The sequence below is a fragment of the Archocentrus centrarchus genome, chromosome 8 (assembly GCF_007364275.1).
Source record: "Archocentrus centrarchus isolate MPI-CPG fArcCen1 chromosome 8, fArcCen1, whole genome shotgun sequence".
NCBI classification, from domain to species: Eukaryota; Metazoa; Chordata; class Actinopteri; order Cichliformes; family Cichlidae; genus Archocentrus; species Archocentrus centrarchus.
Window position 1 is genome coordinate 11,383,551 of NC_044353.1, and position 139,880 is coordinate 11,523,430.

Here is a 139,880-nt window from a genome sequence, read left to right on the forward strand (position 1 = left end):
TCGGTTGAATCCAACGCACCCTGCAGAGCGGCCTCTGTTTGATCAGACCACCGTGTCACTTCTCTCACAGCAGGGGGTTCCTGCCTGAGCCGTTGTTTGTATTTCGGCATGAGAAGGACAGCGGTGTGGTCAGACTTCCCAAAAGGCGGAAGAGGCTTTGCTTTGTAGCCATCTTTGAATGGAGAATAGCAGTGGTCTAGGGTCCTCTCTCCTCTGGTGGGGCAGTCGATGTGTTGAATCAACTCCGGTATCAGCTTTTTCAAGTTTGCACTGTTAAAGTCCCCGGCTACGATGAGAGCCGCATCACGCTGGTTAGCCTGATAGGTGGAAATAGCCTCATGTAGCTCGGATAGTGCAGTGTTTGTGTCCGCCTGAGGTGGAATATAGACGGCGCTGAAGATGACCGACGTAAACTCGCGGGGCAGGTAGTGGGGACGGCATTTCAGGGTTAGGAGCTCCAGGTTAGGTGAACATGATTGTTTCAGAAGGACAACATTCCTACTGTCACACCAGTTGTTATTAATCATTAGGCACACACCTCCTCCTCTTGATTTTCCAGACTCACTCGTTCTGTCCGTGCGATGAACACTGAAGAACTCCGACGGCTGTACGGCGTGGTCCGGTATGAGGGGAGTCAGCCATGTCTCCGTGAGACAGATGATGTTGCAGTCCCTTATGTCCCTCTGAAACTGTATCCTGGCCCTGAGTTCGTCCAGCTTGTTATCCAGTGACTGGACATTAGCCAACAGGATGCTCGGCAGTGGCGTTTGGTGCGCTCTAATGCTTTACTTATTTCATTGAACACTCAAATGACCTCCCACTAAAAGCCATTTTAACCACGCATTCAAACAGTGCTTTATTCTACACACTTTAAGCCAAATTACAATCCCCAATTAACCTTACACATGTTTTTGCACTGGGGGGAGGACTGGAATAGCATGGCACAGGGAGCCAGCTCAAGATTCCTCCAGGCCACGATGTTTAATGTGTTGCAGTGTTGTTTGGTATTTATGAGTCTTAAATGGTCAGCTTTGCTGATGAACCTGGCTGCGTGTGCAGGACAATTAAAAAAAAAAAAAAAAAAACATAAGCAACTAAAATGAAGAACTTAAAATAGGTTAGCTTGCTGTGGTAAGCCAAACCACCCCAAGCTAGCAATACTTGAGTCTGTGTAAGAGGGAACATCGCACCACAACAGGGAACTCCACACTGAAACCATTACCTGCTGGATTTTTGATTCAGAATAGGGTACAGATGGCATTTTTGAATCTGTGATACATTAAACTACTACACTAACTTCACATTAGCTTCACACTGGCTTCATATCAGACAAGCTCAGACATGAAAGCCGTACTATCTGCTGATCAGTGCAGACTTAACACGTTCAGCTGAATTTGACAGTTTATGCATTGTCTAGTCAGCACATGCAACTTCAAACAGACCCCTGCACCTCCTGTCTTTGTGTAGTAAAGAATAGATCAGATTCCTACTACAGATACTCATATAGGTCTGGGTTGACAGGAGGCAGGAGGTTGTGACAAAAACACAAGTTTCAGTGGTTTCTCTTGAAACCACTCCATTCTACTGCCTTTACACATCACACAAAGAGACAAATAACCACTTTAGCTACTGCTACCATTTACAGACTCGGGTCTTTAAGTTGTAATTGGAGTTAGGATTGGGTTTTGTAAAAGCGCTTATTTTATTTGTTTTTTGTTCAAATTCTTTACACATTTTATATGCACACGGATCATATTCTTGCTGTGCTGCTTTGGTTAATATTACAGAACATCCTCTGCCTAACCAGTGAGCCTTTCAGTGGTATTTTATTTCTAGTGCAATGTTTATCTTTGCTATGCTGAAAATGCTAGCAACACCATCTCCAAAGTAACCCAGAGAGTGAGTCATAAGGCTGATGTGTATGTATATGTATGTGTGTGTGTGTGTGTGTGTGTTGTGGTGTCAGGGTAGGAAACAGGACCTCATTTCATGGTGCCCCTTTTTTTTTTTTTCCATTTTCGTCACACGCTTGCAGAGTTGCTGTTTCTGTCCACTGTGCTGTAGACAAGACAAATGATACAGGCAGTTAAAATAATGTAATAGCAGACAAAAAATATAAGGATAAAAATATGTATATGTAAAGAGGGAAAGCAGAAGAGGAAGAGAGTGCCTATACCCACTTCATCTGTCTTGTGACTCTACCAGAGATCTGGTCCTTCAATCAGAGGGCAGCAATCTGCCAGTGAGGGCCGTGGTGAGGGATTACTGTGATAAAGAGGAACCTGAAGACAGAGGATTTAGTGTGAAAATCAGACTAGGAGGGTCAGCACGCTAATGTGTTAACATGTTCACCATTTTGACCTGTTAGGATTTTAAGTGTATGAGTAATCTGTGACCTAAATTTAAGACACTCTGGTTGCAGTAAAGTAGTATAAAAAAAATGTTATCCTCTAGACTGCAAAGTTGCAACCGGACGAAGGCTTGCAGAACTGTGATACTGCATGAGGAAGTCAGGTGTGGCAAAGGAAGTATGTGAGGGTGGTGCAGGACATGGATGAGGACAGTGACACCGTGGTGAGGTGTGTGGTTGGAGTGACATATAGGTTCAAGGTGGGTGTGTGATTACATCAGGGATCGCTGTGAGCCCCTTCTTCTTTGCAGTGGTGATGGACGGGCTGACAGATGAGGTCAGGCAGGAGTCTCTTGTGGACTATGATGTCTGCATACAACACTGTGGTCTGTAGTGAGAGCAGGGAGCAGGTGGAAGAGAGTCCAGAGAGGTGGAGGTATGCTCTGGAGAGAAGAGGAATGAAAGTCAGTAGAAGCAAAACAGAATATGTGTGTGTGTGTGTGTGAATGAGAGGGAGACAGGTGGAAAAGGTGAAGATGCAAGGAGCAGGAGTAGTGAAGGTAGATGAGTTTAAAAATCTGGGGTCAGCCACCCAAAGCAACGGACAGCATACAAGAGAGGTGAAGAAGAGCGTGCAGGCAGGGTGGAGATCATGTCAGTGATTTGGGGGATTTGTGACAGAAGGAGAGCAGCAAGAGTGAAAGGGAAGTTTTACATTGTGGTAGTGAGACCAGCTGTGATGTATGATTTGGAGATGGTGGTGCAGACAAAAAGACAGGAAGCTGAGGTGGAGTTTCACATGGCGTGACCAGACTGGACAGGATTAGAAATGAGTACATCTGAGGGACAGCTCAGATTGAGCAGTTTGGAGACATTAGAGAGGCAAAGCTGAGATGGTTTGGACATGGATAGAGGAGGGAGCGTGGATATATTGGACAAAGGATGCTGAAGACAGAGCTGCCAGGCAGGAAAAGAGGAAGTCCACAGAGAAGATTCATGGATGTAGTGAAGGAGGACATGCAGATGAATAAATTAGATTAGATTAGATAAAACTTTATCCCTTTGGGAAGATTCTGTCAGGGAAATTAAAGTTCCAGTAGCACCTTTTACAGGTAACATAGGCACACAAACACAGCAGAAGTCACGATAAACAAACACACGAATGAATAAATAAATAATAAAACAGACAAGTATTTCTGTTACGTTGTGCTGTGGTCAGGCTCACACTGTTGTTTTTTTCTAAATGCTGGTCACCACAATGAGTCACGAGTAAGACTGTCAGGCAGTTTGATGCAGCTATTCTGATACATATAAAGTCACACACACACACACACACACACACACACACACACACACACACACACACACACACACACACACACACACACACACACACACACACACACAAAAAGTCCACCATTACTGCTTCCATTGAAATTAAGAGGGTAAGTTGCAGCCAGGTGCTGCTAATCTAATGCATTTGATTAACTGATCATCAGCAAGTGTGAACTCCTCTATAAAAGCAGGTGTTTGGGCGGTTTGCTGGCCTATTTAAGGTGTGTGTTACCACAGTGCCAAGGAGGAAAAACATCAGCAGTGATCTCTGAGAAACAAGCGCAATCTAAGAAGGGTAATACAGCATGTTAAATGTTAAAGTTCATGACAACACAATTATACAAAGACTGAACAAGTATGGCTGGTTTGGAAGGGTTTCCAAGAGAAAGCCTCTCCTCTCTAAAAAGAACATGGCAGCACAGCCTATGTTTACAAAGTTGCATCTGAACAAACCACAAGACTTCTAGAACAATGTCCTGTGGACAGACAAGACTAAAGTGCAGATGTCTGGTATAATGCACAACATGTTTGGGGAAAACCAAACACAGCAGATCAGCACAAACACCTCATACCAACTGTCAGCACGGTGGTGGAGGGGTGATGATTTGGGCTTCTTTTACAGCCACAGGACCTGAGCACCTTGTTTGAGTGAAGCATGAACTCCTCTGTATGCCAAAGTACTCTAGAGTCAAATGTAAGGCCATCTGTCTGAAAGCTCAAGCTTGGCCCAAATTGGGTTATGCAACAGGAAATTGATCCCAAGCACAGCAGCAAATTTACAACAGAATGGCTGAAAAAGAAAGAAATGAGGGTTTTGCAATGACCCGGTCAAAGTCCAGACTCCAAATGGATTGAAATGCCGTGGTGGGACCTTAAGAGAGCTGCACATAAACAAATGCCCACAAACCTCAATGCACTGAATCATTGTGAAAAGTGGGGGAAAAATTCCTCCAAAACAGTGCGCGAGACTGAAAGTCATACAGAAAACAGCGGCTTCAAGTTACTGCTGTTAAAGGTTGTTCTACAAGCTACTTTAGAGAATGCATTTCAAACCAGGAAATGTGCTGGTGCAGAGACAGTGGCCTGAGCTGTGACAGATGTGGTAACGCGAGGCTGAACCAGGATAACTACTGTGTGGCAATAACAGGGGACTTTTCTACTGCCCTGATCTATAGGTGTAGATCAGATGATCATAAGAAGAAAAAAACAAAAAACAGCTCCTCACCATTTTGTGTCTTTTTTTTGGTCAGGTGAGATCATGCTGAAATAATAAACCACAGCAGAGAGGAAGCAAAACAAAAGGTGTTAGATTTCTTAAGAATATCATGCAAGAGACCCGAGGACATTACACCGTTTCATCTTCTTATGACAGAAAAAAAAAAAAAAAAAAAGACATAAATGGCAGCATTTTGGTTTGCAAAGGAATCGTGTTCCAAATTCAGCATGTTGCTTGCTAATCAAAGCCATACTTCACTTCAACACTGATGAGCCCAGAGACCCGGTGAGACAGGCTGGAATCTGTTAAAATCCCTTTAGACAACAGCTTTCTTTGATAAACAGCCAGGCTCAGTTTCCCACACAAAAGATCATTTTTCATTCAGTGGACTGCATTCTTCTTTTAGCCTAAAGATGGTTACAAAGTAATCCATGTCTGGGAAACTGGCTGCACGGGCATGCAAAGGCTGAGATTCTCAAAGATCAGCCTCATGTACAGCATGTATAAACGACTGCAAATAAAGGAAAAATCCAAACTAATCAAAAAAAATCCCCGCAAGTAATATATTACATAAATATGGAGGCTATATGCAGGTCAGACCCCCCCCCTCCAAAAAAAAAAAACACACAATAAATGTTTTGTTTTTATTCAATTTTATTTCACAATTTGATGCATTTAATGTGTCCTTTGTTATAATACCACACACAAATGTCAACTGGCTAAAACAATATAAAACATAAGTTCCACAATTTTCCATTATTTATATATGTACATGCACTCATATATTTAGAGGCAAAAAAAAAAAAAAGAAAAGAAAAATATCTCAGGCCATCTCTTACTCAAGTGCACTTTCATTTGTCTTCTTAGCTGGCTGAGAGGCCATTCCAATGAGGATCCTTCAGCTTCTGTTACCACGTGGACTTGAGTTTGGATTATTTATTTATTCTTTTTTTGCACTGTGGCATAAAAGAAGTGGGTGAATGGGGCCAAAACAAACACACAGCAATAGTTATTACTTTTACAATGGAACTTTTCTGTACAGCGTGTTTGAAAGCAATGTCACACTGATGTTGGATATGCATGGAGTTTGTTACTGTGACAGTTTCCCTTTCAGGTTGCTTTTTAACACCAAGTTTGTTTTGGTTTCGCTGCAATAAAAGAAGACTGAGGCTCAATGGTGGAAGCAAAGGCCTGACTCCAAAGTCAAGCCATAGAAGTATGTTTTAGTCAGTCTTCAGGAGGATTTGAATTTGATGCCGGTCAAATTTGCGTTATGGAAAATTATCCAAATCTTTTAAGTGGCCTCGGTGGAGGTCTGCACTCTCCAAGTGCCCCTCTGTAATGGTTTTCTTCTCTGAGATGTTCGGAGCTTCTTGTTAGTTTAGCACAAGTGCCAGGATTGTCTTTAAGGTGCATTTCATGTGTTGACTGTTTTCTTTAAGTGTTTTGTGTCAGATGTCACGTTTGTGTGATGATAATAGAACAACGGGCGCAGAGATCAAAGGAAGAAAAAAAAAAAAAACTGGTTGTGCTTCTGCTTTGTCACATTGAGCGCCCACATTCATCAAACACTGCCTACAGCACTCCTGAGGCAGTGGATGGGTTGATTAAAAAGTGTAAGGTCACCAGTAGGTCAAATCTTAATCACTGCTTAAGTGGGTTGGACACAATGTATTACTTTTCCAGCTCTGTCAGAATGACACAATTTTAATGGAGGCGTGACCAGACTGGAGATATGAATCATGCACATTACGAATGTCATACTGACAGCAGGATCATCAGCTATGCACTGAAAATACATGAATACTGGTTCGCTTTTTTTCTTTTTTTTCCCCTTTTTTGAGGACAAGGTAAAATTTATGATCTCATTAAATTTTCAAAACAAAAACAGGCTCACTTGTTGCCTGTATCAAAAAATATATTTAGAATACTTAAAATTGGATTCTTATTGGAGTGGTCCATCAGGTGCTGCCTGCCTCCTGTTTGTGAGCTCTCTGTTCAGGCTGGATCGAGGCCACCTCTCCACTCTATGTGGGGGCAAACTTCTTGGCCTGTGCCCTTACCCTCTTCTCATAGTCCATCCTGTTCTGACTGAAACAAACAAACAAAAACAAAGCATTATAACAGTGTTAAACCACACTAATAACACAATAATGCAACATATAAAGTACTGGTGTGACTTCTGAGAGGCTTATGACACAGTTAGTAATTTTAACATGACTATAGAGGTCACTTCTTCCTGCAGGTTTTTTTTTGTGCAGTTGATCAAAGCTGCACATGCGGTAATAAGTTACAAGAGCGAGCATTTCAGCCCAGCGGCTTTTATTGATTAATAAGAAGCAGCCACTTTCATCTGCTCCCTTATTCACAATAAAAATAACAAAATGAAATTAAAAAAACACAAGCAAATGTGGCTGTTAATGGTTATCATGTGGCTATGGAACCACATGATACTGCTTAATAATAATTAAAAACAGAAAAAAAAATCCACTCTAGACTCAATTTTGCATAACCCATCACATAAAAAAGCACCCACACCTACCAGTAAATTGTGTAAGCTTCTGCTTGTGCTGGATCTTGAATGTTTGGCTCATTCAGCAGCTCCTGGATTCCCAAAAGAATCTAAAATAACAGCAACACAACCATCATTACGTATAACCTAAGAGGACATCAGCCAATTCCAATGTCATTCATTTTAAGTATCATTATAGAACACATGGTTGTATAGAGGGATTGCAGATGTACTGCTTTCTGCTACAGAAACATGAAAGCTTCATTCGTGGTGAAGGATGGAGGATGAATGCAGGAGCCTTCAAACCTGTTTGATGGTGATGGCAGGTCTCCAATCTTTGTCCTCCTCCAGGATGGACAGACACACAGTGCCTGATGGGTAGACATTTGGGTGGAATATTGGTGGCTCAAACTTGCCTGAGGACAAATTATTGAAGATAAAGTCATAATGAAGCACTGAAGACATCAGCTACAAAACACCGAGTCATTGTAGAAAAGCATCATTACTGGAAAGTATATGAATAAAATCTCTACAACAAGAGGCTGTGTGAAAGTGAGTTTCCACAACAGCATACTTTTCCTTGTGTACCGTCCTTCTCGATGCTCAAAGATCTGTAACAATCATGATACAGTGGTGCTGTTGTAGCATTCTGTCCCAACACCAGAAAGGGATATTTAGGCATGTAATATACAACATGTGCCTCAGCAGTTAACAGCACCATGACACCAGGAAATTCTGGGATTGAGGACTTTCAAATCTAATGTTTTAAAAATGGTGCTGACTTATATTTGTAGGGATTATACAGAGATTTATTCAAGAGTCATGCTTTAACCATAGTTTTGGTTCTGCTGTGTGTAAAACATTACACCAGGTCCTTTGCTTTTCTTCATCTGTATCATTTTCAGTGTTCTTGTGGATTATTTCTGCTACAGTAACTTTTATTCTCATTACAATGTATCAATGATGTTAACAATCTGTATGTTTTCTTCCATTTGTTTAAACTTCCCTTTAATTTGATCCTGTTATATTTTTGGCCCTAACGCATGGCTTTCTGTATGAATTTAGTATTCTGCTTTTTGCTAGTCTTTCAAAGTGTTTTGTAAACTCTGTTTTTCAAGGTGCTGTTTGGATAAAGTTGTTATTATTACATATCAAGAGGGGACAGGAGAGATAAGAGATACTCACATTTGGGTGGAGATGAAGGGTAGTCATCCTTGAACAGCATTCTGAGTTTATATAGTCCTCCCTCCCACAATGTCTAATGATAAAAAAATAAATAAAATAACTGCCAGTGAACTCACTGAGAACATCTCAAGGTTATTAAACAGCAGCAAAGGAGCGTTACAAAAGAAATTGTACAGGGAGAAAAAAAAATACACATTTATAGGTGAACGGCTTTCTGCTGCTCATTTACAAGGAAACCAGATAAAACTGTTTTTGTGCTACTCTTCACTGCAAAGTTTTGATATTAAAGAATGCGTGATGAAGGCTTGTGTGCATGACCATGCCATGAAAATAGAGGCATTTTAATTTTTTATTTGAAAAGAGTGGAGTTGTTTTGATGATTTACCCTTGTGTGCATTACTCCTAAAAGAGCACCTCTAATAGGAGCGGTTTGAATCCAGGAAGCGCTCCGTCTAAAAAACAGTTCATGTGTCAAATGTTTCTGATCAACTAATTTCCTTCAGGATCAATAAAGTATCTAGCTAGCTAGCTGTTAAGTTTTGCATATGGCAAATATCCTCTGATTTAGCAGCGGTTTTCCTTCATATACAACTGTACTGTTGCTTCATTCACTAAAGCATGGTACACGTTTGTATTTATCCAAATAAACAAAACAAAAACAAACAAAAAAAAACATAAATTTGCAGATTTCAGGCAAATACAGCAGCACAGTCTCACTGCGGTTACTAGACTAAGACTGCTGGTGCTTACATGCCCAAAAGACTCAGCCAGGAAAAATCCTGTTTAGAGCAATTATAAATCCAGACAGGCAGGGTACTGAAGCTGGTGATGGAAAGGGATTTTGCATTTTGGTGTGTGGTTTAAAATTAAGCATCATAGCCGGCCTCCTGCTGGTGATTCCTAACTCTAAATCCAGGTAACTTACTCCTTTCTTCCCTGGGATGGCACACTCCCAGTTCATCAGGTTCATGGTTCCATCCGGATTCTTAGTGGGCACAGCAACAAACCCCTGTATGGATTACATGACACGTACAAAATCAGCTGCCAGCCGGTTTGTGTCAGAAACACTCAGAAACTGACGACATTAGTCCGTGACAGTTAGTTCGTCTCAAAAACAATGGACAAGAAATATCGACAGATATAATATGCTTACAAACGGGTGGTCTTTTCTCCAGGCTTTGCGCTCCTGGGACAGTCTGCTAAGAGCGATGCCAGACATTGCTGCTCATCAACGCCCCCCTGTGGAAAAACAACCCAAAACAAATTGATTCAAGCCGGATCGTTAACAGGCAGGTAATGCGCTTATTTCTGCTTAAACAGCGACACACGTTGAGCGAGTGACGGCTTGTTACTACCAACAGTATTACTTGTTTAGGAGACCTGCTGTAAAGCAACACCAAATACAAGTCAGCCCCCACAATGCTAACAAACGGTACACATAGGTATCGCTGCGTGTTACTGTCCGTCCAGAATCCAATAATATAACTTCCAGTAAGCTCACCTCGTGTTTTAGTTGGCTAAATATCAAAACTGGAGTTACACGGATCTCAAGGTTGGCTTGTTTGTTTCGCTAATGCTACTGTTACCACCGTTTGGACGGCGACCGAAAAAAACACACCCTTCGACGGTCAAAAATACACCACCAGCGGGCTAGTTAGGTTGTAAATGACCGAACCAGAAGAACCGTTTGTTTTATCAACATTACTAAAACACTTCACTCAGATTATAATGGTACAATTTACCCCACAATTTAGCACAGTTGTGCAAAAGAACGTGACTCTAAAAACCGTTTCGACTGCTAGCCTAACGCGAGGAAGGACCCCAATTTGTTTATCTCGTTAGGACCTTCAGGCAGCGTAAAGGGCAGCCCCGTGACGCACGTCGGCGTGATGGGCAGTTCACATCTTCTAGTGATTCAATCGTTTTGAGTCATGTCCCTCCTTTAAAATGAATCATCATTCACTTTTTATATTTGCTTTAATAAAAACCTTACCTTTGCCTAAATGGTATTCATAATACCTGGATAGTCTTAATTATGTGCTATTTATATCTGCCTATCTGTTGAGGATAAGCATGGTATTGCAAGTATGTGTCTTCCAGTTCCTCCTGGGAGAGCTGAAGATCCTTCCAGGACAGGTGAGATCTTTCCTGCTTTTTCTGGGTCTTCCCGGTGGTCTCCATAAATTTGAACATGCCCAGAAAATGTCAACAACAAAACACCCAGCTGACTCATTTCAACACACAAGCCTGAGTTCCTCACCCAATGGGCAAAACTCAGTCTTTACATCAGTATAATGATGTGTTGCAATAGTGCAACCTACACGTGTCTAATAACTGTCACCAATTAGCACATTTTGTTTGCTTTGCTAATGAATCTTTACAATAGATGCTTTTAAACTTCACGATTGCATGCAATCTATATCAAAATATCAATTTTATGCCAGATACCCATTGATATGAGTCAAGAAAGAAAGTTAATTGACAGTGATGTATCTGCTGCCAGCCACAGAGTGGAATGCTTGATTTATTTTTAGGCAGTAAGTTCAACTGAAGCCTCATCTTCAGCTTTAGAAGAACTGATTGAAGTGAGCTGTTCGTTCTCTTTCTCCCAGTTCGAGTGCTCTTTTGTTCTGGGCTCTCCATTTTTTTTTTATCCCTCAATCAGACATAGCAACAGCTGACATCATAAACAATGGCTAAGATTCCTCCTTTGCTACACAGTTGATCAATGACAAATATGTCACTGCGTGAGGAAAAATACGGTTGAAGTATATACCTATATTCACTGCCAATTTCTAGGAAGCTTTCAAAATCAGAGCCCTCATTATCGATTTAATGATTCTTTTTCAAACAGTAAATGCATACCAGTGCACTTTCACCTCCCCAACAGTTAAATGATGTGCACAGAGCTGCTGCACAGAGCTCACCCTGCTGCGAGCTAAAATACATAAACTTTATTTTGCAAATCGGGCATCTTTCCAGACACCTCATATAAAAATGCAAGATCCGGATCAAGCCGGTTTTGATTTCCTGTGTCAGCATTCCAAATTTTTGTTCCGTGTGGTGTCCCAGAAAAAGCTGCAGCACTTTTCAGAAGAACATTTTATTTATTTGATTCTTGGGTTCACATTAACAGTGACTTACATAATTCTCATTTGCAACTTTACATGGTCCCGTGAAGTGACAACAAAACATTTTGACACGAACTGAAACTTAATGACTAAATAATTTCCTATACCCCTTCCCGCCCTTCCCCCAAGTTCTTGCAACAAAGCCATATCTGATCTACATGCCTGAGAATTTTGTCCCACGTGGCCTTCCAAACAGAACCAAATATAGTCTTTCCTGGTTAACGAATGGACACCTTTTCCTCCACCTCGGGAGCTAGACATGTTTTAAAAAGAAAACGAAGATATGGAAATATTTTCTATAACAGCCAAACAGAAGCACGTAGTATTTATTGTAACAGCAAAAGACGGCGTCTTTATTGGTTAAACAAACAAACAAAAAATCATATTATTTCAAGTGAGGAAAAAAAGCTTTCTAAATTGTAACATTTTCACAACTTTAATGTTATAATAGTTGCATAGAGCAGGGAAGACTTTCAAGAAAGGTTTCTGACAGCTGCTGAAAGCTGCAGCAGTCCCTGTCATTATGTTTCACTACAGCTTTACTGTATTAGTATAGATAACTAGTGTGCACAATATCCTCAAGAATAAGTGGACTATAAGGCGTATTGTTTAGGTGCAATCTGCTGTCCCCGTGTTGGTGTTGCTCCTACAGCATAATAATTCATGTTTCTCCAGGACTATCAATGCAAGTGAACTCTTGAGAAAAAGATGGAAAAACACTAAATATTTTACCTAAATATAACCTTCAAAACTCTGTAAAACTAGGATGGGTGTGTCCTGAGGGAGGCATGGTCATTAGCACTGTTGCCATGTAACAAGAAGATCCTGGGTTTGAATTCCTGGAGTTTGGGTGTTCTCCACCTGCCTTTGTGGGTTCTCTCTGGCTTTCTTCCATACTCCAATGTTCTTAGGTTAACTGGCAAATCTAAAGTGTCTTTGTGAGTGTGAATGGTCATCTGTCTTGCTGTGTTAGCCTTGAGACAGTCTGGCGACATGTCCAGTGTGTGCCCTGCTTCACCTGCACCATACAGTCAATTTGTTGCTCTTTATATCACCTCTGACCATCTTTTACCCATAGTTGCAATGACCTCACAAACATGTGATTGGTCAGGTGGAATCATGGTCATGTTACAACACTGTGATGTGTAGGAGAAACACCAACATGGCAAAATCAGATACACCAGTAGTTTAGAACTCTCTAAAGAAAAAGTAACTTTTCCTCACACCTTCTTTCCCTCTCCCTCTGATATGATATGCTCTGGAGATGCCTTTTGAAACCATTCATACCAGGAGCCATCATAAACACAAACCCCAGGGTGCCCAAGCAGGTGAGCGGCCAGAGCAACGTGACACGCCGTGACGCCTGAGCCGCAAGAGGCCCAGAGCGGTCGCTCCAGGTCCACCCCTGCCTCCTTGAAAATCTTAGCCAGGCTCTGAGCTTCCTTCTCCTTTCCAGAGGCATCCACGAAAGATGTGAATGGTATGTTGATTGCGCCAGGGAAATGTCCAGGAAGTATGTCTGTGAGGGAAAGACAGAATAGGGACAATGAATTGGACAACAGGAAAACGGAGTTTTTACATGACAGTTTTTTTAACGTAAATTTCTTCCATTGCTTTTGGCAGCATTCTCTTGGACTTTCGCTGAGCACACAGTATCTGCTGGTATCTCCAGGCAGCTTAAAGTTGCAGCTGAAATAATACTTTGGTAATGGCTTTCTGCACAGCTGACATTTTATCTCAGCAGTTTTTTCTCTGTGTATGTCAGCAAACGTGAGCTGAGGCAGCGAGGTGTGCTGTCAGCCCAGGCATCCATCCCTTTTCTTCCACTTTTCTGATTCAGGGTTGCGGGGGGGGGGTCTGAGGCCTATTCCACCTGTCACAGGGTGAAAGGCAAGGTACACCCAGTTTATCACAGGACTAACACAGAGCAACAGGCATCATTCACGCTCACATTCACACCTACGGCCAGTTTAAAAATCACCACTTAACCTAACCCCATGCATGTACCTGGACAGAACCCACACAAGCTTGGAGCAAACAAGGGAACATGCAAACTCCACACAGAAAGGCCCCCAGCTCAGGACCTTCTTGCTGTAAGGGAATAGTTGTAACCATTACAGTGCTGTGCTGCAACACAGTGCAGTACAGTGCACCACACGGATCGCATCTGATTTCAGATGAAACTAAACGGGGTTGGCCGTGAGAATCCCACATGCCGTAAGCTCAGCACAGTCAGTGAAAGCTAAATGTGATCCATAGCAGATCTGCAGATTTTTGAGCCAAACACACAGTATACTGGCATCTATATAATATAATAATTTTATTTTTTATAATAATTTTGTATTGTAATAGTTTTTGTATTGTTTGGAGTTTTTATTTACACTTTAGTTTTAGAATGGTGTTGCTCATTTCACTTTTTTTTGGAAAATCTTTGGCAAGATTTAAAAAGTTAAGAAAAATATTACAAAACAGACAGCGCTTTATCACGGTCATGTAGCCATTCAAATGCTAATAAAGAAATGGATAAAAACTCCATCCATCCATTATCTTCCACTTATTTCCCCAGCAACACTTTTGAGTTCCTCCTGGGGATCTTGCAATGTTCCCAAGCCATAGGAGATGTATAACCTCTCCAGTGGGTTCTTGGTCCACCCTAGGGCCTTCTCCCTGCTGGGACTGCCCAAAAAAGCTCAAAGGTGAGACCTGGAGGATGCATCGTAACCAGCTGCCCAAAACACCTCAACTGGCTCATTTTGACATGAAGGTGCAGCAGCTCTATTTTGAGATCTTCACCCTCTGAGACCACCCCACCCTGCATAGGAAACTCATTTCAGCAGCCTGTATTGGTGACCTTACTCTTTTGGTCAACTAAAGACATTTTCTGCGTATTTTTTTATTTCTTTTTTTTAATTTTAGTAACATTTTAAAGTTAGTTATCATTTCACTGTTTATTTCTTTTCACACCTAGTTTCAGGTGTTACTTTAGTTTTAGTTCATTATAATAAACCTAAAGCGTTATCTTCAGTGACAAGAAGCAGGCGGAGTGCTGCAGCATAGGCTGTGGCCTCTCTTGGCACCATCATGAGTGGCAGGTTTTCCAAGATAAACAAACAGTGGGCAAAGTAGCTTAAAAACAAAGTAGAAGTGTATCTAAAAACTGGTGCTGTGTCAAAGGCAAAGGGTGCTGAAGCCAATTCGTTTCCCTGCACTTTGTATTAAACTGGTTATTAAATTAGAGGTGCTGATGGCAGCATTTCTGAAAGCATCTTCACGTTACAGTATTTCACACAGTACAGCGAACATGATGCATGTGCAGAAACATGTACAGTATGTAATGTTCTCAGAGTCTTTGACATAATATTTCTTTTTCTTTTTTTTTCTGCAGAACTTACAGGAGTGTTATTTAAGTAAAACCTTGGCCTATTCATTAAGTCTGAGTCTTGCTCACCTTCTCGGGGCTCTGGCTCAGTACCCTTGAACCTGCCAGAAGATCTGGCGTCCACAACCTGGACCTGGTTGGTTCTGATGTTTTCCAGCACGTCCTCGTAGCTTTTAACCCATGACTGATTCAGAGTCGCCTCGAACTCTCTGCGCTCCGGCTTGAGGTACTCAGATGTTACCGGAAAACCATCAACCTGCCAGTTCTTGAAGCCACCATCCAGCAGCGACACCAAATTGTGTCCGAAGAGCCGGAACATCCACCACACCCGGGGCGCGCTGAACGCCCCAAAGTTGCTGGTGTCGTACACGACGACGTGCGTGTCGTTCCCGATGCCGAGATCTCCCACATACTGGGAAAAGTGACTGGAAGTTGGCAGCATGTGATTAAACGCAGAGCTCTTATCACAACATTCGTCTATGTCAAAAAAGGACGAGCCCGGTATGTGCTTCTGAGCAAATTCCTCTCTCGGGTTCCTCTTCGCTTTCGGTAGGTACCAAGAAGCGTCAAGAATGCGAAGCTTGGGACCGATCAGCTTATTTCTGATGGCGTCTGCCAGCCACTGACCGGAGACCAGCGAACGGGTCTGAGCCGCCATGACGAGCGTCTGCACGAACGCTGGAGGGAGGCAGGAGGGAGGGAGGGAGCTCCGTGCGCTTTTAGGAGGAAACAAGCAAACAAAGATGACGGAGATGATCAATTAAAGGAGAAACCACACAAGAGTCAAAGTTCATGGGATTAATTAAGACAAAATTAAAACTACCTGAAATATAGATTAAAAACTAGGTTTCTCAAAAACAAAAACAAACAAACAAACAAAAAAAAAACTGAAACGATGTTTTGTACTTTTGCACTTAAAAAGAAAAAACAACTAAAAATGCAATACACACACCGGCCATATTGTTAGGTACACCGGTTCAATTTCTTGTTAAATATCTGATCATCCAATCACATGGCAGCAACTCAGTGCATTTAGGCACGTAGACGGATGGGCTACAGAAGCAGAAGATTACACTGGGTGCCACTTCTGTCAGCTAAGAACAGGAAAGTTCACACAGACTGACCTGAATTGGACAATAGATGAGTGGAAAAACACTGCCTGAGTTTTGTTGTTGACCACGTCCATCTCTTTATGACCACAGCGTGCCCTCTTCTGCTGCTGCTTCCAGCAGGATAACACACCATGTCACTAACCTCAGATCATCTCAAACTGGGTTCTTGAACATGACAGTGAGTTCACTGCAGTCAAATGGCCTCCACAGTCACCAGATCTCAATCCAATAAACAAACAGAGCACCTTTGAGATGTGGTGGAACAAGAGATTCACATCATCAAACCAGTGTGGCTTGAAGTGACTGTTTGTTGTGATTTGGAGCTATAAAAATAAAACTGAACTGAATTGAAATTGAATCATGGATGTGCAGCTGACAAATCTGCAGCAACTGTGTGATGCTGTTGTGCCAATATGGACCAAACTCTCTGTTTTGGTCAAATTTGTCAATACAGCAAGCATGAGGGTTACATATGCCTGCCTCATGTAGTGCTTTATCTAAAGTGGTGCTCAGAAGTGAATAAGAGAATATCTTATACTATGTCTGGCACAACAGTGCATTCAGATTGCATTTCTGGTTGCAAAATCTGCCAGACATGACAGGCTTAAAAAAAAAAAAGATTAAAAAAAGAATATGTTGCACACATTTAGAGCTGCATTTGAAAATCAGGACTTCATTCTGCACAAAAATTGCACCTGAAATGTTGTGATATAAATGCATTTCTTTGATCTGCATTAGAAGACTAGATAGATGATTTAGTGGGAGAACTGCTAAAGAGTCTTTTTAATCATAAAGTAAAACATACAGTACCCACTGGTGAGTGTGTCCAAATTTTGACTGGGGTAAAAGTCCTGTAAGTCCCAGAGAGAACTAAGGGACATAATAAATGCATTGTTTTGGTTTTGTAAAGCACAAAGGAAGGTCTTATATTCATGTGAAAATTGTACAATAACTTGTCAGTGTTTAAGGTCTTTTGGATTTAAGCAGTCTGATAGCAGCAACTACAGTTTGCCAGGTCTGAGTTTTTCTTAAGGAATTTTTTTTACTTTGAAGCATCACTGAGGGTTGAATTTTATTGTCTGATACTTGGATATTTTGCATGAAGATTACATTAATATCTATGAATAGAAATCCACAGTTTTTGTTAAAAATACCATTTATAATAAGAGCCTGCCAAACTGACTCCAAATCAGCACGGGCATGGGAAACGTCGCAGTAGCAGTGGCTGTCGAGTAAAACATAAATCAAGTTAAAAGCTCAGAAATTCCCAGTGCTGTTAAACCACTGAAATACTTTCTGGCCCACTTTCCCGTACAGGGATTATGTCTAATCCTGGACTAAATACTTTGTCCTATTGTGGTCTTCATTGACTTTTTCCTTTTAGTCTAGGACCATGCTTAATCCATGACTGGGAAACCGGCTGTCTGAGTTTATAATCTCTATCAAAGGTCACGATGAATCAAAGATCTGAAGAATAAGATTCATAATGCAATTTTTTTTTATATTTATACATTTATAAATAAAGCTTTGTCACCTTATCTATGTCCTCAAAGCTTGCTTTTTGCCTCTAAGACAGTGTGCTCCAATGGAGCCTTGGAGAACGCCTTATGCCAGGATCACAGACAGACGGCTAGCACCATGTGACGGGCCGTCACACCGCAGCCACAGAGCAGCTTACTCAGGTCCACCTGTGACTTCTCAAAGAGTTGCTTTATCTCCTGTGTGGAAAGCATCACGCCATGATTGTCAAAGAAATTATGGACTTGAAGAAAGCCATGCATTTGGAGCCTGTGATGTGACCTGGCTGGACACCTGACAGATTCATTTTCATGTCTGCACACATGTGTAGCACTGCTGAGTAAGGTGTCCACACATTTTAGAGGTCCTGGAAACAGTTCGCGATCAGCATCTCATGAAATTTCAAACAGCTGTTCCAGGATGTCCTCAGGTCAGACTCTTCTTGGGTGCCCCATGCTCTGATACAGATGATATTACTTGTCTTTGTTAAGACTTCAATCCTTCAATCAGTCTCTTTTCTTGGTCATATTGGAGCTGCATTTTAATACTGGACATTGCAGCAGTGTACTGAGTACACTGAGCAGTACTGAGTGCTCTGTACCGTATACCCAGTGCTTACACATGTCATGAAATGATGACAAAATGTTACAGTTTTATCACAGGCCAACCTGGTGACAAAGTTGTGACATTTAGTCTGGTGACAAAAGCCTAAAAAGCAGGTTTTCATCTGACACCATTCCAGAAGAGAGTGGCGGAAATGTGGAAACAGCAGTGAGAGAAGACTCAGCCTGGATGTGGAAATGATCAAACTTGGTTTTACCTTTGAGGACGATGGTGACATGGCACAAAGCAAAAACACAATCTGTAAATGTGTCATTGCATTGAAAATATTCTCTATTATTATTTTTGCCTCAAATATTTATCCATAAAATCACTCAAGAAAGGACACGCCCCTGAACAGAATATCAACAACAACAACAAAAACTTTCAAATGAGAAAATTTATTCAGAACTAATCGTTTAACTTTTTCTGTTAATCTGTTTTCTGTGATAACTTTATAGATTATTCTGCACTGATTCCACAAACTTCACTTCAAATATCAGAAAGTATTTTAATTAAAAATGAATCTATATTAACATTCATGTGAAAAAATAAGTACATACACACAGTGCCAGATTCATTTATTTATTTTACAAATCTGGAAAAGCAGAAGTTGATGCTGGTATAAAAAGGGGCGTGCAGTTAATACTGTTGTACTGAGGCTTGCTGATCTACTTTGCTCATTGACTGCTGAAATTCTCGTTGTAAGATGCTAACTGAGAAAATTACAGGAACCACTTTTCAAATGTACGATCCTCAGGGTATTTAGGTGTTTTTGGTGCATTGTGAGAGTCCAAACCGTGTGAGGTTGGATTAAAAAAGACACTAGAGAAGAACCACTGAGGGCAGAGAGCACGAGGAAGGCTGAGTGAGAGGTGGAGAAAGGGGATAGACAAGAAACTAAATTGCTTAATTAGAGTCACAGCTTCTGCATTATAGACAAACCCCTGTTTTTGCAGTCCAACCAAGTTTTCCTTCCACTGAGTGGTCTTCCACCCTACCAGCCAGCCAGATCTTGGAGAATTTTTCATAGTGAGGTAAGCTGATTTTATTCTTAAACAAAAAACATAGGTGAATAAAGGTGAATGCTTCATGTTCCGGTATTTAGAGAGCACTTTTCTACTGTTACTGAGTCCTCAAAGGCCTTCAAATATAGGGAAGAGATGATGGTTTGGGTTACAGTGATGCAGTTACATGTACAATATGTTTATTAGTACTCAAGAGGAGCTCATTGCCAAGTCAAGTTTCTAAAAATATTTAAATAAAGATGGTAAATGATCTTATAGTTTGATTACAGCACTTTTTCTAGTACCTAAATAAATGCTAGGGCTGAGAAACTATTAAATTCACCTTTGTTATATTTGGGTGGTCTCAGCAAAAATACTAACCATTTAACTTACACCAGGTCACCAATGGTCCATTTAGGGTCAGGGTGAGCACATCCAGCCCTCATGAGGACTCATGGGGACTATTCACCCATTTAGCATTTGCCATACCCAAATAGAAGTCTTTTAAGAGATAAACTGTGAGGCCAAAATGTGATCTGATTTGAAAGGCAGCATTTTTTTAGCATCTTGAACTTCACTAAACTGTGGTTTAACTGAAACCCAACCCTGTCTCTAAGATGATCGCTGGAGTTGCAGCAGATGACAAGAGGGTAAAATAATAGATTTTTAGTCTTAATAGTTAATCGTCATATAGGTTTTTAAATTGTAGTATTATTGCCCATCAACTGGATAATTCTATTCTATTATGTAACATACAGTAGTAGTTCTGGTTGCTGAACTTTTGGAATCACAAGACCTGCTTCCTTGCAGTTCCCAAATCAATCTGATATAACACAAGATTCAGATGGAGTACAGACAGCCATCATTGTGTGGCTGATTCAAACTGATGGGACCAATCAGGAGAAATCTAATTTCTCAAAAAGTCATTCAGCGAGGGACATGTTTCCCTGACAACCAGCAGGAAAAAAAAAAGCTGAAGATAGGAAAAGGGAGTAACTGCTTTCACGTGTGAGCAGATGAGCTTAGTTATGAGTCTTTACGAGGGTGTGTATAGCTGCTGAGTGCAGGGGGTATTGTCTCATACAGAAGTAAAATCTGGATCCATTCCATTCATGTTCACCACATTAATACACAAAGAGACCTGTGTTCCCCTCAGCAGGCCCTTAAGCACAAATCAGATAATTCACTTACTGGCTCCACTAATGTGGGAATGGTTGGACATCATGTGAGGAAAACGTAAAGGGAAAATGTCATACAGTAGGTATATGGACAAATGTACTGTGTTATCCCAGTGTGTGCCTAAATTTTTTTGCATGTGAGATCTGAGCTGTAGTTTATAATGCATTAGTCTTATATAGCACTTTTCTAGACACCCAAAGACACTTCACAATTTCATGCACTATTCATTCAATTTGCGCCTACGGCCCCTCCGACCACCACTGAACACACAACCACATTCACGCTTAGGCAATGTGGGTTAAGTGTCTTGCCCAGGGACACAATGGCAGCATGCGCTCAAACGGGCACTCGAACCAGCAACCCTCCCGTTGCAAGGTGAGCACCTGCCCACTGCGCCACTGCCACCCACTTTGTCACTCAAAACTGAGGCTCCAAGCTGCAGTATCAGCTACTGCTCTGTTACTGTGGGGATGCAGAAGCAGAGGTGCTTTAATCTAAATTCCTTTGATTTAATCTGGATGCTGACATAACACTAGCAAAATGTTAACATTATAATAATTAGCAAGTAATATTTTGGAATAGTCATCATTTTACTGTCATCATTTTACAAACATGTTCTATGGGCAAAACTTGTGGGCTGGTGCCACTCACTCAGAGTTAAAGAGTACACATACACAGCAGAATTTAGAAAGAACAATCTTAGCCACATATTACATAAATGAGTCATATTCAAGCAAGGCATTTGCACTTTTTTTTTCTCATTCAATCCAGCAAAACGTCACATTTTGAAGCCTTTTTTTTCTGGTTTCATAATGTTGGATGAAATAACATTAAGATAAAAATTATTTTCAATTAATTAGTTCTACCTAGTTACTATTATATGTTAGCCAGTCTAATGTGGCATCAATTAACACCTCCAAAATCTACTAATTCAATGATGGATAATCCACTAACAAGTGAATTTGATTTATGTGTACTGATATCATACAGTTAACATTCTATGATCTATATCTGTATGGTGTGTAGTATATGTTAACAAACATGTACTAATGCAAAGCTCCATGGTCTGCTGTTGCTGTAAAAAATAAGCCCGTGGAGGGAGCAGAAATGACCTGATTCTTTCCATTCGAGGGCTCTGATCCATAGGCTTTAGTGTATTATGCAGACCTACTAATTAGTGGAAGTAACATACAGAGAATTGCTAAAACCAAAGATGGAACACAGATTTCTTTGATGGGCTGTTAAGCCATGTTATCACTGAGATAATTTCATTTGGTAAATGGTAAATGGTAAATGGACTAGCTCTTATATAGCGCTTTTCTACTCAGTATGAGCACTCAAAGCGCTATTACAACATTTTTAATCATTAAAAATACTTGTGTACAGGAAAAAGTTCCCAAAAGCTTACACCTAAGTATTCCTGCACTATTTGTTGTAGAAAGGCCATCAAATAGTGAAATGGTCTATTTTTCACTGTTTACTGATTATTTGAAGATTTGTCAAAAAAACAAACAAAAAAAAATCCCAGTTTGTTTCAGTGAATGGAAAAGTTGGGAACTACAGTGGACTAATTAACTCACAGAGTAGAAGAAGCAGAAAGATTATCTGGAAAAAAAATATCTCTCTCACCTGCTGCCAAGCTCACAATTTTCAAACTACAGGGATCAATTTTATCAGCAAAGAAATTCAAAGACAAATCAATGTAAAAAGAAAAAAACAAAGAAAAAAAATCTTCCTTCAAGCAATGCTTTCCTCAGAGCCAGCAGACTATTTGGTATATAGGTGTCTGAGTGGGAGGAGTGCTGTTTGTCTCATTGAAACCAATTATAAGATAATCAATGATTTTTGGAGAAAAGCAGAAACTAATGCTCTTCTGCTCCTGTGACCACATTTTCAACACTAGGGGCAGAAATTTACAATTGACAGCTGATGACCTGTGATTTTATGTGACATTTCTCACTCTTAATGATGGATCTGAATCGCCTCTCTCTCTGATATTTCATTGATACATCCATGTATTTTCACAACTTGTTGCTTTCTCTCTTAGAGAAATGATTGAATATGATTATAAGGTCCTCCTTGAAATGGATCTGAAGATATTTTCACCCTCTCTTAATTCATCCATCTGTGTGTCACTGTCCATGTCTGATTTTTTTTTTTAAAAATTGCGCTAATGGAGTGAAATATTAGGATATATTAGGAAATATGAGGATTTAGGAATATCCACAGTATAAAACACGGACCTAGCTTCTGGGTCAGAAAATTGAAGCCAATCTGCAAATCTGGAGGCTTCAAAACAGAACTTCAGGAACCAGTGAATGACATCATGGTAAAACCATGGTTATATCCATCTTTTATGTCTGTGGAAATATCTCACATTTTCAAAATAAAAGCCATCCAATAGTTAAAAGAGTGTACAAACGTGCCATAAGGTGCCACGTCTTTAAAAAAAAATAAAAGCTTCTTATTTTGTTATTTTTTTTCAGCCTTTTACCGTTTTATTATTGTCTCCCCTCAGTTTTTTTAGACAACCTATATACCTCTAAATTTTCAGTGCCATTTGGCTAAACTAAATACATGTGTCTTTTGACTTTAAATACATGAGCAAATTCTTTTCTTCTTGGTTCTTTGTATGCTTGTAAAGTCCCAAAGTTTAACTACCATTGTCATGGTCTCTTTCTCTCATTTTCTTTATCTTTGTAAAGCCTCCTCTGTTTTAACAGGATGACCCTTGCCAACTACCCTGTTCCAGATCTGGATGTTACCTTGCAAGAAGTGAGCCGTGTTCTGCAGCTTACTTTAGGTCCCGATCTTTACCCTGAGTTCAAAAGTACATTAGAACAGCAGAGGGAACTACTTGAAGAAGCCCAGCAAAAATTAGCAACCAATGCTGCAGGCCACGAGAATTGGGTGACAAAACAGTTCAAGAGGGGTCTATTGTCTTGTGCTGACCCCCTCCCCACCTCCACAGCACTCCCTGTAGTTCTTCTTCCATCTAAAGCAAAGAAATGTACCCAACTTAGTAGAGCAGCTGCTCTGCTCTGGGCAGCAGCAAAGCTATACAGTGAGCCCCTGTTACTGGAAGGCAATATTCCAATGGAGCACACACAGCAGTCTGAAGTATTTGCTGCCACTCGTATTCCTGGCAGGAATCAAGACGAAATCAAGGTGAGATTAATGGCAGTACAGCTATCTTAGTGAAACCTGAAAGACTTTCTTCTTTATCTGTTAATGTACTAACCCATTACAGCTATATCAAATATTTTCTAATCAATAGTATTCTTAATTGCAGGTATTCCCTGACAGCCTCCATGCCATCATCACCTGTGTTGGAGGAGTGTTCCCTGTTGACATACTGTGGCGACCAAGCACTGGTGGACCAGTTTCTGCACGGTCATTTACTGACATCTATAACCAACTAGCTCAGGTGATGGATCAGCCCAGGGCAGAGAAACAAACTGATCCATCAACCATTTGCAACCTCACAGCTCTGGAGCGTAAGTCCTGGGCTGTCAGAAGGGAGGAGATCCTTGAGCAAGGAGGAGTCGCACTGACATCGCTGAGACTGATGGAGAGTGCTGTGCTTGCACTCTGTCTGGAAGGCTATGATGCACCCTGTGAACTGGCTGATATCCTCAATGCAGTGAGGCTGGGAGGAGGAGGACACAGTCCATCTCTGAGATACTATGACAAGGTACTAGAGAGAATCTAAAACAAGCTTAGTTCAGCTCCATTGGCTCTTATACTGCTAAACCTTATATAGTGTTAACAATAGTCAAGACATAAAAAGCCTCAGAATAATGTAACTGAATTAAGTAATGTGTTTAGTGCTTCCTGATTTTCAGAGGACATCCATCCATCTATACATCCATTTTCATCCACTTATTCAATTCAGGGTCGTGGGAAGCAAAGAAACCCCAATTAATGCTTTTCTTTCTGTTTTTTGTTTTTTGACAGGTGTTGAACCTGGTGGTGTTCAAAGACGGCACAGCTGGAATGGTGTTTGAGCACAGTGCTGTGGATGGGATGGTGGCTGGGCTTGTGACAGAACGTGTGTACAATCTGTCGGAGACTGTTGACTCAAACCCACTGCATACTGGCACTGAAAACATGTCTGGGTCTGTTGCAGTAAACAGTACTAATTCTGTTTGCCCCCATCCTCTAACATTTCCTTTACAGGGAGTAAATATCCCTCAACAGACCCTCGATTTGAAAACAAACCATCCAGTTCTCACCTTTGACATCTCCTCCTACCCTGATGTCTTCTCCACTCTCAGAGGGCACAGGGGTTTATATGATGCTTGGATCAACTTCTCTTTGCAGCTTTCTATGAGGCAGACTTTTGGCGAAACTGCTGCAAATCATATGCTTGTCACTCCTGCCCATATGCGCCACTACAAGCATGGTCGTTGTGATCCTACATACTCAATCACCATGCATTCTCGTCAATTAGTAGGTGCCCTGGCATCCCGCATATGTCCAGATAACACAATCCAATATACTACTGACCTACTACAGTTGTTCCACATTGCATTTCTGGAGCATAAGAAGCTCATTAAAAACACCAAAAGTGGTCAAGGTGTTGGCCCCCACCTAGCTGCTCTGCGTCGATCTTTGCCACCTGACAATCCCCTGAAGAAGTTCCTAGACCCCTTTGGGTGTCCGTCTGTGTACCTGACAGGTACCGATCTGATGGAAGGAGTAGAATGTGGTGTAGGAAATGTTTATGCTCAAGATCAGCTGGCTGTAACCTACCTTGGGAAGAGGGACAAGGTTCGCATAGTGCTTAATGGGAAAGGAAGCTTTGCTTTAGCACTCGACAAGCTCCAACAAAACCTCAAGATGAACCTGAAGTTAGTGATGCTTCTAGCTGTTAGATATGCAATTGCAACTGAAATGGGAGCCCTTGAGTGTCTACTTCAGCAGGGTCAAAGAGAGAAAATGAATGGAGAAAAAAATCATTATCCTGAAACCACAGACACCAGCAAGGGTACTGTTGGTGGTACCCTTGGCATGAGCCCAGATTACACTCTGGTGATTCATGGTGGCGCTGGAGAGGAGATAATGCTGAACTCCCAAGTGGTAGGGGTCATTGAGTTTGCTCTACAAACAGCCTTAACCCTTGGATCCCAAGTGCTTCAACAAGGTGGCAGAAGTCTAGATGCAGTTCAGAGGTCAGTGGAAGCTCTGGAAGACTGCTTTCTGTTCAATGCAGGTAAAGGCTCAGTATTTAACAAAGACAGCAAAAATGAAATGGAGGCAACCATTGTAGATGGCAGCGCAAAGAAGTCAGGATCTGTTGCTTGTGTGCAAAATCTAAAGAACCCAATAAAAGCAGCTAGATGTGTCATGGAGAAAAGCTCACATGCACTGATTGTAGGAGATGGAGTTGAGGAATTTCTTGAAGAGGTGGAGGAAAAGCAGAAGCTTGTTGGTCCTGAATATTTCTACACTGATGTACGTCACAGAGAGTTAACCGCAAAACTTAGTGGCGGAAAAAATTCAAAAAACAACCACCCTCAGACAGTTGGGGCTGTGGCCTTGGATCGCTGGAATGGATTGGCTGCTGCAACCTCTACAGGGGGGGTGGTAGGAAAGCTGAAAGGGCGAGTTGGGGACACAGCAGTAGTAGGAGCAGGTATATATGCTGATGACAAGTTAGCCATTACCTGCTCTGGAGATGGGGATGTTTTTCTGAGGAGCACAGTTGCTCAGAAAATAGCAAGTCTATACCATCATAAAGGCCACAACCTTAGGGAAGCATGCAGAGAAGTGATAGCTGAAAATCTGAATGGGATCTGTGCGGGAATTGTTGCCGTGGACATTAAAGGTAATGCTGTCATTGAGACAAATGCTGGTGTAATCTTTGTGGCATCAGTGATCAGTGGCATTTCAAAAGTAGAGGTCCTCAGACCCCTGAGAGGCATCCCTAATGTTATCTGGGAAACAGATGAGCTGGTTGCCTACCTGAATCCCAAACCCTGGATCCCTGGATCAACGATTCTGACTAGAAAAGCTCTTAGTGGAGCAAGCAGCATCTTCCACTTGTCTACAACTGATTTTGTTGCTATGCTACAAGGCGCAAGAGCTGTCTCCAACTTGTTATGTGAACGACTGGGAGTGCAGCGCTGTGCCTTGGTTTTCAATCCAACCCCTGATCAGCCTGCACAAATCAGACTTCTCCCTCTTCATGGCTTAGAGCCAAAATGGCAGCCACATCTTGCTAGTGAAGAGGAGTTCCACGCTTATGATCCCGGCTACTGCACCTCCAAAAGTGGCCCACGCTGGGATGACGAAGCACTGGCTCAAGTTCAAGCCAAGATTAGAAATGCACTGCCAACACCAAATGCACCCTTTTGCTTTGATTTTTTGGGGGACCCATCCAATGATAACTTGTTCAGCCGCATTGTTCGTGGAGAGCAGCAGCAGTGGAGAGTGTGGGAAGACAATGATTATGTTGCCTTCCTAACACCATATCCAAACAGTCCTGGTCTAACTGTTGTGGTGCCACGCAAACCTCTGTCCAGTGACATCTTCAAACTGAATGAACCCGACTACACAGCACTGATCTTAGCCACTTACAAAGTTGCTCGACTGCTGGAAGAAGGGATGAAATCTCTAAGTGTTGCACTGATTTTTGAGGGCTTTGAGATTGACTATGCTCATGCCAAGTTGATCCCTCTCTTACCTTCACCAGATGGCACAAAACCTGCTGAGTTGCAAACAGAATACTTCCAAAGCTACCCTGGACATGTTTCATCACTGAATGGCCCAGCTGCTGACTTTGAAGCCCTCAAAAACCTTCACTCAAAAATCACCCAGTGCAAGCCTTCTCACTCATGGACAGACCCTCATTCTCACTCAATGGCTGCCATCGAGAGCCTGTGGTATCGTAACCTGTTTAAGATCCAAAACACTCTTTTCCACAGCACAGTGGAATACTTCTACAGTTCTTGCCAGTACTCGTATGCGTTGACACCTCTCACCACTGACACCATCTCCTCACCAATGGGCCTGGGATCTGACTCAGAACCAGTTTCTGTTAATCTGCTGGGCCAGGATGTGTACCTTGCTGACTCAATGCAGTTTGTACTTGAATACTTCCTTCGCTTCCAGGAAAACCTGCCAGGGACCTACTACATATCTCCCAGCTTCAGAGGGGAAGATCCTGATGCCACACACTTGAACCAGTTCTACCACGTGGAGTGTGAATTGCTGGGTAACATGGACAATGCAATTTCCATAGCAGAGGGATACTTGGCTCATCTCACCAAGTCCATGTTGAAGAAACACTCAGATATAATTCTGAACAGTGCTGGGTCCCTTACACATATCACAGCTCTGCTCAGCAAACTGGATGGAAAAAACAAGCTTCCAAGAGTCCCTCTAGACCAGGCCATCCCCATGATGCCCTCTGCTGACTGCTTGGAGTGGGTCCAAGATGGTCAGCCCCATTTTGGCAGAAAATTAACACGCAAAGGAGAGCGGGTTTTGATTGAGAAATATGGTGGAGCTGTTTGGCTGACCGAGATGGATCATCTGGCAGTTCCCTTCTACCAAGCATATGTGGATGGCACTGGGCAGCGCAAAGCTAAAGCTGCTGACCTTTTGCTGGGGCTGGGGGAGACTGTGGGTCTTGGTGAACGTCATTCCACACCTGAGATGGTGCAAGAAGCCTTGAGGCATCATGCAGTGCCAGAGCAGTTCTACAAATGGTACATTAACATGCGCAAGGTGAAACCACTCCTTACCAGCGGATGGGGTATGGGGACGGAGCGATACTTGTGTTGGTTGCTTCAGCATGATGATATCAGAGATATACACATCATCCCTAGGATGAAAGGAGTTAAGTACATGCCTTGATCATGGGTTCTCCATATTTTTAAAGCCATTGTATTCAATTTGCATCAATGGCTATAATGCTTGTGGATTTGTACCATAAAAATGTGTCAGTAATCCCTAGATTACTAGAATATTACTTCTTTGTCTTGGACAGAAGAAATACCTTAGAGCCCTTAGTGCAACCTGATCATTGATGCCCTGCAAGATTTTTAGAAGTCTAACAGAAGCAGGAAAGTGAAAATGTTAGTAAAGTGTTAGTAAAAACCTGAATTCTGTTATACATTTTCTTGGTATGAGACTGATTCTCACTGTTGATTCAATTCAATTCAATTCAATTCAATTCAGTTCAATTCAATTCAATTCAATTCAATTCAATTCAATTCAATTCAATTCAGTTCAATTCAATTCAATTCAATTTATATTGCACCAAATCACAACAGTCACCTCAAGGTGCTTTGTATTGTGGGGGAAGACCCTCCAATAATACAGAGAAAACCCAACAATCAAAATGGCCCCCTATGAGCAAGCATTTGGCAACAGTGGGAAGGAAAAACTCCCTTTTAACAGACAAAATGTTGACAAAATACTTATTTACAGGTTATAAATTGTAGTAAATGAGCAAATTGTAATTAAGTGGCAAACTGATCACTTCAAAAACTTTATCTATCATTATTATTTCATAAATGTTGTATACTGTTTTGGAAGTCAGTTCTTCTCAATGTCATGTTTATTTCTATTACATTACCTTTGTATGTATTTTTTTGTTTGTTTGTTTTTTTGTTGAGGTTAAATGGATCATGAACCAGTGATGTTAAAACTCAATAATATTGATATAAAAAAGAATTATTGATGTAGTCAGTGGCTCCTATTCCCAAGAGATTTACATTCTGATTTTTTGTGTGAGACTAAAGAGATGTGTGTTTTCTGGCCACTTCATTTCATTTCATGATGTATATCAAGTGTTTAAAATGACAACAAACAACTGCCTCAGTGTCAGTCGGCAGAGTTGGTTGGCATCACCATTACTGGCAATAGTCTCATATTGCTGGGCGTTGTTTGGTTTAATGGTTATTTAATAAATGTTTTTGATGCAACAAAAAGACGATCGATTTGATGTTCTTATGAAGACTGCACACATGCATATTTAGCACACAATTAGTGGCTCAAGACAGAAACAGCTGGCACCACGCAGTCTGCTCAGGAATCAAGAGAGGAGAGGAATGTTGCAACCAGCAGTTGGAGGACAAGAGAAGATGGAAACAGAGGCAACAAGCCTCTGAGAAATAACACAGCTTGTGTTTCTCTTTGGAGCATAGGATAATGTACATAAATTAATGTATCTAAGAACTTCAGATGCACATCACACATCCAGGTGCAAGGCCATTTAAGACACAAACAGTGCCACTTTATACTGGATTATGCCAGTGCAAGGCTGCTAACGCTGGAGTGATCTCTCTATTTGTCCCTGTCAGTAAAAGCATTTTTGGACTAACTGCAAAAGGGCAAGAAATGACTAACTCCAGTATACAGTTCATTACAGCAGTGCAGTTTAGATGTAACAAATGCATGCATTTCCCTTTACAGATCAGAAGTTTTTAAAAAGTTTTTGAGGTGGCAGAAACTGCTTTAAAACTAAATTAAATTAAAAAAAAAAAAAAAAAAGATAAAACCTCAGTCAGATAGTGTGATAGTGAAAGCATGAGATGAAAAAAACACACTTTTTTTTTTTTTTTTAAGACCACAGCACAGATGCTACAGTACTGTACAGAAACTACAGTACTACAGGTACCAGCCACAACTTTATTTCATCATTGAGTCACAGTAACAACCAGAAGATTCTCCTCATATAAAATTACAGTAAGTTGAATTAAGGCCCGATTTTTTTTAATTTCACAGATTGCTCATTATTAATAAATAAAAGCGTACAAAAAAAATGACTTTTGTATTGAGTTTGTTTATTGTGCTATAGTATATACATCATATCAAAGCAAGAACAAAGATAAAATCCAATGAAAGCAAAGGAAAGGGTAAGTACATTACTGAGAATCCTTGTACTCCATGTACGATATATAAAGTCAATATTAAACAATCTTAAATTTTAAATATTACAAGACCCGGATATAGTCTTTGAATGGTAGACTATTTGTTTCCGGTTTACACTGTCGACTCTGACCCCCGGCTGGAGCGGAGCTCTGCTTCCCTCAGAAGACAAAATCTTTGGTCTTTATTTCTGAAAAGTAGGTGGCTCGGATTTCTTAGTTGTGCTTCTTTGTGTTTTTTGTACCTTCTCTGTCGCAGACGCGTTTTGACGATTATATGACGCCTATAAGGCTGGCTAAAAAGTAAGGTCAGCTAGTTAGCGTGTTGAGCTACACAGAGATGTGACTTTCCGTTGATCCAGCCATTTTCTAAAGACTAATGTACTCCGGTAGGTAACACAACACAACATTTTCATCTCACAGAGGAAACAGTCTCATAACATGTACTAGAAAACAGACAGGCTGAGAGCCACGGTGTTTACAGTGCGGCTAATGGTGTAGTCTGAGCTCACGCTGCAGCTGAGGGGCAGTTGTGTTTTTGCAGCGTGTGTCATGGTTGGAGGTTAGACTAACATACAAAAGAAGCAACTATCTAAGTGTTACGCCAGCCCTGTAATCATCCACCTTCTGCTCCCCTTTCTCAGAAGTAAGGGTGTCCCCCCACCTCTCCATGTGTGATCCCTGATGGGCAGCTGGTCTCGCAGTGCCGTGCTGGAGCTCTACAGGGCGCTGCTCCGTGCAGGCCGTCACCTTCAGTACACCGACCGGAATTACTATCGCCGCGCCGTGGCTCGCGAGTTTCGCCGCTGCCAGGCCCTGACGGTCCCAGAAGATAAGGAGGAGGCCCTGAAGAGGGGCCAGTTCTTTCTCAGCAGCCGACTGGGTGGGCTTATGTAGGAGGATTACAAGGCATCTGGTGGTGGGTTAAAGGTCATCTGGAGGTGCATCTCCCAGGTGGGTGTGCAAATAAAATGTCAGCAGTGAGTGGACATTTTTCTGTAAGGGTTTAGTTTGTAGGATGGCATAAACAAGACCAGATAGAATGAGGTATCTGCTGATTTCCCTTCTCTTCCCACCCAAGTCAGTCTGACTTTAGCACATTGTTTTTCAGTGGCAGGATGGCGGGAGTGAATGGAGACCGTAAAGGAAAGAAAGACGATAATGGGATTGGAACAGCTATTGACTTCATGCTCTCGAATGCCAAGCTTGTGCTGGGGGTGGGTGGGGCAGCCATGCTTGGCATTGCAACACTAGCTGTCAAAAGAGTAAGTATTTATGTCACTACTATTTCCTCCCATATATATATATATTTTTTTGGGTGGGTGGGGGGGGCTTCTTTAGGTAGCCATACTAATACAATTTTATATGCAGATGTATGATCGTGCCATAAGTGCTCCCACCAGCCCCACAAAGATGGAGCAGACAGGAAAGAGAAGCTGGGAGGAGCCTGCTTGGATGGGTTCGTCCCCGAGGGTTTTAAACCATGACATGAAGTCCACACTCAGCAGGTCCCTGCAGTCTCTACCCACTTCTTCTCATGCTTTTGAACCAGGTGAGGGGAAACAAATTGCCCTTTAATTTATAGCATATTGTGGGGTACACTTCAGCCAGCTTTCCTGTTTTTTCTTTGTTTTTTGTTTTTTTTAATTTTTGTTTTATTGTTTAATCTGCTGACAGACAGCCTATTTGGAGGATTCTTGCTCTTCCTTTACAGTGGGTGATGGCTCTTTTTAGTTCAGAATTTAGATGCCCAACTGTTTTATATTAATGTTTAATTATAATGTTATAGAGACTGTAGAAACCTCTTCAGTTAGTCTTTGTAGATTTAGTTCTGTCATATTCAGATCTTTAGGGAACATATTCATGCCATTCCCAGCTTTTGCAGTTTTACCCATCCCTCTCCCCCCGAAACCACAGATGAGGAAAGGTCATTAAACTCTGTTGCACTTTTACTTGTTTTCACCTCAGACTGTCTGCGAAGGGCTGCGGGTCGAGCTGCTGTGGGAAGAAGTGGTGCCACTCGGTCAGATATGATGCGGGCCCGGATGCGTCTGTCTTTGCAGGAACATCTGTGGGAGTACTACCAAAATATTGTCAACATCCCTGCTGAGGAGCAGGCCGTGGCCAGGAGGGCGGCACTAGACATCTGTGCTGAGCTCAGAGTGTTTCTTCATGCCAAACTGCCTGACATGCCACTAAGAGAGATGTACCTTAGTGGCAGTCTGTACGATGACCTTCAGGTAAAAGGTTACTTGTCTTATTTTTTAGAATTATCTTCTTCATAATGACACTTGATTTGATTGGAAATCCTTCTCTCCTCTTCCACCTCCTAGGTCGTAACGGCCGACCACGCCCAGCTCATGGTGCCTCTTGTCTTGGAGAAGAATCTGTGGTCGTCCATCCCTGGAGAGGACACAATCATGAATGTCCCAGGTTTCTGGCTTGTCCGCAGGGAGAATTTGGAATATTTCCCTCGGAATAACAGCTATTGGGACCGCTGCATGGTTGGAGGTTACCTTTCCCCTAAATCAGTGCTTGAAGTCTTTGAGAAGCTGGTGGCAGGTTCTATTAACTGGCCAGCTATAGGGAGTGTCCTCGACTACATCATCCGCCCCGTGGTTCCTGCTGAAACACTGACTCTGGAGGTACAGTACGAGACGGACAGAAAGCTGTATGTGGACTTCTTACCTTTGCTCGTGATGGAGGATGGAACCTCACTGATTGCCAAACCACATCGGCTTGCGGCAGAACGTCACGAAAACCTGTGGCGACAGAGCTTTCGCGTGGCTGAGACTGCAAGGCTCAGGGCGCTGGATCAAGAGGACGGCGGCTGCCGAGGCACCTGCCTCAAGGTCGCAAAGGCCGTGTGCAAGCTCAACCCTGCCCTTCACAGGCTCAACTCCAGCCAGCTCACCAATGCCATCTTGTTGCTCAGTGAAAAAGAAGGTGACTGGACCCAGGAAGCGCTGGCCGATCGCTTCCTTCAGCTGCTGCGAGAGCTAGTGGGACACCTGGAGGCCGGGAGGCTGCCCTGTGCCCTTAGCCCTAAAGTGAACTTATTTTGTGAGCTGACTGAACAAGAAGTGGATGAGCTAGGTTATACCCTCTACTGTGCACTCTCAGATCCCGGGGGGCTGCTGAGAACTGTCGCAGCGCAGCAACCACATCCCTGAATGGTAACCCTGAGCCATGATGAAGTTAAAGGAACAAACATGTGCATGGAATAATCCTTTTGTGCAACACACACTGTTTTGATTAGTCATGGCCTCCTCTACATGCAGAGGCCTGTACACAAAGTAGCAGTTACTCAAGTGTTGGGATCTATTAATATTAAAGGTGTATCTGTCGTGGTGATCCAAATATTACTTTCATCTCAGAAGACAAATGAGATCCTTTGGAGCTGATGGCACTCACTAAAGCCATTGTATTAATGAAGCCAAGAGTGGGTACACCATTATGGTACAGTGTTGATTTCCTGTACAAGACGTGAAAGCTGTTACATTTCAATTCCATTTAACTGGGAGGAGAATATTACAGACATGTCTGATGCAGGTCAGGATTGCTAACTCAATTTTGGGATTGGGTTCGAAGAACAGAATGTAATGTTTCCTGTGTGTTTGCCAGCTCGAAAGTTAATAAATTGTTGATTATCCCCAATGACTTGCGAGAAATCTTCATTAATACAGTGGCTGCACTTTTATTGTATGCTTTACGTTACCTCGGGTATGTGAAAACACATCATTAAGTGTGTGTTTGGAACATCTGCTGCTTGCATGTGTTAGTATCAAACTGGCTAATATACACCGAGTTGTATGTTGATGTTTTACTCCACAACATTCAACCAAGTAAACTCATAAAGTTAGACTAAAAATAGAAAGAGGAAAATTCTGGGTAGTTTCTGGCTGATGAAATTCCCCAAAAAGAGAAGTAAAAAAGGATCCACGTGATGACAGAATACAAAGCTGCTCTTTGTTTGCTGTTGCTTTTCTCCAGACTCACATTTGCTGCTTTGATACACAGGTCTGATATGCTTTAGTCTTCATTTTGTACATCTTCCCACATTACTGTGGGAAGATGTACAAAGATGTTCAGCAGGACTTTCTGAAAGCGCTGTTATCTGCCGGTCTTTGCTTTAATTTTCTGTTGGTACTTTTAAAATATATCCAGTATGTGTTGCGTTCACTTGCTCAATCTGTGCCTGTGTCTTTGTAGCGAGAATGTTCTTTTGTCTGGGCAGTTTTTACGCCGCTCTCCCCATTCAATTCATGAACAACAAATGTTGTACTGACCCACAGATTTTGTTTGTTCTTTTGGTGTATTGGTCTCAGTATTAACTGAAACTTCAGGTCTTGTTTGTGTGTACACATTAAGCCCAGATTAACTTATAGGTGCCAATCCATGTTGTGTAAGTAGCCAGACACGGATTAGAGCAGCGCAAGTCCACGTCAAGTGCGTCAAGAGGACGAGTAATGGGTGTCAGTACTATACTGTCACTATGACACACAACACAGACCTGTTTGCTGTGTGACCTGTAGTGAGGCTCATTGTTAGCAGTCTTGCCTGTCAGATCGTCCTATATATGACTAGATTACAGGTGCTAATCTTTTAGATCATGAGCTGATGTGCAAGGATCTAACTGCAGAGCTTCATTTATATAACTGCAGCTAGAATAGCCAGGGTTCCTAAAGTTAAATCATGTTATGGCCAGGTGACAGTAGGTAGACTAATTACAATAGTTGCCACACTGGTTAAGTGGCATGTTTCTCAAACAGTATTCAAAATGTCATCCACATAATCACGACTGCTCTTTGCCATCACTTTTAGCCTTAGAATGAAGACATGCAGTGATATTGAGCATGTGTCCCCTTAGTCCCCATCCCACTATTTGTATAGTGTACATAATGAAGGGGTCATTTATAGTTCTGTTATGCATTCAGTTAATGATCATCCAGATGATGATGATGATAGTAACAGGAAAAAAAAGGTGAATATTTTTGTATTTATTGTACATTTGTAACCAAAAAGAGCTGAATATTTATTTGCACTGATGCAGGTTCAACATGTAAAGTACTCATTGTTGTGCTTCATTAAGTGCTTTGTTCTGGATGTATGGATATAAAATGACTACAGTAGATCTTATCTGTGCAAATTGTCTTCCTTTGCTGACCTAGATTATGTTACAACTACTGTGCAAAGGTAAGGGGAGTCACTGTGCCACATTTGTAATGTCATTGTAAAACAAAACCCAAAGTAGATCACTACCTCTACCTTGTGGAGTGCATATTAGCCATCAGCTGTGTTGCATGCTATGTACTTTCCCCAGCTGTTTTTTTTAATTATTTTATTCAGCTCTGAAGTTGGAGAGTGCAGCACTTTGTATACTTAATTAAAATTTTAAATTCTGCACCTTGTCATTTTTTACTTGAAGCATATTTTTTGAGCATTTTGTGGTTTCCCACTGATGGATTACAAAGTAATAAACATGTCCCTTAAAAAAAAAAAAAGTGACAAAATGTTTAATTATTGTAAAGTTTTATTTAGTCAAACTCAATAATTCAAAAATGCCAGTTAAAAAAAACACCTCAAACATCTTCATGTACACTATATGGGCAACAGTACTGGGCCATACCTCTAGCCTTGCAGTTTCCCTTTAACATTTGTGAAAGAATGAGTCTTTCTAAAGAGCTCACTGAATTTGAGCATGGTGCTGTCATAGGATTCCACTGTTGGAACAAGTCAGGTTGTGGAATATCTAGGAGGGAAGAAATTTCACAATCAACTGTAAGTGGTATTGTTGCAAAGTGGAAGCATTCAGCAACAGCAACTCAGCCACAAAGTGGCAAACCATATAATGTTAGAGAGTGCAGTTGCCAACACCCTGACTCAATAACTTCACAGTTCCAAACCTCCTCTGGCATTAACATCAGCACCAAAATTGTGCACTGGGAGCTTCATCGCATGGATTTCCAGGGTCAAGCAACTCTTCTAAGTTCGTAGGTGGCCCAGCACTTTTGTTCACATAGTGCAGCTTCAGTGTACAAAACTTGTTCCCATGACAATACATTGAACTCTTCTTGGAATCTAGAATTGTGATTCAGTTGCAGCAAATAGTGCAAAATTAAATCACTCAAGGACATTCAAATGCATAGTTGAATTCTATAAAATATGCAGAGTTAAAGCTCAAAAATCAAAAGTAGCTTCAGAAACAAGTGCAAGAAATGGGCTTAAGTAGTCCCTTTGTTCAGTGGCAGGACACATCACTCATTTGATCCCTCATTTGAACCCTATTGGCTCACTGCAAATCAGCTGGTTGCTCACGTAAACCACATTACTACACACAGATATGACACATATATGCAAATCAGCATTTGTCATTCCTGCAAATTGAATAAAGCAACATTAATGATGAAGATTTGCTTTGTGGGAACTTTAGAGTAAAATTACTGGTAAAGAAGGAGAAGTGCAATATATTTTATCCAGCGTTCAGTTGTCTAATTAGCAGGGGCGAACCCAACGCGATCAGCATTCCTGTCAAACACTGTGTAGTACTTCCCAATAAATACATCTCCCAGGATCCAGAGGGGTCCTGCAGGAGGTGGGATATCCATGGCCATAAAGCCCGACAGACAGATTGTGATACCCAGCTGAGACTCCTGCAATAGGTAGGACAGATATTAAGGTTTTGTCAGTAGTCATTTTCTTGCCAAAATCAACAAAACTAACAAAAAATCCTTTAGTCCATCTATATGTTATGTTCTGGTAAGTCCTTACAGTTTTTAGGCAACAATAGAGCTCTACTATCATGAGCATTTATTATGCCTAAAAAAACCCACCACTTTTTATTGGTTTAGATCAATACCTTCATGACATAATCCTCTCCGGTCAAGTTGAGCCTCTTCCCTCCAATTTCGAAGGAGATGACAGGAAGAGATGGAATCTTCTTACAGTCAATCATGTACTAGAGGGGAGAGAAAACATATCCAAAAATTAAGTCTTTAAAAACAAAGAAAAGAAAATGTCACTCTTGGCTTTTAATTACACACTGAACTTTACCTCTCCCATGAGCAGAGGGATAGCTCCAATGGCTTTCTGCAGTGCTCTGACTTCCTCCTTGGGACCCACAATTAGAGATGTTCCCGTGTCAACAATAGCCTGGCAACCCCCTTTGCAAAGAGTCAGCTGGTCACCAACATCAACTCTGTGGAGAGGGTTGGAGAAAAACCAGCAGTGTGGGACCAAAAGAGAAGAGGCATCAGTTTAGATCCAACAGCTACTGTTCACCACACATTTAAACCGCTGTGATTTACACAGTTCGTAGGTTACGTTGTCCAGCATGTAAGACACAGAGAAGGAAGATGACCTTTGTGCCTAGAGCTGTTCAGCTTCTTTATGAATTATTAGTATTAATATTAGTTGGAAATGTTGGATTTATTAATTGAGTTGTATTAAGTATTATTTCTTATTATTGCAGTATTTATTAAGTAATTATTGTCACTGCTATATAGAGAGGTTTATGATTTTTATATATATATATATATATATATATATATATATATATATATATATATATATATATATATATATATATATATATACACAGAGAGAGAGAGAGAGAGAGAGAGAGAGAGAGAGAGAGAGAGAGAGAGAGCGATAATAGTATTTATTTATGATGTATAATGTGTTGCTTAGGCCACTGCCATTGTATTGTGCTGCTGTACTCTGTGTGCCATAAAATGCCCCTTGGGGGATGAATAAAGTTTTTCTGAATCTGAATTCATAATTCATAGGCACAACTTTCAAATAAAAGTCAGGTCATGAAGTCAAGCTCAGCACAGCTCAGCTAATACTCATCTACACATCCAGCTGGCAAATTTCATTTAGGTCACACTGCTTTAACGTGCCCACAGCCGGCGCGCCTCTGCAAGCTACTTTGCATCCCACCTCCACTCCATTTTATGCTGTTTGTGACCTAATTAAAATCATGCCTCTTGTTCTGGATTATTGTAATGTGCTCAGACCCACACCGTGCAAATAGATTTCTGCAGACAGAAATAATAATGTAATGTATGTTATATAATATAATTCTAATATGAAATTACTTTTTCCTGAATGCATGCTCACTTTGACATTAAGGATTGTATCCATGACATACAGAGAACAGAAAGTCTGTCAGTTTCAACTACACTATTCCACTTAAAACCACAAAGTCACACAGGTTCCTTCTCACCCGTTCATCCCGATCTGCCAATAGGCCTTTCGCGTCACATTAACATAGTGCAGGTCTCCGGTGTAGTACTGTGGGTCCGTCCCTCCCAGTGTCAGTTCCCCTCCTACTTCTGCTTTTGGATCTCTGAGGGAAGGGAAGAGTGAGAAAAACTCACCGTGTTAGTGAAAACACCCAACAATGTAAACATTTTATAGCTGAATTTTCTACACAATTTAAATTGCACAGCGGTGAAAAGCTAAACCAGCCCCCCAAACCAGGGGGCTATAAAGTTGAATAATAGCAGGACTCAGTAAATCTGTTCATCTGTGTCTTTTATCACAAACCAACCTGCTTATATAGAAAGAGAAAATGTTCTGGGGCAGAAGCTTGGCATTCATGGCTGTGTCAAACACCGGAACGACATTAGCTACTGATATCGAGGGGTATGCCATTCCCAACACCCCATCAAACCGCGCAACGGCAAACGTGATCCCAGGCTGCTTCACCGCTTCTCCAAACTGCTGCCCAGGCACAGACAGGCCCGCAACCTGCGAGCGGAGCAAATGGAATAAGAGAGAATGGTCAATACACAATAAATGCTGCAAAGGAATGATAGGAATGGTGCGATCACCAAAACTGAGGGATGCAGTCAAACAAAGAGCTTTGTGAGAGGGTGAGGGAATGTGAGTGTTTCTTGAACTCACAGTGACACTGTCCCCGCTGATGAAGCCAGACAAGCTGCCTCTGCCATACCGGATGGCGAACTCTGTGCCATTCTTAACATATGTGCTCGACTTCTTCGAGTTGTAGCGGTGATGAAACCCTAATCAGAAAACATAATGAAAATGCACAGATTTCATGGACTTCTGTCAGTGGTGATACTGCACCATCAATAGCAGGCTATGTTTTTGTTGCAATCTGACCGTCTGACCTTTGAGTGGTATGCAAAAACCACAAGGCTTACATAAATCCTGGTGCAGAGGTTGGGGCCAGGGTAAAGAAAAACCACATCAAACTCTGGGATCTAAGTCACTTTGAACTTCTGAACCATCAGTCCTTTTTTCAAAAAATAACAAATGCATTTCTTGGATCACAAAGCTTTAAAATGTTCCCTCCGGTTTTCAGACAAAGCAGAACAACAATATCACACTGACTCCGGATTATCTAAAGTGTTCATCCATCACAGCCAATTAAAACTGGGGACTGATCAGATTCGGGGGAAAATTATAGCAACTTTAGGATGAAGAGATTGCATATTCAGTCACGTACTCTATGGAGCCATGTGATAAACTGAGTACAGATACAAAACCCCGTGAGAACTCTCCTTTTCACATGACTGTATGCATGAAAAAGCTAAATGTATAATTCAAAGTCTTGAGGTTAAAAAAAAAATAAATCAAACTCACAGCATGCAATATCCAACAAGGAGCAGTGAATGGAGGGGACCCACAGGTTGGAGGAGCCAGTGTCAAACAGCACAGTGAAGTTCTGTGGCGGGGTGCCAATGCTTATAATCCCATAGTATTGAGCCTGAGACACAGCCGGGAAACAATACACTACAAACATTAGTACAGACAAAGGTAAGCAGGATGCTACGAATAACTTGCAGTCCCTTTCAGCTGTTCTTGTATAGCTCTCAGTACAAATCTTAGAATTAGGGAACAAATGCGTAGTGATGTTGTTTTTCCACTCCTCAAAAAAAGTTATTTCAATTGGCAAATAAAAAAAAAAAAAAAAAAAAAAGGAAAAACAGGTGCTAAAGTCTAATATTAACTTCCCTCTGCCTAATTGGAATACTGCGTCAAATGACCTCTGCATTCACATCAGGTGTATAAGCTCATGCATGGCATGTTCGTGTGGATTTAGTTTTTAACTGAGGTGTCCTGTAGGTGTGCATACATCCAGGAAGTTGGTCAACCTCTCCACAGGCAGCTGCGGGGATGGAGAGCTGTCTGGTGATCCGGTGCTCTTCGCCAAAGCCCGCAGCTCATCCACAGACATCCCATTATCGCTCATCAGGCGGCGCAAGCTTCTTGTTTTATAAAGGGGAATTCTGCAATAGCGACACATGATTCAAATAAATAGCATGCACACCGCTATGTGCGCGAGTCACGCGCGCAAAGGTGCAACTTCCTGATGCAGATCACACGGAAACACTTATTACACTGAAACCTTTCAAGCGAACAAAACTGCCAGTTAACTGTATTTTTTAAGTACACCTGCGACAGGTGCGCAACATCACGCGCGCATAACGTAACCTTTATTTATTTATTTATGAGGTCAGTAGAACTGCCTGCGACAGTAGCACACACAAAAGTTCCATCATTACTAGCGGATAAAAGTTATTTACCTTACGATGGCGGCGCATTGTGTTATCAGCAGCGCCCCAACGACACAAAGTATCTGCAGTCGAGTCATTTCTGCCCTGGTAAATAAAAATCCAATTTAGTTTGCGAGCTTTACGAACGCGGAAACTCTTTATTTCAACTGACGCACAAAAGCTGAGTGAAAGTACATCCGCCCTTACTTGACTTTCCCCGCTGTGCGCCTCCGTGGTTGGAGGACAGTGATCAAAATGATGCTGTCATTGGCTAGAGAGCGTGGCCATCATTCTGCGGTACAAACCGGCGCTCTAGCTGTGCGACGGGTCACGAGTTTTAAGGTGCTTATTGCGCGTCGCACGGATGTTTGAAATAACAGAAAAGATTCCATAAATAGCTCTCTGAATGCTCTCTGAGCATGCAGCTTATTAGAGACTGGTAGTGAAAGCCTGGTTTTGGTAAAGCTCATCACACACGAACCTGACCCGATTAATGCACAAGCAGTTTATGCAATTATATGAAGTTTGGGCGTGAAAGAAAGGTGTGATTAAAGAAAAAAAAAGTTTAAAACGTTATGATGCAGCAGTTTAGAAATCCCTACTTGGAATCTGGTGTAACTTTCAAAAACATTATCTCCTGCTGGAGTAGCATCTTTGGTAAGAGCAGTGCTGTTTGTAAGATAACTCGCTGTACAAATATTTGTGGTGTGAGGAGCAGTATTCACCCTGTGAACACAGTGCTGTGTTTTTGGATAAATTACTGGAGCACCTTAGCTGAGAAAACCATTAGGACTTGATTTAGATTTTTTTTTTTCTTGTCCTGGTTTTAGAGAGTTATTCCACAGTGTCTAGAATCAGAATCAGAATCAGAATCAGAATCAGAATCTTTATTGTCATTGTACACAGAAGTTGCACAACGAAATTTAAAATGCATTCCTTTCTAGGTGCCTCAGACAATAAATAATAAAATAATAAAAATATGAGTGATAAAAATGATTACTAAAATACAGTGCACAATAGTAAATTAACAGACGAATCTAGCCCCAATACACACCAACGCACGCACACAGTCAGCACTACCACCCCACATCACTGTGGGGCTTCTTAAAGCCTGCCTGCTGCTTTAAGAAGCTCATCATATAGTATGCATTTGTGTAACACTGTTATTGAAGTTTATGTAAGAATGAACTCCCCTGGCTGATTTGTACCCCGTAACTAATACGAACGTGTACATTTTTGGAGTGGTCCTTTAATAAACAGTGAGGGAGCCGGGGCTTGGTTTCACTCAGGACTGGAACCTCACTGTTGACATTGTTGCTGGATGGGTACACAGTTTTAGGTTTGTGCAAATATGTTAAACATATATGTAAGTATTGAAGCTGTTGTATATTGGATTATAGAAAAGTGTTAGTATCATATATTTCTTCCTACTCTGTGTGTATATTAATGGATAGGAATGTCATGATGATAGATAATCACAGTATATAGTTATAGGTGTGTCTAAAAGACAAATGGACATGTAAAACACAGGGACACAGCAAGAAGACAGACTGTCCATCCAGGGACAACTCACAGACAAAGTGGAACAGTTCAATTCAATTCAATTTTATTTATATAGCGCCAAATTACAACAGTCACCTCAAGGCGTCTGTGTCTGTGACTATATACTCACTGAACACTTAATTAAGTACAACCCCCCCTAATACTGGGTTGGACCCCCTTTTGCCTTCAGAGCTGTCTTAATCTTTCATGCCACAGATTCATCAGGGTGTTGTAAACCAATTTTGGTCTAGATTGACCAAAATCACACAGTTTCAGACTCTGACAAGAGACCTGCATATCCATGATGTGATCCATGATCATACACCAGTGGATTGAGATCTGGTGACTGGAGGCCATTTGAATACAGTAAACTCAATGTCGTGTTCAAGAAACCAGTTTGAGATGATTTGAGTTTTATGAAATGTTGTGTTTTCCTGCTGGAAGCAACCATCAGAAGATGGGTACACTGTGGTCATAAAGGGATGGACATACTAAGGGTGGCTGTAGCATTTAAATGATGCTCAGGTGGTACTAAGAGACCCAAAGTGTGCCAAGAAAATATCTCCCACACCATTACACCATTACACTGTCACCAGCAGTCTGAACATTGATATAAAGCAGGATGGATCCATGGTTTCATGTTGTTTACATCTGAAACTATCATCTGAATGTCGCAGCAGAAACTGAGAATCATAAGACCAGGCAACGTTTTTCCAACCTTCTATTGTCCAATTCTAGTGAGCCTGTGTGAATTGTAGCCTCAGTTTCCTGTTTTTAGTTGACAGAAGTGACATCTGGTGTGGTCTTCTACTGCGGTAGCCGATCTGCTTCAAGGTTTGACATGCATGTTCAGAGATGCTCTTCTGCATACATTGGTTGTAACGAGGGTTTTTTTGTGTTACTGTTGCCTTCCTGTCAGCTCGAAGCAGCAGAGCTGGATATTTCCTCTTTTTCAGACCATTCTTTGTAAACGTAGATCAGCAATCTCTGAAATACTCAGACCAGCCTGTCTGGTACCAACAACATTCAAAGTCACTCTCCCTATATTGCCTAAATGCATTGAGTTCCTGCCATGTGATTATGCAAATTCATTAATTAATTCATTTCTATATTAGTCAATTTTTCTGTTCAGTATGAAGAACAGCTGCAGCTGATGAAGCCATTTCCCCCGAGAGCTGCACAAAGACAACAGGCAGCTCTCAGAAAACCTTTGAGTGTAAAGATTAGGGACAGAATTCAACACTGACCTTCAACTTTAGTATCACATATTGCTTTTTATTGACATAACAGCTCATAAAAATCCAATTTGTAGCTTTTACACAGATTTTATGTTGATGGATTGAATAAGTTAGATGTTATTATAGACATTATAGAAATTCAGCTTTAGAGATGGCGTTTGTTATATCTGTTATCCTGTTCCAACTATTTATGCTAAGCAAGTTGTTCTCAAACTGTGAGCCATGCCAGAAAAAGTCAGATAACCACTGTGTTTAGAGCGTGGCATTGATCTTTTACAACTATTGCTGAGAAAAGTCATATATTCTCAAATTTTGAATTAAGATTACTCACTCCTTCACTCACATTCGAATCCAAGCTACTGATTCAAATCACAAGTGAGTTTAAAGGATTTCAAGCCTTTCAGCAAACTGGCAGAAATCTGAGAGAAATCCAACATGAAGCACTTCAAGCAGGTGCACGCTTGGCCTGTTGAACGAGTCTTAGATAAAATCCCTACACGAACATGTGACCTAGTGACTGATGTTAGTGTCTGCAGATTTTTTGCTGTCAAGAACCTGAATCCACCCACATAGTTGTGCCTCTATTGTGAGCCTGGAGGGAGGAGCAGGCATTGTGGCACGACGGGGGATACAGGTGCACCAAAACATGGGGGAATCCTTTCCTTTACTGGAGTCATGAAGGAAGATACAGAGAACAGCAGGGGCTTCTAAACTGGAACACAATGGTAAGAATATACTTTTATTTGTATTTATTTTATTGTTATAGAAAATTAAAAGGCCTACAAAATGTTACAGAGGAACTGTCACCATTACCAGGAGTTTAAGCACAAGTTAAAGAATCTGCACCTATCTGCCGTAGCCGAAACAACTGCGTATCCAGTGGGACTTTTGGAGATCTCACCTGGTTTCTCGTTGCATATTAGCTAAATATTATTTTATCCTTTAGTTATAAAAAGCATGAATCTGATCATTTAACTGCCTTTTACAGTGCTAAGCCGACTTTTCTGCCTGTAGCCCATCAGAGGAAATCAGTACAGAAATATTTAGCCAATACATTTTGAATGAGTTGTCTGGATTTGGAAATAGTTTTGCCTGAAACAATAAAATAAAATCAGACAAAATCAGCTAAAATAAAAACTAATAACATGAATAACAACAGTGACAGATTCAAGTGTTATTTAAGTCAGGGCACATCAGGTCCTTAAAAATATATGATAAAATTTTTCATTTTTAATCTTAACACCCTGTCTTTAAGCTCCCTGCTAAATCTACTATGAACACCTTCACTGGTTCAGTACTGTGCTTATAAGTATACTGTAAACTACAAAATAAACTAAATTAGTGTGTGATGTACCTGTTTAGTCTAATATGTTGTAGAAGTCGAAGGGAAGAATTTGATTAATGCTTTTGAGAGATAGTCTCAAAGATAGGGTTTCAAGAACTGAACATTCAACAGTGCAAAAATAGTAAAAGAAAAGACCTTCCTAGTAGTTCACAGATAACAAAAGAGTTTCTTGAAACATGCACTTATGTGATCATAATCAGAGAGAATGGCATTTTTGCTCTTTTCTGCATAGTCAACCAACACCGGCTCAGCTGAAATCCAGGAGTCGATCTACGAAGACCCGGACGCTTTATTGGTAAAAAACTAAATAACTGTTTATGCAAACCATCTGAGTGCATGAAATGCTGAGTCTTCTATTTATTGATTTTTTGGTGTGCCTGTTGGTATACATTTATAGTGGTGTAAAAACAGGAATTTGGGGCCTTTTATAGAAGTGTAATTAACCAGAAATACTACTACTTCAGCTTTCCTTTCCATGCACTATTATTGGGGGATGCAGTGATTTGCAAATCTCATGGCCCCATTTTATTCCCAACAGAACATAGAAAACATATCAAATGTTTAATATCCAGACCTTTCACCTGCTGAAAACATTTCATGATGCAATATAAAATTATAACATTCAACCTGTCCTGGATATATATATATATATATATATATATATATATATATATATATATATATATATATATATATATATATATATATATATATATATATATATATATATATATATATATATATATATATATATATATATATATATATATAGCTGCTCTCCTCAGTTCCCAGATTTTGGGGATTGTTGTTAAAAGAAGAGGGGGAGACTACACAGTAGGAAATGTGTCCCTGTCCCAAATTTTTTAAAGTTGCTGCCATCAACTTCAAAATAATATTTTTCTTAAAATGATACATTTTCTCTGTTTAAACATCTCATATGTCTTCACGGTGGTGTGGTGGTTAGCACTGTTGCCTCACAGCAAGAAGGCCTGGGTTCAACTCTACCTTTCTGTGTAGAGTTTGAGACCCTGAAAAGGATAACCAGAAGAGGGTGGATGGATGTTTAGTTGTGAATAAAATATGGGTTTAGATGAGATTTGCATTCTGTTTTATTTACATTTTACACAGCGTCCCAACCTGTGGGAGAATTGCAGTTGTAGATAATAGTTGCTGCTCTCATTATGCATTATTTGAAATGTTAATTGCCTCATATTTTTGACAGCCTGATGACACACATGAAGCCCATCCAGAATTTGAATCCAAGCCCGTACCTCCCCCCAGGTTTAAATTATATCAACAAACGCAGCATAACAGCACCAGCAACATCGCTGAGCCTTCGTATGATAATGGAAGCATAACCACTGCAGCAGTAAATTGAGCAATTTTGGCACTTCATATACTGTATGATACCACATGCTAATAAGTATGTATTAATTTATTTCCTGTCTTTTTGTGACCAGACCTCCGGTGGATACCCTGCAGGCTATAAAAGGCCTGCGCCTGTTCGTCCAGCTCCCTCGCCACCAAGTGCTCAGCGGCCCATGAAGGTAGAAAATTTTTTCAACTTCTAGAAAGAATACTTTGGGAAATATGCTTCCTTGTGGATTTTGTGACAAAAAATAATACCACTGTGGTAGATACATGCAGAACACAAACCAAATGTAAATTGGTCAGAGTTGTATTGACATGAGACGTAACAGTGTATTATGCAATAGGTCAGTGTTAAAACTGCAAAATGTATATTAAAGATAGGTTTAGCCATTGTGACATCACTAGTTTGTGGACTTGTTTCCTGCTGTTTGGCTGTCATCATCCTGGTTTTAAAGCATGCACAACTGTGTTATTTTACTCCAGCTGGGGCAAAAATGTATAAAATAGAATCCATGCTGTATTGAAAACTTAAAACTCTGCTGAGGTCACTAAACAAGTGAGCAATAGCCCCAGAAATAAATAATGCAGAACACTTTTGTTTGAATTTGATGCTAAATGCCTTTAATGCCAACTTTATTTCTTTGCCATAGCCTCCAGATATACATATTAAACAGCCTCCTCCTCCTCCTCCTTGGCCTGCTCGTTTTCCAGGTTCCCCCAAGCACAGTGACAAACTACCTTGTTCAGCAAGTCAGAGATACGAGGTAAGGGTTTAGTTCTTGTAAGGGTTCAGTTCTTGTCTGGATGTTTTCCTCAGGTCATAAAAGTCGAGTCAGACTTCCCTGAAACGTCTGAATGTGAACTGCAATATTTTCTGAGCTGCAGCTGGATCAATATTGGAACAAGAGGACATACAGAGAACCTGAATCTTTATTGATCAAAATAGTGTTATTCATTTAAATTATTTGCCTTAGATTTACTTTTTGCCAAATTTTCATTCCGGGAAAATGCTTCCCAATTTTTGTTTATATATTTTTATGGACAGCACGGTGATGTTATAATTAGCACTGTTGCCTCACAGCAAGAAGGTCCTGGGTTTGAATCCACCATCTGGCCAGGATCTTTCTCTGTGGAGTTTGCATGTTTTCCCTGTCTGTGTTGGTTCTCTCCAGGTACTCCCACAGATTTATATTCTGTGGATATTCCTCCCACAATCCAAAGACATGCAGGTAGTGGGATTAGGTTAACTGGTGATTCTAAACTATGGCGTAGTCCTGGGCCTTTTGCCCAGTGTTCTTGTGGTTTGAGGTTTTTGAAGTTCTAATGTGTTCTAATTTGCTTACAGTTTAGATTCTTGGTTTGTTACAGTTTCTGAATTTCTTAGTTTTAGTTATTTGTTTTGTGTTCCTGTTTCCATATTCTTCTGGTCATCCCTGCGTCCCTGTGTTCCACTGTCTGTTTTGTCCCTGTGTCTTTGCCCCTTGTCTCCTGTGTTCTGTTTTTAGTTGAACTTCCAGTTTTGTGCTACGACTGCGTTTAAGTTAAGCTTTTGTCTCTCAGGTCCTGCATTTGGATCCTCTCCCTGCCTGTCACAGCTGTTTCATGACAAATTGGTTATAGGTGTGAATATAAGTGTGAATGGTTGTCTGGCTCTCTGTGTTAGACTGGTGACCTGTCCAGGGTGTACCCTGCCTGTAGCAGCTGGGGTAGGGTCCAGCCACCCTGCGACCCTGAAAAGGATAAGCTGAAGAAGATGGACATTTACTTTTCTTTTTCTTTTTCTTTTCCTTTTTTTTTTTTTTTGCTAGAACACATCAGCTTGTTCAGGACCATCCAGCCCTTCCTCTGCCATCTCCACATATCTAACTCCTGTCTCACCAGCTCATTCTCAAGAATCACCGAATGTCACTGGGACCAACTATGGCACACAGGTAAATTATGAAACACAGCTTTTTCTCTGGGTTGATTTCACACACTATAGCTACATAAGCAAACATGGTGTTTTCACCTGTTTTTATATGATCTTTATCTCCCTCACATGTTGAGCTACCAGCTGGTCAAAGCTCAAACTGTATCACCTATGAAGCATATGTCTCAGTTTGAAAAATTAGGTGCCAAGGGATTTATTGGATGAAGATGAGTTAAATCACCCTATGAAGTCACAGCTTTTTAAATACATTTCATAGGCTGCAAATTATTTTTCACACATATTTTTAATATGGATTTTTCTATTTTTGTCCACTGCAACTAATTTAATTAGGTGGCGGTGACCCCAGTTAGGATATGAGATCATATGCTATGTCACCAAAAGTATTCACTCGTCTGCCTTCACATGCATATGAACTTAAGTCATTCGTAATCCATAGGGTTTAATATGATGTCAGCCCACCCTTTGTAACTATAAGAGTTTCAAACCTTCTAGGAAAGCTTTCCACAAAGTTTAGGAGTGTGTTTATGGGAATTTTGAGCATTCTTCTTGGAACAGGAAGGGGCCATCTCCAAACTGTTCCCACAAAGTTGGGAGCATGATACCAAAGTACGCTGAAGCATTAAGATTTGCTTAAAAAAAAAAAAAAAAAAAAAAAAAAAACCAAGGGGAACCAAGGGGCCGAGCCCAACTCCTGAAAAACCCCACCCCATAATCCCCCCTCCACCAAACTTTACACTTGGCACAATGCAGTCAGACAAGTACCGTTCCCCTGGCAACCACCAAACTCAGATTCATTTATCAGATTACCAGATGGAGAAACATGATTCATCACTGCAGAGATGTCTCCAGTGCTCTAGAATCCAGTGGCGGTGTGCTTTACACCACTGCATCCGATGCTTTGCATTGCACTTAGTGATGTAATTCAATTCAGTTTTATTTATATAACATCAAATCACAACATCATCTCAAGGTGCTTGTAAGACTTAGATGCAGCTGCTTGGCCATGGAAACTGATTCCATGAAGCTTTCTGCACACTGTTCTTGAACTAATCTGAAGGCCACATGAAGTTTGGAGGTCTGTAGCGACTGACTCTGCAGAAAGTTGGTGACCTCTGTGCACTGTGCACCTTAGCATCTGATAACCCCGCTTTGTCATTTTATGTGGCCTACCACTTCATGGCTGAGTTGCTGTTGTTCCCAATCACTTCCACTTTCTTATAATCCCACTAACAGCTGACTGTGGAATATTTAGTAGTGAGGAAATTTCATGACTGGACTTGTTGCACAGGTGGCATCCTATCACGGTACCACACTGGATTTCACGGAGCTCCTGAGAGCGACCCATTCTTTCACAAATGTTTGTAGAAGCAGTCTGCATGCTTAGGTGCTTGGTTTATACACCTGTGGCCATGGAAGTGATTGGAAAACCTGATTTCAATGATTTGGACGGGTGAATGAATACTTCTGACAGTATGGTGTATTTTAGCAACTGTTTACATCTATTGACACAAAACTTGACATGTTTACTATTGGTTACAGTTGTCATGTCAACTTTGCCCTGCTAAACTGCTTGGTTATTCATTGCTGTTTGCAGCTATAGTCAAGAAAATATTTTACAAGAGTTATGGTAATATGTGGTAATATTGGCCCAACTCAGAGGTAAACATCATGAATTCTCTGCAAGCTTTCCTCTATGAAATGTTGGAATACATTCAGTGTTTGATGCATTACACAACCACAGCCTCACAGTAAGTATGTCTGTGATTTTCAGGCTACAAACTGGTTCCTGTCTTGGTATGAGAGTTACTACTTGGATAATATGCCAGCACAGTTATGAACGGTGCAGAAAAGCATGTGCTTATCATGCTGAGATGGAAAGTCAGATATTTAAGACTTCACGTAATACTCACTTTATGCGTCAAGCACTAAAATGCAGATTTTATCAAGGCCTCCACAAGAATTTTTGAAGCCTTAAAAAGGCAACTGCCCTCTTTGGAGAAGTGCCTGCAGATAAAGGCCACAAAGGAAATTTGTCTTTTTGATTATCTGTTAAACATAAATATCAGAAGATAATAATGATCCTGAAGTTGGTTATAAAAGCACAGATCATCCTTAGGAATTATAGAATGGTTTATTTTATTTACCTGAATGCTGTTATACTTTCAGTTGAGCTGTTAACCAAAACAGTTTCCTTTGTCTATTACAGATCAGTCCACCACCACTTCCACTGAACCCACCACCATTGCAGTCATCACGTAGAGGGTCAACGTACTCTGAGATAGACAGTCAATACCTGGAAATCCTTCCAGATAATCAAGACGAGACGGTGAGAGAGACAGTGTGCTCTGCAACTCTCTCTCTCTCACACACACACACACACACACACACACACACACACACACACACACACACACACACACACACACACACACACACACACACACACACACACACACACACACACACACATATCATAAATATATAATGGGATTCAGAGTTGTCTTTTGGTTACTGTTAGGCTAAACAAAAGGACACGGATTTAAGTTGTTTTTACACCTGACAGTGGCCATTTGGTGTCTGCGGACAAATGCACAGATACAGGTTTTGTCTACTTGAGCCTGCAACTGAACTGTGATTTAGGACAATGTGATCTGAGCTGGTCTTTACTCTTACAACAGAATTTTTTTCTCATTTCACAATTGCTGTTTGAGATCAACTGTAAATACACTCAGAGAACACAGAGACTCGAACCGTCTTCACTGAGTGATTTTCACATAAAAATGATCTGTTTTTCTCAGGACCTCAGTGGGCTGTTGAACTGGTTTAAGAGAATGCTATGTAAGTAAAGAATGTCTTAAATGTCTTGAAAAAAACTGTTAACTTGTCATTTTTTTCCTTTTATTCTTATCTTTTTATCCCCAAGTAGTAATATAGTAATTAATTTTTAAAAACATGCAAAATATTTGCAAAATATGATCCTGAATAGCACAGAGCATTACTGTATTGTTATGCACAGTTTACCTAATTCATTTCTGTCCAATCATTTCAGCATACTCTGGTTCCATACCTTTGTCTCTCTATGGTGCCGGCAAGGAGGACATGCGGTAACAAAGAGAAATTACAACATGAAAAGTGTCATGATTGGAGTCAACGAGAAACTGTTTCATAGCTAATTTCATAAGCTACATCTTTTTAACTTGTCTGTCACTGTTCCTTGCAGCTCAATCAGTCAGAAAGCTATGAATGCCACAAAGGCTTGGCATCTCTACAACCTTCTCATGATGAAACACAAAGAAGACCTGCAGAAAATCATCACAGATTTCAGATCCATCTGTGAGCACCTGAACAAGACTAAGAAGAAACACAAAGCCATCGGTATTGCTGGAGGCACCACAAGTGCTGTGGGAGGGGGGGCTATAGTGGTGGGGATCGCCCTCGCTCCTGTGACATTCGGTGCCTCATTGGTTGTATCGGCTGTTGGTGCTGGCATGATTGTATCTGCTGGCGGTATTGGAGCTCTTGCTGCTATAGCCAGCAAGAAGACAGTGACTAGGGCAGCAGTTGAGAAACTAGTAAACGACTACAAGGAAGGTGTTACTGATCTGGAACACTGTCTAGATTTTATCCTCTCCATGGTGATGGAGCTGCAAAGGCACGGCATTGCTAGGTTAGAGAGTGCAGGCGCTCATCCGGATGCAGTGAGGATGGCATACAAGTTACACAATGTATTAAGCGGTATGGACATTTATGCACGCTCAGGTGGGATGACATCTGTGAAACTGCTTCAAGCTTTTACCAAGGAAATGGATCTTTTTTTTACAGAGAAGAATGGTCAGAAGCTGAAGAAGTCAAATAAGAGCATTTTTTCAGGTAAAGTTTCCCTGCTGGCTGATGGTCTAAAGGAAGGACTTTATCATCTGACTGAAATCTGGGAAAAGCTGTCCTAAACCAAAGAACACTATCTGTATGTGTGTGTGTGTGTGTGTGTGTGTGTGTGTGTGTGTGTGTGTGTGTGATGGAGATGTGTTGATATTTAACTGATTAATTTGGAAGGTAATTCCTGTACACTTATAGCTAAAAAAGCTAATGACACTAGTGAAGTTCTGATAACAATTGTGATATGCACAGTTAAATTAATGGCCACTACTCTTGTATATTTGATGTGATATCAATAAAGAATATTGTGTTACTTGTAAAGTTAAGTATCATTTTTTAGGATGCTAACAGACAGTGGCTGGAGTGCAGAATACACACAATGGCAGGAGTGATGAACTGGGTACTGCAGAAGGATACTACCACTTGTTCTGTTGTTGTGTTTGATTCACTAAACTCAGTACCCTCTCAGAATTTGGATAACCTCAAGGAACTTGCTCACCTTGGGGTGTTCTTGGGGAACCTTTATCAGCTCAATCTGCAAAAGAAAAACAAAGTTAGTGGAGGAACCTCCACTAATTCTTAAAGGGCTCCTGCAGGAACCTTATTAAAACTGTTCCTGTGAGATATTTTTAAATGCTCAGTGTAGGCCTAACTGATACTGTACATTTGTGTTTGCACTTGATTAGGCTGATAATTTCAGAATTCTTTATTCCAAACTATAACAATTTCAAACTATAGTGAGACAGATTGAAACAGGTGTCTTGATGATAGCGAAATGTGTTGAACACTTCTGAAGGGGAAAAAACCTCCAACTTCAAAGTCCACCTGAGAAGTGTGCACAGAGTGGATATGAAACCACTCTGAACCTACACAGTAACCTACGACCTAACCTAACGTGGCCTCTCCAGAAATATAACTGCAGGTCGGGTCCATGTGGCCTGGAACGATTGTGATCCGCCTGTTCAGCACAGTTGAGTCCTCTCCTGCATTTCCAGCTACTTTTCACTGCAGTTTTTGAATTTATCAGTGAGAGAATAACAATCAGGAATAATAATCAAAGCATCAATATAAGGACTCACAAATGTCAGCAAATTCCTGGAGGGAGACTGCTGAAACTATCGGAATGGACAGGAGGGAATGAATAAAGTGGGGGAAAAAACAGAGGGACAAATATGTTTACAGCCAAAAAAGAAGAAAAAAACCCCAAAACAAACTGACCACAAAGAGCGAGGACCAAAGAGAGGACAAACTCACAGGATTTTTTGTTTCTATCGGCCAGTGTTGTGCCAAAAAGTGATCGTCTGCCAGAAAGTGATTTTTGATGTTTCTATGTGCTTTTATGTGTAATGTCTTTGCTTATATTGGTGAATAGAGTGTAGTCAATAGGATTTATTCCACAAAACTAAGAGTGCTTCAAGTTCGACTAACAATTATAATCATGATGTGCACAGATAAATAATCATATACTGCATTGTATCAATAAACAATACAGCGTCACCTTGCAAAGTTTGGCATCAGTGACTACTTTTTCAGAAAGGCAGCAGACTGTGGGTGGAAAGTGGAATCCAAGCACTGGCGGACTGATAATGTGGGCACGGCGGATGGATACTGCCACTCCTTGCTTCAGCTGTATATTCCGACCTCTTTACAACGATCGCCATTTTCCCCATCTCAGAACAGCGAACGAGCAGATATTGTTGGACACCGCGCTATTTGCCGAAATGGCAGTGTGAAATTGTGCAGCGACCCAGCAGCAGCCAACAAAACAGTGCATCCAGCCAGTGCACTGAGTCACTTCTAATTCAGCAAAAATGTCGTAAGTGTCTTTACTTTTTAAAATACCATCTGCCGGAGACAGCCGTCTGGCCTAAGAGTGGCCGCCGGCCTTATAAGTGTTCATTTACTTCTATTGTTGTTATTGTGTTTTTTAAGTATAATATAGAGATGGAAGGTGTGACTATAGAACATTTGGTCATCTTATGATACTTAACATATTTTTAACTATATTAACCCGAAAGACGAGAAACTGAAATGACGCAACACGTGCTATTAACATGATTTGTTACATTTGACGGCGCTGGCTCAAATAAGCTCGTAACACTGTATCAGTCATAGCTGACCACTCCGGCGTCTCTACATTGTAACTAATCAATACTTTATTCTCCTGCCGACCTTCGAGTGCCAACGTGGCATTCAGAAAATGGTTCGTTTCCTCTTTGTGTCAAAATGGCGGCTTGAGAACAAAAGTGTGGCTGTCGGGTTTTTTTTTGTTTTTTTTTTTGGGTGAGGGAGGGAGACGCACTCTGTGACCTCGTTTGGAAGCAGACTGACGTCAGAATCACAAGGCTGGTAGCTGGGCGGAAACACGTGATGTAGATATGATGTATTGCAGTCTTGGGGGCAGTGTTGGTTAAGTTAAAGGATTTTGTCTGAGAACCACTTTTTTCATACTTTACTATACTTAAAAAAAAAAAAAAATCAGTGTGATATTTAAAACAATTACATCAGAAAGAAAATGTTGAGGCCTTCACTACAAACATATGTTCTTTCTGCCTTCAGGTCCTACTTGGAAACCCTCAGCACTGCTGCATTTGACAGCATAAAAGAGTTCGAAGCTACCCTAGCATTGTCGCGCTCCCCAGTTGTGACCAACAACAGCCACTATGACCATGATGATGAGCAGCTCACAGTTTGGCCTGGAAGACATGGAGGCCCTTCTCTGGGGGCCTTCCTCTCCCATGGCTGACGCCATGGACTCCCTGTTTTTTCACCCTGATAAAGAAGAACCACAGGAAGGAGGAGGAATCTCACTGGAGGGGGACACTGAACCTGCATCCCCCCTCACCTCCTCATCGCTGTCATCTTCCTCCTCTCCTCCACCCTTCTACTCTCCTCCTCCCTCTCCGCCGGCCCACCTCCTCCATGGGGACAAAACCGGAATAGAGTCTGATCTGCTCTCCTTCCCTTTGTTGGGCCATCCTGGTCAGCTGAGATGCAGTCAGGTGCTCTCAGGTGACACCAGAGGTAATGATTGTAACCTGTTCAGCACAAATAATGCATCTAACAGACAGTACAGACAACTGGTGTCAGTGTAACTGAATATAAACTGATAGCCCATTTTTTTGCCTTATCTGCCTCCACAGAGGATGCGCTTAGTGACCTGGACTGGATGGCTGAGAAGGTGGATCTTAGTGACCTCGACCTGGACTCACTGATTGGCTCCTGCAGTCCTGCTGAAGAGTCTCCCAGCTCTCCAGAAGACCTCCTGGCCTCCTTTGATTGCCCCATGGATATTGACTCCCTCCCACTGCCAGCTCTCTCAACTCCTGTGCTCTTGAGTCCTCCCCCTGCCTCTCCTTCAAGTATTCCTCCCCCTGCCTCTCCTTCAAGTATTCCTCCCCCTGCCTCCCCTTCAAGTATTCCTCCACCTGCCTCCCCTTCAAGTATTCCTCCCCCTGCACCTTCAGCTGTCTGTCCAGATCCTTCTGTCATTATTTTGGATGAGCCTGAATCCTACATAGATGGCCAGGATGTTCCTTCCCCTCCACCATGTGTCCCAGAGCCTCAAGAGGAGTTGGAAATCAAATCGGAGCCTGCTTCCCCAGACCCTGCTTCCCCAGTGGTAGATTCTCCCTCCTCCCCGGCATATACCCTGGACCTGGGCAGTGAAGTGGATGTCTCAGAGAGCGAGGTGAAGCCCGTGGTCGCCACTGTGGTCCCTCAGGTCCCAAAGCTTGTACTCTCCCTGTCACCGACTCGCATCGTTCTCGTGCTTGCTCCAAAAAATGAAGTTGGGATCGCCACATCCACCGCGCCAAAGGTCATTCGTTGTTCCCCACCAGGCTCCCCACCAAAGACTCCCTCCAGAAGCAGACCATACCCTGAACCAAATTACAAAGCTAGTCCACCCTCTCCCAGTACCACCACCATTGTTAAAGTCAAATCCACCCGGGGTGCAGGTGGAGCTGAACGTTCAGCTTTGAAGCCTCCAAAGGACAAGAAGCAGAAGAAGATGGAGCAGAATAAAACGGCCGCTACACGCTACAGGCAGAAGAAGAGAGCAGAGAAGGATGCCCTTGTTGAAGAACATGTACTGTTGGAGAGGAAGAACCTAGAACTGACTGAGAAGGCTGAATCTATGGCCAGAGAGATTGCGTATCTCAAAGAACTGATGGAGGAAGTCCGAATGACTAGGCTCAAGAAAGGTCTCAGTGCTGACCCCTAGTGGCGGGACCTAGCAATGACTGATATCACATGTAATAGGAAGTGATTAGAAAATGGGCTCTGGGTTTTTTGCTTTTCTTTGTTTTTTTTTTTCATGAAAATGAGTATCAGTATAGTATATGTTGTAAATGGTAAATGGACTAGTTCTTATATAGCGCTTTTCTACTCAGATATGAGCACTCAAAGCGCTTACACAACACATTCACCCCATGCACACGCATTCATACAAGCACTTCCATGATTAATTAATTAAGCTAAGTGCTTTAATCGGCTAACATTCACTCACATTCATACTCCGACGGAACGGTCGGAGAGCAACTTGGGGTTAAGTATCTTGCCCAAGGATACATTGGCACGCAGCCTGCAGTAGCCAGGAATTGAACCACTGACCTTCCGATCAGTAGGTGACCTGCTCTACCTACTGAGCTACAGCCACCCCGAGTATTTGTATCCACACTGCATGTCTGGGATGCACAAGTCAATAAAAGTGGTGTTTGTCAGAATATCACCTTTTATGTATCCAGCACTGGTATTTAAATATAGAATACTCTTGTACAAGTAGAAGCAAGTAGTTGAAAATAAGTATTTTCCTCAAAGTATAATCTTATCTTGTATTTCCATATATCTGGACTATGGTAACCTGTTAGTGGGAAATGAATTTTTAAAGTGTGTATACTATATGATAACCAGACTGTGTATTCTCTCAATAAAGTGTTTAAATGATTTGTGATGGGTTTTTTTGTGTGTGATGGTATTGGGAAGCGGATGCTAATATTTCTTTGATTACCAACTAGATACAAAGTTCCAGTCTGCTGAGAATATTAACTTTCACTGGTCTTTCACAGATTTAAACTGAGTCATAAGCATGAAAGTAATGTAGATTAATCCTATAAATGTGCTCTATACTGTAAGTCATCTGTAATGTATTATCTGACCACAAACATAGAGGCTGGTGATTATCTCAGGAGTTTATTTAAAGCAGAGTTGGAGATAATGGAGCCCACCTGACTGTGCTGTGGAAACACGATTATTCAAGTGACAGTCATTTAAGTTAATTTTAAGTATGTGAGAAAGACCTTTGAGACTGCTTACCCATGTACTTTTACTGCTCCCTTATTCACAAGGGGCCAAGTGAGTAGCTCCACATATTTGATTTGGCAGATTTTTTTATGTAGGATGCTCTTCTTGAGGCAGGCAGTCCCTGTGCTGCTCATTAAGGTGGTTCATAAAGTTTCTGGCGTGTATGTAAATGAGTTTACATTTTCATTTGTTCTAGTGAATGGGAGAGAGGGAGGTAAAGAGAGTGCTGACCTAGGCACAACTTGAATAATGTTACCCAACAAAAATGTGTGCATTCATCCTACAATAGGCCCTCAGTGTGCGCTCTGTAATTGGCCTGGGCTTGTTTCCAGATAGCTCAGGGACTATTTACCATACCTCTCTGGAGAAGCGCCAGTCACAGCAGTGCAGCGCTAATAGGCAAAGTATTCCTTACAGGTAAAAACCATTGCTAACTTTATGTAAATGCCCTCATTTTTCAAGGGTAAAGCAAGATTGATTAAGCTTCCTTTTTGTCTGGCAACACAAAAGAGATCTGAACTTATAGTTTATTATTTTTGGAATGCCTCCCCCTTTCCCTGTAATATTAGTCAAGTTGCATCAAAGTGTTTTTCAGAAATATCTTTATCCACACAGACATGATTCTGCTTACTACACTGCCACCTAGTGATGATACCACCCCATTACCACATCCTCCGTGGGGTCAAACAACATTTTTTACATTCTAGGATGCCAATTCCAGCCAAATTGAAATGGCAGTTAACTAAAGAGATGAAAGCCAAAAATACACAACAGTATATACATACTTTTTTTAATTATTATTGTTGTCTCAGGATGAACAAAGTACTAATATTGCAATCACCACATGAGGGACCACACGGTAAGTAACGTCACTTTGGCTACAGTGAAGTGGTAGAACTTACACAGTGCAAAATGTATTGCTAAAAGCCTAAACTGTTACATATTTTACACTGTTTACTACACGTATGACATACTGAGGTGGAGTGGGACTCGCAGGACTCCGAATGAATGCTTGAAACATCCTCATATCAAATTTTAAAGTCATGCTCGTCACACTTAAGTGCTGCGGTGGCCTACATCACTAGATGAAGCACAGAGGTCGGTAAAGCGCAGAGGGAGCAGTGCCACGGTTCCTTTTAGAGGATACACCATTTGTAGAAAATTACATTTTACAGCATGGCAGTCCTATCGGTCACATGTATATGCTTTTATTCCAGAGGGTGAATTCTCTTTTTTTCCCCTATTCTTTCTTCTTCTTCTTTTTTTTTGCAGTTGTAAAGGTAGAAGGATGTGATGTGATACAAAATAAATAAATAAATCACTTACTCAAGCAAGAGTTAGAGGAATAAGAAGTGAGGTTGCCTTCAGCGCTATAGGCACTCTTTATTCTGCATGCTGTGTCTTAACATGCCTCTGATGGCTGTATATATATATATATATATTTAGACATAGATGTATTTTAAACTACCGACGTCAGGAACTGATATCTCAAGGATGTAGAAAAAGGTACAAGGTAGTAAGAGCCCTATGAGAGCTTGAGTGGTGCATGAGGTTATGCTGTTTCTGTAGCATGCGAAAGCTCGATGTAGCCTATAGGATGCTGTCCTGCTGCTGCAGGGCTGCGCTCCCACTGTCACGCTTTGATGCTGAGGCACGTAGCTGAATCTACCTTGTCGATATATGCGCTGGATGCATGACCATAAACAGCTATGCAGAGCCGGCCCGAGCTTCTCCACGGGGATCTGAGGCTGCACAAATTTTCGATCCAGCCTTCCCTAACTCTTTTTAGAGCTCCTCTTGAGCATGAATGCAGAAGTATGATAAAAGTACTTATGGTACTGCTTTCAGTGGTGTCAAAGTTTTTTTCTTAAGGGTGGTTGCAACTAAAATACAAAGACTAACTCCCTTTAAGCTTGCCGCAAACTAAAACAAATACTCAAAGACCCAAATTTGAATTAACACGTGACTCGCGTCTGCACTTAGGCAATCAGCATTTATCAGTGTCTCTGTAGCTGTGCCAGATTTTGCCCTGGAGGAATCAATTCAACTCAGACTCCCTGAGCAGAAACTAATGAAATTTTAATGAGGATCACTTGAATCTCACTCATGTGAGAGATGAGAGTTGCCTCCTGTTTTAATGTCTGAAGGTCGACTTTTGGAGTCCCCAAACAAGTCAAGGCTATGCGCACGCATTTCCAGCACACCTTGTCTCTTGCTGCACCGGCCATGTTTGGATTTGGTACCAAGTAGCCTGCTTTCATCTGAACTTTTTTGCATATCAACCATTTCTGATTCAAACTGAATGGCATCAGAGGGGGCACACACACACACGCAGAGATTATACTTAGCCTTCCAATACTCACGAATGACAGTTGTGATCCCACTCTCAAATTACATCAGTATAAACTGATACGTATAGCTTTTTTGGCTTTTTGGTTTCGATTTTGCCCTTTTTAACACGTCATATAAAGCTGATCAGTGTGGACTGGACTAAGATTTACAAAGATTAGCAGCAGCTGATTTCTGTGGACATGCTCATGGGCTCAGGAAGGTTTGAGCTCAGGTCACTCGAAGCAGAATATGTCGTCTCCTGCTCGGTTTGAGGAGCCTGTCTTAAACATTTCAGTCTCGGATTCATTCAAAGACCTACTCATTGTAAGACTCCTGTTCCAAACCTTTTGTTGTCCCTGAAACTCTTCAGAGTTAGAGAGGGATATCACAATGAGGTTTTAGTTATATGAGGTGATGCTTATGCCTGTTAAAGGCTCACACTGAGGAAAAAGACCTTTCCCTTTAATGTGATCGTGTCACTGTAGCTGGCATCCCCGACAGTCGTCCTCTGGTTCTGTGTTGTCCGAAGAGTAAGAGCTCTCCTCGCTCACTGTCAAATGCAACATCACTATATTAGATCAGCTGTGTACAAATGTGTTTTTCAACTGCAACACAAGAGAAAAATCACTATACGTTATCCATCTTTGCTAAATATATACAAAAAAAGGACTTACACCACTCTGTCTGTATGGGGAGGAAGGCCTTGTCACCGTTCTCCCTGATCATCTCCTCTATCTTATCCAGCAAGACTGACACACTCCTGTCTTTGCCAGGCGTCTTACTGTCCAGGACATGGTAATAGTTCCCACAGTATTCCAGCAGTCTTTGCAGCTCCCGCCCACCTCTAAGGATGTGCTCCTCAATGGGCGTGCGTCCCAGCCAGTCACCACAGCTGAACAGCACCATGGTGTGGAGGCATGCGCTGTCACCAAACAGAGTCTCTATGTGCGCCACAAGCGTTCGCCTCTTCCTGGCGGTGAGGGACGAGACGACTGGTAGGACCAGCAACAGGGTGTGGGGTCCAGGTCGTAGGAGGGCAGCCCCGCGCTGGGACTCCTGGCGGATTCGCTTCGGGGTTCGCCTCACTGAGAACCAGTCCCAGCCTGGGGTGTCGACAATAGTGACCCGACGACCGGAAACAAGCGCCTGCCTCCTGAGACACAGCTCTGTCTCCTGGCCCGATTCAAAGTAGCGGCGGCCCAGGATGCAGTTCCCCACTGAGCTCTTTCCAACTCCTTTCCAACCCAGCAACAGCAACCGCAATTCTAAACAGAATGGCAAGGAGGAAATTAGAAATACAAAAAATAGAAAAAAGGTCAGATAAACAGAGCAGAGAGAACAAAAATACTTAGAATTAAAGGCAAAACTAGCTCATCAGGGATGAGTAAGCAATTTCCTACAACACCATTCCAGTGGGTTTGTTTTCCCAGGAGCAGAACACGCACGCACGCACACACACACACACACACACACACACCCTCATACCTCTGGGAGGTCCTCCAATCATCTGCTCCCTCTGTCGAGCATGCTCCTCCATCCTCATCCTCTCCTCCTCCAGAGCTCTCCGGGCCTGTTCTTCTTCCAGTAAAATCAGCTCATTCACCTCGAAGTACCATCCTGCATGACAGCGCCAATAAATTATTCACTGAACTGTTTCCTCTCAGTTCAGTTTTCAATTTGATGGTAGCAACACATTTTAAGAAAGCTGGGAATGGAGCAACAAGACTGAAAGGAAAGCTGTGATGTAATGGAAGGTAATTACGTAATAATAGGTTCTCACCAGACTATGTGGGCAAAAACAACATAAGAATAATGTTTCTCAAATCATGAATGTCTTTACTTTAACAAATCCAGCCAAACCTTGGTTGTCAGTGATCATTTCCTCCACTTTTTCCATCAGTTCCGGTACTTGTGTGTTTTCTTCTGTTTCTTTTCGAGTGTTGTCAAAGGCATGGTACCTGCAGTGGGAAAAAACATCTTTTAAAGGGGCATGCCACTAAACTTACATATAAAGATAAGAAAACTGCAGCACGTGGTTTCCTTTTACTCTAAAGGGAGGTTTCCAAAATTTTCAAAAATGTCATAATTGGCGTGTTAGTGATGGCACCTGTGATATTTCAAGCTGGAGCTCAACAAATGCTATCATAACTGAGATGAAAAACAGGCCTTTTTTTTATTTTAAATTTTACCCTGAACCACAACAGGAAGTACAGGTCCCTGGTGCTGCCAGTTTGATGTTTATCTCAAACTGTAGAAAGAGTTTTAGTATGGCACTCTTCTTTCTATCTGGAGAAAAAAAAAAAGCGCTATCAAAATAACTGAATTATCTTTTTATTTTATGCATTCTTCCTGTTTAAAACCTGCCTGCTTTGTCAAAAATCCCCCCTGAAGCAGTAGGTAGTGATATCGCTTGTTATCAGATTTTGCACACCTCCTTCCGGAGCGCCCAACAGCTTTACTCATAGGCAGGGTGCACACTTTAAATCACCTTTTGTGGATAAAGTTTGCAGTTGCCCTTTAAGTTATCTTTTAAACTGCTGCTCTACAACCTAAGGACTGAGTACTTACTGATTTTTTTTTTTTTTTTTTGCATACACAGAACAAATAAAACGCCTCACACAGACAAATGTCCTTTGATTAGAGCAGCTTTTGAGAAATCAGAGCCAGAGGAGACATGGACATGTACCTGCTTCCACATCGCTCCACCAACCACTGCAGAGCCTCTCCAGTGTTTGCTATGTGTTCCTCAATAAAGACCCCCTTGGGCAGCTTGTCTATCCCGGTGAAGAGGACCATGGAGTACCTCCAGGTCCCTCCACCCAGGGCCCCGAGCTGCTCCTCTGCGGCCCTCCGCTCAGTCTCGGTGAAGGGCTGGGTGACCGACACCACCAGAAGGATAGCGTGGGGTCCAGGAGGGCAGAGAATGGCCCCCATGCACGGCCCCTCGCTGTCCAGGCTCGGCGGGGGTCGGCGTGGGCTGTCCGACTCGGCGCCAGCATTGTCGTTGTCGTGAGCTTCAGCATCGTCATCCGGGTCGGCGGGGATGGCCCACGGTGGGGTGTCGACCACAGTGACGCGGCGGCCGTAGATCTCAGTGTGGCCCACATTACTGTGAGTAGTCTCTGTCCCACCATCAAAGACCTCATCCCCCAGGATGGTGTTGGCAGTGGAGGTCTTACCAGACTGTGGACCCCCTAGGAGCAGCAATCTGCGCTCAGGGGGGTGGCGGCCCCTGGGGTCTCCTGTTTAAACACAGTAAGGTCAGACTAAAGGTTCTCTTCAGTGACAGATTTGGACTGGTACTACAAGCCTCATTCACACATACATTCACACAAGTGCTTTTTTCTATGCCTGAACACTTTTACCTAAGATTCACACACACTCACACTCCGATGGGTGCATCGGGGGCAACTCAGGGTTCAGTCTCTTACCTGAGGATACTTTGACATGCAGGCTGGAGGAGGCAGGGATTGATCCCCTGACCTTCCAATTATCAGACAACCCGCTCTGTCTCTACTCTAAATAGTCTGTTATTCCATCTGAATAGAATTTGGTCCTTTATCTGTTTTAAACACTCTCCAACGTGTTATCTTTCTAATGTGCGCTGGAGATAAGTGAACTTCTGCATCTTCCCACCCCAATGCAGTTCTTTCCCTTCTTTCCTGTCCTCGGTCCTTAGGTTTCCTCTGTGGCCTCTTTGTATCTGAGCAGCTTGCTACCTCATCTCTCCTTTTTCTATCCTGTTCTGAAAGATCTTCCCAGCATGCCTCATCTTTTCATCTGTCCTTTGATTTTCAAAAAAAACAACAACAAAAAAAAAAACACTGGCATTGTGTCATGTGAACAAAGCACAATGCCCTCTGAGTAAAAGCTAAAAGAGGAGTGCACATGTTTTGAATTTAAAAAATGGCACCACATTAGTATTTGAATATTCAGAAGATGCTGGGAGGAGCGATGCATGCTACGTGAGGAGGAGGAGAGTATGAGACGCAGAGAGAAGTTTATTGATTTATCTGTGATGCTCGCTGACTCGTCATGTGTGCTCCTAACTACAGGAAGTTGACATGAGCAACAGTTTCCTCCTGCAGCGGATGTTTTTTCAGGAGGATGTTGCCATGAAACAATAGGCAATGATATGGAGCTTGCAGCGGGGTGTTCAGCAAAGGATTAAAAAGCAACTTACCAGTGTCAGAGGCAGAGGACACAGCAGCCATCTTGTGTGTAGAACCTCTGGCTTCCTCCTCCTCAGCCCCCCTCCTCCGTCTCCTTCTCACCTCCACGGTGCCTTCCTTTTTGTGCCTCTTCAGAAAGCGACAGATGTGGAGCGGAGAGTGAAAGGCTGGCTGCTCAAATGCTTCTTAGCTCTCGCTTTCACTCCAACCGTCATTCTACTGCAGTGTAACTCACTCTGTCTTCAGTTTCTTCTGCCTGCCCCTTCCTCCCTTTCTTTCCTCATACTTCAACCTCTCCCTCTCTCTTTTTTTGTAATCTATTATCTTTCACCCCCCCTTCACCTAACTATGGCTCTTTTCAGTCCTTTCCTTTATATGTTCTCTTCCCTCCTGTCCTCGTCTTCCAGTGCTCCCTCTATCTTCTTTATCTGTGCGAGCTGAGGGGAAAGATTGTGCAATGCAGGAGACAGGAAGCCAAATCCACCCCTGCAGCAGCTGCTCCACGAAGATGTCTCGTCATTTTTTGAGAGAAAACAGAGGAAGCTGTTCCTCCCACTCGCTTGTATCAGACAGCAGCGGCAGCCGCAGCAGTGTGGCACTGTATGCAGACTGCAGTCAGGAGGACAGACAGAAAGATGGATAGACAGCGAGAGAGGGGCAGTACCTTGTTCTCCGTTTACAGCTGGATGTGTTCCCCAGATGCTGCATCATGCATAAACACAACTATTTATTTATATGACGCCTCCAGACATAAGAGTATTAGGAGGCAGGAAGGGGATTTATACTGCATGAATGCATTTAAATATTGAAAGAAGACACGGCTTACATAATACATAAAAGCTTCTATAAATAGCAGATGAGTGTAAGATACCGTCTGGTCGCTTTGAAATCAAATCCCTGCCGCCTTTGTGTGGCTATTGTCTGAAGGATGCATCACGTTTAGCAGAAGTAAAGTCATTCTGAACGTCTGAGCTCATCCCTGGATCCTTACCAGTTGAATTATGGCCGCTATACGACGAGATACGTTCAGGGACCCAAGGGAAATCACGCAAGTCAAAAGGTTAAAAACAACAAAAACAACAACCTTTGCTGTGTATATTTTAAAGACGGGGATGACAATACTTATACGTATCAAAATATTTCGCTGACGTACTCGTATATATTGTAGCAATAATAACACATTTTAAACTTTTTGTTGACGTACTTTTATGTATCGTGGCAATGTTAGCGCTTCAACGTCCCAGTGCTTTTGAAGCCCTCCGTAAAGTCACGTCACACGTAAAAAGAAAAAAAAGAAAAAAGAAAAGCGTCCACTGGCCCACGCGATGGTGCGAGCTAAAGTCGGCTACTTAAAGGCTGATGTTCAAAGCATGAGATTAAAAATGAACAGAGGACATTCAGAGCCCATTTTTTGATTCATTATCCTGCCCGGAGACTGGAGTGTTGTTTTTGGCATGTTTGTCTGTCTGTTTGTTAACAATATTACAGCAGGACTACCAGAGATTTATACCAAATTTGCACGAACGATGGGCAGTGACCCCTAGATCACCTGATTAGATTTTTATTTTTTTTGTCACAATGGGGTCAGGGTAAAAAAACAACAAACAAGTATACTAAAAAACGGAACAAAATTCTTTACCATTGGGCAAAATGCAAAATAATGATAATAATAATAATCTCTTCTCATCTCATCGGATTCATGTGATATTCGGTACACAGGATTTGAGGGTCAAGAACTTGTGACAAACCGAACACTATCTGGATCCTGGATTTGCCGGTTACTTGTATTTAACAAGAAACTCGATGTAACACATATTTTTGGCCATATCCCAGCTGAAAAAGACCAATCATCCTTATTTGTTGAAGTAAGAGTAACATCTGATCAGGATATGATCCGGATACGCGAATATATGACAGCTTTTGACTCCGTCAATCTGTTCACTCCGTTCCCCTATTTCTCATCGCCCACCCGATAAATCACGTATATTTTCATTATAAGAGATAAAGGTTTTTACCCCCCCCCCCCCCAAAAAAAAACAATTAAAAAAATAAAAGAAAAAGAAGAACACCATAGTTAAAGTTTTTTTTTCAGCTTTTTAAACCATGGAAAACGATGAGCATGGAAAAGATGAGCTGTGTGTTATCTTTTTAATGTTTGGGTAGTGACATGTTTACCAGACGAATAACGATCAAGTCTGCTAAAACGTCTGCCGGGTGCGGGGGTTGTGTTTTTTTTTTTTTTTTTTTATTACATAATGAGGAGAAAAGAATTATCCATTATCATATTTGTAAATGTAGTTGAAGCATAGATGGACAAGGGGGGTTTATTAGGAAGACAAATACAACTAACAATAGTAAAGAAGGTCTCAGGGAAATCTGCTATAAGGTGGACTGATGGTGATGATGGCAGCAATGTTCTTGAGGAAACAAAATATGTTGGGATTTTCACGCTTTGCAGATGATAGGTTAATTTCTAAGAAATTTCTAAGAATCTGCTCCTTTTCAAAAGGTTCCTCAGTCAGGCTGGCCAGCAGGCGGCTGTCTGTGCAGATGCACAGCAGATGAGAAAGGATGAAGTTGACACTGTCAAGTTTTTCAAAATGCTGAACTCAAGACCAAAGTTTCCTTAATCACCACTAGATGGAGACATTTCTTCATGCATCTTTCACATCTTCATCTATGGAGAGAAAATTGCCTCAAAATATCTGTGTCTGTAATGCTGGATTTGTTATTTTTTTGTAAGTTGTAAATAACATTTTGTGCGTAATTTCAGGTACTTGTAAATGTGAGTTCAAATTCAAATACAACTATTAAGAAATTACGGACACAAAATAAAAGTACGCATACAAACTGTTAAATACAAGTACACGAATCACCTGATACGCACGGACAAAACGACAGTTACGCACAAATCAGGTTACGAGTGCACAAAGTTTTTTGAGACACATTTCACGCTTCTGGAGAGCTCCCAGATTCGTGCGTACACGGTGCGTTTAAATGCTGGTGAAAGCTGGGTCATCTGAGTTTTGTTCGGAGTCCAGTGTTTTTTTTCGGCTGAGCTTATTTCACTCTATACTTGTGCCGAAGTGGCGATTTTCTCTGGAAAATGGGATACCTCAGCACCCTTAGTTATAACACATACACTTTTTAATATTCTAAGATTGTTTATATATATATATATATATATATATATATATATATATATATATATATATATATATATATATATATATATATATATATATATATATATATATATATATGCATTTGTGCATTTGTGACCATTAGGTGGTGCAATGCTCCTCTGGCTGGCAGTCAAACTGAGAGGCACGAAGGACGAGTAAGAGACGGTTATGGCGGGGCATCACGGTGGTATGCCCTCAACAGTAAGTGAAAGTTAAAACCTGCACGATTTGCCATCCAATCTCATTGTACATCCTGTATAATGACAATAAAAGCATTCTATTCTATTCTATTCTATAATGAGTATTTTTAGATTATTTTTAACCAAGTAACCAAGTAATTACATTTGTACAGCTCACAAATACATTTATATATAAACAATTGAATAAATTGCAATATAAGCAATGGATACAGACACAGATATTTTGAGTCAATTTTCTCTCCATACACAATGGTCACTGAAATACCTTTAAACTGACAAAAGTAATAATAATAATAAAAAAATACTTAAAAATAACTAATAAAAATCAGACATTGCATTTGAATTGTAGTTCAACGTATTTAAAAAAACAAACAAACAAAAACTACTCAAACTGACCTGGACAAAAATGAAGATTTTTGTCTTAAGATTTTGTTGCGCAGCCTTTTATGGCAGTCTCTGCAATCACCGACACTTCTGCACCTGCTCCAGCTGTCTCAGGTTTGAAGGGTGTCTTCTACAGACTGCACGTTTCAACTCCTTCCACAGATGTTCAGTAGGATTTAGATCAGGGCTCACAGAAGGCCACTTCAGAATAGTCCATTTTTTCTTCTTAACCATTCCTGGCTGTTTTCAGCCTTGTTCTGGATCATTAACCTGATGGAGGACCCATGACCTGCAACTAAAACAAAGCTTTCTGACAGCGGGCAGCACATTTCACTCCACGATATCCAAGCCTCCTCCATGTTTCACAGTGGGTACAGTGTTCTTTTCTTTGTATGCATCATTTTTGTGCCTGTGAACACAGAGCTGATGTGACTTGGCAAAAAGCTCCATGATTTGCATTTAACAGTGCTGTTCTACTCAGTCATTTTTCATTAAGGCCACTTTGGTTCAAACAGCAATGGATTGGCATTAACGCTACACACAGGGTGTGAATATGTCCACATTTGCAGTGCTGATTTACACAAACAACAGTCTGAAAAAAAGAGCACTGCCCCTGTGTTTAGTTTTGAGAAATGAGAATGACTTGATAAAAAGTTCTATCAAGAAAAGAAAGAAACAATCACACAGTCCAAATACCCGCAGTGCCAAATACAGCCAGGCAGACGGGGAGCAGTGCCCACAGCAAAACAAAGCAGTAAACTGTGAAAAGGAACCTAAAGAACATTTAAGAACTATAGGAGCAGAAATGGCTAAAAGGAAGAGTTTTACAGCACAAGAACAATAAGAGTAAAGAGGAGGCATTTGTACTCACTCTGTGGTGATGGATAACTGCAGGTGGAATTCAAGTTCTAACAGAGAGCTAACAAACAGTAACTCAGTAACTTCACCATTCCCCTAATGACCCTAGTACATGACATATTGGACTGTGCCATGACACTGCACAATCAAATCATGAGTCAACTTTTTCAACCACATTCAGTAAATACAATCACACCAGGTATGTAGAATATGTGGTGCTTAATATGCACAGTCAGTAGGGAGGGAGGGATGAACAAGTCAAAAATAATTTTACATAATACCTGAAAAAAATTGGATTCCAAACAACTTAATTTATTCTGATCATTGAAAAATGATCTAGTGTCAGCTACGCTAATTGAGCTTCATGCATTTAAAGGGCTGGGCTTGGAGCCAGTGGTAATTTAGATTTACAGCCTCTTGTGCAGTTTCCTCTCAGTTCTAACAGCAGGTTTCCTCTCCTCTACAGTTTACCTTTTCCTTTCCTCAAAACAAAGTCTGTCACAGCAACCACATCCAGGCCCTGAATCAATGATGTGGAATGAATCAAAAATACTGAGATAAAAGTTTTCAGTTGATGATGAATGTTGTAAAACCCCATCATACACACACAACCTTTGCTTTCGGTCTATAAAGAGGGCAGAAATTAATACACAGATTCAACCCACACAGTGTGATCAGTCAATGTTTTATTCAGATTTATCAACAACAACAAAAATTAACACTGAATGCTTGTTTACATTTTAAAGGTGTGACACCCTGTGAGTTCTAAGCTGCTCGCTTATTGGAGAGAGGTCATGAGGGGAATGGGCTGCAGCTGTGCTGGCTGATTGGCCTCTAGTATTTAAGCTGCCAGCATCAGGGTGGACTTTCTCTCTCTTTGGGACTTTCTCTCTTGATTGTTTCATCACACACTACTGACTGACACACTTTGTTATTTTTTGTTACTTTAAGTAAATATTTTCATTTACTATCATGTGTGGTCTCCTCCAGTTTGTTCTTCCCTTGAGCTGGGCTGTGACAAAAGTGGGGGCTCATCAATTTAGGTGACTCTGGTGAGTTTTGTGAAACTTTTTAGTGTCTACCTGAGCAGGCATGTTGTCTTGTTGGTGGATTGAGGAGTGTTAATGGTTTGGGAGAGGCTTTTGTTCTGGTTTTCTAGTTTGGCCATGATTTGGAGTACTTGTGCAATTTGTGATTGGTCTAAGTGATTGGTCCCTGGGCTGTAGAGATATGTGGTTTTCTGAGTTAGGTTTGACAACGGTGTCTATTAGGGGACTTTGTGCGGAAAATTTGTATTTTTTTATTGTGGTGGTGAAAGTGAGTAGAGCTTTGTGCTCGGGATCACATCCAGTTTGTTCTGATAGTAACTGCATAGCAATGGCTGTTCAGACTTACTGGGCTTTAGTAAGTACCCCTTGCCAGTAGCCACCTGAAGACTAGGATGAGTGTAGTTTGTTAGGTAGACTAGGTTGGAGAAACTCCAGTGTATTTGATTACCTTGACTGCTTTTTTTTTTTTTTTTTTTTGTCATGGCTTCTCTGGTAGAGGATTTTATTCAGGCTCCCTCTGAAGCGCTTTTTCATCAGTGTACTAAGGATCAGCTGTTGAAGATTGCCACCTTAAAATGATCAGCAATCTCCACATCTCGCTTGAAGGAATCTGTAAAAAGCATCTTGGTGTGTACTGAAGGTGTGGAGTTCCTCTACATAACCTGTGTTTAGCAACTGCTAATTTGACTGCTGAACAGCAGTATTGCTGCAAATGGATCATGACAAGCTTAGACAACAAAGGGAGCTGGTGCTTGAGGTGATGAAACCAAAAACTGAGCAGGCTCAATTAGAAACTGAGTAAAGTAAACTAAATTTAATTAAGGAAGGCAAACTGGTTTCTGGAGCGTGAAGTGATGGTGACTCTGGGTTTAACGGACTTTGCTACTGCAATGTGTTTTCACTGGTAAAGCACAGGAGGCTTTTGCAGCTCTGTCTTCAGAGCAGTGTAAAGTCTATAAACTGGTGCAGGATGTGGGGTTGAAAGCATATGAACTGGTTCCTGAGGTACACGGGCAGTGTTTCTTATAAACTGGAAGAAATCTGATAAACACGTGGAGTGTGAGGGAGTTGGTTGTGTGCTGCAATCAGATGTGGTTTCATTTGAGCAATTGTGACCTTTTATAGTGTTGGAACTGTTTAACTCACATGTGTCAAACTCAAGGCCCGCGGGCCACATCCGGCCCGCAATAAAATTTTATATGGCCCATAAGATGATTTCATATAACTATTATTAATGACCTGTGGGTAAATGCTGCTCCCACCACTTATACTAATCCCACAATGCACTGCAACAGCTGCCGCACAGGCCGAGACCTGTGCTCCAACCCCTCTTCCGTGTTGCCAATGACACATTGATCAGTGATCAGCGGATAAAACCATCAGTCAGCACTTTTTACAGTAACATTTAAGCTGCTTGACCCCCAAAAATGGCCAAATAAAAAGTGGAAAAGAGGGATTTTTCTAAACAGGTGAGCGGCAGAGGACCTGATCACATAAGAGGTAAACCATTTGTGTCTTTTTCTTGCCTGCGATTGGGGATGGGAGAGATACTGGAGAAGATGCAGAGGGAGACCTGCACAGGTGAGCTGACAGTGCATCACTGTGTCACACAGCAGGAAACGCTGTGCAGCAAAGTCCTGAAGACAGAATGGGTCATAAGCACTGTAACACAGGCAGTGAACTATTTAAAGGTTTAAATCACCGGCAGTTTCGGAGGAAATGGCTTCTGAATCTGGTGACATCCCTTATACGCAGGTGCCATGAGCTACCTGAGGAAATCAGTTAAGAGCATGAAAAGTAAAGGAAAAGACTCAGTACGGCTCTGTGATGAAAGGTGGCTGCGTGCGTTGGCTTTTCTGTGACATAACGAAGCATCTTAATATGTCCCTGGATGGGAGCTTGTGATTATGTGCATTATGGTCGCCCCCAAATAAAAAAAAATCTGTTACTCCCGTCAGTCACCACGAGGACAAGTTCTTTATATACAGATGGTTTATTCCAAGCTCACCAACAGGATCACTCAGCGTTGCCATCGTGAGAACTAATAAAATAAAAATTGTATTTAGAAACCTCACAATTCCTAAACAGTAACCATTAATTCCTTTCTTACACATTCAGCAAACTTCAATCATTTAGACATCATGTAACATGCCTTATAATAACACTATGACCCATATAAACCCAGTACATGTTAGGTTTACAGACATAAAATGCCTGTTTCATCACATTTACATGGAAACTCAAATTAACAGACACCTTGAACGCACCTCATTGCCTGCTGTAACCAAACGGGAGAAATACGATCAACTTCGGAGTTGCACTTCACACTTCTCAATGAGCGGATCAAAAATTGGACTTGACACATAACTTCACCATAACAATTGACATGAGTCCTTTATATACTTAAGTCCTGTATGAAGATGGCGAGGAGATGCAGAAACCCACGCCCCCATAGTCTTTGTTGCTTGTTTCACACTCTAAAAAGTCCGCACTGAACGTTACTTCCGCTCCACTGAGTTCTGGACCAAACGCATTACTTAAAGGAACATTACAAATATTTGTTACAGCCATACAAAGAAGAGCATTGAATAAATTCTGTCAGTAACAAATCAGACCAGGTCTCCATCACTGTGTTTGCAGCTGTGCTGTTTGCTGAGAATCTAGACAGTTTCAGCAGTTTTGCCCAACGTTTTTCCATCTGTGAAGCGCGGAAATTCATATCACAGTTTTTACCTGGAAAATTTTGAAAATTTTCATCAGCTTGATATATTTTAAATTTTCAAAATTTTTTTTGTAGAAAAATAATTTATATTTAATGTGCTGCGAAAAATGCTGCTGTATGCTGGCCGTTTAAATTCATATTGCTGGTTTTTAAACTATTTTTAATCCTGTCCGGCCTGCGACTCAGATTGTCTTCAATTTTGGCCCGTCCTATGATTGAGTTTGACACCCCTGGTTTAAATTGTATGTGGCTATTCTTTAGGTTAAAACACCATGTGAGGCGGCCCTACTGGCTGAATTTGTGTTGACCATAAGCATATTTTTGGTGGTAAGCTTTGAGATTTTGATTTCAAAGATGCTGCTGCTGGGAGAGGCCAGGTTTCCATCATGCACACAGAATCTTTGCTTTCTGTCTATAAAGAGGGCAAAAATTGAATACAGATTTAACCCACAGTGTTGTTAATGCTTTATTTAACACACAGTGGATGAATTGGCCAAACAAAGATCGTTCATGGCTAAGGTCTTTAGCAGATCGATGTTGCTTTAAAGCTCAACCTTCACATCCAAACTAGCCTTATAGTGCTCGAGCAGGGGGTGAACTTCTACAGCCAGGAACTTGGCCACCTGGAGGAGCAGGAAAGAAATTTTAGGCACCATTAGTTTGACATTCATCACTGGCCGAACACACTGATCTGTTGCTAGACTCTCAGAATAAAAACAAGGCTGCTCTTGTTGTACCAGCTGTGGAGCACAACCAATAAAGGTCTTGGGGTCCAGCAAGGTGTACATCTGCCCCAGAATGGGTGCAAAATAGGGGGTCTCGCTGGATTCTGGTCAGCAGGCCATTGTCGCCACCCTCTTTGTTAAACCACAGCTGCTGCCTCTTGGGCCAGAACACGGATCTTCCCATGGCAAAAATCAGGTGACCCAGCTTTGCACCAGCATTTAAACGCACAAAGTTACGCACGAATCTGGGAGCTCTCCGGAAGCGTGAAATGTGTCTCAACAACTTTGTGCACTCGTAACCGTCGTTTTGTGCGTGTGTATCAGGTGATTCGTGTATTACAAAATAATTACAAATCCAGCAAGTTACACACAAATCCAGCATTACAGACACACAGATATTTTGAGTCAATTTTCTCTCCATACCTGGACACACTGCGCAGTTTATACAGCGTTTTTCCGACTGTGAAGCGCAGAAATTCACATCACAGTTGGGAAAAGGTCTTTACATTGCCACATAACTGCCATTTTTTTTTTTAGGTCATTGCTTGCAAGGAATAAATAAGTTCTAAGACACTCCACAACTCCAGAGTTTGATTCACACAATTACCTATTAAAAATAAACAGCTTCAGGTATTTCCCATAACCACACAAGTAATTGGACTGTAGTCATTGTGTTTTTTTTTTTTAATTTTAATTCCAATTATTACTGCAGTATTATAAATGAGACAAATTATATAAATTCAACTTAGTTTTGTTAATAAAATTTGAAATGTGCCCTCATTTAACAATGTCAGTTTAACATTTGGAAATGTAAAGACCTTTCCATATAACTGTTGTGAATATTGTAGAACAACCCCAACAATCATGTGATCCCCTCTGAGCAAGCACATGGCAACAGCGGGGAGGAAAAACTCCCTTTTAATAGGAAGAGACCTCCAGCAGAACCAGACTCAGAATGGGGCAGCCATCTGCCAAGACTGGTTGGGGGTAAAATAAATATGTGTGTGTGTGTGTGTGTGTGTGTGTGTGTGTGTGTGTGTGTGTGTGTGTGTGTATATATATATATATATATATATATATATATATATATATATATATATATATATATATATATATATATATATATATACACACTCACACACACACACACACACGTGTACATGTATATTTATTTTACACAATATATATTGACATTGTTGTAAATAAATCCTTTAAATCAGGCCAGGGGGCATAAGGTGGAATTTCTTTTTGGGAATGGGTGGAAAGCATGCAGGTTTTGGCCATTGTTTGCTGTCGCAAAGGGAAGGGAGGGTGGTGACTGGTTTGGCAATGCCAGGTAAATAATTTATTGCAGACATTTTCCTGGCTTCTGCCTTAATTCCCGCTTTTACTTGCCATGTTCCTCCTACTGGACTAAATTAATCTGGCCAGTAGCAATTTTGGGCAGATGATCTTGTGGCTTTGGACACTTTTGCTACTTTCCCACTGCCGATGAAACCGGTTCGCGTGCCAGTGCTCGCGTATGAACGGGCCCACAAATACGTTTTATGGTCCAAATGAAACTACTGCAGCATCTGCGTGCAGCACAGAGGGAAACACAGACAGCGATTAGAGCAAGACGACAAGTACGCACTTTGTGTCCTTTTATCTGTGATATGAACCAATACAAAGCAGCAAGTTCAGTCTTAGAGCCCAACCTAATTCACAGCCTTGAAAATTGCTTTGCTTTTCCCATGTAAAACACATGTAATATGGTAGAAAACTTGATGTTGAGATGGCAGAGTCACACCCTTCTGCCGCTTTCGTCACGCGTTCTTGGTTCGAGACCAGCAAGTTTGCGGGGCCGGAGTTAAACCTGTTTTTCAGCCGAGCACTGAGTGCTTCCGCGGTGGAAAACCCACCTAATGGTTCAAATAAAGGCACCAGCTCCGGAACCCTGTTGGTGGGAAAGAGGCTTTTATCTGAAAGGAGGCCGTTCGTTCCCACATTAGTGTCTAAAATGGGAAGATTTTTACGTGCAGCTTTGAGTTCGGAGGCCAGATCATGATTCTGACGTGGGTTCTCGGCAGACTGTTGCCGAGACTTTAAATGGCACTGTCTTTCAGAGGTCCTCTCAAACGGTGTGTCACTTTAGTTATAGCGTGAACCATGAGTGGATCCGCCTTTCTGTTTATTGCAGCTTGAATACGTCGATCCTCTTCATAGCCCACCCTCTTTATCTGTAGCAAAGGTTGGCTTACTGTAGATCTTGCTTTCATTTGGCGCATTCTCTCTCTATCCATGGCTATCCTCGCCTCTCTGTCTGCAGCAGCTAGGAGATTATGACGCCGTTCAGATTCCAGTCTTCTTTCCCTTTGTTTCTCCTGTACTTTCAGTTCATTTTCCAGCCTTATTCTTTCCCTCTCTTCATTAGCCCTCCTCTCAGCCAATTTCTGACGATTGATCTCCCATTTTATTTTTCGGGTTTTATCCAACCTATGGATCCAGTCATCAGAGCTTTGCCCTTTTCTTTCCTTCTCTTGTGCTGCTGTTGCCTGTTTAGGATTTTGAATCCTGGTAATATTTTTTGCTGTGTTTTGTTTAACAGTTGGCATTTTTCACTAAACGGTTGCTTCTAATAGAAAGGTGTTTGTTTAAATTAAATGTTTGTGTTTCGTTCGCGGAGTTAAGCCACGTCTGTTGTGTCCCCCTATACACTCGCATGTGATGTCATTTCTATAGTCTTTATTCTGTGAAATGTATTTATTTTGATGTGTGAATGTTCCTTTTCCTTTGATTTTCGAACATTCTAAAGGCCCCGCCCACTGTGTGAGGATACAAACATGAACGCTCAATAGCCTTTTATGCCACTGGCTTCCGTTTTAGCACTTTTTTTTTTTTTTTTTTTTTATTGGTAACACAGACATAAAAATAACAACCACGACTATACTCATAAAAACAGGTCAATTTCTAACAGGTAAAAGAACAAGAGACCCAACTCCTAAAATATACAGTAACCAGTAATATATCATAAATACTTAACAAAATAAAGAAAAAAAATTGAAATAAATAAAATATACAAAATATACAAAATATACAAAAATGAAATAAAATAAAATAAAAGCCGCTTTTCTTTTACATGAGTCTTTTAGTCCCCTTGTGTTGAAAGAAATAAAAGAAAGATCAGTTTTTAACTTAAAAACAGAACACATAAACACGTTATAAGTTTAGGAGAGTGGGAGAAAAAAAACATGAGGTAGAGGCCCCCTTAACAGAACTGTCCACCACCTTTCCATAATTATTACTGCTTCATCTCAGACCCCAGCTGGATGGATCTCCATAATACGTCTGCCTTCGATGAAACCATAAGGTCCCCTGAAACCTGCCGCTTTGCCTTCTTTCCTCGCACTTTCAATTCTTGGCCACAGCGCTTGCCTCGCTTTCCAATCTTCTGGGGTCAAATCTTCTGAGAAGCGAATTCCTTCTTCTTTGCAAACAGGAGAAGTTTTAGTTCTTCTCCAGATGTCATCTCTCACAGCTCGTCTCACAAACAGGATGATGATTTGACGATTCTTGCTTTGCATTTTGCGACCCACTCTGTGAACAACATCAACTTCTTCGTTCATCTTTGTCGCTAAGTCGGGTGCAATTTTGCACAGAAGCCCCACAACTTCCGCTCGGACGTTCTCAGTAGGCTTTTCCTTTTTTCCTTTTATGCGCAGACACCACCATCTTTTATATCTTTCACTGTGTAGGACTCCTTCCTTCAGACTCATATTTTCTTGGTGAGCCCGTTTTAGCACTTCTGCATCCTTCGTCCACATTGGTCACTTCCGGTGCGCAGGTAACATTAGTTTAGCAATGGCGTTTTTGACCCGGTCGCTGCAGGACTTGCCGACATTGACTATTAATGTTTACCGATTTATTGAGACGTTTTCGAAAGCTCAAACGTCCAAAAAGGAAAAAGGATTTAAGCTGTATGTGTCCAGCTTCATAAAAGACTTCGAAGGTAAGTTAATAAATCGTTTTTAAGCTACCAAATTGCCTCATACGTGTAGCACAGCTAACATAGCTAACATAGCTAATCTTACAAAAGTGTTACATGAACATTATTGTTCAGTTTGTTTGTGCGATGTTATATATTTACCCCAATATTAATCTCAGTTTCAAACAAGGAGGCAGGAGAAGTCACAATTAGGGCTGAGTGCTTCAGGTCCATGAGGAAGAGCCAGAAGCCTCATTGAGTGTAAGGCAAAGTGATCTAACATGTTCATTTCAGGAGTGTGTTTTAAGAAGCCATTAGGACTTTAAAGAATATATATATATATATATATATATATATATATATATATATATATATATATATATTAGGGGTGGGACTCGATTAAAAAAATTAATCGAATTAATTACAAGCTTTGTAATTAATTAATCGAAATTAATCGCATTTTAATCGCATTTCAATATTTAACATGATAAATATTAATTTAAGTTTAGTTGATGAATGAATCAATATACATAAGCTTAAACTTCAAAATGTTGTTTATTTTCCCACCAGTCTACTACACAGACCAACGAAGGGTGCAAGTGCTCCTGTGATAAGCAAACTCCTGAAATTAAAGTTAAGCATCATAACTGGATAGTTTTATTCAACATTAATGTCTCACTTGTTATAATGGAAATTAATCATTAGCTCAGCTGTGTTCCTTGATGTTGAAATGTGTTATGCTTGTTTTAACAGCTTATTTTGAATTAAAGACTTAAAATTAAACCACAAAAAGGAGAAAAAGTTCGTTCTCCGTTTAACCAGCTGCTTTTACACAGCTGTGCTTCACACTCACGGTTGCTAGGCGACATGAGCTACGCAGAGGTGAGGACAGGTGACGCTGATATGAAGGCTAGCTGCTCACTTCCGGCCTTTGTGGGCTGCGAAAGACGTGGGCCGGGTCCTTAGCAGGATGCAGCCCCTAATTTGGACATTGTGCGTCGATATAATCTGTATGCCTGGAACTCGTGCACTGAGAAACGTTCCACGGTGCAAAGTGCGATTAAAATGCGTTAAAAATTTTAACGCGTTAATTTCCCCGTAATTAATTAATCGAAATTAACGCGTTAAAGTCCCACCCCTAATATATATATATATATATATATATATATATATATATATATATATATATATATATATAAAATGACTAGCTACAGCCATGTGTTGTTAGGGACAGGTTGTCTGTGATCGATTAAAGGTGAAAACAGCCCAACTTATGTTTTTACTATGAACAGTTTCCTTAGATTTACCTGTAAAGATTTATCTTTACGGTGTTCACAGAGCAGGTTTCTGTGTTGACTAAGTGTTTACATGCAGGTTTCTTGTTGAAAAAGAAAACTCTTTCCCTAAACTTTAAACTTGCTTCTTAAAACACATTCGAGAAACACAAGGAAACAGTTACTACACATTTGTTATTTCCAAATCAAGTTTCTGCAGATCTTGTCACTGCGAAAAAATATGAGAACTATTGTTCCATGTCATATGGCAACTAAGTTTTTGTGAAATATAATTGTTGGAGTTATGGTATAAATTCCATTCTGTTTATTATGAATTATCATATCTTCTGTTTGTATATTTTCTATAAGTTGTTTTATGTACATATGATACTGTTTTTATGTTTGAAATGGAAACGCGTAGTGACATTTTTTACAAAGGAAGCTGTAGTTACCTGCAGGCTGTTTTCAGCCTGCAGAGAATACACACATAGGATACGTGTCTCATATACGCCATGTTACATGCACATTCTACAGGATACTTACTACCATATATGGTAGTAAGGAAAAAGCCAAGAATGTTGTTTATTACATGCTGTAAACTGCGTTTGGTGTAACCCACGTGATCTTATTGTGAAAGTCCGAATAAACGCGCTGCGCAGGAAGCCGTCCTTTAGGACAGATAACTTCCGCTCAGCCGCGAGCTGAGTTCAAGGAACGGATCTCTCCTCCTTGCGCAAGTTCAAAAAGAGTTGTGTGTTTGTTCTCTGAGTTATTAAAATGATCTGAACCTATCAATAATAAACTGTGGTTTTGTCTGAAAGGATAGAACAGTAATGGTTCTTACAGAAACAACATTGTGTTCTGAGTTATTTTGAGTTTAATAAATGAGCAAAGTGAGATTTACATGATATATTTGACATGATGAAATATGTAGAATTTCAAAAAAGGGGGGCTTTTGTCACCTTTTCCCATTTCACTTTACTCATTTTTTTTTTTGTTTACTTACAAAAGTAATTTAAATTATGGTTGTCTTTTAATATAAGCACTTGCAGCAGGTACATTTTGTTTTCTAACTAATATTTGGTATTGTACACAGATGGTGCTGAGGGATTCAAAGCCGGTGGAGTTACAGGGATGCCAGTGCACCTGTGTGGCAGGTGCAGCCTTGTGCAGCCACGTGGCAGCTCTGTTATTCCAGACGTCCCACTACTCCCAGTTGAAGCTTCCAGCTGTTCCTCCAGTCTTAAGCTGCACAGACACCAAACAGAAGTGGCACAAACCAAAGACCATGGTAACTACACATAAGACACTTTCATCCTATGTATGAATTTTAGTTCAATATTTACAGTAATGTGGTGTTGTTTGGATGCAGGGCATAAAACCTGGTCCAGTAAATGACATGGTCATCCTGTCAGCAAGACCAAAAGAGAGGAAAATCTTTGAGGAAATTAGGTGTGTTTTAGTATAAATACTACACACACACACACACAATCACAAAGAACCACTTGCCAGCTTAAACACACGCAACTTCAAAATAATGTACGGCTGCAGCTAATCGTTTAAGTCATCGATTATTCTATTGATTATTTTGATGTTAAATTGAGTAATCAGATAAAAAAAAATATAATCTGCATTCTGTAGATTTTTCATTTAATCACTTGAGCTTAATTTATACCATATTAGAAACATTAAAAATACTTGTCTGTTTTAACAGAAGCACCTTATATAAAGGTGCTGCCTGCTCTCTGCCAGTCATCTCCACCCTAAGGATTAAGGATATGTACCAGGGACTTGCTGCTGAAGAAGCACCATTGATGACTACAATGGCTGTCTCCAGTGATGTTCCTCTTCTTGACTCCATGTTTGGTCCTGTACAAGAGGGAAGTGTGCTGTCCTATCAGCTGCCAGCAAGGACAGTTCCCAGGACCCGTCCACACCAAGATGCCCCCTGTCCCCCACAGCTTCCATTGTCCAATTACAGGCTTGGACCCTCCACCTGTGCGTATTTCTGTTCAGAACATGGGCACCATCATATGGCATCCCTTGAGACAACATTTGAGATGGCTCACAAAATTGAGAGGAGCATGTGGGAGCAGAACAGCAGGGGTGAAAGCTCTTCCGAAAGTCTTGCCAAAAGGCTTCTGAGAGCCTCCAGTCAGACTGCTGACATGCGGCGGGGGCTTGCACTGGAGCCAATAGCAGCAGAAGAGTACTGCAGGGTAAGGGTCTTTATTTTGGAATTAGCCAGTTGTCCATAAAGCGTCTCCAGCTGGTTCAGAACGCTGCTGCCCGGTTACTAACCAGAGTTAAAAAGGGAGAACATATTACCCCTGTACTGGCTTCCCTGCACTGGCTGCCAGTACATTTTAGAATTCAATATAAGATCCTTTTACTTAAATGTCTACATGGCTCTGCCCCTTTTTATCTCTCTGAGCTACTTGACCCATATACTCCAACTCATTTGCTCAGGGCAGCTGACCAACTACTCCTGAGAGTACCTAGGTCAAAACTTAAACTCAGAGGAGATAGAGCCTTCAGTATTGCTGCTCCTAAACTGTTGAATGACCTTCCATCATATATTAGGAGTGCTCCTTTATTATCTACTTTTAAGACTCTTCTTAAGACCTATTTTTACCGTTTGGCTTTTACCCCGAGTTAAAACTGTTGTTTTTAGCTTGTTCTTATTGCTGTGTGTTTTGTATTTTATGTGAATGTGTAAGTGTATTGACTGTACAGCACTTTGTTACAATTCCTGTGTTTTAAAGTGCTCTAAAAATGTAATAAAGTAAAGTAAGGGAAGTAAACCACTACCCCTGTGGGTTCCTGATCCATCCCGATGCACCGTGGATGGGGTCATCACCAGATGGGATCATTCACGATCCTGAGGTGCAACCAGCATTTGCCCTTTTAGAAATAAAATGCCCAAATGTAACAAGCTATGTGGACTGCTCTTACATAATAATTAGGGATGGTAGACACACACTCAAACACATCCACATTACTGGCAGATCCAGGGACAGATGCTTATTTCAGGGTGTGACTGGTGTGACTTTGTCATATATACAGAAAATGACATGTTTATTGAGAGGATTCCCAGTGACACTGAAGTAGTTCAAACCATAAAAGAAAAAGTTGACCATTTCTTTTTTTATTTTTACCTCAATGCTTACCTGGCTTAAGGTGGCTCTGTACATATTCTGAACCATTCAAAACATAGGTTAAATAAACTGTTCCATAGCTGTTCATACCTGTGTCATGTTCCTGTTTGTGATTTATTGTAAAGTTTTAATCAGTTAGCTTTTTTTCTCTTTAAAATCAGATGAAATCAGTTGTTTGTAGGAGTGTCTGTAGGAGTGGCGTTTTTTTTGAGCACACTACAGGATTAGTTTATATTTCATACTGTTTATATAAGCAAAACAACTGTTACAAGTTTTTTTACTAGTTCCAAGACAAAAGGCAATGTTAGTATATTGAATTATTTGATTAACTGCATGTTACTTAAAATATTCATATTAGTTTGCTGGTATTACTTGGAAGTGTTGCATTTTAATATCCCAGTTGAAGGCCTGACTTATATGCAAATACTTAATATAAACACTGAGATAAGGGGAAAAAAAGGGTCTGTGAAAAGCAGAGTATTACAAAAGTGATTCAATTTTATTGTAAGTACAAACTGTATAACAACATGAACAGTGAATTTACAATCTACTGTCCTGCAGTTGCTCAGATGGCAGGCTTCTTTGCCCAAGCCTTTACTAGTGGGCCATTTTCATAATTGGTGAGCAGACAAGCAACAGTGTACAGTTGGTTGATTATCCCAAAAACACCTAGTGGAATTTCAGAGTCAAATAATTTGTGCTCTTTGACTCTGCGATCGAGGCGCTCCACATACACCCTGAGGCGTGCTATGGCCTGGGTCTCCATAACTTCATCTGCAGACATCTGAGACCTGCCGGAGAGAAATGCTGGCCTGTAAATCTTGCAGGGTAAAATGTCGTCTATAAGAAAGCCTCTGTCCACCATGACAGCCATCCCAGGTTTTAAGATGGTGAGGAGACCAGATTCACATGTGATCTGCTTGTCACTGATGGAACCCGTATACAGTCCTGAGATGAATGTCACTGCCCCATGTGGTGCAATCCCAATCAGCCTCTTCAGAGTGCAGTGTGATTTATAAGATGAAAACACTTCACTCTGGAGGAGAAGGGAAGATGGGCAAAGACACCTCAACTCAGTGTAGTCAAGGATGACTATAACATCAGGGAAATCCTTCAAGTCTGCAGGTAGATTTTTACATATCTGGTCCCCAGGTATCCAGATCCTAATTGAGCCGAGTACTGTAAATAAAAAGTTGCTCCACGCTGTGATGATCCGGCTGACCGTGGACTGATGGACAGCAAGGTCCCGTTGAATCTAATAATAGATTAAATTCAGTGTTGAGGCTGTCATTTTCAGCATCTGCATGGATGTTAAAATAATTATAGTAGGTGATTTTATCTGAACTGAGCACTAAATCAGATAAAAAGTCTGAGAAATCAGATAAAAAGTCTGAGAAATCAGAAACTCTGCGTAAGGACCAGGTGGACGATAGACAATAACAAAACAGGTTTTTGAGTTTCCCAATTAGGGTGGACAACACTAAGAGTCAGGATTTCAAAAGAATTAAAACTTTGTCTGGGTCTTTGATTAATTAATGATTAATTTAATTCATTAATTAAGCGGCGATGTCCATTTTTTGAAATTTACACTATTAAAAACGTTTTTTTTTTCTTTTTTTTTTTTTTTTACAGCTGGCCAGAGTCATCGACAGGCTGAAAAGTTTGAGGAGAAATACGCCGACCTCCCCACTCTCAGCTTTACACACTTCCAGTGAGTCAGACTACAGCTGCAGTGTTTTCATAGGCCTTCATCAGTTTGATGGAGCTGTCTGATTGTGATTTCAAACACAGTCCCTTTCCTCTCTGTACAGACCTGCCCAGTTGACCACAGTGGGGAAGCGAGCGTGTCTGTGGCTGCAGGATTTGCTGATGGATATGAGGAACCTGCAGCGAGCTCGCAATGATATTTGTTTCCGGGGAGTCAAGGGGACCACAGGCACTCAGGCCAGTTTCCTGCAGCTCTTTTTTTCTTTTTTTTTCTGTCAGTTTTCATTTTTTGCCACCAGGTGGAGAAACTTGACGAAATGGTGACAGAAATGGCCGGATTTAAAAAGTAAGTACCAAACTCGTGCCTCCTGCCAATGTTGACACGTCTTTTTTAATATAACAGTCCAAGCATGAATCCTTTGAAACACAGGCTATAACTAATTTATTGTGACCTTGTTTGTCCCCTCCTTACCCAGAGCCTACCTGGTGACTGGACAGACGTACACTCGGAAAGTGGACACAGACTGCCTGTCTACCCTCGCTAGTCTGGGAGCTACTGTGCACAAGGTGAGCTGAAGAAGCTCGAGATGCTTGAAGAAATGTCTCCATCTAGTGGTGCTTGAGGAAACTTGGGGGTCTTGAGCTCAGCATTTTTTTATTTTTTAAATGTCAACTTTGTCCTGTCTCATCTGCTGTAGATCTGCACAGACATCCGCCTGCTGGCCAACCTGAAGGAGATAGAGGAACCTTTTGAGAAGGAGTAGATTGGTACCTTCACCCATATGGAATAAGATAACTGTCAAAAAGGTGTGTGCACAATTCTAACTTTCGTATTCGTAATTGAGAAACTGCGGATTAGGATTGTTTTTTTTTCTGTGAGTATGAATCTAAAAGCTGTGAGTGCAAAGTCTTGTGAATACAACTCTAAAGATGGCTGAGGAAAGTGGACCAGGTGGAGCTACCAGCTCAGGTATTACTTGAAATAGTATATTTTTTTTCTTAATATATGTATATAAATACTGGATACATGCGTCACCTGAGCTGGTAGCTTCTCTACTCGTACTCACAAACTTGAATTCGTGTCCACACAGAAGGGAGGATTTTGTAGTCACAGAAATTAGAGTTGTATTCACAAGACTTTGCACTCGCAGCTTTTAGATTCACACTCACAGAAAAAAAACAAAACAATCCTAATCCACACAGTTTCTCAATTACAAATACGAATGTTAGAATTGTGCACACACCTTTTTGACAGTTATCTTACTTCATACACCCATCCCTTGTCTTACACAGCTGAATAACACTGAACATTCAAAAGTACTCTATAACAATAAACTGTCCCCCCACCCTCCAGGTTCCAGTGCTATGGCTTATAAGAGGAATCCCATGCGTGCAGAACGGTGCTGTAGCTTGGCCCGTCATCTGATGGCGTTGGTGGCCGACCCTCTGCAGACTGCCTCAGTCCAGTGGCTGGAGAGGACGCTGGATGACAGTGCCAACAGGTCAGCCAACACAGACACACATTTTCACTGTGTGTACTTCTGTTGTAACCACGTCATGCATAGAAGGACTAACTCGAGCATGACAAATAATTTGAGAACTGAGTGGACGTGAACAAATGAAAATGAGCAGCAGTGGAAAAAAATTAAAAGGTGACATAAACAATTAAAAACATGAAAAAGAAAGCTTACTAAAAGTGCAGAATACCAAAAGGTTAACAGCTGAAATAATTAGCTAACAGTAGGAGTAAATGGAAAAAAAGGCAAAATGAATATCTGAAATAGTCAGATTTCAGCTATTCAGAGTTCAGGCTGTGTTAGCAGTATGGTTTAACCCTTGAAAAAAACGAGAAAAGGACAAATAATATGCGTTTGTTAATTTAATTTGCTTAATGAACAAAAAGTTTAAAAGTGGCGGATGAATAGCTGAAATAGCCAGGTTATAGTTTTGGACAGTTGAAGCATTTGACCAACTATAAGTGAGAAATGCTCTGCTAAGCTTCATGTGAATTCATTTGATCATGAAAGGTGTTGATGATGAATGCTCAGTGCAGAGCTGGTAAAAATCCTCACAGTTAACATTTGAATTATTGTGATGATCTGTTCACAGCACATTGTTGCTCAGCATCCAGTCACTCAGTAAAAAGCTGATCCTTGTTGTTACTGATGGTTTCTCTCCTCCTGCACACATTTCCTCTCTTCCCTGCCTTGCTCATGTGCAGGAGAATCTCCCTGCCTGAGTCCTTCCTGACAGCAGACATCATCCTCAGCACACTGCAGAACATCACAGAGGGTCTTGTGGTCTACCCCAAAGTCATCGAGACACATCTGCCACGAGCTGCCCTTCATGGCCACAGAGAACATTATTATGGCGATGGTGAAGGCAGGAGGCAACAGACAGGTAGGAGGAAGTAACCTGTGAGGAAGTCAGAATAGACACAATAATGAAAGAATATACATGAAGCAAAATGCTTTCATCAAATTATCAGGAGGGATGATTTACTTGTCAGGAAAAACCAGTGGTAACAATCGGTGGCAGCTGAAATGAGACTGTAAGCAAGTGAGCAGTGTTTTCAATTTAAACTGAGAGTCCATGATACTTGTCCAGGTGTAGCTCAAAGAGGAGACATGGGCCTGCCCTCCTGTAGGCCCACTACCTGCAGGAGGTGTCATAGGGGTTGGGTGCATTGTATGTCAGGTGGAGGTGCTGGCAGACCAATCACTGGCTATCGAGACTGGCTACTGGGACATGGAATGTCACCTCTTTGGTGGGGAAGGACCCTGAGCTAGTGTGTGAGGTTGAGAGATAGCGGCTGGATATTATCAGGCTCACCTCAATGCATGGCCTGGGCTCTGGAACCAGACTCCTGGAGAGGGGCTGGACTCTGTTCCACTCTGGAGTTGCCCTCAGTGAAAGGTGGCGAGCCAGGGTGGGTATTCTTGTATCCCTACGGCTTGCTGTCTGTACGTTGGCGTTTTCATCGGTGGACGAGAGGGTTGCTTCTCTGCGTTTATGAGCCAGGGAACGGGTCCTGACTGTTGTTTGTGCTTATGCGCCAAAACACCGTTCAGAGTACCTACCCTTCTTGGAGTCACTGTTCAAGGATGCTCCATCCAGTGACTCCATCATCCTGTTGGGAGACTTCAGTGCTCATGTGGGTAATGACAGTGAGACCTGGAGGGGTGTGACTGGGAGGAACGGCCTGCCTGATCTGAATCCGAATGGTGTGGTCAGTATACTGGTCAATGTACGTCCCTACCCTCACCTAATGGTCATGAGCTTTGGGTAGTGACCAAAAGAAAAAAACTTAAAGAAATTAACACAACTGGCCTTACCAGACATGTCCTGAGAAACCTGTCTGTTTTCCCCCTCAAGAATAAAGGCAGAACTGTTTAAAACATACAAAATCAAGACAAAAAACATGATGTGGCCTATAATTTTTATTTCTGATTATCTCACACCTATAAACATATGCTTTTCTCCTGATAACATGTATTTGTGGTTGAAATTGAATTAACCCAGGTTATTCTATAAAGCACTGTTTTTTGGTGATTTGAAACATCACCACCTTTCACGTTTTACACTCCAAAGCTGTGTGTGAAAAGATAGCCCACTCCTTTTCGTCTCTGAAGACACCAATCTGAAATGTCACTGTGCAATGCAGCTGTTAAAATTTATTTATTTTCTTTTATAAACTCAGAAATGATCACCATTTAATATTAGTTAATGAGTTAATGGGCTACAGTTAGGGCTGCAACTAATGACTATTTTGATAGTCGATTAGTCATCGACTATTGGAACGATTAGTCGACTAATCGGATTTTGAATGACATAATTATGAAATGGCACTTATTTAGCTATCAGCTTTTACATTTAGCATAAGGTTATTTAAAATGTGGTAGTAAACACACAGAAGATACTTCATTCAGAAATTTTAATCAGGTTTGCTGCTGATATAAATTTAACGGTCCATTTTTCCAAGCATTAAAAAAATATATAGTACTTTTTCTTCCCTGTAAAACAAAGCTGGCACAGTTTCACCAGTAGCTGCCATGACTAAACATGCTGCTGAAGCTCGCCAGAGATAGATGGACAGGAAGACGTTTCACTCTGTTAAAAAAGAAAAATCATCAGGAATAAAAATCATCATCATCATAGCTACAGTGGTATTGTAGCTTGCGCAGTTGACAAGAAGGCTATTAGGTGTGCAATCACATCACTATTTAATAGTTGTTTGCTTGACAGCAGTGCATTTTAAATTTGTGTATGTCTATGAACTGGCTCCAGTAAATCATCATGAAGCCTTAAGCATTTAGTTCTAGAGTGTAATTCTGTAAATTTTATGGCCTTCATGTTATTCAATTAATTGAACCTTATTCAGTGCATTAAAAACTACATTGTCACTGTTTAATTTTAAAAAAAGGGCAAATAAAGTCTTCTAGAACTGCTGCTAAGCAGGTAGTAATGTCTCCAAGGAAGTTTTAGCCTAGTTTGTCTTTGAATCACACAAAAATTTATCTTGGTGGAAAAATGTAAGACAGGGCAGGGAAGAACCTAACATCAAGATTATTAACATTAGGGCTGCAATGATTCCACAAGTAACTCGAATAATTCAGTTCTAAAAAAAATCCTCAACACAAATTTGTTGCTTCGATTCTTCATTAAACTGTGTTCAGGTGTCTTCGTGTAAGTGGAGCGTTTCACCCACAGTTACCAGCATCAATTTGCACGTTTTTCCACACCTCCACTACTCTTTGCTGAGTGAATGAGTGAGTGAGTTGTGAACCCTCTCCACCTGTAAAAAACCAAACACTGTGCATTATTTTATGGTTCAATCGTTACGGAAGTAAAAACATGGGGATAGGATGTACAAAACAGACTGTTGCTTTATGTTTTTTCATTACCTGTAATGTAACCTGCTACATCACTGAATCCAAGGTTCATTGCCACTGTTGTGAACTATGGTGCAGAAAAACTGCAAAAACTAGAGTAGAGCTGTGCTCTTGTATGGAAAGCATTAGTTCAGTTCTGTCATTATATATGCGCAAATTACTTTCACCATAAAAAGCTGTTATATAAATCACTTTACTGAACTGCCATTAGTGTAATGACAGCAATCCTTTCTAATAGCTATCAGAAAGGATTCACAGTCTGGTGCAATGCCAGGTGATCAACCGCTGGTTAGAACCCTGAGCTTAACATTAAAAAGAAACTAGATTTAAAAAGAACATTTGTGGCTAAAGTAAACATAAAGGTCATGCTGCTTCCCTAAGGTAGAGTCAAATGCACATCTGTAGTAGTGCATCTCATGACACATGCCCATATGCATACATGTCCCTGTAGGTAGGTGTAGATGTCCCTGTAGATGTGTTTATCTACATATATAATATAAATGCAGAACGCAGACACATTTTTGTGTGTGTTTTTTTTATTTGTATTTTATTTTTATGCTAGGTATTTTATTTATTTATTTTTTTAGCCTTTCAAAAATGTAAATAAAAAAAATTCTTGCTAGAAATAAACTAGTCCATTAATAGTTTAACATTTCCCAAGATTGCAAAAAATTGAGAAATTCTGAAGGCTGGATAAATACTTGCTGGTAACAGGAAATGGCATTACTCTCAAGCCATGTTAACATGTGCAGTGGCTTTAATTACCACACTAGATCCCCAAACCACTATCTAAAGTTTTTTCAATCTCAAATTTTAAGTAGATTGCACTACTTATAAGTAAACTTTAAAATTTCAGTTGGTTGAAACAGTGTATTTTTCTCTCACCTTTTAGAAATTAGAGTTAGAGTAACAAATATTTTAGAGTGTGGGGAGGGTGAGTAAAACAGGGTGCAGTAAAACACACTCAGCTGATGGTTCTCCACAGTGTGTGTGTGTGTGTGTGTGGGGGGGGGGGGGGGTGTGTGTCTCTGATGCAGTGTTGTTACCTTCAGTGTTGCACCTCTGTGCTGCTCTGATCTCATTTGTTAGCGTGTTCCTGGCTGCTTCTTCAGGATTCTGTCCCCGCTCCTGTTGGTCTCCTCCTTAGCCTGATGAAGCTGCCTGAGTTTTGCTGTAAACCAGGGTTTGTTTTTATTGTATGTGCAGAAGGTTTTTGTTGGCACACACATGTCCTCATAAAAATTGGTGTAGCATGTCACAGTGTTAGTGAAATCATCCAGGTCTGTAGCTGCAGCGTCAAAGACACTCCCATCAGTGCAGTCAAAGCAGGCCTGCAGTTCAAGCTTTGCCTCGTTGGTCCACCTCCTTACTGTCCTGACTGCAGGATTTGCAGATCTTACGTTTTGCCTGTAAGTCTGTAGAAGATAAAACAGGCAGTGATCAGAGAGTCCCAAAGCAGCAGAGGGCACAGGACGATTTCCAGATACTTTGTTGCCACAGTTTTTGAATTTATCAGTGGTCCAGAGTGCTTTTGTCCCTGGTAGGACACTTAATGTGTTGCTTGTACTCATAAGTGCGCGTCTTCCTGTGCAAAGTAATGTAGACCAGTGGGTGTAAAAATAGAAGAGAATGTTTCTGTAATAAGAATTAAAACAAAAATCATACTGTTGTGTGATACCTTCACACAAGGTAGCGATACTAAATCATGCCCTGTTCTGTTTATTATCAGGACCCTATTCCAGGAAGCAGGTTTAGCTAAAATCTGTTAACCCTGAGACGAGGAAAACTCTGGTTTTCTGTTCCTTAAAGAGAGTTAACTTTACTAGAGACCGTGTATCTCTGTGTGTATCTCTTTGTTTCCCTGTGCTGTGGTCCCTGTTTAGTTTTGTGTGCCAGTCCCCCGTGTCAACCCTGCGTAATACCTTGTTTAGTCACTTCCTGTTTTATTTTGACAGTCTTGTGTTCCCCGTGCTTTGTGTTTAGTTTTGCTTCCCCTGTTCTTAGTTTCATTTGTTTCACCTGCTGTTCCCTGTTTCCACTTGCCCTTATTACCTGATGTGTATTTAAGCCCTCAGTTTTCTTCTGTTTGTTGTTGCATCATTGTCAGTATTCACCCTGCTGTGTTTCACCTTGTCACTTAGCTAATAACTTATAATTTGTAAAAATGAAAGGATAGCAAATGGATATATTATTCCATCTTTTGTTTTTGTGGTTCTTCTTGCTATTTCACAATAAAAATATAGAATTTAAAATCATAATAATCATACTAGTAATCATAATAGTAATCATAATCATACAAGTGAACTCTAAAAACAATTAAAGCCCTGCTGGAAGTGGTTAAAACAGAAATCATACTGTATCTGTGACCAACACTTTGAATCTCTTTAAACTTCATGAGCTACTTGTATCAACTCTTCCTCTTTCTCGCTCTGTCGGTCTTCAATGTTGTCATCCTCAGGCTTTGGGTCTGCCCATCACTGATGCTCAGATTGCAGAGATGGAGAGCCACGTAGAGGACATCGACTTTGCCATGGCTGCTGAAGAAGAGAGAAAGCTGAGGCATGATGTCATGGCTCATGTCCACACCTTTGCACACTGCTGCTCCCATCATCCACCTTGGAGCTACCTCATGCTGTGTGGGAGACAACACTGACTGATGACTTCCATAAATGAACCCAGCAGTGAGGAGTTTGGGCTCTTTAAGGTTTTTTATGTTTATGTTGTTTTTCTTCTTCAGGACCTCATTATGTTGCACGATGGCTGAGTGAGACTCAGCTGTTTGTTTCCCCTGAAAACATGCACATACAGCCAGTTGTGCTTCTTTTACATCAGCAGAAATGCAGGAGGAGCAGCAGTGTTTTTTCTATGGCGGTCTCAGCTGTTTAGTAAAATGCGTGTTTGTGTTCACACAAACCAAACAGACTTGTCAGGGTTGTGTGTACCTGAGTGATAACAGTGTATTTTACAAGTCAGTGTTAAAACCATAATAAATAAATGCAGCCACCATGACATCAACCACTGCTAATCAAAGTGTTTTTGAAGCCTCAATTTCAGCATTTTGTCTGTTACCATCTTGTTTTTTTTAACTCAACATAAGTGAGGGATGATCTGACTGAGTGCACTGCACTTTCACACAAGGTAGCGTTATTCAGTCATGCCCTGCTCTATTTATTATCAGGACCCTGTTCCAGGAAGCAGGTTTAGCTAAAAGCTCTGAGTTTGTTAACCCTGAGATGAGGGAAACTCTGTTTTTCTGTTCCTGCACCTGAACCGCCTGTCTGACACTCTGAGTCATTTCCTCATTCATAAAGTCGCTGTCAGAGCATCAGAGGAGCGAATTCTTCTGCAGATATTTATGTTTTTACAAGCACTGAAATCCCAGTTAGTTCACATCATCCTAGTTAGTTTATTTTTTTTATGTAACATGAGCGCTTTCACAGATGGTCATTTATCAACAGGCTGTAAGGATGGAGACAGTGATTATATGATGGCTTTATAATCAGCTCAGAATCAAATCTGTAGTCTCCATCTTTCTAACTCTGAGGGCAGTAATGCAGCTGTCAGTCAGTTCCTCTCAAACATTTACTGTAGTTACTGTAGAATCACTGTTTGCATCACACTGATCTGTATGAAGCTTTAGACACAGAACACACTGATCAATGATCAACCATAAATCATTGTCATGTTGTAAAAGATCACTGATGGAAAAATGTCTGGATCCTGGAGATGATGTGAAGATGAGACTGAAAGTTTTTTTAAGACTTGAAAACTGAACTAAGTGTATTTAAAGTGACTTAAATGTTAACATTTTGAAAGTTCTGGTGTCTGAAATTCAGAGTGTGAATCTCAAAATATTTTTCACTGCAAATCATGTAAATCAGTCTCAATGGGCCGATCCAGAAAAATCCCAAAGGGATCACAGCCTCTGTAACGATCAGCAAAGCGATCCGAGTCCACCTGCGCAGCAAGAGGGCTCTAAAATGGATCAGGATCCTGGATTCAGACCAGATAAATCACAGATCCAGTTCAGGCTCCAGTCATTTCCCAGCTCGTCCTGTCTGGATCCATTCATAATGGCTAAGTTTTCTGACTGAACTCTGACCTTTAACTGTACATTGACTTGCAAAAGTCTTCATACCCCTTGAACTTTTCCATATTTTGTCACATTACAACCACAAACATAAATATATTTCACTGGAATTTAATGTGAAAGACCAACACAAAGTGGTATACAATTGTGAAGAGGAGAGAAAATTATACATGATTCAAAACATTTTTTACAAATAAAAAACTGAAAGGTGCGGTGTGCAAAAGTATTCAGCCCCCTTTTCTGTGAGTGCAACCAATTGCATTCAGAAGTTGCCTGATGACTGCAAATGACTAAAAAGAGTCCACCTGTGTGTAATCTACTCAGTACAAATACAGCTGCTCCGTGACGGCCTCAGAGGTTGGTTAAGAGAATATTGGCGAGTAAACAGCATCATGAAGTCCAAAGAACACAGCAGACAGGTCAGGAATAAGGTTGTGGAGAAGTTTAAAGCAGGCTTAGGCTATAAGAAGATTTCCCAAGCTTTGAACATCTCACGGAGCACTGTTCAATCTATTATCCAGAAATGGAAAGAGTGTGGCACAACTGTAAACCTACCAAGACAAGGCCGTCCAGTTCAAGGGGTATGAATACTTTTGCAAGCCACTGTATGTCTCAGTATTTGCAAAAAGACTTAAATCAGTACTAAATACAGTTATTGGAGAAACACAATCTGGATTCATGCAAAATAGACACATTTCCAATAATATACGGCTCATCCTTGATATTCTAGACTATTCAGAATTAATTACTGATAATAGTGTCATACTCTTAGACTTTTACAAAGCGTTTGATTCCATTAATCACAACTTTGTCTTCAGCTGTCTTGATAATTTGGATTTGGTCCTTTTTTCTGCAATACAATTAAAACATTATATAATAACGCTAATTGCTCTGTCAAACTAAAAAAAATGTCACCTCCCCCAGGTTCAGTTTATATCGAGGAATCAGGCAAGGTGGCCCAATGTCCCCTTATCTCTTTCTTTTAGCCACTCAAATTCTTGCTGACTACATTTCTGCAAATCAACTGAAAGGTATTTGTTTTTCGTAAAGAAATCCGAATTAGTCAGTTAGCTGACGATACTACTCTTATTTTTTTCTTTTTTTTAAGCGATAGCAGTCAAGTTTCCCCTGCTTTAAGCTTATTTTTCTGATGTATCAGGGCTTCACTTGAATATAAACAAATGTGAACTTCTACCAGTTAAAGAATGCACTTTACAATCTGTAATATTCCTGTTAAAAAAAAGTCACTTATTTAGGCATAATTATCTCTAAGAACAATCTGGAAAGATGTTCATTAAATTTTGCTCCCTTAATTGATAAAACCAAAAAATGGCGTAATTTATGGCTCCAAAGAGATCTGAGCCTTAGAGGACGAGTATTATTATCTAAAGCGGAGGGAATATCAAGGCTTGCTCTGTGCTCTCCTTGCATTTAGACACTCAAACTCTTAAATCTGTTGACCAAATGTTATTCAAATTCTTATGGAAAAATCGCATACATTACTTAAGAAAATCTGTAGTAATGAACTCTTATTAAAAAAGGAGGATTAAATTTTCTGGATTTCACAACTTTAAATAATACCTTTAAAGAGAAAATACCAGTAAAACTGTCTGCATTTCACAAACAAGCACTTCTTTCATGGGCACTCATATATAAACACAACTTTTGTCCTTATTTCTTTATTTGGAATAACCAATATATCCTTTACAAAAACAAATCGCTTTTTTACCCTAATTGGTTTAACAATAAAAACCTTCTGGTGTGTCAGCTATTTAACAAAAATGGGAGTTTACTCAGTTACAATGAGTTCAACCTCAAGTATAACTTTGATGTAACTTCTAAAGAGTATGATACTGTATTTGATGCTGTAACTAATGAAATATGTGAACTATTTAGAAATAATGTTATTGATGTAGATACATCCTTGTTAAATGCAACTGACACCACCGTTGGTAAAGTCTGTTTTTCTTCTCCTTATAAGAAGAACAAAATTATTCGTGCTCTATTTCAACAAGATGTTGTCTCTGTACCTTCAGCTGTGTTCTACTGGAAAAACTTTGTCCCTGATTCACTGTGGGAAAAAGTATGGACATTTCATCAGAAACTTTTGATAAATATCAAAATGAGAGATGTCTCCTTTAAACTGTTACATAGAATTTATCCTACTAATCAATACATGATGAAATATATTGAAACAATAGACCCCAACTGTAAGTTCTGTAAAGAACAGTCAGAAACAATCAGTCATTTATTCTGGAATTGTCATATCACAAGAAAATTTTGGAAAGAATGTAATAACTTTATAAATTGTAATATTGATTCTAAATTTTCACTAAAGTGTGAACATATTTTTGGTTTTCATGGAAAGAATACAAATGAAAACAAGACTAACAATCCAATTGGCAAATTTCATATCCACAAATGTAAATTTTCATCATCTTCACCCTTTTTTACAGTTTTGGTTAAGGAAAAAGAACTGTACTTATCCTCTATTTACAAGAGTGCAAACAAAAAAGCTATAAGCACTTAGAAATGTTGCAAGTCACTGAATGTTTTTAATTTATCATAATCTTTGTAATATCTGCTTTCTGTTTTTGTGCCAATGTACTATTTACTCCAAAAGCCTATACCTCTGGCATATTTTATTTATCTCCCTGTGTTCTGTTCCTCATTTTATCCTTGTATTTATTTTTTTGTTGTTGTTAACAAGTTGTTTCCTTAATAAAAAAAAAAAAAAAGTGTGTTGTGCTCGCTGTGCTGAGAATTTCAGCTGTTTTTTTTTTTTTCCTCTATTTCAGCTCCCAGACATACTGCTAGCGAGCGCTGCTATTAGCACTAGCGATCGTCCGGTAAATATAACGCATTACAAGATTACGCTCACGCAGCCCCCAGTTTTTCAACACAAACATTGATAAGCAACAGCAGTCAGCTGTTTTACATGCAGTCAGTCTGCACAAGCGCGAAGAGGCGGAGCCGGTGAGCTCAGATGGAGCGGAAGGAGGTTTTTCCCCCTGTAAGAACCATTAACCTTTACTGGGAAACAGCTGGAGGTCCTTCATCAACCACCTGATCAGTAACTGAAGAAAAGACCCTGTTTGTTTCACACAGGTAAAAACTGCAGTATGGAAATTACAATATGCAGATGAACTGTAAATGTGAAAAAAGTATTTCTTATACAGTTACTCGATGGAATAATAGAATACTTGATTACTAAAATAAGCAATAGTTGCAGCCCTACTGAAATTTGCAACATACCATAAGCCAATGCATCACCTTCTTACATAGGAGCAGCAGGATTCAGGTGATAGAGCGATTGTTGTAAGAAACTAAGTTTGTTTATTTAGTGCTTTTCACAAAGTGCTGTACAATAATTAAAACACAATATAAAAAAAAAACTCCAGATAAAACACCATGTTAAAAACATATTAACATCACCATATTAAAAGAAAAAGTCAACAGAAAAGTTTTCAACTGTTTTTAAGATGCCACAGTCAGCTAAACAGAGCTGGACTGGTAAACAGTTCCAGAGCTTTGGCACCACTGCCTGAAAACCCTCCCTGGTTTTTAGTCTTGTATGTGGGACAACTAAAAGTTTTTGATTTTGTTGTGTGAGAGACTTTTGACTTCTGTAAAATGTATCCAGGAATTTAAAAACAATTGTTTTTTTAAAAAAAGACTGGCTTTGTATCTGTATCCACAGATATCCACATGTAAAATATTGGTATTGGACATAAAAAAGTGGTGTCGTGCCATCCCTAGTTTTTATTAAACCCAAAAGGAGTGGAAAGGAGTAAGAGCATCTCTCCACTATTTAAGTCCCAAAATCTACAAGAGAAGGCAAAGTATCTAAATGTGTGTGTGCATGTTTGTGTGTGTACAAGTGCACGCTCAGTGTTTTGCCCCCCCATGCAAAAGAAGACACTGGGTTGCAAAGATCAGCTTTGAAAACTTTAATGCAAAACTACTGAGGGCATTACATGCATTGTGCCTGGGACCTCCCAGCACTGCAGCACCCTCCTCATAATCACATGCGCCAAGGTGTGAAAGGAGGCTTGGGTCATTACAAACAGTGGTTTCAGGTGAAACCTATTTGGAACTTAGTCCATTGTTTCATGTGACCAAGGTCACTTCAACCACTGTTTGTAATGACCCATGCCTCCTTTCACACCTTGGCGCATGTGATTATGAGGAGGGTGCTGCAGCTGGGGTTGGGAGGACACAACACACAAAGAAGTCAATGTACTTTCAACAAGCTCGAGGGGCTGGTGGGAGACGAGGGGCTGGTGGGAGACGAGGGGCTGGTGGGAGTCGAGGGGCTGGTGGGAGTTGAGGGGCCGGGTCTCAAGGTGCCCCTACTCCAGGGGCTGGGTCTCGGACTCGAGGAGGGGCTGAGTCATCTTCCTGCAACACACAAGCACCACAACACACAAAAAAGTCAATGTACTTTCAACAAGCTTGAGAAAAACCCTATTTTATCCAAGTGTAGTAGCTCGACCCCTTTTGCTGTTATTCTCTGACCTGAAGCAGCTCAGCTGGTTTGCATATGAAATGATCTTTAACCTGCCAGCTCTCTGCTACAAACTCTGTATGATGTAGGTCCCATATGAGAGCGACCTATCTCGCTTCATCTCCTGCTGCGTGCTACGTGTGACCAAGGACAGCAGAGGATGACCTGATTTCCCTGAACCTGTGTGCAGTTCACTTGTGCAAACAGCTCGTTCCATTTCATTTCCAAAAGCTGCTCATCAATCTCTCCTCTCCCTCTGTCTGTTATGCTGTCCAGCCTCTTGTGCAGGCTGCACAGAGATGATTTATAGGTAGACAGGATTTTACTGTCACAATGCTCTGAATTATTCATGATCCAGTCATCCACTCCTGACTTGAAATTTAGACTAGAACTTTTCTACTGCAAGTACCCTTACCCTGTTCACATCAGAGGGTGTGAAAGTGTAGATCTACTTTGATGCATACTTTTAATTGACTACATAAACAGAGAGAAAGCAGGACCAACCTGATTGCAGTATCTCCAGTCAGGGTTGTCGCACCTCCAAGACTCGAAATCCTAACCCCCGGAAGAGATCAGAGGAAACGAACGCAAGAGGAAACTTCCAAGGCAGCTGTATAGGACACATGGGTAAGTCAGCCCAAAGTACGTCACTGTGAGGAAACAAGAGAGAACATGATTACTTAAGTTTATTTTATCCTTAACTGCTGCTCTCATTCTGTTCTCGAGCTGCAGTAACGCACACATTTCCCCGTTGTGGGATCATTAAAGTTTAATTTCATCGTATTTTTTTAATATCTTAATATCTATTATAAATCAGCTGCCAATTTTCTCAAGGAATTCCTAATACATGGTGTGTGCAGACAAAACTGGCTCCTATAGCCAATGGGAAAGCTACTTCCTTCGAAAGTATAACTAACAGTTGGAATTAAGGAATGCTAAACTACTCCAAACTTACTACAAAGTCCCACTATTTGGCTTTCTCCAAGACCTCTTCCTTTGGTTCTGTCTCTATATAAAAGTGAACCTGAACCATACTAAACATGAACTACAGTCTGTGAGAGAATCTCAGTTGATTGGCTTTTGCAGCACAGCTTCAAGCCAGGAGGATCAAGCAAGCTGCTGTTTAGATTACTGAAATATATCACTATCTGACACAGGAAAAAGGCTTGTAGCGTGCAGACTTTCTTATACGGAGGGATTCTTGGTGCAATCAACAAAGATGTTTTTACACAGCCCTAAACACCCCCACAACAAATCTAAGGTAACACAGACCACCTCCTTTTACACTACATGAACTAATCACTTGAGTCTAGCTCCAAAGTGATATCACTGTTTTAATCTCCATTGATTTGGAGTTTAACCCTCTGGCCTTGTTCGATTTTACTACCCTCTTAGCCTGTTTGTGGACAAAAATGGCCACTAACAAACTGAGTGTGTAATTTTTTTGATTTTTCATGTTTTTTCATATTTTTTGCATAAAGTTTTGAACTAGTATAAGTTCTTTGCATGAGTATAAAATATTCATTCCTTTATTTTCTAACCCTTCAAATGCCACTTTGTTTTGACAATCCACTTGTTTTGCAAATTACCTAAAAACTGACCACTTTATATATTCTCAGTGCTATGGGCTTCTCTTGTATTATCAATAGTACAGTTTGAGATATGTAACTGATTAATAAGAACACTGATTATTATGCATTAATATTTTTTGCAGGGAAAGCAAATTGAAAAAAAAAAAACTCCCTCTCAGCTTGTTCGTGGCCAAAAATGTCCACCTCATGTTTATGTTCTAAAAATGCTCTAAAATTAAGATTTTTTAAAGATTTTCACACTTTCAGAACTTGATTTTTAAACTTTGCATCAGTCCTTTTCATTGAAACCAAAATTTCATTCAAACTCAGAATTTTGACCTTTTAAATCCCAGTTATATAATCCTGATGATTTATAAAATGAGAAAAATATTTTACACATGTAACCTGATTTTTTTTTAACCTTCATCACAGTTAAATGTATGTCAATTATTAGCAGTATCAATGATTCTTATTGATCATTACTTTTTTGTGCAGTGATGGAAAAAAAAAAAAACCCTTAAAAGCTCCCTCTCAGCATGTTTGTGGACAAAAATGGCCATTTATTGTTTTTGGAGGTTTTTTTTTTTTTTTTTACAAAATGCTGTAAAAATGTGTGTTCAGTGCCTGGGTGTGCATGGTCGAGGGTGGCAGGATGTGCAAACCACAGTAGAGTGGTCCTTGCAGACACTTTCCACAGCTGGAGCAAGTGGTTGCCATTCTTCTCCTGTTGGTGCACGGTTCACAGCTTCTCCTGATTTTGTTGGCAGGCTGTGGTTCACGCTCTGATTCAGGCTGTTGTATCCCAGCATCTATTGCAGCAGTGGCTGAGGAGCGTGTGGGACAAGGCCGTCTTGAAATTGCTGGGGTCACCAGCATGTGACCCAGCTCTTTTAGGAACACCCTTCGTTGGTAGGTTTTAGAGGACTCCTACTCAGGATGGCCTGATTTCCACAGGACAAAGGCGCTGTATGCCAAGTTTAGAATGAAAGTAGTTGTGCCCAAGATGTATGATTTTATGTGGCATGTAACAAGGAATTAAAAAATGTAGTTTTAATGGGTTTTAATTGGCCAAAATTGTCCACAATACAGCCAAGTGGTTCAATTGAATATATACAGTATATTATTGATATATTTAAGTAGTTTAAGTTGAAAATTAAAATATTAGAAGGAAATCCAGACCCTTGTAAAATTTTATTCCATATGCATTAACACAGCTAACATGGTCAAAACAGAGAGTGACTTCTACACACTTTTGTCGTGCTCTGATAGGTACTCACTTGAAACCGCCGGCGAACGTTTTGATACAATCCTAGCCCTTACTCTATGTCCGCTCCTCATGGTGGGTTGATGTGTCTGTACCTGGACTTCAAATGTGAAATACTTCTTGAGGTACCATAAATGGAAGCTTGATCTCCAGCATCTTCTTGTGGTTATGTAGGTGGTGCTGTAGGGAGGAGAGTTGATGAAGTGGTAAACAAGCCAAAAATAAAGAGTATAGTATAGAATATAGTGGTATAAAGACTACAGGATGTAGGCTAAGGCTTGTTAACCTTATAACACAATATTTTCAAAAATAGTTCCACATGGATACTGATAAATATGTCATTATGTCATTTATCTACTGTAAGAATAGTGGATGCTCACATTAACCATGGATAAAGTTTAAAAAAAAAAAAAAATATGAGTCCATCAGCCTTTTTCATTTGCAGATTCATAATCTTTGTCAGATTCCCCTCATTTTGATATACTACTTGCTATATTTCGGATATATGATCAATGACCGCGTGACCTTGAAGGTTAAAGGTCCAGGTTAAGTGCTAATGCCAGGGTCATAATGTAAATGCAATCCTAAATCTTATTCTAAATAAATCTTACCTGTGCAATTGCTAAGCAAGTGATTGAAAGTCTATTTGAAGATGTACTACGTTTTATTTCAAAATCGTAGAATAAAACAAGTTTTTTCATTGTTTTGCCATTAAAATGTAGCTGGATTAAAATCCCTCTCGAATGTGAACCCCTGGTCCGATTTCAAAAACTAAAGTGTTCTGTAATCTGTGTGAATAGTTCTATCAAATTAGTTTAGAATTGAAATCAAATAGACAACTTTCAAAATGTATCCAAGTACCTGCAATCACCATTCACTACAGCATTACTTGTGAAGCAATGCTAGCACACTCGTTTATGTAACAACATAGCCGCTTGTACACTAACAGTAATAACTATAATCAAACATGGCCGAATCTATGTGGCGCAAAAACAACTCCATGCCACTGACGCATGTTCTGGAAACCCGCCAGAAATAACCGAGCCGGGACCGCCCGACGCTGAAGTTGGTTTCCGATTGCAGCTTCCGATTCGGGAAATGGCTAAAGGGCCATTCCACTTAATTTTTCGCTACCTTCAGCATCTTTAATCTGCCCTAGTTAAAAGTTTACAACACCTACTCACTTCAAACCTGGACTAGATTATTCTGCACTAATAGCAGAATACTTGAAACCAACTTTGTGATTTGTGAAGCCTTTATCTGATTTGTGAAACTTCTATAAAAGGGCGATTTCAGCACCTTTTTTGCATCTGGATCACATTAGAACTGCTCCAGCTCCAAAACTACAAGACCTACACACTTCAAACCTGGACTAGATTATTCTGTACTAATAGAAGAATACTTGATACCAACTTTGTGATTTGTGAAGCCTTTATCTGATTTGTGAAACTTCTATAAAAGGGCGATTTCAGCACCTTTTTTGCATCTGGATCACATTAGAACTGCTCCAGCTCCAAAACTACAAGACCTACACACTTCAAACCTGGACTAGATTATTCTGCACTAATAGAAGAATACTTGATACCAACTTTGTGATTTGTGAAGCCTTTATCTGATTTGTGAAACTTCAATAAAGAGCGATTTCAGCAATTTTTTTGCATCTGGATCATACGACAACCGAACTCCTCTTTCTCTGAAATTTGCATTTTTTTCTGTTATTTCCACTTTTAATTTTCTGTTCTCTCTAATGTTTTTCATCTTCAGTGTAGCAAGATTTGGTCTTGTGTTCTTTTTTTTTATCTCTGATACCTTTCTGAATGGGGGCATCAACTGGGATAATGCTTCCAACCACTTCATGATCTCTTTCTTCTGGTATTAACTTTTTGCACTTCTTTAACACATAAAGTACTCCTCCATAAGTGTTTCTTTTTGCGTGTTGTGTATCTGCATTTTGCAAAGAGAATTATGGCCAAGTTCAATAGCGTTTCAATCTACGAGAAGGGATTATCAACGAAAGATCGTGAAAACTACCTGCAAAAATTAACTTTGACCACCGGCAACCGACTCCCCGATCCCTGTGGTACATTAACAAGTGGCCCAGTATCCAGCTAATGCTGTTTACTTTAGGTCACATTTAACCGCTGTGCAGTCTCATTGGTCTTATTGATTTGAATGGGGTTGCAGTTCACTTCTGTTGCCAGAATGCGAACACATCCTTTGATGTAGGCTGTAAAAAGGGTCTATAGCAGGATCCCCAACCCAGGCCTTGAGGGCCGGTGTCCTGCAGCGTTTAGTGTCCCTGATCCAACACACCTGAATCAAATGGATGAATTACCTCCTCAGTATGCAGTCAAGTTCTCCAGAGTCCTGCTAATGACTTTTATATTTCACTTAGGTGTGTTGAAGCAGACACCTAAAAGTTGCAGGACACCGGACCTCGAGGCCTGGATTTGAGGATCCCTGGTCTATTGTATAGAATATAGTGATATAAAGACTACAGGATGTAGGCTAAAGCTTGTTAACCTTATAACACATTTTCAGAAATAGTAGCACATGGATACTGTTAAATATGTCATTTATCTACTTTAAAAATGGTGGATGCTCACATTAAATATGGATAAAGTTTCAAACTGAGGTCAGAGTATGCACAAGTAACCCTGTGAGCCAAAAGCTCAGGCTTCAGGCTGTTTTTTTTTCCCAACTCTTTCCTCTGTACAATGTCAAAGAGAGCGGAAGTATGGTCACCCCAGGAACCCCAGTTCCTTTTACTGGAACTAAAGGGCCAACCCAACTCTTTTTAACTTTAGTTGTTAGAAAAAGACAAAATCCACACACTCCTTGTCATGATTACATGAGTAACAGCACAAATACATGAGCAGTGCTTTTTGCCATAAGGTAATCATTTGCCTCAGAAGATACTGATAAGTAGAAATCACTAAACAGAAGTGTGAAATCCAGGACTACCAGACTAAAGAACTCTCTTTCCCACGGCCATCAGACTCCTAAACAGCTGAGCTGATAACTCCCTCATACACATTACTGCACTTGACTGTCACTGTTTGTCTGCATACAGCTGCACATGTATGTTCAGACCATTTTTATCACGGACTGTTGCAACATAGGATATACTGTATGCACAATGTACATAACTTGTTATTCTTCAAGAGTTATATTTATTTTTATTGTGTGTTTACTTTTAACTGTTTTATCTATTCTTGGCATTTTGGCATCCAGTGTGGGCAGCAAAGTAAAAATTTCATTGCACAGGGAAACAATGTTTCTTCACTGTGCATATGACAAAGCTTTGAAACTTGAAACTAAAACTACATTGACTATGCAAGTTGTGGTGTTTATGTGCAGGCAAACAGAGCTGTAACAATCCCTGTAGTTACATTCAACAGCTGCTGGTGTTGTGCCAAAAAGTGATTGTCTGCCATAAAGTGATTCCAATGTTTCTGTGTGCTTTTATGTGTAATGTCTTTGCTTATATTGGTAAATAGAGTGCAGTCAGCATGATTTATGAAGGGCTTATACATAAAAAGAAAAAATAACCTGTTTTTCAACAATCTTTAGGAGTCTGTTATTGCAAATACATTATAATCAATCCAGTGCTTTTTAATAACCACTTCAAATATCTTTATAGAACTGTGGTGTTATATTTGTTGTGATTTCTGCAGCCTTCTTAGACAGATTTCTGTTTCAAAAGACATTTTTACCTTGACTAAAAAAAACAAATAAATAAAAGTCACTTTGCCAAAAACTGATTGCAGCTTCTGCCTTGTGATATAAATGCTGTTTCTCGCTCAAAATGACCTGATATCATTCATTCAGCAGCTCTCTGCTTCGCTCCACCTGGTGGGACTCGCTCTGCAAGTTTGACTGTGCTGTGCTGCGACTCCAGATGTTTCTTCAAATCTAACGTAGTGTTTTTGAAGCTAGATAACACTTTGTTGCCAGCACAGAGTGCACAACTGGGCACTCATCTGATTGCTGGACTGCAAATAGGAACGCGTTAGATTACTTGTTACTGAAAAAAGTAACCAGATTAGAGAAACGTGTCACTGACATCACTGCTTACAGCACATTTCTTGATCTGGACTGCAATGTCTTTTTTTTGATTATTCTTTAACTATTAAAAATACACAGCTATATAAAGCTCACCAGAAAGTGTTTTTGAGTTCTTGTGCTAAAGCTACAGCTCAAACTGTCTGACATGACAAGTAATTAAGATAAACTCTCTGCTCTGTAGTCAGAAACAAGACAGTGTGACAGAAAAATTTGGCGGGGGTTCTATTCATCTGGTCTGGAGGGACCACACAGAAACTGAGAGGGGTGAAGAAAGAGGGAGCCTCTTCTGCACCAGGAATTTAAAATCACGTGTTTGTCAGACCATCAACCATCTTGTGCAGTCTCTTTACACTCTGGTCACAGCTCAAGTCAAAAAATGATGAATGCTGACAAATTTACAGGGCTGTCTAGACTTTCTTGTCTCTGCATGCATATCCAGCCTTCCAAGTAGAACAACCCATGTGAGTTTATGATGATGTCATTTCCTGTGTGACTTTCTTCTCAGCAACAAAAACAAAGCAGCAATTGGTGGACATGTGAGCAAATATAACACCTACTCAATAACTAGTACCCTGCACTAACAACCAAACACACACACACACACACACACACTTGGGGGTCCCCTGGTAGTCACATGGCTCCATAATATAAGTGGCAAAAATACAAGAATTTCATTCATCAGCCTAAAATGGGGAAATGAATAAATCTGATGGAATAGTGTAAAAATGTCAAATATCACTACTTTTCTTCAAAATGAAATGCTAACATTACAGAATGCATGGATTTAACTGCAATTGCAGAGAGATCAAAAAGTGTGGTTTCAAAGTCCCAACAAAAGTACAGACACAACAAATGCTGTCTTTATAGCATTATATTGTATGCATCAGTGGCTGCGCCAGGTGGGGCGCAATAGCTCCCCCTGGAAAAGTCATAGCACCCCCGTAGCACCCCCCAAGAAAATAGCTTGTGTCTGTGTGTGTTGAGAACTGAAAGAACAAATGATCCTTCATAGCACCCTCAGTAAAATGCTTAGCCCCCCCCTTAGCACCTGCAGGAAAATACTTCTGAAGCCGCCACTGATTTGCATGGAGGCGCTGGCTCACTTTAACATCTGGAACAGCAATAACAATGCATCACTAAACCACGTGGAGCATCCAGCTGTGGATGAGCCTGTGTAGCTGAGCCAAAAACACATTTCACTGTGCGTTGTACTGTGTATAACTGTGCATGTGACAAATAAATATCATCTCATGGCAGCGCCCGTTTCCTTGCACATTACCCACAGAGGTCGACCCCCCGCATGTGTCTGCCCCTGGGCGTATGTTCATAACGCCACTTAATAGGTGGAATAACAATTATGTTCTGTATGAACATGAACCCTCACACAGAAGCAGTGAGGGAAAGACAAACACTGACTTTTTAGATTTATTTAAACGGTTAGTGGATCGAGCCACAGGCCCTCCAGTCCATGTGTCCTTAGAAAGATAGTGAACCTCGAGTTGTGAATATTAGAAAAGTGATAAAAATGCTGTATGAATGTGAGTGATTTGGTGAATGAGCTTTTTTTTTGAGTAAAGATCCCAATGTGTGACTCCAGTGTGACCTGTCTGGAGAATGAGAGGAAGCACACAAGAAAAACAAACATTGTCACAGCAGAGTGCCGTAACATCTGTCTATTTTTATTATAGAAATAATGTTATCAAACACTTAATAGTAGTAAATAATGGATGTGTGATTATAGTCAGTTTTATCACTGGGGCAATGTGAGAGGAGATGACTGGGAATAATGTTGCTCACAACAACATTGTGCCTGTTTTCTTTTACCCTTGAATTATGAAATAGAAAAGGCAAAAGTAATAGAGCAATCAGACAACATACATTATAATAATTGCTATATAATAACAACAACGATAATAATATTATAATAATACTATATTAACATTATATAACATGTACATAGTATTTATATATATATATATATATATATATTTATTTATTTATATATATTTTTTATCTTTATATATATATATATATATATATATATATATATATCTATATATCTTATATATCTCTCTATATCTATCTCTATCTCTCTATATTTCTCTATCTCTATACTCTCTCTCTTTCTCTCTCTTTCTATCTCTCTCTTTTTCTCTCTCTTTCTCTTTCTTTCTCTCTCTCTCTCTCTCTCCCCTCTCATCTCTCTCTCTCTATCTCTCTCTCTCCTCTCTCTCTCTCTCTCTCTCTATATCTCTTTCATCTCCTATGCTTTCTTTTGCATTGTTCTTTGCGCTCTAATGAATGAATACATTCAAATAATCTAAACATAAGGCTTAACTATATTTACAGCTGGCCGCTGTTGTACAGTATGTATGCTTGTCTTCCTGCAAGAATCAGACTGACAACATATAAATATGACACAATTTAGCCACTTTGGGTTTTACTCATTAAACCAGAGATGAGCAAATATTTTTATGTCTGCCCCCGTCTCTGGTTTAATGTGCATTTGTCGCCGCTGTTACTCATTCAGAAATTGTGACAGGTTTTCTGTTTAATTTCAAATGTGCAATCCATTTAAGCATAAAGAATGCCATAAATTGTATGTACAAACCTTCATTTTAACATTATGCATATAAGTTTCTGAGTATATTGATGACAGTTAATAAAAGGTGCATGGGGAGTTCTTTCAGTTGCCAGAGCGGAAAAAAAAAAGAAAGAGCTCGAACAACACAATCACTCCCAGTCTGTTTGCTAATAATACGATAGAAGTCATTCATGTTTGGTTTTGTGATCCATAGAAACAAGCTGCATTTCACCTGAGACCTGTCAGAAAATAGCAGGGCTGCCGGTTTGTTGGTTTTTTACCGGGTGAACATAACTCAGACAAAGGTAACAGGAGGTTATTTCTTATTTCTACGGGTCCATTTCTGCCCTGATGATCATCATTTACAGCATTTCCTCTTCTCAACATGCAGCACTCTGTTGCAGCGGGGGCAGGTGTGGTACGCATCCTTGAATCTGTTCATGAAGAATGGAATCAGGCAGCAACACAGGACTAACCTGCAACACACACACACACACACGCAGTTAGTTTCATGCTGTCATATGCTAGATGAAAATTTTTTTTAATACATTTTTTGGCTATTTTGGTTATTACAGCTACACAGCAGCTTTGTTTCTGCTGCAGGCTGCAACATTCTCACTTTATCTCTGATCGTACATGAAACCAGAGTCTGAACTAGAAGATGATGTTGTAGTCTCAATTTAAACTTTCTTCTTCTTTATTATTAAATAATTTTTATTATTTCTAAATTGAAATTATAGTTACAGTCGTGAAAAACTAAGTACAGCCTATAATTCAGTAGCTTGCAGAAGCACCTTTAGCAGCAGTAACTTGAAGTAATCATTTTCTGACTTTATAAGTTTGTCACATCATTGTGGAGGAATTTTGGTTCACTCTTTACAAGTTGCTTCAGTTCACTGAGGTTTGCGGACATTCGTTTATACACAGCTCTCTTAAGGTCCCACCACGGCATTTCAATCAGATTGAGGTCTGGACTCATACTTGGTCACTGGTCGCGAGCCGCACTTGTTCAGTCTTTTTCTGATTGTGCTCTCATGAACTTTAATGTTTAGCATGCTTCCAGAGGCCTGTAGAGTCTGAGATGGAGCCCTTGGGCTTTTTGCAGGGTCTCTGATCATTGCACGGTCAGACCTGGATGAACTTGATTAACACTCACTGATGATTGGTTAATCAAGTGCATTTGATTGGCTGCTACTTACTGAAATTAGGGTGTACTTAGTTTTTCAGAGGACTGCATAGAGCCCTGTGAAAGCTTTCTTTTTCACGACTGTGTCTTTTTTCCAAGCATTCAGCATAATTTTCATACAGTGTTTAATTCAAATTAAATATAGATACAGACATGAAAAGAAATCCTTCATTAGAACAAGACTGTGTTGATAATTGCTTTGTAATAGACCAAACTACTGTCCTCTTTAGTTTCTACTTCATCTTTTACCCTTACTGTAACTAAGTACAGTAACTACATGTACTGTATGTAACATACATGTACTGTATGTAACATATATGTATTTTGACTAGACAACACAGACATGTATTTAAATAAGTGGGTAATGATGGTGCATGCTGTGTATTTTAGAAGGATTTGGGACCCTGGGACCATGTCAGTAAAAAAAAAGAAAACACTCACCCACAGCAAATGAAGAGTAAACACATGAGCCAGGCATACGTTCCTGCCTTGTAGGTGACATTGGTCATAACCTGTTGCTGGCAGGAAGAGCATGTAGCCATGCCAGGCTCAGTCCCGAGACTCGTATCATAGCTCACAAACTTTTTTTTGCCTTCTCCAGAGTCAAAACCTGAACCCACGCCTCCACCTCCACTGGTGTATACTGAATATGTTAAAGAGGAGGAGAAACAGGAGGGATGAGGGTCAGACGGGGGGAGGACAGAGCACACACACAAAAATTAACAATCAAACAGTCACCTGAAGCTTCTAAAAAGGGAGACATCAGGTGTGAGAATACCTGGTTTGGAAGAGGCAGCAGAGTCCTGTGTGGTGGGTGGGGTGAAAGGCGTGTGGGGGTGATAAACCCTCACACCATCTCCTTGACTTTCTACTGGATCATATGAAGAGGAGGGGGGAGCGGGGGGAGGGGGGGGGCATCAGTGTAGGGATGGGATGATGATGATGATAATGATGATAATCAGTGAGCATGTGTATGAGTTGTGGGCTTACCTGGTATGATGTAGGGAGGGAGTTGTTTTTGTCCATCTGCGCTCATTTTGCTGCAAAGAAACCAGAAAGAATTGCAATGAAGGGTGCAGTTAGGACCAAATACCTGAAATCTCCTGTTATTTCCCATTCCCTCTCTCATGCTCAAGAAACGTGCAGTGCTGCTTCATGCCACCAGAGGGAAGCAAAGCTTTGGCAGTAACACTGAAACATCTGCCAAACATCACTGTGCTATCAGTTCAGGTTCCACAGTAACTCTTTAAATGAATCAAAAGCTCAGAGATGGGATGAGAAAATTTGCTCAATATAATGTAATTTAAACATAACTAATATTTTTATTATGGGAGCCCATTCTTACCCACAAATTATCAGCTACATGGCTCACATTTTCTGGCTATTTCAGGTGTTATCTGGACACTTCTTCCTCTAGAAGAGTGTGTTTTATGCTAAATGTGTCCACACAGTCATCACATTTATTTTGTAGATTAGCATTTTTTGCCAGTAAAATCTAACCCACTGTACAGAGTGATTCCTGAATTGAACACATGTAATTATTCACTCTGTAATATCCATACTGTTGCTCTGAAACGCTGGCTTCCACACACACACACACACACACACACACACACACACACACACACACACACACACACACACACACACACACACACACACACACACACACACACACACACACACACACACACACACATATTCACTTTATCTCTCTCTGATGCAAACACAATGCCAAACAGCCATGTTTACCTCACAACATTTACAGGGAACTAGCCCAACCTTAAACCAAGACACACCCTGAAATGTAATGATTTACATTACTGCTTCTTGGTTTATGTTCCCACATGCTACAGCAGCTTGGGTGAGTCTGCCTCGGTAAGTCTGTCACTGGATTCATAGAAGGTGATTGACTGCTTTATCGCTGTGTCACACACACAGACATGGAAAACCTGCATACGCCCATGATGTCAGTGCAGGAATGCGACAGGGCTACATGCTTCCCTCTGTGTCACTGACCAGAGGGTGTGCCAGCCAAAACTGGTAAAAAAAAACAAAAAAACCAAAAAAACCATACAAACAACAAAACCTCACTCTGAAATCTGAATGATTGTGAACGAGTTTTTGTGGTTTGTTCCTCTGAAGAAACAAAATGTAGCTGATGACTGCCACCATAGGAGCACTGATATTACATAGTAAGTTGCTTTTTCTCTTGCTGTGTCTGTTCCTCTGTGCTCTGAGCAGCCAGTGAGATATTAATTGCATGAACTTCTCTTTCTCTTTCATGTTTTCTCTTTCCAAACAGTGTTTGGAGAGAAGCTGCATGCTGTCTGCAGACTTAGATTTGGTGGCTGATGGCGCATTGAAAAAAATGACCCTAATTTAAAAGCAAATAATCCACCCATTTAACATAAACACAATATGATCCAAATTTCCCTGAATCAAGTCAAAACATTGACAAATATGCATCACAGTAACCTTTCTACACAGTTCATGTTAAATATATGCAATCTAAATGGATGAAAAAAAAAAAGATCGAACAGGCCAAAATATCAATTCTTAAGTGGCTGGTGTTCTTGTCTTCACGTGGGGCACCATCTAGCTGCTGATCAAAAAAGTGACTGGGTGTGACTTTAAAAAAAAATCCACCTGCCACAGTGCAGAGTTTTTTGTTTTTTTTTAAACCACAATCCAAGAAAGATGAATCAATACATCCTTTGTATGAAAGGGTGACCTCAGCTCGACACCATGCTGATTCTTGAGCTTCGTTATTAGAGCAGGCAGCAGGAAATCAATTCATGAAAAGAAAAGTTCATGAGACAGGTACCCGCTTTGGAAAAACTGAGACTTTTTAAGCTGAAAATAAACTCTAGCCAGGTAGATTTTTAGGTAAATACGTAATGATTATACTCCTCCTAAGTTCAGTGAAACTGAATGGGATGTGGGACAGAAATTCTTTTTAATTGCAGACGAGTTAACACCCTGCTGCAGGTGTGGCTACACCGAGACTTCAGTGCCGGTCAAACCTGTGTCTCTGTGTGAAAGGGAGGGAGCTATTTTTTTTTTTTTTTACATTTTCTTCCATGATGCATTTTAGTAATCAGCTAATGAATCAGGGGCCAGTGGGAAATACCCAGATTCACCACTCACCACTTCTGTCACCTTGACTTTTAGTCTAACCTTGATGCCAATTTGATGATCAGCCCCCCCCCCCAAAAAACAACAACTAACCCCATGCTGTGCAGGTGTGCATGTTCTTTGAAAATAAAGTGTTTGGCCACAGAATCTAACATATTTCAACAACTTGATTTGAAAGTATGAAGAAGCTTTTTTTCACTGTTACAATGCATTTCCTTTCACTGTAATAAAAATGGAATATTTCACATACACAATATTACATACACACAGTGTCACACCTAAAAGTTATCAGTCAGAGCCACTTCTGTAAACACCACCCTTAATCTTACTCGGCATCTGTTACTGATAGTGACCTTCAAGACCCAGCTGAATTATATCACAAAATCTTAAACCTAACACCTACAATTCTCCACACTCTCTGCTTTCCTACAGCAGACCCCTCCTCTGTAAAATATACAGAGTTATAGTCTTATTCAATATCCCTGCAGGTCCTGAAAGTAGTTCAGTTAAACAGTAAGTTTATGCCAAACCCTGAATAAAAGCTGGTCTCCTTTGCAGCTGTATTATACTGGGCTGCACACATGGCTGTCCACAATGCTCAAAACCTCACACATTAAGTAGCAACATAAAAGTCAAGAAAAGGGAGACACAAACATGAGCAGAATAAAAATTAAGATTGCTTCCTGATTTTTTCTCCTTTCTTGTTTGAGCATTTATATAATTTGTGATTTCCAGTTTGTCTCTGTGCGGGATAACTTGGCCAAACTTACTTTAACTGTTACCAACAATGCTAAACTTGGCCTTCTTAAAGCCAAACCTCCACATAAACTCCTTTTATGTATTCAGTTTTGATTGCTTTGAATCGTCCCCAGGAAATACTAAACCTGATTCTGCACTCCTTTAGTCTAGAGTCAGATGGTTGTTCTCTTCCGATAACACATGAATTTCTTACCTTGGTGGGGCGTTGGGGTCACTACGCAGAGATGAGCTTGAGATGTTGCTGATGCAGGATTCAGACAGATTGTGGCTTAGATCTCCACCCGCACCTGTTCCTGTATCTGAACCTGCACGCCCAAAGCTCCGCCTCCTCAGTTCAGCTGCGAACAGCAGTATGAATGAGTCACTCTGTGGTATTGATGGTAACTTTCAAAGGCTGAACCGGTCTTCATTTTTGACATGTTCTTTGTTTCTGTGAGATTGTTGAGGGTGTGTGTGTGCGTGTGTGTGCGTGTGTGTGCGTGTGTGTACGTGTGTGTGTGTGTGTGTGTGACTTTTGGTGAGAATAACCGGTTTCTCTTGTTCGCAGACTGTAAGGCCTAACACAGATTTGAGTCCAAGGATTGTTTTTGTGCTGGAATGTGACCTGATGGCCATCAACAAACTCTAGCTTACAAGAATTTGAGTATTTTCAGAAACACAGAAAAGCTGCTGATGAGGACCAAAAAAAAAAAACAAAAAAACCCCCATAAATGGCAGTAAATGGGGAGAGTTTTTTTTTTTCTCCACAATCCTCTAGCTGTAAATGGGTAGATGGCTTGGTACTTATACAGCACTGGAGCCTATCTTAGCTGTCACAGTGACAGACAGTTCAGCCTGGACAGACTGCCAGTGTACTGCAGGGATAACACTCTTTATTTCATGTGCTTTCCATCTGTCATACACAGCCACATGTTGATAGATGCACTGGGGGGAACTTCGAGTTCTTACAGAAAGAAAGAGTTTTATTTGTCACACACATATATGTGGAGTGAAATTCAATCTCTGCATTTAACCCATCACACATGGAGTATGTAGCACACAAAGCGCAATGTGGAGCAGGGGGCAGCCAGAAGCGCCTGGGGAGCAACCTGGGGGGTGAGGGCCTTGAGCAGGGACCCCTTACCCAAATATATTTTAATGTACAGACTGGAGGAGCTGGGGATCGCATCACTGACCTTCCAGCTAGTACCCACTCTACATCCTGAGCCGAAAGGCCAGTGACCACAAAAAAAAATTTGCCTGGCCTAAGGCTGTAGTTGGATTTTTTTGAGAGGACCAGTCAGGTGGGCACATGGGAAATTCAAATAAATACCAACCCAAAGTACTTGGACCATTATTCATATAGATGTAATATTTATAATCATGGACAGACCTCCTGCCCAAAATACATGCATGAGGAGACGTGGCTGTATATAAAAGGTGGCTGTAGAATCATTTGAAAAAGTAAATTGAAAATAGCAGCCAGGTGCTGCTAATCAGACACATGTGATTCATTATAAAAGCAGATGTTTCAGCACTTTGCTGGTTTCAAGCACACAGTCTTTCCAGGAGTGGACATCTCAACAAAATCAGCCCAAGCTCAGACCGTGCAATGCTCAGAGTAACTGCAAATAACCCAAGAGCTGCATTTCAGACTCTGCAGGCCTCAGTGAGCATGTTAAAAGCTAAAGTTGGCAGCAAATTTAGAAAAAGACTGAACAGGTATGGCTTGTGTGGAAGGGTTGCCAGAAGAAAACCTCATCTCTCCAAAAATAACATGACAGCACAGTTTAGGTTTACAAAGTTACATCTGAACTGGAAAGATTTGTGACTGGAAAACAATGTGCTGTAATGCTCCAGTCAAAGTTCAGACCTCGGTCTGTTTGAAATGCTGTGGTGGGACCTTAAGAAACAAATGTATAAACAAATGCCCACAACTTCAAGCAATGTTGTAAAGAAGAGCGGGCCAAAATTCCTCCACAATGATGTGAGAGACTGATAAAGTCAGAAAACAGTTAGTTCAAGTTATTGCTTCTAAAGGTGGTTCTACAAGCTCTCGAACTCTGGACTGTACTTAGTTTTTCACAGGACTGTAACTGCCAGGTCTAAAAAATGCAAAGCCCACGTTGAAGTTCATATGATGTCAGGTTGTTTTCCTTCTTTTTCACTGTTAGATCACCTCATTCTCATGATATCTGGTTTCAAATAGATGGCAGCGGCAAAAATGCTGCATTCGAACCTTCAAACATGTCACTGGTCACAAAAGAATAGTGATGGCACAGTGGAGTCACACAACTTATAATTGAAGCTTGAGATTGATAGATAATGGAACTAAGATAATGCAGTCTGGTTACAACAGACAACAATATGTTTTATTCTACTGAGCGGTAGAATAAAACATATTGCACCACTGCATAAATGCATGAATAAAAGGTCCCCCTTTTATCCATGTATTTGGGTTGGAGTCCTTGGAGCTAAATGTTGAAAGCTGTGTGATAGTGATCATTTCCAGAAACACAAGGACGATGTTGTTCCAGTAAGGTCTGGTGGAGCTGGTATTTTTGGTAATGAAGAGAGACCAGCTTTAAAAAGTCTATGCAAAGACAGTGAAACCTAGGGTAGCTATCATCACAGAAATCTTATATAATAATAATCTATGATCACTAAATTTTAGATTTGTTGGTTAATTCACTGGAGTATATTCAGGAACCTCAAGCAATAAAAAAAAACTGCTTTAAATTAGAAATTCAAGATTTACATTCACAAAGAGTTAAAAACTAAATTAATCTCAAATGAGTGCAGTAAATATAAAACTGAAAATGTCTACCAATATTATACAATATCAGTATTATACATCATCCTAATTGCTTGTTGGATAATCCAATAACTTTTCTCTCCACCCAAACCATCCAGTTTTCTGAAATCACTTCATGACATCTATGAACTTTGTGTGTGTGTGTGTGTGTGCGTTTGTGTTTTAATTTGTTACCCTACAGATGTGGTGTATTTCCAGCTTCATTTCCAGCCTTCACAGTGAAAAGCTTTCACTCAGCGTCTCAGAGTCTTTGTGCTACGCCGAGCTAATCATTTTCTGGCTGCAGCAGACAGAAATATTATCTTCTCCCTTAAAGGCGAGTGTTACTCTTTAGATGAAACATACATTGGTGTTTCCAAACATAAAAACAACAACAACAACAAAACAAAAACCCTCCAGCTCAGATGCTTGCTGTTTAAGAGGCAACATGAGAGGATCAATGATGCCGTGTTGGGAAGTTTGGTGATTCAAACTGCACCTTTTTTCCTGCAGGCCTTTGGATACTGTGGGTGTAAACCTGAGAACTAGACTCTCTTTTTTAATAATATCATGTTGAATCTACACTGCCTGCATTTCCTTTTTTTCATGCTGGCATCACTGAATTTCAGCTTGCAAGATGTTCTTAAAGATTTTATTTTTTTTTTCCAAGCAGCTTACAGCCGGCCAGTTTAACCACATTTTTGTGCTCGTCACTGGATCGTGGAGTACACCTGGGGGATCAGTGATTTGCCTGAGTGTGCCTTACACAGCTGTTTAGCAAGATTTCCAGATTGAGTCCATTTCTAGAGCCCTGCTCTACCATTATAGAAGAATGCAGTGGAGTTCCAAATGTTACAAGTAATTGATAAATGAATAATAATAAAATAGAGCTCGGGTACAAAATATAGAAAATGTAAAGGTAACAAATGGTTGAAATATTTCCAGTTTGAAGCTAGAGAAGGTGAATTATAACACTAATGACACCCATGAATCTGAGAAAAATGTATAATATATAAAACAACTGCTTACAATATATTCCTAATCCTGTCCTCCCAAAAACGCAACTGTCTTTCAAGAATTTTAATGAAAACAACTGCAAAAACTATCTCGCGCATTTTTTTTGTCGTTTGCTTTTTTTTCCCACCCTCACCCCAAAACAGTCGTTTCGAGGATTGACAGTTGTACGGGTGTGTGTGGGTGTGTCTGAATTATGACAAGTGGGTGAGGTAGTTGTAGGAGTGTGTGTGTTTCGATGGGCCAGATGAACAACATTCCAGTGAATAGACCAATCCCTAAAGAGTGTGCCACTTCTTGAAATGAATGCGATTCCAAGATTATTTTTGTGTTTATTGCCGTATTTTATAGAAACTTTGTCAAGATACAACATTAAAGCTGATACTAGTGATAATGACAATGACTCATGTGTAAATACAGTTATTCCAACTGAAGAGTGTGGAGAGAAGAAGGAATTAAACTCTGCCGGCTAGAGCTGATTAAAAATAGCATTACATGAATAACAGGATCATCTAAAGTGGAAAGAATCTAAAGTGGGTTTCAGAAGTAACATTGGAAAGTTTAGATGTGCTGATAATGAAAACAGGGCCATCTGCTTTAGCCTTTTGTCTTTTCTTTTCAGTGTCAAGTAGACCAGAAAAAGGAAGCCTGTGGGCTTAAAAATCAGGGGTCTAGCTGAGGTCCAGGATGGATTATCAATTACAACCACAACGCAAATTTGGGTTCATGTAAATCACATCTTGTTAAGGCAAATGAGTGATGGATATTATTAGTTACAGTGCCCTCCATAAGGACACAAGTTTTGTAATTTTGCCTCTGTACACGACCACAGTGGATTGTAAATCAAACAATCAATATATGACTAAAGTGCAGACGTTCTACTTTAATTCAAGGGGTTTTCATAAAAGTTTACCATCAACTGTTTAAGAATTACAGCCAATTTTATAGGGTTTAGATCAGGTGACTATCTCAAGCCACTGAGGAATATCCCATTTCTTGACCTTGAGAAACTCTTGGGTTGCTTTTGCAATTTCCTTTTGATCATTATCCATTTACACTGTGAAGGAAGCGCTGTCTGAATCTGAGTCTGAGCACAGATTAAAAAAAATAAATAAATAAAATATATATATATATATATATATAATAGTTAGAATATTTTATGTTTGTTTTCCTTTCCCACAGGGATTTTAATCAGCAGGTTACTGGATGTGTCACTTAATGGGATTCAGTCTCGCACCTGCGGCTTGCCTAAGAAAACATGGGTGTTGAACAGCAACATATTATTTACACATCCCTACAGAATTGCAGACTGTCATACGTGTGTGCCACTCCCAAGCATGCTTTGATTATTTGTCATAGAGTGCTAGTGTTAGACAGTTTAGATGCTTTGATGATGACCTTCACGAAAGCATCCTATTTCACTCTGTAGCACAAGAGGAGCAAGAAGCCCTGTAACAGATGGTGCACTCCTCTTAGAGTTTTGGTCCTAACACAGTGGAGTCGATCTGAGATTTCACGAGGAGACACTGACGCAGCATCCACACAAGTTCTCCGAGGTCCTTACTTCACTCAAAGTGCATTAAACATTTGCAAATCACACTGTATGTATTACTGATTAAAACTGTAAAAACGCGAAGATTATTTCTGTGATGTTACTAAACAACTGGGAGGATGTGGTGGCACTGGACTGTGAGTCAGACCCAAACCTTCAACACTGACAGCAGCCTGTGGCATGTGACCCGGCCTGATGAGTCACATGATGTCTGCTGGCATCATTTTCTGCCCTTTTCACTGCTTTGGTTAATAAACTTTCAAGTACACGCTCCCATTTATTAGTATTACTTTAAGCCTTTGTGGTAATTCTGTAATTGCCAACAGACTGTGTTGGATTTCAAAAGTGATTCTTCCATGAACAAAATAATTTTTAAGGTGGAGTTCGCCCCTTCTGGCTCGGATGTCTCTGCACCACACCTGCCACCACTGCACCAAACAGAGTGGCAGTGCTGTCACCTTCCTTGGTATTCTGCTGATCACCATTGTTGGGGTAGTCTTTGTTTCCATTCTCATAACAAAACAAATTAAAATATGTCTTTACAGGTTAGTGTTCAAATTTAGTCTCTTCAGCGTTTAAGTCTGTGGGTATAGATATAGTTGTATGCACACATGCAGACAGGACAAGCAGGCAATGAGCAAACAGCATCAGCCTTTAATACAGCAGAAAAACCATGTGAACATTAACATGAGTGCATATTGTTGGTGTATATTTTCCCTTTTACATCACTTATAGTGATACAGTACATTTTAAAATGAGTGCATATAATATGTAGTGAGGTGGGAACACAAAAGTAGGTGTTCCTCACAATGAAACCCTAATAATGAACTGCTGTGCTTTCATCTGGCCACTTACTCAGGGAGGCTTAGTTTAAAGCTGTATTTGCTCAGTTTAAACCTCTGTTACAGTAGTTTCGCTTGTGTGTGTCACACAATGGTGGTCACATTGTTTTCTGCCCTGTGTGTAAATCCGCGGTTGCATTGACCCAAACTGTCCCAGAGGTCTGTCATATATAAATCTATAAAACTTCCCAGACAATCAGAGGTATATTTTCTGTACTGAGGGTAGAAATACATTTTGCAGAATAAACTCATTATAAACAACTAGTGTATAAAAGTTATTAAAAGACAGGATAAAGTAATTATGTGAAAAAATATAGCTGTCAGTCATCTGTAAAGCACGTTGCTCTAACCTTTAACGAAGGTCCTGAACAGAGAACTTCTTCTTGAGCTGGTGATCACTGTTTTTAGCTAGCTGAAATCAGTCTAACACCTAACATTGATTGATTGGAACCTCCTAAACTTGCAAATAATTTTTATAAGACCCCGTGCCTGTTTTAGAAGTACATCATGTGAATAACTTTTTTTGACCAGACTGATGCAGGCCTCAGCTGGCCTGGCTGATGGTGAAATTGCGTCCTGTCCTGAAGTAGTTCTCTATTTCCTCCAGCGAGCGTTTGCGAGTCTCTGGGATGCACACAGCATTGAAGAGCAGGCAGAGAACACAAACCACCGTGAAGAGCAGGTAAGGCACATACAGGCCGTAGATGTCCACCATGTGTGTGAAGGCATGTGTGAGCCAGAAGGCCGTCACCCAACTGACGGTGACACACAAACCTGAGGCCGTACCCCTGGCAGCCAGTGGCAGCACCTCTGACATTAGCAGCCATGTGATTGGGCCCCATCCTATGGCATATCCTAGGAGACAAGCAACAATGTGATGACTAACAGCCCATATAAAAGCAGATGACATCATGAGACAATGAAAGCAGCAGACGCCCTTTGTTAGGGCAGTCACAGCACAGGGACAACACGCTTTAGGATGTTCAGACTTGATTTGTTTAATTGGCTCTCTTAGATGTGATTATGGATGTGTGAAAAACAAATTCCCTGAACAGAAGTAGAGCATGGTATACTTTACTAATATCAAATGCTGAGATATACACATTATTACTTGACTTTTTCCAGCTGAAGAGGTGTGACAACATAATTACCAAACATGCTTTTTATGAAGAATATGGGTCCTGGCATACCATAGACTGTTAATGAGGCTGCAACAGTTAAATATAATTTAAATGAGGACATAATAGGTCAGAACAGGTTGGACAAAATGTGATTTACACAAAGCACACACCTGGCAGGTTATTACATTATTACATTTCAGGTTATTTACATTTGTATGCATGTATTTGTTTAACTGCTAATTTAACTGTATTTGGCCTTTGTTACTGAGGAGCAATCTCTGCATCTAAAAGGTAAAGCCAACGCTGAAGTGTCAAAGCCTGCAGCTCCTCAACTGACCACTTGAGGCTGACACTAAACTGGTCAACTTTACAGCAGAAATAAACTTTGGGCTGTCCAAACAGCTTACCTGTTTAAATTGTATTAATGTTTAATTTTATGCATTTATGGGTGTTAGGTTGCTTTGACTGACCACAGCTAGCAGCCTAATCAGCACCCACCTGTCAGCAAGATTATTAGACTCATACAATGTATATATTAAAGATAAATGTGGCCCCTAGGCCTTAAAAGCGAAGAAAATGCAGAAATGCCTTAAACCTGCATTCTCTCTTGAGTATAATGAACTGCTTTAAAAAACTCACCAAATATAAACACCACAGTGCAAATGATAGGCAGCAAGCTCGCTGCAGTTTGGGGGCCGCTTCCGAAGTCATTATTGGAGGTGAAGTCCAGAGTGGTTTGGTTTGGAGGAGCAGGGCCAGGAGGGCAAGGTGTGGTGTGGGAAATCATAGTCAGAGTCAGAGTGGACGCAAACATCAGCATGCTCGACGTGTACAGCAGGGCTTTCCGTCCTGCTTTATCCATCAAAATAGCTGCCATGGCCACAGAAAAGAGGCGGACCAAACCCACAATGGCAGCGTCATACCTGACAGATACATGAATATAGATATGTTAATATGTGGAGTTAAAAGACAAGCTTGATTTGCTTTGTGATTATTCATGATTTTCAAAGTCCATTTAAATGAATAATTAGATGTATCATTTCATTAACAAGAAATAAAAAATGCTTTGTTTACTCCATAAAAGACAAAAACAGTGAAATCCACATGGGAAATATGATGAGAAAACCAACTTGGGTGCCAGGGGGACGTTGGTCTTTTTAAAGATGGGCTCCAGGTAGACCAGAATTGGTGTGATGCCCGTCATCTGCTGCAGGAAACGCATCACCACTGAGATCAGGATTGGCTTGTAGTAGGTGGGTGTTCTCAGCTGCGACCATGTGATTTTTGGCTGTGTGTTGATGCTGTGCTGCATTGATGGAGTTGTTACAATACAAATGCGTTAACATCTATGAATCCTGTGGTCTGTATACTGAGGTGTGTTACTTGTAGGACCCTCACATAATAAACTTACATCTTTGTGCCTCTTTAATTAATCTCTTTAACATCCACTGCTCACGTAAGGTGATAAAACCCCATTATATCAGGTGCTTGCCTGTTTACCTGTATAGCAAGGAGCTCAGACTGTACATCATACTGACTTCCCCTGAGCCAGCGGAGAACCCTCTCAGCATGCTGCTCCCGGCCCAGTGAGAGGAGCCTTCTGGGGGAGGAGGGCATGAACGCCAGCAGAAAAACCATCAGCAAAGCTGGCACCTCCCCTGCCACAGCCAGCCACCGCCATGGTACCACCAGACCTGTCCATTGTATGTGTTGTAATAGCAGAAGAAAGTGAGACAGTCACTTAAAGCATCACAGCATGGCTCAATGTAAGCACGCCACTTAAAGGAGGAAAAGTAAGATGCACAACTAATTTTAGCAAAGCTAAATATGCATTACGGTACTGGCTTGTTCCTACCAAGAGCATAGAGTGCCAGGGCCCCGAACACAGCTGTGATCTGAGGGCAGGAGCCAAGAGCTCCTCTCACTTTTTTGTGTGAGATCTCTGAGATGTAAACCTGCAAATGCACAAAACACAGCTGAACTGTGCTGGCATGTCAAACCAAGACAGTACAAGCACACTTGTTAAACAAAATATTCAGCTAAACAAAAAAAATAAATAAATAAAAAAAATCAAAAGTCTATCAAAAGCTGTATGAAGTAACTGCATTTTCTTAATACTTTTTGGGGGACACTTAACTGCTGAACTGAGGTGTCCATGCAGGTATTAAGAGCTCAAAGAATTCAATAAATTATAAATAGTGTTTTGTAAATCTATATAACCATGGTTACCTACAGGAATGGATGCTGCAGTCATCCCCCCGGCAACTCCATTTAGGAAACGGCCCACTTGGAGCATCCATACGTTTATAGCTCCTCCCATCAGCATGTACCTGAGACACACATACAGAGGGATTGATATGTGTTCACCACTTCATGCACATCATAGCATCAGTGGATTGTAGTTTATTCAAAACAAAGAATCTACAGTATAATATATATGAAAACACAATGTATGTTGGTATGTTCCTTTCATTCAAAAATAATTCATACATAAACCAAAAACAATGTCTTATGTAACAAAATGTATTTAAAAAAATAATATAAGGCTATTTTCCCCTCCATCACTGTGCTGACACACTGTGAAGTGTTTGTGCTGATGTGCTGCTTTTGGTTTTCTCCAAACATGGTGCTGTGCATTATGGTCAGACATCTCCATGTTACTCTCGGCTGTCCAAAGGACATTGTTCCCAAGTCTTGTGGTTTGCAAATCTAAGCTGTGCAGCCATGCTCTTTTTGAAAGAACACTTGTACTGTCAGGAACTTTAACATTAGACTACAGTCTGTGATCTCATTGCATTTCTCCCCTGTCCGCAGGTCTAATCAGCCAGAGTAACTGACAATAGAAGTGCCCCACTGCCCTCTTAAATATGACGGGTTGTATGCTGTGACTGAGACCCACCCAATAGTTGAGGGTACTGCTGACGTCATGATACTCAGCTTCCGTCCAATCATGTCATTGAGCAGCATGGCCCCCAGCCCGCCGGCTGCCGCACCGAGGGAGTAGATAGATCCAAACCAGGCGGCCTGCTCAGTGTCCATCTTGAGGCGAGGGTCGGCATCAGGACTCTGGAAATTTGGCAGCACGGGAGACGGGTAGACGAGGGAGTAACCAAAGTTGAAGTTCCCCAAGACTGCAGCGAAAACGGCGAGGAACAGCCCAGAGTTTTTAATCTAAGACAAAGAGGTGTGGACAGGTTCAAACCCAGAAAATAAAGTGTATACATAGAGTTACACTGGTGTGGACATTCAGTTATTCAGTGCTTGGTGTTGTGTCAGAGACGTTTGTGAACTCAAAAAAATTAAACTTTTGTGCGAAGCTTAATTCTCAGAGAGTGGATAAATAAAATAAATTATATATATATATATATATATATATATATATATATATGGTTGCATGAGCAGCATCAAGATAACTCAGTGTTTTACAAAGTGCAGATGAACAAAATTCAGCCACAGCAAAACTACCCTACATGTAGAAACATATTTGGCTAACTAATGCATTGCAAAATACAAAAAAATACCAAATAAAGTCTCATACCAGCAAAACATGCAAAAAAGAAATGAGAGAAAAACAGGAAATGGGATATTTGGTATTCAGTGATCAGTGGGACAAGCATGATGGGATCCTTAGCCAATCCCATTAAGCACCTGCATTTCTGCACATGCTCTATGCAAGTGTCCTGTGATCCTATTTGCATTATCTGTGTATGCTTTCAAAGCAACATAAAGCATGTCAGAAAAGGCAGGTGGAGAGTCTCTAAAGAGGTTAAGGAAAGTTCTGTGGTATTCTCCAACAGTGGAGAAAAGCAGAATAAGAAACTCTGGAATCACCGTTAATTGAAATAAATTCTTGAGTAAGGAATGAAGAAAGATGGTTGGTACACATGGTTCTTTACTTCTGTTTTATTTCTGGTTGAGGCTCAGGTCAACCTCTCCATGCAACATTTCAACCAGGCTAAGCAATCTGTGATGCTTTGCAATACAAAAATATGACTTGTCAGATATCCAAGCAGTTTGCTTTGGATGGAAATCAACATTTCAGTGACGAGCAAACCAGAAGATTCTGGCATTCAGAGGACGGTTTGTTTGTGTTTATCGTTAGGCTTGTATTTTGCCACAGTCTGCAAAGGTTAGATGATGATCAGTATGCTATTAGGTGAGATTTTCCTCACTCAAGCCATGTTTCTTGTTATTATTGGAGTTTAAGGTTGCACTGTAACTTGAATCAAACCTTTTGTGTTTGTCTCCTGTCACCTTTCTTATAATACAAAAAGGATTTGAACTGTTTAGGGTCAGGCTGCAGATTATCACGTTCACTCAGCATGTTCATTCAAAACGGATTAGTTCATTCACATCATTTATATAAATTAAAAGTTTGAAAATGGCTCAACAACCACACTGTAGACACAATTCATGGGACACTTCTTTTCTTTTCTTTGAAAAAAAGTGATTTAAATCTGCAGTAACTGGCCTTACACTCAGCTGTCAAAATATATATTTTTTTAATGTGATAGGCTATCTGACCAATACATAACTAGTAATGAGTTACTGTGAACAAGTGGTGTAGAAATGATCTTATTTCTGTATTAAACTGAACGATGACAAAGATTTTAAATAAAAATCATTGAGCTCATACCTTGGATTCTGATGGTGTTGACCTGTTTCGCAGCAGTGGAGTCTCTTCATCCATGTCTGCAGCTGGCGACTGTGCTGTGAGGTGTTTGTTTGTTTTTGTCAGTGATGATTCTCTCCACGAAAGATACTGAAATGAAAAAAGACCCTAAAATCCACAAAGGCACCACAAGATGAAAAGATATCACATGGCTCGAGTGTTTTTTTGCAGCTTCCAAGTGCAAAAAAATCAAATAAAAAAAAATGGAAAAACAGGAAAAAGACAATTGAAAGTGCAGAAAAGTTGGTTTAAGAGCAAGTGCAGTACAGCATCTACCCTGTACAAGAGGTTAACTTGATCTTCTTGCTGATGATGAGCCGTGCAGGGCGTTCCAGTGTGAGACAATAAAATGGCAAAGACACTGATGCTGCATGTGGCGCTTGTGGGTGGTCAAAATGAAAGCGAAAGTAAAACCTGAGTTTGCACTGGACTTCAAGTGGAAAGGAATTGAGTTTTCATGGAACAGTTCAACTTTAGCATGAAAAATAACAGATTTCACAAGTGGAAATAAAAAAAAACTTGTGAAATCTGTCGGCATTAGTGTTTGAAATATCTGCATTAACATTTTCCACTTTCAGCACTGCAAATGAACTCACACTGTTGCAACTAGGTCATGAGCATAAAAGCAGAAGGGAGGGCTCGGCAAAGGGATTCCTGAATTGGGTCATTTAACAGAAAGCAGAAGAAGAAGAGAGCTAGATCCCCTCCCAGCTTCATCAAGGGGGAAGAGGAAAGTACAGGCTGCTTCACCCTCAGCCCACACGTCATGAGATTTACAGCTACACACACACAAAGTGCACATACAGAAGCCTGTGAACTTACATCAGTTAACTGAAATGTCTGCCAGTATAAATACTGATTTTAAGATATTTATTTTTGAGGAAGTTAATTAAAGCTTTTAATAAATCCAAATGTAAACAGAATGTCCAATTAAATGAACAAAGGGTGAATTTGCAGAATAAAACAGCAAAACAAGTGCAAAACAACATCATGTCCAACACTTTAACAAAGTGAATCTGGCTGTAATGTGCTTTTATGATACTGTGTTTAATGCTTTGCATCAGATTATTTTGAGCAGTTTACTTCTCTTTTCTGTGTGTCTGTTTGTGTGGGACAGCAAGAGAGAGAAAGGCAGCAGCTGAGCACCTGTTTAATCCATCTGTGTTTCCTCTCCAGCTCCCCAGTGATGTTGTGGAAAGTGTGTTGTTATACAATGTAATTCAAGACCAACCCTTTTTAGCTATGCCTTTCTCTTCTCCAAACACTACTTCACCTACACACTTCCAGACAAGGACCCAGACACCCAGCTGCATCTATCCCTGCTCCACTGCACTGCACCATGGGCAGCCTCAGGGCAGGTCACTGGGTCCAGGTGGTGGTTTATATGCTTCTGTTGCAGCTTCAGACTGTAAAGGTGCAGGGATTTGATTCAGTTTCCCAGAAACTACAGCAACTCAATGAACAGGTCAGTCTGAACATGGCTGTGTTTGTTTAGATTATTAGCAATATTGCAAGTAATATTACAGTAGTAGTTGTTGCAGTATCACAACCTAATGTTCTTACCTCCAAATGCATGAATGTGGCTTGTCTTAAATGACTGGTTGTGTGTATTTAAGTCACTTCCCAATTCACTATTCATAGAAAACTGTTAGGCAAGAAAACAAAAAGAGGTAATATAATATAACAACAAAATCTGATCTGTTCTCTTTTTTCCAGTCTTAACTTATGGACCAAAGAGACTGTTTGAAAACCAAAAACACAAGGTATTAGACATAATATTTGACTTCTTTCACACATCTGATTGAAAGTTAAAGCAGTAGATTTTCTGAATGCATTTTTGCTTATTTAGGTTTGAATCTGGCTAAGTATTTTATGTCATCTGTTATCTTGATAATCAAGCTTGTTGTCTCATAAATATGACATTAAGCTTTATCTAACTCAAAACTGTCATCTAAATATTAGACCACACCCACCATCAATCATCATTTTAATGTCATGACACTGTGATGATAGTGTTATGTCTGCAAAGTCTGTCAGAGACAAACATAAACACTTGGCAAAGTACTCAAATAATTATTTTTGGTAGTTCCCATAAACTGGCCAATTCAACTACTCATTAATGCAAATATCTAATCATCCAATCACATGGCAGCAACTAATTTAGGCATGTAGACATGGTCAAGATGACCTGTTAAAGTTCAAACTGAGCATCAGAATATGGAAGAAACATGATTTAAGTGACTTTGAATGCGACATGGTTGTTGATGCCATACAGGCTGGTCTGAGTAATTCAGAAACTGCTGATCTACTGGGATTTTCCCACACAACTAGAGGGTTTATAGAAAATGGTCTGAAAGAGAGAAAATATCCAGTGAGCAGCAGTTCTCTGAGTGAAAATATCTTGTTGATATCAGAGGTCAGAGGAGAATGGCCAGAATGCTTGAAGCTGATAGGATAGCAACAGTAACCCATTTGACCCCTCGTTACAACCAAGGTCTGCAGAAGAGCATTTCTGAATGCCCAACGTGTCAAACCTTGAAGCAGAGGGGCTACAGCAGCAGAAGACCACACAGGAACCTGAGGCTACAATTCACACGGGTTCACCAAATTGGATAGCAGAAGAGTGGAAAAATGTTGTCTGGTCTGCTGTGACATTTAGCTGGTAGAGGCAGAATTAAGTGTAAACATGGATCCATCCTGGCTTGTATCAGAAGTTCAGACTGCTTGCGGTGTAATGGTGTGGTAGCCCCTCGGCACCAACTGCATTGTGTAAATGCCACAGCCTACCTGAGTATTATTGCTGACCATGTCCATCCCTTCATGACTACAGTGTACCCATCTTCTGGTGACTGCTTCCAGCAGGATAACACACCATGTCACAAAGCTCAAACCATCCAAAACTGGTTTCTTGAACATGACAATAAGTTCACTGTGCAGGAGCAATAAAGATGATCTCACAGTTCAGATGTGGCTTCTATGCTGTGTTTAAATTCCTTGTTGAATAAATGTGCCAGAAAGTTGAAGAAGAAACACAAATGTTTGTTTTTGTTTGTTTGTTTACTTTTTATTTGAGGTGTAAGACTAAAGTTCAATAGATGTTATACAAACCCAACTTTACTGTTTCCGCTCGGCTGTCATGCGTGTTATTAGTCATGCTGTGAAAGAACCGAAAGAATGGAAAGACTTTCGCAACAGTTATGATCTGTAAGCATGGTCATGTGATGTATGTTTTTTTCTGGAGATTTTCAGTATTTTCCTGACCTTCAAGTCAGTGACCAAACATCTGCAGGAAGACTCATGAAAACTTTTTTCCCCCCACAGTTCCAGCAGTTCCAGGCTTTGACTCATGCCCGTTTGAACATGCTGGCCCTGAACCAGAACAAGAGCTCCTTCCAGGCGTTGCAGAGTCGTCTACAAACCCTGAATGACCATTACCATCATGTATCACAGGACCTGGAACATCTAAAGCACAGCGCAACGCAGGAGATAGAGGGTCTCAGGTCAGAGCACTAAGGGATCAATGTTCTGTTCAGGGAGTGAAATGTGTGTGGGCTGATAGCAGAGACTAAATCCTGTGTACTGGTTGTATTTGGCTGGAAAATATGAGTCCAGTTTAGATCTTCAGATTATGTCAAGTTAAACTGTAAAAAGTTGAGTTAAGCACAGAAGTCTCACCCACCTACTGTTTAGACCTTTTGTTTTCAAGCAGCAGCCAGTCAGATGAAAGCTAGCTGAACACGTATTGTTATTTAATATATGAGCCAAAAATGGAAAACTAAAGTCTGATTGATGGTTTTTATTCAAATCTACAGTATCTGTGGCATTTTTAAAACCTTCAGGTTGTTTGACTATTTGCACACCTTACATGATAAAATGCAGCAGTTCAGCCCCAGTCTGATAATACTGAAAAACGCATTTTACCAGCAAAAGCACATTACTTAACCAAACATTTTCTCATATTGACTGTCCCCACAGAGAGAGGAACAGGAAGCTTGAGAGGAAGAATAAGCGGCTGGAGGGCCGATTGACTTCAATGGAAAGAAAGTTTAGGCAGAACTGCCACCAGACTCAAAAAGTGACAGCTGAACCTGAACAAGACTTCTCCAACCTCACCCTGGAGCTCCAGAGCCAAGAGGAGAGGCTGGCTGCTCTTCAAATCCAGCGTGATGAGTTGCTCATTGGACTGAAGGGATTGCTGGAATCCCTGAAAAACCAGGCAACGCGTTTGACCCGACTGGAGGGCCGGCTCAGCAAAGTCCTGGAGGGGAATGGAAGGCTGAAGGTGAGAGGGTTGTGGAGGGCGGGAGAGCCTGTTAGCTCCAACATTACACCTCAGGAATACTATAGACCATGCAGAAGAGGTCAACCAAGTATAGGAGGAAAGTGTGGACGGATTCTGGAAGTACATACCCGACCCCGATCAGAAGGTAGCAGCAAAATAAAGACTGACAGTCATCTTCAAAATAAGCCACACCAACTCCATGTAGCAAACCAGACTAAGCATTCGAAAGCCCAGAATGCAGAGTCGCAGCCACAGATACAAGTCCAGAAAGGAAATCCTAAAGCACATCCTGACCCTTTCCAGCCCCAGTCCCAGTCCCAGGTCCAGACTCAGGCTCAGACACAGCCCTATCCACTACAGAATCAGCACCAGTTCTCCCACCAGACTTTTTCTCATCATCAGCGCCAGACTGATTCCCAGGTACAGAAACCTGGGGATCCTCAGAAATCCCACAAACAGCCTTCTTGGATGCTTCCCCAGGTTCCAACTTATCATAAACCAGAAGACAAACAGAACAGGACCAGGCTGAAGGCTCCACAGCCTCGGGCTTTACATGTTTTCCCTAAGCCCAAACCTGATACCTATGAGCCAAGAGCTAGCAGGTGGGATGAAGAAAAGGAAGACATAAGTGACATGGTGATCCCTAACTTTCTGCAAATCCCTGTCAGGCACAAGATCCCAACACAGCCGATTCCTAAGAGGGATGCAACCAGTAAGTAAATTTAGTACCTGCAGGCAGGCTCTCCTCTGATGTACCCCTGACCAAGACAGTCAAAGGAAGAAACATTTTAAAATGGTCGGTGTGCATCACATTACAGAAGTACTGCATCATGTGAAAGCAGCATTTAGTGTTTTTAAATTCATGCAGAAACACATGCGTAAGCCCTCTTTTATCGTCTATATACTGCTTCTTATTGGGCTGTAGGTCCATTTTAGCTGTTTGATGTTGCATTAATGAGACATTTTAGCTTTTCCATTCACTGTTCAGAAGTGTGGGGTACATGTACCAGAGATGTCATGGCTGCAGCTGCAAGGGTACAAATAAAAAGGCTAAATTTTTTGGCATGTTGGCACAAGGTTTATATTAATTTGAATATATCTTCTTTCTCCCTCTGTCTGCAGTTTGTAATGTGGACTCCATGTTGTTGTTCCCCTCGGCCTCAGCAGAAAACTATGTCACCTTCTCCCCGACTCTACCAGATCTCCCTGAACTCTCTGTGTGCCTGTGGCTTCGCGTCGAGGCCACACATATCGGCACACTGCTCTCTTATGCCACAGATGACAATGACAATCAGTTAGTTCTGTATGGACACAGGTCCTTGTCTTCATCTGCACCCTCCTCTGTTTTTTCATCTTCCTCATCCTCTTCCTCATCCTCAACTTCTTCCTCACCCTCTCTGGACTTTGTCGTTGGAGACCCCGCCTACCGTCGTCTCCAGGTGTCTGCCCTTCTGGATGCTCGCTGGCATCACCTCTGTGTCGTTTGGTCCTCCATTGATGGTCGTTTCTGGCATTACAATAACCACCTCCTTGCCTCCTCAGGCTCTGACTTCAGGAAGGGTTGGGAAATTCCTGGAGGTGGGGCTGTGGTGCTGGGACAGGAGCAGGATTCTGTTGGTGGGGGATTTGATCCTGCAGAGGGTTTTGCTGGACAACTGGCGGGGTTTAGGTTATGGAACCGTGTGCTGAGCCCATCAGAGGTAGAAGGAGTGGCAGCAGGAAGAGGTGTGCCCAGAGGAGTGGTGCTTGGCATGGAGGATATACAGGAGGTCCATGGGGAAGTGCATCATGTGGCCTGTGACTGTTTAGAGTATTGTGTCTGATGATGTTGTGATTTATTTTGGGAGTCCAACTTTTGTTTTTCAATTTTATTTTATTATTATTATTATTTTTTTTTTTTTTTTTGTAAGTTTTGGGTTTGTGAATGCAAACACTACTGTGCTGTCAGTTTATACTTTAAACATTTGTGGACACTGTAGCAGGGTCAATCCTGGTACCAGCTTGACCCTGCTACACTTGGAGAATGCCAGCATCCACAAAATGGGATAAAAATTATAACTACATAATAATAAAAAACATTTGACTTGTACTGTACTGTATAATTATTGCTATTAACTGGGTACACTTTATTTCTTGCCTATTATTCTAATTGCCAATGTATGAGGCAAATTCAACTGTAGCATCTTATGGGAATGTCAGTAACAGTTATTGTTGCCTCTTTATGAATAAACACCCAGATAAACTCTCCATGATTTGTTCTGCCTTTTCTTTTGGTGCGTAAATGTAGACTTTAGGTTCAGTGAAATTCAAAAAGCATCAAACCTGCATTCCAGTTAAAATGACAAGTTCTTAAAAAAATAGATCCAGTGCTTTCCAGTTCACTGGAAATAAGGCACACGTTCTGGTGCAGGGGTAGGCAGATTATCATAGCCTTGTAAGTGTTTCTGTTCAGCATGGTGAGTTATATCTTGTAAGGAAATCATAGTTTGCTGCAGTGCAAGTCACATTTTTATATAGCTACTGTATGTCAAAGGAAACAGTTGTTATGTTAGATTTTCACACAGTTTGCCACAAATTGATACCATTTTCATTATCAATTCTTCTTTATGGGCCCTATTCCTGATCCTTAATTCCTTTTTAGTTTTATGCATTATCTTTTTATTTTCTCACTTTCTTTATTTTATGTATGGGGGAAAAGTAGGCTGACACAGTTTTTCTGCTTCATCAAACCCATTTTATTATTATTATTACAGGAGTTTGAAATGATTCAAAAAAGAGGAACTGATAAACTTCAAGGCATGCAGAATTTAAAAATCTGTAACTGATATAAATATGTGCTGTTAGTATTCCTATTTAATGTGAATTGGTAAAGTTCATATAGTTTAGATGAAAATATTACACTTTTGCTTTCATATACTGTGTATTAGTCACAAAATTACACATTCTAATATAATATAATATAATATAATATAATATAATATAATATAATATAATATAATATAATATAATATAATATAATATAATATAATATAATATAATATAATGTAAATTTTTATAATGAATATCTGTAGGTGAGTCCGTATTTTGCGAAAGACGCTAACACACGGGAAAACTTCAAATCCCAGCATCCAACGCGCATCACAATAATTTTTGACCCTGCTCGCGACCCTTACAAAGCGTCACGGGTTACCTGAATGATCATGGGGAGTTGAGGGAAAATAACAGTTGTTAGCTCAACGACGGCTTTAGTTAATGAAGTAAAGTATTGACAGTTTAAGCGCTGAATTACCGGGGAGCCACCATGGCTAACATCACCAAGAAAGTGTCATGGTCCAGTCGGGGCGACGACTCCGGTTTGGTCGGGGAGGGGACACCGCTGTTAAACGGCTCCGAGGCACCCAAACAATCCAGACAGGTTAGCGTGTTGGCTAATTTACCTTCACAGCTGTTACTTCCACTGCTTCCCGAAGAAGATGCTGGGTCGTGCTTTATTAGCCACTCTAAGGTTACGTTGGCTCATGTTTTTAAATGCTGCATGGGCTATGAATGCTTTTAATCACTTTAATGCTCGGCCGCATACACAGCTTTCATTAAGGTTTTCTTAATGTTGCGTGACCCGTTACTTATAACAGACTTAATCCAGAGTGCATTTCAGCACAGAGACGGATGAATTAATGATAGAAGTACACAAGTAATCAGGAAGGGGGACGAGAACGCGTTAAAAACAAGATAAAACCACTAAACATGCACAGTGTGTTGTGGTTTGCAGTTTGGGGTAATAAGGCAACCACAAGTTTTGTTTGTGACTGAGTCCATCAGGGAGAAAGTAATGAAATTAGTCATATTAAAATTAGGTACATGATGCACATAATTTGATCGAGACATCTTGGAAAATAATCGGATTATAGAGAGAGAACAGCTAGTCACCCACCATTAATTCCATTATTTTCAAACGTGTCCTGGTGGTGACAGGCACAAATTACATTACGTGGGTTTACAGGTAGTCTGTGACCGTTATGGATAACGTGGTTGTCTGCACACAATAAGAACAATTTCATAAAAAGATCCAGTTACAAGACTTACAGATGTTGCTTGTCCGACTAGTATCGAAACATCCTGGGAACTCCCAACTTCCTTTTTTGTTCTCACATGGCAAATCAGGTATGGCATTTGCCAACGTGGAAGTGTAGAAAGTAACATAGATGCTTATATTCCTGAAAATATTGCATTATGTATAATAACTTTCATGTAAATCCAACATCAAAAGATGTCCAAAAATCTGCTTGAATAGCACTGTAGACTCTAAATGGAAGTAAGAAGACTGCTGTATTAGTTTCTTAGATGGTTACCAGCAGTTAATGATGTAACACATCACCCTGAAAAGTGCCACACACACACACATTTATGTTGCTGTCTGTGATGTCTGTAGCTCTCTGGAGCAGGCAGCGTATTTCGGATAGGCAGATTCAGCACGGTGGATTTGGAAGAGGATATAACATCAGAAGAGGTAAAAAACTGCCCTCCCAACATCTCTGCTCTCTCTTTCTCTCTTATGTTTCCCTTTATTAGCAGTGATTGTTTTAGCCTCTTAGACCATGATAATACAGTAATTCAATAGCAAATCAGTCCAGCTGTAATTAATGTGATTCAGCCTCATGCTCATGTTTGCTTTCTGTGCAGTTGACACTTTGATTGAGATAAAGTTGAGGTTTGAGACTGATCTTCTGCCCTATGAATAATTTGGGACAGCTGACACAGAAATTACTTGCTAGCCGGCCAGACCAGTCCAGTGATGTTTGACTCACTCGGGCACGTGATGGGAAACTGTCTGGTTTTCCACTGTGAGGGACTGCAAATGGCAAATTGATGAATTCCATGCATTTGAGTATATGTAACCGCTCAACCATTTATTACATTTTCTTTGACTAGTTCTTTCCACACATATAATACTTCAACCAGGCAAAGCAATCCTCGCACAACTATTGACATACATAGACTTTGACACACAGGACCACATACTAATCCTTGAGGCTCCATTAGCACAACAAGATGTCACTGTTCTGCTTCTTGACACAAATAGTCTGATTCAATTATGTTTTCACTGTCTGACAGGAATGCTTGTGATTTGCTTGAGTATAGTAAACAAAAGTTTATTTCCAGCTTGTTTTGTGTCTCTGTGATACTTGGTTTACTTAGTTGCACGCTGCACAAATGGGCTGCAGGTATGTGGCTGAGGCTCACTTTAATGTGGGGGTGAAAAGGAGCGCTTAAGATTTGGCTGGATGCATGGCTCAGCGTTACCTCCTGCATTAAACAGTCTGCACTGATGTAAAAAAGCCAGAGTACTTATGAGAACTAGATGACTAATCTTCATTATTATCACTTGTCAATACCAGATGTACTAGTCGTTTTATCTAATTGTTCAGATTTTAATTTATGCCCAGTGCTAGTAAATTTTTGTCTTAAGTGTTATGTAGCCATCTGCCACCAGATAGAGCTGCAGCCCCGACGTCATTGTAGAGAGACCCCATAATTTTGTTGATCAAGGCCGTACATTTTTGTTAGCCTTTTATTTTTATTTACTTTGAAGGCAGAAGAATGAGATTGTGTATACAAGCGGCAGAAATGAGCTTTCGCTGAAAGGTTGCTGCGCGCTTAGAGACAGAGTGATGAGTGCAGTCATCCAGGAGGGGCTTCTAAGCTGCAACTCCCACACATCAAAAGGAGCCAGTTGAGGTGGGCACCTCCTAGGTGAGGTGTTCCAGGTATGTCCCAAAGGGAGGAGGACCCGGGATAGACTTAGGACACGTTAGAGATATTATATCTTGACTAGCCTGGGAACGCCTTGTTGTTCCCAAGGATAAGCTGGACGAGGTGGCTAGGGAGATGGAGGTCTGGGCTTCTCTGCTTAGGCTGCTGCCCCCACGACCTGGCCCCAGATAAGCGGAAGAAAATTGATGGATGGATAATTTGTTTTGTTATCTTTTTACATTTCAGCTTTTATTGAGATGGGTGTCATTAATTGTAGAACATTGTGCATTGTTCATAATGCGTGGCACAATGTGCCACACTTTTCAGTCGCAGTTTTTAGTTGTTAGTTATTACTAGTTTTTTCAGATGTTAATTTGTCATATTTTATTACTACATGAGCATCTTTTATAGTAACAGATTTTCATATAATATTTAACATTAGTTTATTTTAAGTGTTTGTATCTATTTGGAGTATAATGTGCAATGTTCAAAATGTATGAAATGAGGTGGCAGACAGTTAACCAGCATTTAAAGCATGGTTCATTATTGAAGAATGTGATTAATGGTTTCAAATGCCTTCGTTTAGACAGTTTTTGACATTGCCCGTTAAACAGTTCTCAGATTTCACTTGATATCTGAGTGTTGCTTAGTTTTAGACTCAATAATCAGTTAGTCTAAAAAAGATGTTTTTTTTTGTTTTTTTTTAATTAACCTTTTTTATTCGACTAAGAAATTAGGCACCAGGCACATCCCTAATTCAGAGATTGTTAAATGTACTGAAGGAAACACTTCTATCTTTTTCCAGTTATTGGCTCCAGTGCACTGCATCAGAATCTGTCAAACCTGTCTGCTTGTGATTTATTCTTTCATTCCCTGCTCCTGTTTTTAAAATATTTTAATAGCAAAATAATACCTTCATCTCTCACATGATTCAGGTGAGAGGTCATGGGTTAATGTTGGTGTAGTGACCCCTGTTTTTTTTTTTTTTTCTTACCCCTGCAGGACCCTATTAGGGAACAACCTAAAGAGATCCCACACAATGAGAAGCTGCTGTCACTTAAATATGAGGTAAAACTGCTTTTAGATGATCAGAATCATTGTTTTCAGGTCATTCTTGAAAAAGCTGGCTTGCACTCTGTGACTGTATTTAAGTCTATATGCATAGGAAGTGAAAATATCCTGTTTTGCCATCTTACAGTGGTCTCACCAAGTTTGGCCAAATAAAGGAACAAACTGAAAACTGAGTCAGCTATATAACTATAGATGATGGTGCATCAAAGAGCACGATAATCATCTTAAGCAGAACAGAAACTGTTAACACTTGATTAAAATAAGCTTTATATTAACATGTTTGAAGTTGTGTGTACTGATTCAAAAATGCACCCACAAATTGTTCAAAATTTTGGATACCAGTTCTTTTAAAATAAATCATAGAAATTGCCCCTGAACCTGGCATTAGAGTGTTTGTTGTGTCTTTATTTTACAGATGTGTTTAATTAAATTAAACATATTTGTTTATGTGTTTCATTCTAGAGTCTGGATTATGATAACGTTGAAAACCAGCTGTTTCTTGAAGAGGAGAGGAGAATGAGTCACATGGTGAGTGCAGCAAATATGGTGTCTTGCCTGGACTCTGTATGAATTTGAGTATTTTTCTGTTTTACCCTGCATCACTTGTCCTCCTCTCATCTTATGTCTTTAGAGTTTCCGCTGTCTGGAAATCAGTCGCTGGGTAATCTGTGGTCTGATTGGCATTCTGACAGGTCTCATCGCCTGTTTTATAGACATCGTGGTGGAGAAGCTGGCTGGGCTCAAATATCAAGTTATTAAAGAGAGTATCCTAAAGGCTTGTACACTTTTTCAGACCAGTCTTTTAGCACCAAGCAGACATGCAGGGCTTGATTTTTTTTTTTTCTTCCCCCATTTAGGAACTTTCGTTTTTTTCCTACTTACCCTGTATTATATGTAGTTCTTTGACATCAGTTACATTTAGATTTACTTTAGTGCTTAATTCTTGGTCTGTTTTTTTGTTAACCAAGTTATCAAGTAAATTGTTTGAATATGGTAGCATCTTATTCTATGTGAGGGTATATGATGGTTATTTATCTCCACACTGGTTATTATTATTATGTAACTGTTATACATGTGATTATTTAAGTCTGTGATTGGCCACTCAAGTGATTTCAGGAAAACCAGACCCCCCCCCCCCCCCCCCCCCCCCCCCCTTCCTCCTTGACTCCGAACCTTCACAGAGATTGAAGAGTTTACAGAGGTGGGTGGGCTGTCTGTCTCTCTCATCCTGTGGGCCGTTCTCAACTCCACCTTCGTCATGGTGGGGGCCATCATAGTTGCATTTATTGAGGTAAGACTGAAAGCAGAAATATTTTTGACCTTTTTTGATTAGCATAAATTCTGAATTGGAACCACTTCTTCCTCTCTTTTGTGGTTTTAAAAATAACATTCCTCAAGTGCGAGAATGGATTTTGAAGAAATATGGCATAAAACTTTTTTTTTTTGGGTGGGGGGCTTGGTCAGATATATTCCTCAGTTATTCAAACAGTTGTGGAAGTGAAAAATTTGGTTTGGTAATAGCATGACTTCCCAAGTCTGCTTCCTACTGTGAAATACTGGAATTGCTAAGATGAAAGTGTTTCTGTTCTGTGCTGGAGTGGTGTTTTAGCATGTGATGAGGGACTGAAACACTACTAATCACAAAATTATTTGGTTGTAACTCCTGATATTACTCCCGTATTAATAATCCAGTGTGTAAATCACTACATGTTCCACACATTCATCTTTTCCTTTATGATTTAACTCTTCTGTTCCCTGCCTCTTTTTCCTATATTTTCTCCTGTAGCCAATTGCAGCAGGAAGTGGTATTCCTCAAATAAAATGTTACCTAAATGGAGTCAAGATTCCCAGGGTGGTGCGGCTCAAGGTACAGGCAAATAAAGCACAAGTAATCTTACAATAAAGGATGCACTTGAACCACGTTCTTTGACAGCAAAGAACCTTCGCATCTTTATGTTCCTTTGTTCTTCATAGACCCTGATGGTGAAAGTGTTTGGTGTCATCTGTTCGGTAGTTGGTGGTCTTGCTGTCGGAAAGGTAAACATTATCAGCTCTAAAATCATTCGTTCACGAACATACAACATGTTTAGCTTCAATCAGCTATAGTCAGATCAGGATTGGTAAGAACATGCCAGACAAGCTGCATTTTGGGCACGCTTGAGCCTTTTTATACTTGTCCTCAATCTTCAGGAAGGTCCTATGATCCACTCTGGTGCTGTTGTTGCTGCAGGAGTTTCCCAGGGCAGAAGCACCTCCCTAAAGAGGGACTTCAAGGTCAGTGTGTGGTGAGCTGATGCACTGTAAATGTGCATGTGGGTCACAGGATAATCAAGGGTCACATTGATTGACTTTATGACAAACACCATGTATCTTAATACACAAGGTAATACAGTGTGTTTGACAGTAGGAATGGTTATAAAATGTGTGTGTGTATGTGTGTGTGCACGCAGATCTTTGAATACTTCCGGAGAGACACAGAAAAGAGGGACTTTGTTTCTGCTGGAGCTGCTGCTGGAGTTTCTGCTGCTTTTGGGGCACCAGTTGGTAAAAACACATAATCTTTTGCTGTGTGAGCAGTTTAGCTGCTATAAATCCAATAGTACAAGAGTATGAATATATATGCCCAAACTAAAAGCAAACACTATTTAAAAAAAAAAAAAAAAAAAGTGTTAAAAAAATATCTTCAGAAGTCTCAAATTTGATTTGATGGTATCTGCAGAAACCTTTCCATCATCTTGACATACTCTTATTAGTTTTCCATGACTGCTCGCTGTGATTGTAACGCTACCGTGTACATTTCGAGGCTTTCTTTTTGCAGAACCATTTCTCATAAGAGTGGAAACAAACTATGTCACTTTCTGTAATCTGTTATCATCATCATCATCATGTGACAAGAGTGCTATTTCACTTATGTGAACTTGGCTCAACACACTATGAAGAGGCAGCCATGTGATCGTACCTGCTAACGCTGGATTAGTTTAAAAATCACCGGATAGTTAATATGTATGTCACATTATTTGTTTTGTTTTGACTGTACTTTCTTTCTATGATCTACAGGCGGAGTTTTGTTCTCTTTAGAGGAGGGAGCTTCTTTCTGGAATCAGATGCTCACATGGAGGATAGTAAGTCATGGAATAAGTCATAAACCACTATTAATGAGCACAGTATGGCAAATCAAGAGTGTTGTATCCAGAAACCTAAAAGAGAAGAAGATTAAGACACAAGTGGATTGGTTTTAGTGTTTCCTACATCTCCTAAATTTTTGCCCCTTTCCTCTTCCTCTGCAGTTCTTCGCCTCCATGATCTCCACCGTCACACTGAACTTCTTCCTCAGCATCTACCATGGCAAAACAGGGGACCTTTCCAGTCCAGGTCTCATCAACTTTGGACGCTTTGAAAGTGACGTAAGAAACTTTGACACAAAGTGCTTTTCAAGTTTTTCGTTTTGGTTTTTTGGTGGATGTAAAAGAAAACACTGAATTTTGTTTCTTTTCAGAGTGTGGCCTATCAGCTCTATGAGATTCCCTTGTTCATTGGTATGGGAGCTTTAGGTAAAGTTCTTTTAAGCTTCTAGAAATATGCATAATTCTTCATGTGGTGCACTTTGGTATACATCATCAGCTACAACCTTAAAACCACTGCCAGGTGAAGTGAACAAAGGTCATCTTATAACCACCAACCAGTGATGGAGTTCTCTGCCGCTAGTCTTCCCTAGAAGCACAGTGCGCCCCAGCACATCACATAAACTGCTCAAGAGAGATCCAGTGACTACATCAAAGGCCCCACAGTACTGAATAGGGATAGGAGTCATGATCCAGTTGTGTGCACTGTCACTTCCTTCTCTCTGAGTGATCACAGTACCACTGTTACATTTAACTTGTGCATATAATTTTGTCAGACAATGTCTCGTCTATTTTTTTTTTTCTATTTGTTTTTTGTGCAGGTGGGCTGTTGGGTGCTCTCTTCAATGTACTCAACTACTGGCTGACTATCTTCAGGATCAGGTAAAGTTTAGATAAGAATCAATAAATGCAAAACAAACTGTCATTAACTCAGAAAGGAAGAGGTTTTAGTAAGAGTTATGGTTAAATAAGAGCATGTGTGTGCAGTGTGCCAACAAAAACATCACATGGAAAGCATGAATGTTTTGTTTTGTTTTTCTTGACACAGGGTGGGGTGTAAGATGAGCACATTTTCTTAGAGGGCACTTAAAAGTGATTCTCAGAATATCGGCGTCTTGTTATTGTTGTGAAAAAATAGTCAGTGTAAGAACAGGTACGATCACTGAGAGGATGAGTAATCTGGCAGGTGACATATTAAGAAATGTTTCCTGCTTCCTGATCTGTAGTTGGCTGATATAAATATTCTCATGTCTAAATACAGTACAATCTGTGTGTGTGTGTGTGTGTGTGTGTGTGTGTGTGTGTGTGTGTGTGTGAGAGAGAGAGAGAAAGGGGGTTTGTTTGTTTTTTCCTTTAATAACTCTTAATCACCTGAAGATCTGTATCTATATCAGCTGTTATGATGTCATCACATTGCCTAGCAACCATCCAGCAACAGGCTAAAATGCCCCCCCCCCCCCTTTTTTTTTTTTTTTTAGCATTGAAGGACCTACAACACCTTATGAAAGCATCCTATTGCTTTAATTTCCTGAAAATAATATCTCATCCTCAAGAGTTGAATTATACATGATATGTTATTGCATCATCATGTTGGCAGGATAGAAACAACATCTACTACCTGTTTTTTTTTTTTTTTGTTTTTGGAGGGGGGGGTACATTTCTCAATGTGATTAAGTACGTCACTTTGCCAACAGCACAAACAGTCCAAAGAATACTGTAGCATGGACATGTGCTAGTGATAATATGGTGCTTTAATAGTTTTTTTTTTTAATTGGTTCCAGTGGTCATAAATTTGTCATTTGTAATAGTTTGCATATTAATTCTAAATATTTTTAAAATAATCCACCTCTCATGACACAAGATTTTTCAAGTCATGAATGCCAGTTAATTTACAGTATTAATTGACAGCAATGGTACTGAAGTTATACAAAATCAGCTGATAATTGCAGACTATAATCAGCTTCCTTTTTTAATTGATGACATTTTCCTTATACACTTTAAGCAAAGATTTTATTAAAAACCGTAACAACCTGCACTTCAAATTTTGTTGCCTGGTTTTTAGAAGGTATGAGAGATATTTTAGAAATGTAAAATGATGTCAAAAGATTTCATGGCTATAGTTGTTAGTTCTAGCTGGTATATGGTAATGTTTGAATATGAATTACACGTACATAATTTTGTACCATGTCTGTGTACTTTGTTCTTTGTTTTTGTTTTTTTGGACACATGGTTATGGTTATGAGTATTATTCTCCTGTTAGGGAATTGAAATGCAGAAAGATGGGCATTGCGGGGTTACCTAAAGAGAACCGATTAGGATTGTATTCATTATCTGTCGTATTTTCACTCTTTCCAT

The 139,880-nt window shown here is 40.5% G+C and overlaps 12 protein-coding genes and 1 pseudogene across 17 annotated transcripts in view; 7 read left to right on the plus strand and 6 right to left on the minus strand.

Moving 5' to 3' along the window:
- Positions 1-6,733: 6,733 nt before the first annotated feature.
- On the minus strand, positions 6,734-10,441 carry LOC115784790 (SUMO-conjugating enzyme UBC9-like). Of its 2 annotated transcripts, none has more exons than XM_030736138.1 (7): positions 10,100-10,441; positions 9,752-9,837; positions 9,524-9,607; positions 8,599-8,671; positions 7,720-7,829; positions 7,444-7,523; positions 6,734-6,992 (listed from the first exon to the last, which is right to left on the minus strand). In XM_030736138.1, the coding sequence occupies exons 2-7, from the start codon at positions 9,815-9,817 to the stop codon at positions 6,929-6,931; spliced, it is 477 nt and encodes a 158-aa protein (XP_030591998.1). In that variant the 5' UTR covers positions 9,818-9,837; positions 10,100-10,441; the 3' UTR covers positions 6,734-6,928. The 2 variants fall into 2 exon arrangements, with proteins under 2 accessions (XP_030591998.1, XP_030592000.1); XM_030736140.1 differs by having other exon boundaries at positions 10,341-10,389.
- Positions 10,442-11,685: 1,244 nt separating this feature from the next.
- On the minus strand, positions 11,686-15,831 carry mpst (mercaptopyruvate sulfurtransferase). The gene is made up of 2 exons (XM_030736071.1): positions 15,178-15,831; positions 11,686-13,248 (listed from the first exon to the last, which is right to left on the minus strand). Exons 1-2 carry the CDS (start codon positions 15,764-15,766, stop codon positions 12,950-12,952), a joined length of 888 nt encoding a protein of 295 aa, XP_030591931.1. The 5' UTR covers positions 15,767-15,831; the 3' UTR covers positions 11,686-12,949.
- A 3,470-nt stretch (positions 15,832-19,301) lies between these two features.
- LOC115785252 (uncharacterized) lies at positions 19,302-28,798 on the plus strand. Of its 2 annotated transcripts, none has more exons than XM_030736783.1 (4): positions 19,302-19,375; positions 23,230-23,692; positions 23,817-24,218; positions 24,482-28,798. In XM_030736783.1, exons 2-4 carry the CDS (start codon positions 23,249-23,251, stop codon positions 28,385-28,387), a joined length of 4,752 nt encoding a protein of 1,583 aa, XP_030592643.1. In that variant the 5' UTR covers positions 19,302-19,375; positions 23,230-23,248; the 3' UTR covers positions 28,388-28,798. The 2 variants fall into 2 exon arrangements, with proteins under 2 accessions (XP_030592643.1, XP_030592644.1); XM_030736784.1 differs by having other exon boundaries at positions 19,313-19,375; positions 23,248-23,692.
- Positions 28,799-30,513: 1,715 nt separating this feature from the next.
- On the plus strand, positions 30,514-35,789 carry mief1 (mitochondrial elongation factor 1). Of its 3 annotated transcripts, none has more exons than XM_030736199.1 (7): positions 30,514-30,603; positions 31,050-31,359; positions 31,517-31,670; positions 31,777-31,957; positions 32,083-32,118; positions 32,374-32,645; positions 32,739-35,789. In XM_030736199.1, the coding sequence occupies exons 3-7, from the start codon at positions 31,524-31,526 to the stop codon at positions 33,576-33,578; spliced, it is 1,476 nt and encodes a 491-aa protein (XP_030592059.1). In that variant the 5' UTR covers positions 30,514-30,603; positions 31,050-31,359; positions 31,517-31,523; the 3' UTR covers positions 33,579-35,789. The 3 variants fall into 3 exon arrangements, with proteins under 3 accessions (XP_030592059.1, XP_030592062.1, XP_030592060.1); XM_030736200.1 differs by lacking the exon at positions 30,514-30,603 and adding an exon at positions 30,656-30,794; XM_030736202.1 differs by lacking the exon at positions 32,083-32,118 and having other exon boundaries at positions 32,739-35,788.
- A 131-nt stretch (positions 35,790-35,920) lies between these two features.
- Positions 35,921-41,139, minus strand: napsa (napsin A aspartic peptidase). Its single transcript, XM_030735666.1, has 9 exons — positions 40,962-41,139; positions 40,511-40,664; positions 40,018-40,141; positions 39,316-39,434; positions 38,960-39,159; positions 38,633-38,755; positions 37,459-37,603; positions 37,265-37,363; positions 35,921-37,058 (listed from the first exon to the last, which is right to left on the minus strand). The coding sequence occupies exons 1-9, from the start codon at positions 41,027-41,029 to the stop codon at positions 36,897-36,899; spliced, it is 1,194 nt and encodes a 397-aa protein (XP_030591526.1). The 5' UTR covers positions 41,030-41,139; the 3' UTR covers positions 35,921-36,896.
- A 4,154-nt stretch (positions 41,140-45,293) lies between these two features.
- On the plus strand, positions 45,294-52,493 carry LOC115784451 (uncharacterized). Its single transcript, XM_030735667.1, has 9 exons — positions 45,294-45,351; positions 46,279-46,425; positions 46,517-46,603; positions 47,078-47,191; positions 48,236-48,358; positions 50,564-50,683; positions 51,156-51,195; positions 51,407-51,461; positions 51,578-52,493. The coding sequence occupies exons 3-9, from the start codon at positions 46,598-46,600 to the stop codon at positions 52,302-52,304; spliced, it is 1,185 nt and encodes a 394-aa protein (XP_030591527.1). The 5' UTR covers positions 45,294-45,351; positions 46,279-46,425; positions 46,517-46,597; the 3' UTR covers positions 52,305-52,493.
- Positions 52,494-53,884: 1,391 nt separating this feature from the next.
- Positions 53,885-56,706, plus strand: atf4b (activating transcription factor 4b). The gene is made up of 3 exons (XM_030735902.1): positions 53,885-54,049; positions 54,793-55,257; positions 55,377-56,706. Exons 2-3 carry the CDS (start codon positions 54,897-54,899, stop codon positions 56,456-56,458), a joined length of 1,443 nt encoding a protein of 480 aa, XP_030591762.1. The 5' UTR covers positions 53,885-54,049; positions 54,793-54,896; the 3' UTR covers positions 56,459-56,706.
- Positions 56,707-58,076: 1,370 nt separating this feature from the next.
- LOC115784933 (GTPase IMAP family member 8) lies at positions 58,077-65,044 on the minus strand. Its single transcript, XM_030736338.1, has 6 exons — positions 64,052-65,044; positions 62,555-63,110; positions 61,729-61,826; positions 61,354-61,485; positions 60,543-61,133; positions 58,077-60,418 (listed from the first exon to the last, which is right to left on the minus strand). The coding sequence occupies exons 1-6, from the start codon at positions 64,080-64,082 to the stop codon at positions 60,345-60,347; spliced, it is 1,482 nt and encodes a 493-aa protein (XP_030592198.1). The 5' UTR covers positions 64,083-65,044; the 3' UTR covers positions 58,077-60,344.
- Positions 65,045-77,003: 11,959 nt separating this feature from the next.
- Positions 77,004-90,811, plus strand: LOC115784296 (adenylosuccinate lyase-like; annotated as a pseudogene).
- A 15,116-nt stretch (positions 90,812-105,927) lies between these two features.
- Positions 105,928-111,625, minus strand: litafd (LITAF domain containing). Of its 2 annotated transcripts, none has more exons than XM_030736060.1 (5): positions 111,519-111,625; positions 108,419-108,468; positions 108,207-108,299; positions 107,870-108,071; positions 105,928-106,718 (listed from the first exon to the last, which is right to left on the minus strand). In XM_030736060.1, the coding sequence occupies exons 2-5, from the start codon at positions 108,462-108,464 to the stop codon at positions 106,601-106,603; spliced, it is 459 nt and encodes a 152-aa protein (XP_030591920.1). In that variant the 5' UTR covers positions 108,465-108,468; positions 111,519-111,625; the 3' UTR covers positions 105,928-106,600. The 2 variants fall into 2 exon arrangements, with proteins under 2 accessions (XP_030591920.1, XP_030591921.1); XM_030736061.1 differs by having other exon boundaries at positions 108,207-108,296; positions 111,519-111,606.
- A 5,728-nt stretch (positions 111,626-117,353) lies between these two features.
- On the minus strand, positions 117,354-123,619 carry slc2a6 (solute carrier family 2 member 6). The gene is made up of 9 exons (XM_030736043.1): positions 123,576-123,619; positions 123,264-123,407; positions 121,527-121,798; positions 120,861-120,957; positions 120,483-120,582; positions 120,128-120,321; positions 119,758-119,933; positions 119,267-119,550; positions 117,354-118,361 (listed from the first exon to the last, which is right to left on the minus strand). The coding sequence occupies exons 2-9, from the start codon at positions 123,315-123,317 to the stop codon at positions 118,051-118,053; spliced, it is 1,488 nt and encodes a 495-aa protein (XP_030591903.1). The 5' UTR covers positions 123,318-123,407; positions 123,576-123,619; the 3' UTR covers positions 117,354-118,050.
- Positions 123,620-124,605: 986 nt separating this feature from the next.
- Positions 124,606-129,404, plus strand: ptx4 (pentraxin 4, long). Its single transcript, XM_030735460.1, has 4 exons — positions 124,606-124,764; positions 126,621-126,799; positions 127,275-128,293; positions 128,704-129,404. Exons 1-4 carry the CDS (start codon positions 124,639-124,641, stop codon positions 129,402-129,404), a joined length of 2,025 nt encoding a protein of 674 aa, XP_030591320.1. The 5' UTR covers positions 124,606-124,638.
- A 1,478-nt stretch (positions 129,405-130,882) lies between these two features.
- clcn7 (chloride channel 7) overlaps positions 130,883-139,880 on the plus strand; it is a 15,164-nt gene continuing 6,166 nt past the window's right edge. Inside the window, exons 1-14 of the mRNA XM_030736037.1 lie at positions 130,883-130,996; positions 132,011-132,088; positions 134,335-134,400; positions 134,866-134,931; positions 135,035-135,167; positions 135,585-135,694; positions 136,190-136,270; positions 136,378-136,440; positions 136,594-136,677; positions 136,854-136,947; positions 137,461-137,525; positions 137,691-137,807; positions 137,900-137,954; positions 138,347-138,407. Coding sequence (XP_030591897.1) covers positions 130,883-130,996; positions 132,011-132,088; positions 134,335-134,400; positions 134,866-134,931; positions 135,035-135,167; positions 135,585-135,694; positions 136,190-136,270; positions 136,378-136,440; positions 136,594-136,677; positions 136,854-136,947; positions 137,461-137,525; positions 137,691-137,807; positions 137,900-137,954; positions 138,347-138,407 — 1,187 coding nt within the window. The remainder of the gene's footprint in view (positions 130,997-132,010; positions 132,089-134,334; positions 134,401-134,865; positions 134,932-135,034; positions 135,168-135,584; positions 135,695-136,189; positions 136,271-136,377; positions 136,441-136,593; positions 136,678-136,853; positions 136,948-137,460; positions 137,526-137,690; positions 137,808-137,899; positions 137,955-138,346; positions 138,408-139,880) is intronic.

What these genes read in the sequence shown, in the direction of transcription:
- LOC115785252 (XM_030736783.1), top strand. Translation starts at nt 23,249, where the DNA reads ATGACCCTTGCCAACTACCCTGTTCCAGATCTGGATGTTACCTTGCAA. An exon ending in GGAATCAAGACGAAATCAAG is followed by an intron (nt 23,693 to 23,816) that starts GTGAGATTAATG and finishes TCTTAATTGCAG; the next exon opens with GTATTCCCTGACAGCCTCCA. An exon ending in CTCTGAGATACTATGACAAG is followed by an intron (nt 24,219 to 24,481) that starts GTACTAGAGAGA and finishes GTTTTTTGACAG; the next exon opens with GTGTTGAACCTGGTGGTGTT.
- slc2a6 (XM_030736043.1), bottom strand. Translation starts at nt 123,317, where the DNA reads ATGGATGAAGAGACTCCACTGCTGCGAAACAGGTCAACACCATCAGAA. An exon ending in CAACACCATCAGAATCCAAG is followed by an intron (nt 121,799 to 123,263) that starts GTATGAGCTCAA and finishes TCTTTGTCTTAG; the next exon opens with ATTAAAAACTCTGGGCTGTT. An exon ending in AACGTCCCCCTGGCACCCAA is followed by an intron (nt 119,551 to 119,757) that starts GTTGGTTTTCTC and finishes TGTATCTGTCAG; the next exon opens with GTATGACGCTGCCATTGTGG.
- LOC115784790 (XM_030736138.1), bottom strand. Translation starts at nt 9,817, where the DNA reads ATGTCTGGCATCGCTCTTAGCAGACTGTCCCAGGAGCGCAAAGCCTGG. An exon ending in GGAGAAAAGACCACCCGTTT is followed by an intron (nt 9,608 to 9,751) that starts GTAAGCATATTA and finishes TAATCCATACAG; the next exon opens with GGGTTTGTTGCTGTGCCCAC. An exon ending in CCCTTCATCTCCACCCAAAT is followed by an intron (nt 7,830 to 8,598) that starts GTGAGTATCTCT and finishes ATTTGTCCTCAG; the next exon opens with GCAAGTTTGAGCCACCAATA.
- mief1 (XM_030736199.1), top strand. Translation starts at nt 31,524, where the DNA reads ATGGCGGGAGTGAATGGAGACCGTAAAGGAAAGAAAGACGATAATGGG. An exon ending in CAACACTAGCTGTCAAAAGA is followed by an intron (nt 31,671 to 31,776) that starts GTAAGTATTTAT and finishes TTTTATATGCAG; the next exon opens with ATGTATGATCGTGCCATAAG. An exon ending in ATTCTTGCTCTTCCTTTACA is followed by an intron (nt 32,119 to 32,373) that starts GTGGGTGATGGC and finishes TTTTCACCTCAG; the next exon opens with ACTGTCTGCGAAGGGCTGCG.
- LOC115784933 (XM_030736338.1), bottom strand. Translation starts at nt 64,082, where the DNA reads ATGGCTGCTGTGTCCTCTGCCTCTGACACTG. An exon ending in AATGATCACTGACAACCAAG is followed by an intron (nt 61,486 to 61,728) that starts GTTTGGCTGGAT and finishes GCTGTCATGCAG; the next exon opens with GATGGTACTTCGAGGTGAAT. An exon ending in GATTGGAGGACCTCCCAGAG is followed by an intron (nt 61,134 to 61,353) that starts GTATGAGGGTGT and finishes CATTCTGTTTAG; the next exon opens with AATTGCGGTTGCTGTTGCTG.
- litafd (XM_030736060.1), bottom strand. Translation starts at nt 108,464, where the DNA reads ATGAGCGCAGATGGACAAAAACAACTCCCTCCCTACATCATACCAG. An exon ending in CCCTCCCTACATCATACCAG is followed by an intron (nt 108,300 to 108,418) that starts GTAAGCCCACAA and finishes CATATGATCCAG; the next exon opens with TAGAAAGTCAAGGAGATGGT. An exon ending in TGCTGCCTCTTCCAAACCAG is followed by an intron (nt 108,072 to 108,206) that starts GTATTCTCACAC and finishes TAACATATTCAG; the next exon opens with TATACACCAGTGGAGGTGGA.
- napsa (XM_030735666.1), bottom strand. Translation starts at nt 41,029, where the DNA reads ATGACTCGACTGCAGATACTTTGTGTCGTTGGGGCGCTGCTGATAACA. An exon ending in TCAGCGGGGACAGTGTCACT is followed by an intron (nt 39,160 to 39,315) that starts GTGAGTTCAAGA and finishes CTCCGCTCGCAG; the next exon opens with GTTGCGGGCCTGTCTGTGCC. An exon ending in TGGCAGATCGGGATGAACGG is followed by an intron (nt 37,604 to 38,632) that starts GTGAGAAGGAAC and finishes CCCTCTCCACAG; the next exon opens with AGTTGATGTTGGTGACCAGC.
- ptx4 (XM_030735460.1), top strand. Translation starts at nt 124,639, where the DNA reads ATGGGCAGCCTCAGGGCAGGTCACTGGGTCCAGGTGGTGGTTTATATG. An exon ending in TACAGCAACTCAATGAACAG is followed by an intron (nt 124,765 to 126,620) that starts GTCAGTCTGAAC and finishes TTCCCCCCACAG; the next exon opens with TTCCAGCAGTTCCAGGCTTT. An exon ending in CAGGAGATAGAGGGTCTCAG is followed by an intron (nt 126,800 to 127,274) that starts GTCAGAGCACTA and finishes CTGTCCCCACAG; the next exon opens with AGAGAGGAACAGGAAGCTTG.
- LOC115784451 (XM_030735667.1), top strand. An exon ending in GGACCAACTATGGCACACAG is followed by an intron (nt 48,359 to 50,563) that starts GTAAATTATGAA and finishes TGTCTATTACAG; the next exon opens with ATCAGTCCACCACCACTTCC. An exon ending in GCCGGCAAGGAGGACATGCG is followed by an intron (nt 51,462 to 51,577) that starts GTAACAAAGAGA and finishes TGTTCCTTGCAG; the next exon opens with CTCAATCAGTCAGAAAGCTA.
- mpst (XM_030736071.1), bottom strand. Translation starts at nt 15,766, where the DNA reads ATGGCGGCTCAGACCCGTTCGCTGGTCTCCGGTCAGTGGCTGGCAGAC. An exon ending in TGAGCCAGAGCCCCGAGAAG is followed by an intron (nt 13,249 to 15,177) that starts GTGAGCAAGACT and finishes TTTCCCTCACAG; the next exon opens with ACATACTTCCTGGACATTTC.
- atf4b (XM_030735902.1), top strand. Translation starts at nt 54,897, where the DNA reads ATGACCATGATGATGAGCAGCTCACAGTTTGGCCTGGAAGACATGGAG. An exon ending in GCTCTCAGGTGACACCAGAG is followed by an intron (nt 55,258 to 55,376) that starts GTAATGATTGTA and finishes CTGCCTCCACAG; the next exon opens with AGGATGCGCTTAGTGACCTG.